Raw genomic sequence first — 139,491 nt, 5'->3', positions numbered from 1 at the left:
CTATTAAGATTGTAGTAATTTACTACTTTATATTCTAAATTAATATCTATTAGTCTTGTATATGCTAATTTAAAATCTAAAATATTAATAGCCAAAAGCTGAGTAACTAATTTAGAAACTATTTTTTAATTTTTTATTAATAATAAAAACCACTTTAGATGTGAATAATTTTTTAGAAATTAGTATCTATTTTTTTCTTCTAAATTTGGTTTTTATTTAATGATTTTCTGGTAATTTATATAAATATATGAATAAAAAATAAAATAATAAAATTATATCTTACATAAAAAAAAATTAAAATATTTTATAACAAACGAAAATGGAACTTATTTAAACTACCATTAATAATAATAAATAATACTATCATATAGGGAATATAGCCCTAAACTTTTCCTTTCAGTTCCCAAGGTGTAGGTTTCTCATGGTATGCACATCAATTTAATTTCCAATGATAAAATAAAATATTTTTACACGATTTAATAAGTTGGGTGGTGAGATATTTCCTACAATAAACTGAAGCAGCTTTGCATATTTTGGATTCTTAACCATGACTCATAGTTCCATCTTTTCTCTCAATCAAACACTATTCTTTCTACAGGGATTCTCATTATTATCATCAACTCATAAAGAAACACCATGTTTGTTCATAATTGATATTTAATACTTAACCAGTTTTTCAAGCAAGTGAACATTAAAAACATACAAAAGCATTTTCTTTTTATTTACCACTTAAATAAGGAATATTGAAAGGTAAACAGGGATGCAAAATGTAACTGAAGGAAAATTATGTTAGTTTGGATCATATTGATTAATTTTTAAAATAACATGTTAATCCTTTTTATTCTTGACATATGAATAGTTGATCAATATGCCAATACTGAAATAAAACAAATTATAAGGAAACTTAGTAGTGGTCATCAATCATTAATGTATCACTTAATTTCATTGCAAAAGTCACAGGTTTAAAATCAATAAAAAACTTAAATATATTAAATAATATAAAATTTAAGACTCTCGATATGAAATAGAACCCTGAATAATATTAAAGAATGTGGGATGAAATAGGTGGTAGTCTGCAGAATTTATAAGAGGAAATGTGTTATATGCAAGGATTTGCTGTTTTAAAATAGTAGGGAGCAGTATAACCTTGGTTTTATGCAGGTATCCGTGAGTGCATACAAAATGGTGTATTTTGCTGAGAAGTTTGATATTCGACAGTCACAAATTCGTTAAATTGAAGAGTAATTTTCAAAAATTACTCAATTTATTAGATCTTGAATTTTAATGAACTTTTATTTTTTAAGCGATTCATAAAAGAATAAATCGAGCAAAAACCTATGAATATCTCAACTATAAGAAAGGACTTCATAATAGTCAATATGAGTCCTCACCACCCCTCAATGCACGATGTTCTTAGACTTATTGTTACTCTAGATGGTGAGGATGTTATTGATTGTGAACCGATATTGGGTAATTTACACAGAGGAATGGAAAAAATAGCGGAAAACCGAACAATTATACAATATCTGCCTTATGTAACACGTTGGGACTATTTAGCTACTATGTTCACAGAAGCAATAACTGTAAATGGACCTGAACAGTTGGGAAATATTCAAGTACCTAAAAGAGTCAGCTATATCCGAGTAATCATGTTGGAGTTAAGCCGTATAGCTTCTCACCTACTATGGTTAGGACCTTTTATGGCAGATATTGGTGCACAAACCCCTTAACCGAAAATTGTGAAATTCCGCCCAAATTTCTACAATTTCATTCCGGGTCTGTATTGCGTTGAAAAAATTCACCCAAGTACTTTCATATGTTGTTTTACCCAGATAAGGAGGCACGTCCATAAAAAAATCACAAAAAGAAGATACGGGGAAGAAAAGCCAGAACGTTTTGTTTTCGAAAAACCAGTTTTTTTCACTCTAGGTCTGCGACTTACTATGGCTTGCTCCTTGGGTATTTTGGTATGAAATTTTTACAAGACATTCGTCACTGTGTCTATTGAGTTTTGGCTGAGATTTGAGCCCCAGATTCGTCCCACAAGACCGGCAATAAATTTTTTATTCATCACTGCCAAGGCTGAAAGGAATGTTCGTTTGTGTGCGAAACAGTTTGATTTTTTTCGTGGGTGACTACTCATCCGTTTGACCTGAAATTTGTGGCGTTTTGTCCCAAATTCAGTGGAGGTTCTGACGTGGAATTTTAGGAAAAAACTATTTCGGGAGAATTTTTCAGAAATTTTGTGCAAACCAAGGCTTTCCTCTACCAACACTTGTGAAATTCCGCCCTAATTTCTGCAATTTCATTCTGGGTCCGTATTGCGCTGAAAAAATTTACACAAGTACTTTCATATGTTGTTTGCACCCAGGTAAGGAGGCACGTCCATAAACAAATCACGAAAAGAAGATACGGGGAAGAAAAGCCAGGACGTTTTGTTTTTGGAAAACAAGTTTTGTTCACTCTCGGTCTGCGACTTACTAAGGCTTGCTCCTGGGGTATTTTGGTATGAAATTTTTAGCAGACATTCGTTACTGTGTCTATTGAGTTTTGGCAGATATTTGAAACCATGATTCGTCCCACAAGAGTGGCAATAAATTTTTTATTCATCACTTCCAGGGCTGAAAGGAATGTTCGTTTGTGTGCGAAACTGTTTGATTTTTTTTGTGGGTGACTACTCATCCGTTTGACCTGAAATTTGTCGCGTTTTGTCCCAAATTCAGTGGAGGTTCTGACGTGGAATTTCAGGAAAAAACTATTTTGGGAGAATTTTTCAGAAATTTTGTGCAAACCAAGGCTATCCTCTACCGAAACTTGTGAAATTCCGCCCTAATTTAAGCAATTTCATTCCGGGTCCGTATTGCACTGAAAAAATTCACATGAGTACTTTCATATGTAGTCCCAGGTAAGGAGGCACATCCATAAACAAATCACAAAAAGAAGATACGAGGAAGAAAAGCAAGGACGTTTTTTTTCCGGAAAACCAGTTTTTTTCACTCTCGGTCTGCGACTTACTACGCCTTGCTCCTTGGATATCTTGCTCTGAAATTTTTACCAGACATTCGTCACTGTGTCTATTGAGTTTTGGCCGAGATTTGAGCCCCAGATTCGACCCACACGACTGAAAGGAAGGTTCGTTTGTGTGCCAAACTGTTTGATTTTTTTTGTGAGGAATACTCATCCGTTTGACCTGAAATTTGTCGAGTTTTGTCCCAAATTCAGTGGAGATTCTTACGTGGAATTTCACGAAAAACCTATTTCAAGAGAATTTTTCAGAAATTTTGTGCAAACCAAGGCTATCCTCTACCGAAACTTGTGAAATTGCGCCATTATTTCTGCAATTTCATTCCGGGTCCGTATTGCGCTGCAAAAAAAATTCACACAAGTACTTTCATATTTTGTTTGCACCCAGGTAAGGAGGCACGTCCATAAACAAATTCCAACAAGAAGATTCGGGGAAGAAAAGCCAGGACGTTTTGTTTTCGGAAAACCAGTTTTGTTCACTCTCGGTCTGCGACTTACTACGGCTTGCTTCTTGGGTATTTTGGTATAAAATTTTTACCAGACATTCGTTAGTGTGTCTATTGAGTTTTGGCTGAGATTTGAGCACCAGATTCGTCCCACAAGACTGGCAATAAATTTTTTATTCATCACTGCCAGGGCTGAAAGGAAGGTTCGTTTGTGTACTAAACTGTTTGATTTCTTTCGTGGGTGAATACTTATCCGTTTGACCTGAGATTTATCGTGCTTTTTCCCAAATTCAGTGGAGATTCTTACGTGGACTTTCAGGAAAATAACTATTTCGGGAGAATTTTTCAGAAATTTTGTACGAACCAAGGCTATCCTCAACCGAAACTTGTGAAATTCCGCCTTAATTTATGGAATTTCATTCCGTGTCTGTATTGCGCTGCAAAAAAATCCACACAAGTACTTTCATATGTTGTTTGCACCCAAGTAAAGAGGAGCATCCATAAACAAATCCCAACAAGAAGATTCGGGAAAGAAAAGCCAGAACGTTTTGTTTTCGGAAAACCAGTTTTGTTCACTCTCGTTCTGCGACTTACTACGGCTTGCTCCTTGAGTATTTTGGTCTGAAATTTTTTCCAGACATTCGTCACTGTGTCTATTGAGTTTTGGCTGAGATTTGAGCCCCAGATTCGTGCCACAAGACCGGCAATAAATTTTTTATTCATCACTGCCAGGGCTGAAGGAAGGTTCGTCTGTGTGCGAAACTGTTTAACTTTTTTCGTGGGTGAATACTCATCCGTTTGACCTGAAATTTGTCGCGTTTTGTCCCAAATTCAGTGGAGATTGTTACGTGGAATTTCAGGAAAAAACTATTTCGGGAGAATTTTTCAGAAATTTTGTGCAAACCAAGGGTATCCTTTAACGAAACTTGTGAAATTCCGCCCTAATTTCTACAATTTCATTCCGGGTCCGTATTGCACTGAAAAAAATTCACACAAGTACCTTCGTATGGTGTTTGAACCCAGGTAAGGAGGCACGTCCATAACCAAATCACAAAAAGAAGATATGGGGAAGAAAAGCCAGGACGTTTTATTTTCGGAAAACCAGTTTTATTCACTCTCGATCTGCGACTTACTACGGCTTGCTCCTTTGGTATTTTGGTCTGAAATTTTTACCAGACATTCGTCACTGTGTCTATTGAGTTTTGGCTGAGATTTGAGCCCCAGATTGGTGCCACAAGACCGACAATAAATTTTTTATTCATCACTGCCAGAGCTGAAAGGAAGGTTGGTCTGTGTGCGAAACTGTTTGATTTTTTTCATGGGTGAATACTCATCCGTTTGACCTGAAATTTGTCGCGTTTTGCCCCAAATTTAATGGAGATACTTACGTGGAATTTCAGGAAAAATTATTTCGGGATAATTTCTCCGAAATTTTGTGCAAACCAAGGCTATGCTCTACCGAAACTTGTGAAATTCCGCCCTAATTTCTGCAATTTCATTCCTGGTCCGTATTGCACTGAAAAAAATTAACACAAGTACTTTCATATGTTGTTTGCACCCAGGTAAGGAGGCACGTCCATAAACAATTCAAAAAAGAAGATACGCGGAAGAAAAGCCAGGACGTTTTGTTTTCGGAAAACCAGTTTTGTTCACTCTCGGTTTGCGACTTACTACGGCTTGCTCCTTGGGTATTTTCGTCTGAAATTTTTACCACACATTCGTCACTGTGTCTATTGAGTTTTGGTAGAGATTTGAGCCCCAGATTCGTGCCACAAGACCGGCAATAAATTTTTTATTCATCACTGCCAGGGCTGAAGGAAGTTTCATCTGTGTGCGAAATTGTTTGACTTTTTTCGTGGGTGAATACTCATACGTTTGACCTGAAATTTGTCGCGTTTTCTCCCAAATTCAGTGGAGATTCTTACGTGGAATTTCAGGAAAAAACTATTTCGGGAGAATTTTTCAGAAATTTTGTGCAAACCAAGGCTATCCTCTACCGAAACTTGTGAAATTTCGCACTAATTTATGCAATTTCATTCCGGGTCCGTATTGCGCTGAAAAAAATTCACACAAGTACCTTCGTATGGTGTTTGCACCCAGGTAAGGAGGCACGTCCATAACCAAATCACAAAAAGAAGATACGGGAAAGAAAAGCCAAGACGTTTTGTTTTCGGAAAACCAGTTTTATTCACTCTCAGTCTGCGATTTACTACGGCTTGCTCCTTGGGTATTTTGGTCTGAAATTTTTACCAGACATTCGTCACTGTGTCTATTGAGTTTTGACTGAGATTTGAGCCCCAGATTCGTGCCACAAGACCGACAATAAATTTTTTATTCATCACTACACGGGCTTAAAGGAAGGTTCGTTTGTGTGCGAAACAGTTTGACGTTTTTCATTGGTGAATACTCATCCGTTTGACCTGAAATTTGTCACGTTTTGTCCCAAATTCAGTGGAGATTATTTCATGGAATTTCAGGAAAAAACTATTTCGGGAGAATTTTTTAGAAATTTTGAGCAAACCAAGGCTATCCTCAACCGAAACTTGTGAAATTCCGCCCTAATTTCTGCAATTTCATTCCGGGTCCGTATTGCGCTAAAAAAAATTCACACAAGTACTTTCATATGTTGTTTGCACCCAGGTAAGGAGGCACGTCCATAACCAAATCACAAAAAGAAGATACGGGGGAGAAAAGCCAGGACGTTTTGTTTTCGAAAAACCAGTTTTGTTCACTATCGGTCTGCGACATACTACGACTTGTTCGTTGGGTATTTTGGTATGAAATTTTTTCCAGACATTTGTCACTGTGTCTATTGAGTTTTGGCTGAGCATTGAGCCCCAGATTCGTCCCCCAACACCGGCAATAAATTTTTTATTAATCACTGCCAGGGCTGAAAGGAAGGTTCGTCTCTGTGCGAAACTGTTTGATTTTTTTCGTGGCTCAATACTCATCCGTTTGACCTGAAATTTGTCGCGTTTTGTCCCAAATTCATTCTTACGTGGAATTTCAGGAAAAAACTGTTTCGGGAGAATTTTTCAGAAATTTTGTGCAAACCAAGGCTATCCTCTACCGAAACTTGTGAAATTCCACCCTAATTTCGGCAATTTCATTCCGGGTCCGTATTGCGCTGAAAAAAATTCACACAAGTATTTTCGTACGTTGTTTGCACCCAAGTAAGGAGGCACGACCATAAAGAAATCACAAAGAGAAGATACGGGGAAGAAAAACCAGGACGTTTTGTTTTCGGAAAACCAATTTTGTTCACTCTCGGTCTGCGACTTACTACGGCTTGCTCCTTTGGTATTTTGGTTTGAAAGTTTTACCAGACATTCGTCACTGTGTCTATTGAGTTTTGGCTGAGATTTGAGCCCTAGATTCGTACCACAAGACCGGCAATAAATTTTTTATTCATCAGTGCCAGGGCTGAAAGGAAGGTTCGTCTGTGTGCGAAACTGTTTGATTTTTTCGTGGGTGAATACTCATCCGATTGACCTGTAATTTGTCGCGTTTTGTCCCAAATTCAGTGGAGATTCTTACGTGGAATTTCAGGAAAAAACTATTTTAGGAGAATTTTTCAGAAATTTTGTGCAAACCAAGGCTATCCTCTACCAAAACTTGTGAAATTTCGTCCTAATTTCTGCAATTTCATTCCGGGTTCGTATTGCGCTGAAAGGAATTCACACAAGTACTTTCATATGTTGTTTGCACCCAGGTAAGGAGGCACGTCCATAACCAAATCACAAAAAGAAGATACGGGGAAGAAAAGCCAGGACGTTTTGTTTTCAGAAAACCAGTTTTGTTCACTCTCGGTCTGCGACTTACTACGGCTTGCTCCTTGGGTATTTTCGTCTGAAATTTTTACCAGACATTCGTCACTGTGTCTATTGAGTTTTGGTTGAGATTTGAGCCCCAGATTCGTCCCACAAGACCGACAATAAATTTTTTATTCATCACTGCCAGGGCTTAAAGGAAGGTTCGTCTGTGTGTGAAACTGTTTGATTTTTTTCGTGGGTGAATACTCATCCGTTTGATCTGAAATTTGTCGCATTTTGTCCCAAATTCAGTGGAGATTCTTACGTGGAATTTCAGGAAAAAACTATTTCGGGAGAATTTTTCATAAATTTTGTGCAAACCAAGGCTCTCTACCGAAACTTGTGAAATTCCGCCCTAATTTATGCAATTTCATTCCGCGTCCTTATTGCGCTGAAAAGAATTCACACAAGTACTTTCATATGTTGTTTGCACCCAGGTAAGGAGGCACGTCTAAAAACAAATCACAAAAACAAGATACGGGGAAGAAAAGCCAGGACGTTTTGTTTTCGGAAAACCAGTTTTTTTCACTCTCGGTCTGCGACTTACTACGGCTTGCTCCTTGGGTATTTTGGAATGCAATTTCTACCAGACATTTGTCACTGTGTCTATTGAGTTTTTGTTGAGATTTGAGACCCAGATTCGTCCAACAAAACCGGCAATAATTTTTTTATTCATCACTGCCAGGGCTGAAAGTAAGGTTCGTCTGTGTGCGAAACTGTTTGATTTTTTTCGTGGGTGAATACTCATCCGTTTGACCTGAAATTTGTCGCGTTTTATCCCAAATTCAGTGGAGATTCTTACGTGGAATTTCAGGAAAAAACTATTTCAGAAGAATTTTTCAGAAATTTTGTGCAAACCAAGGCTATCCTCAAACGAAACTTGGGAAATTCCGCCTTAATTTATGGAATTTCATTCCGTGTCTGTATTGCGCTGCAAAAAAATCCACACAAGTACTTTCATATGTTGTTTGCACCCGGGAAAGAGGAGCGTCCATAAACAAATCCCAACAAGAAGATTCGGGGAAGAAAAGCCAGGACGTTTTGTTTTCGGAAAACCAGTTTTGTTCACTCTCGGTCTGCGACTTACTACGGCTTGCTCCTTGGGTATTTTGGTCTGAAATATTTTCCAGACATTCGTCACTGTGTCTATTGAGTTTTGACAAAGATTTGAGCCCCAAATTCGTGCCACATGACTGGCAATAAATTTTTTATTCATCACTGCCAGGGCTGAAGGAAGGTTCGTTTGTCTGCGAAACTATTTAACTTTTTTCGTGGGTGAATACTCATCCGTTTGACCTGAAATTTGTCGCGTGTTGTCCCAAATTCAGTGGAGATTCATACGTGGAATTTCAGGAAAAAACTATTTCGGGAGAATTTTTCAGAAATTTTGTGCAAACCAAGGCAATCCTCTACCGAAACTTGTGAAATTCTGCCTTAATTTCTGCAATTTCATTCTGTGTCCGTATTGCGCTGAAAAGAATTCACACAAGTACTTTCATATGTTGTTTGCACCCAGGTTAGGAGGCACGTCCATAAACAAGTCACAAAAAGAAGATACGGAGAAGAAAAGTCAGGACGTTTTGTTTTCGGAAAACCAATTTTGTTCACCCTCGGTCTGCGACTTACTACGGCTTGCTCCTTGGGTATTTTGGTCTGAAATTTTTACCAGACATTCATCACTGTGTCTATTGAGTTTTGGCTGAGATTTGGGCTCCATATTCGTCCCACAAGACTGGCAATAAATTTTTTATTCATCACTGCCGGAGCTGAAAGGAAGGTTCGTCTGTGTGCGAAACTGTTTGATTTTTTTCGTGAATGAATACTCATCCGTTTGACATGAAATTTGTCGCGTTTTGTCCCAAATTCAGTGGAGATACTTGCGTGGAATTTCAGGAAAAAACTATTTCGGGAGACTTTTTCATAAATTTTGTACAAACCAAGGCTATTCTCTACCGAAACTTGTGAAATTCCGCCCTAATTTCTGCAATTTCATTCCGGGTCCGTATTGGGCCGAAAAGAATTCACACAAGTACTTTCATATATTGTTTAAACCCAGGTAAGGAGGCACGTCCATAAACAAATCACGAAAAGAAGATACGGGGAAGAAAATCCAGGACGGTTTTTTTTCGGAAAACCAGTTTTGCTCACTCTCGATCTGCGACTTACTACGGCTTGCTCCTTGGGTATTTTGGTCTGAAATTTTTACCAGACATTCGTCACTGTGTCTATTGAGGTTTGGCTGAGATTTGAGCACCCAGATTCGTACCAAAAGACTGGCACTAAATTTTTTATTCATCACCGCCATGGCGAAAAGGAAGGTTCTTTCGTATGCGAAACTGTTTGATTTTTTTCGTGGGTGAATACACATCCGTTTGACTTGAAATTTGTTGCGTTTTGTCTCAAATTCAGTGGAGATTCTTACGTGGAGTTTCAGGAAAAAACTATTTCGGGACAATTTTCAGAAATTTTGTGCAAACCAAGGCTATCCTCTACCGAAACTTGTGAAATTCCGCCCTAATTTCAACAATTTCTTTCCGGATCCGTATTGCCCTGAAAAAAATTCACACAAGTACTTTCATATGTTGTTTACATCCAGGTAAGGAGGCACGTCCATAACCAAATCACAAAAAGAAGATACGGGGAAGTAAAGCCAGGATATTTTGTTTTTGGAAAACCAGTTTTGTTCGCTCTCGGTCTGCAACTTACTACGGCTTGCTCCTTGGGTATTTTGCTCTGAAATTTTTACCAGACATTCGTCATTGTGTCTGTTGAGTTTTGGCTGAGATTTGAGCCCCAGATTCGTCCCAAAAGACTTGCAATAAATTTTTTATTCATCACTGCTAGGGCTGAAAGGAAGGCTCGTTTGTGTGCGAAACTGTTTGGTTTTTTTCGAGGGTGAATACTTATCCGTTTGACCTGAAATTTATCGCGTTTTGTCCCAAATTCAGTGGAGATTCTTACGTGGAATTTCAGGAAAAAACTATTTTGGGAGAATTTTTCAGAAATTTTGTGCAAACCAAGGCTATCCTCTACCGAAACTTGTGAAATTCCGCCCTAATTTCTGCAATTTCTTTCCGGATCCGTATTGCCCTGAAAAAAATTCACACAAGTACTTTCATATGTTTTTTACACCCAGGTAAGGAGGCACGTCCATAACCAAATCACAAAAAGAAGATACGGGGAAGAAAATCCAGGAAATTTATTTTTTGGAAAACCAGTTTTGTTCGCTCTCGGTCTGCAACTTACTACGGCTTGCTCCTTGGGTATTTTGCTCTGAAATTTTTACCAGACATTTGTCATTGTGTCTGTTGAGTTTTGGCTGAGATTTGAGCCCCAGATTCGTCCCAAAAGACCGGCAATAAATTTTTTATTCATCACTGCCAGGGCTGAAAGGAAGGTTCGTCTGTGTGCGAAACTGTTTGATTTTTTTCGTGGGTGAATACTCATCCGTTTGACCTGAAATTTGTCGCGTTTTGTCCCAAATTCAGTGGAGATTCTTACGTGGAATTTCAGGAAAAAACTATTTCGGGAGAATTTTTCAGAAATTTTGTGCAAACCAAGGCTATCCTCTACCGAAACTTGTGAAATTCCGCACTAATTTATGCAATTTCATTCCGGGTCCGTATTGCGCTGAAAAAAATTCACACAAGTACCTTCGTATGGTGTTTGCACCCAGGTAAGGAGGCACGTCCATAACCAAATCACAAAAAGAAGAAACGGGGAAGAAAAGCCAAGACGTTTTGTTTTCGGAAAACCAGTTTTATTCACTCTCAGTCTGCGATTTACTACGGCTTGCTCCTTGGGTATTTTGGTCTGAAATTTTTACCAGACATTCGTCACTGTGTCTATTGAGTTTTGACTGAGATTTGAGCCCCAGATTCGTGCCACAAGACCGACAATAAATTTTTTATTCATCACTACACGGGCTTAAAGGAAGGTTCGTTTGTGTGCGAAACAGTTTGACGTTTTTCATTGGTGAATACTCATCTGTTTGACCTGAAATTTGTCACGTTTTGTCCCAAATTCAGTGGAGATTCTTACATGGAATTTCAGGAAAAAACTATTTCGGGAGAATTTTTTAGAAATTTTGAGCAAAGCAAGGCTATCCTCAACCGAAACTTGTGAAATTCCGCCCTAATTTCTGCAATTTCATTCCGGGTCTGTATTGCGCTAAAAAAAATTCACACAAGTACTTTCATATGTTGTTTGCACCAGGGAAGGAGGCACGTCCATAAACAGATCACAAAGAGAAGATACGTTTTCGGAAAACCGCTTTCGTTAACTCTCGGTCTGGGATTTACTACGCCTTACTCCTTGGGTATTTTGGTCTGAAATTTTTACCAGACATTCTTCATCGTGTCAATTGAGTTTTGGCTGAGATTTCAGCCCCAAATCCGTCCCACAAGATTTGCAATAAATTTGTTATTCATCATTTCCCAGGCTGATAAGAAGGTTCGTTTGTGTGTGAAACTGTTTTATTTTTTTCTAGGTGAATACTCATTCGTTTGACCTGAAATGTATTGCATTTTGTCCCAAATTCAGTCGAGATTCTTGCATGGAATTTCAGGAAAAAACAATTTCGGAAGAATTTTTCAGAAATTTTGTGCAAACCAAGGCTATCCTCTACCAAAACTTGTGAAATATCACCCTACTTTTTGGGTATTTTATTCTGGGTCCGTATTGCACTGAAAAAATTCACACACGTACTTTCATATGCTGTTTACACCCAGGTAAGGAAGCATGTCCATAAACAGATCACAGAGAGAAGATACGGGGGAGAAAAGTCATGACGTACTGTTTTCGGAAAACCAATTTTGTTGACTCTAGGTCTGGGACTTACTACGCCTTACTCCTTGGTCTGAAATATTTACCATACATTCTTCTTCGTGTCATTTGAGTTTTGGCTGAGATTTCAACCCCAGATTTGTGCCACAAGATACGCAATAAATTTTTTATTCATCATTGCCCGAGCTGATAGGAAGGTTCGTTGGTGTGTGAAACTGTTTTATGTTCTTCCTAGATGAATACTCATCCGTTTGACCTGAAATCTATCGCGTTTTGTCCCAAATTCAGTCGAGATTCTTACGTGGAATTTCAGGAAAAAACTATTTTGGGAGAATTTTTCAGAAATTTTGTGCAAACCAAGGCTATCCTCTACCAAAACTTGTGAAATATCACCCTACTTTTTGGGTATTTTATTCTGGGTCCGTATTGCACTGAAAAAATTCACACACGTACTTTCATATGCTGTTTACACCCAGGTAAGGAAGCATGTCCATAAACAGATCACAGAGAGAAGATACGGGGGAGAAAAGTCATGACGTACTGTTTTCGGAAAACCAATTTTGTTGACTCTAGGTCTGGGACTTACTACGCCTTACTCCTTGGTCTGAAATATTTACCATACATTCTTCTTCGTGTCATTTGAGTTTTGGCTGAGATTTCAACCCCAGATTTGTGCCACAAGATACGCAATAAATTTTTTATTCATCATTGCCCGAGCTGATAGGAAGGTTCGTTGGTGTGTGAAACTGTTTTATGTTCTTCCTAGATGAATACTCATCCGTTTGACCTGAAATCTATCGCGTTTTGTCCCAAATTCAGTCGAGATTCTTACGTGGAATTTCAGGAAAAAACTATTTTGGGAGAATTTTTCAGAAATTTTGTGCAAACCAAGGCTATCCTCTACCAAAACTTGTGAAATATCACCCTACTTTTTGGGTATTTTATTCTGGGTCCGTATTGCACTGAAAAAATTCACACACGTACTTTCATATGCTGTTTACACCCAGGTAAGGAAGCATGTCCATAAACAGATCACAGAGAGAAGATACGGGGGAGAAAAGTCATGACGTACTGTTTTCGGAAAACCAATTTTGTTGACTCTAGGTCTGGGACTTACTACGCCTTACTCCTTGGTCTGAAATATTTACCATACATTCTTCTTCGTGTCATTTGAGTTTTGGCTGAGATTTCAACCCCAGATTTGTGCCACAAGATACGCAATAAATTTTTTATTCATCATTGCCCGAGCTGATAGGAAGGTTCGTTGGTGTGTGAAACTGTTTTATGTTCTTCCTAGATGAATACTCATCCGTTTGACCTGAAATCTATCGCGTTTTGTCCCAAATTCAGTCGAGATTCTTACGTGGAATTTCAGGAAAAAACTATTTTGGGAGAATTTTTCAGAAATTTTGTGCAAACCAAGGCTATCCTCTACCAAAACTTGTGAAATATCACCCTACTTTTTGGGTATTTTATTCTGGGTCCGTATTGCACTGAAAAAATTCACACACGTACTTTCATATGCTGTTTACACCCAGGTAAGGAAGCATGTCCATAAACAGATCACAGAGAGAAGATACGGGGGAGAAAAGTCATGACGTACTGTTTTCGGAAAACCAATTTTGTTGACTCTAGGTCTGGGACTTACTACGCCTTACTCCTTGGTCTGAAATATTTACCATACATTCTTCTTCGTGTCATTTGAGTTTTGGCTGAGATTTCAACCCCAGATTTGTGCCACAAGATACGCAATAAATTTTTTATTCATCATTGCCCGAGCTGATAGGAAGGTTCGTTGGTGTGTGAAACTGTTTTATGTTCTTCCTAGATGAATACTCATCCGTTTGACCTGAAATCTATCGCGTTTTGTCCCAAATTCAGTCGAGATTCTTACGTGGAATTTCAGGAAAAAACTATTTTGGGAGAATTTTTCAGAAATTTTGTGCAAACCAAGGCTATCCTCTACCAAAACTTGTGAAATATCACCCTACTTTTTGGGTATTTTATTCTGGGTCCGTATTGCACTGAAAAAATTCACACACGTACTTTCATATGCTGTTTACACCCAGGTAAGGAAGCATGTCCATAAACAGATCACAGAGAGAAGATACGGGGGAGAAAAGTCATGACGTACTGTTTTCGGAAAACCAATTTTGTTGACTCTAGGTCTGGGACTTACTACGCCTTACTCATTGGGGATTTTGGTCTAAAATTTTACCAGACATTCGTCATCGTTTCTATTGAGTTTTGGCGCAGATTTCAACCCCAGATTAATCCCACAAGATTCGCTGTAAATTTTTTATTCATCACTACCCGGACTGATGGGAAGGTTTGTTTGTGTGTGAAAGTGTTTTATTTTTTTCCTAGGTGAATACTTATCTGTTTGACTTGAAATTTGTCGCCTTTTGTCCCAAATTCAGTTGAGATTCTTACGTGGAATTTCAAGAAAAAACTATTTCAAGAGAATTTTTTAGAAATTTTGTGCAAACCAAAGCTATCCTCTACCAAAACTTGTGAAATTTCGCCCTACTTTCTGCAATTATATTCTGGGTCCGTATTGCGCTGAAAAAATTCACACAAGTACTTTCATATGTTGTTTGCACCCAGGAAAGGAGGCACGTCCATAAACAGATCACAAAGAGAAGATACGGGGGAGAAAATTCAGGACGTATTGTTTTCGGAAAATCAGTTTCGTTCACTCTCGGTCTAGGACTTACTACGCCTTACTCCTTGGGTATTGTGGTCTAAAATTTTTACCAGACATTCTTCATCATGTCAATTGAGTTTTGGCTAAGATTTCAGCCCTAGATTTGTCCCACAAGATTCGCAATAAATTTTTTATTATTCACTGCCCGAGCTGATAGGAAGGTTCGTTTGTGTGTGAAACTGTTTTATTTTTTTCCTATAAGAATACTCATCCGTTTGACCTTAAATATGTCGCGTTTTGTCCCAAATTCAGTCGAGATTCTTACGTGGAATTTCAGTTAAAAACTATTTAGGGAGAACATTTCAGAAATTTTGTGCAAACCAAGACTAGCCTCTACCAAAACTTGTGAAATTTCGCCCTACTTTCTGCAATTATATTCTTGGTCCGTATTGCGCTGTAAAAATTCACACAAGTACTTTCATATGTTGGTTGCACCCAGGTAAGGAGGCACGTCCATAAACAGATCACAAAGAGAAGATACGGGGAGAAACTGTTTTATTTTTTTCCTAGGTGAATACTCATCCGTTTGACCTAAAATATGTCGCGTTTTGTCCCAAATTCAGTCAAGATTCTTACGTATAATTTTAGGAAAACACTATTTCGGGAGAATTTTTCAGAAATTTTGTGCAAATCAAGGCTATCCTCTACCAAACTTTTTGAAATTTCACCCTACATTCTACAATTTTATTCTGAGTCCGTATTGTGCTGAAAAAATTCACACAAGTACTTTCATATGTTGTTTGTACCCAGGTAAGTAGGCACGTCCATAAACAGATCACAGAGAGAAGATACGGGGGAGAAAAGTCATGACGTACTTTTTACAGAACACTGATTTCGTTCACTCTCGGTCTGGGACTTACTACGCCTTACTCCTTGGGTATTTTGGTCTGAAATTTTTACCAGACATTCTTCATCGTGTCAATTAAGTTTTGACTGAGATCTCAGCCCCAGAATCGTCCCACAAGATTCGCAATAAATTTTTTATTCATCACTGCCCGGGATGATAGGAAGGTTCGTTTGAGAGTGAAACTGTTTTATTTTTTTCCTAAATGAATACTCATCCCTTTGACCTGAAATCTGACGCGTTTTTTCCCAAGTTCGGTTGAGATTCTTACGTGGAATTTTACGAAAAATATATTTCGGGAGAATTTTTCAGAAATTTTGTGCAAACCAAGGCTATCCTCTATCAAAACTTGTGAAATTTCGGCCTACTTTCTGCAATTTTATTTTGAGTCCGTATTGCGCTGAAAAAATTCAGACAAGTACTTTCATATGTTGTTTGCACCACGTCCATAAACAGATCACAAAGAGAAGTCAGGATGTTTACTTATCGGAAAACCGGTTTTGTTCACTCTCGGTCTGGGACTTACTACGCCTTACTCCTTCATCGTGTCTACGGAGTTTTGGCTGAGATTTCAGCCTATGATTTGTCCCACAAGATTCGCAATAAATTTTTTATTCATCACTGCCCGGGGTGATATGAATGTTCGTTTGTGTGTGAAACTGTTTTATTTTTTTCCTAGGTGAATACTCATCCGTTTTACCTGAAATCCGTCACCTTTTGTCCCAAATTTAGTGGAGATTCTTACGTGGAATTTCAGGAAAAAACTATTTTCGAAAAAAATTTCATAAATTTTGTGAAAACAAGGCTATCCTCTACCAAAACTTGTGAAATTTCGCCCTACTTTTTGCAATTTTATTTTGGGTCCGTATTGCGTTGAAAAAATCCACACAAGTATTTTCATATGTTGTTTGCACCCAAGTAAGGAGGTACCTCCATAAACAGATCACAATGAGTAGATACGGGGATGAAAAGCCATGATGTATTGTTTTCGAAAAACCGGTTTTGTTCACTCTCGGTCTAAGACTTACTACGCCTTACTCCTTGGGTATTTTGGTCTGAAATTTTTACCAGACATTCGTCATCGTGTGTATTGAGTTTTGGCTGAGATTTCAACCCCAGATTCGTTCCACAAGATTCGCAATAACTTTTTTATTCATCACTGCTCGAGCTGATAGGATGGTTTGTTTGTGTGTGAAACTGTTTTATTTTTTTCTTAGGTAAATACTCATCTTTTTGATCTGAAATCTTTCGCGTTGTGTCCCAAATTCTGTCGAGATTCTTAAGTGGAATTTCAGGAAAAAACTATTTTGGGAGAATTTTTCAGAAATTTTTTGCAAACCAAGGCTATCCTCTACCAAAACTTGTAAAATTTCACCCTACTTTTTGCAATTTTATTCTGGGTCCGTATTGCGCTGAAAAAATTCACACAAGTAGTTTCATATGTTGTTTGCACCCAGGTAAGGAGGCACGTTCATAAACAAATCACAAAGAGAATATACGGTGAAGAATAATCATGACGTATTGTTTTTGGAAAACCGGTTTCGTTCACTCTCGGTCAGGGACTTACTATGCCTTACTCCTTGGGTATTTTGGTCTGAAATTTTTACCAGACATTCGTCATCGTGTGTATTGAGTTTTGGCTGAGATTTCAACCCAGATTCGTTCCACAAGATTCGCAACAAATTTTTTATTCATCACTGCTCGGGCTGATAGGAATGTTCGTTTGTGTGTGAAACATTTTTATTTTTTTCTTAGGTGAATACTCATCCGTTTGACCTGAAATCTTTCGCGTTGTGTCCCAAATTCAATCAAGATTTTTACGTGGAATTTCAGGAAAAAACTATTTCGGGAGAATTTTTCAGAAATTTTTTGCAAACCAAGGCATCCTCTACCAAAACTTTTGAAATTTTGCCCTACTTTCACACACAAACGAACCTTCCTATCAGCCTGGGCAGTGATGAATAAAAAACTTATTGCGAATCTTGTGGGACGAATCTGGAGCTCAAATCTAAGCCAAAACTCAATAGACACGATGACGAATGTCTGGTAAAAATTTCGGACCAAAATACCCAAGGAGTAAGGCGTAATAAGTCGCAGACCGGGAGTGAACAAAACCAGTTTTCCGAAAACAAAACGTCCTGGCTTTTCTAACCCATATCTTCTCTTTGTGATCTGTTTATGGACGTGCCTCATTTCTTGGGTGCAAACAACGTATGAAAGTACATGTGTGAATTTTTTTAGCGCAATACAGACCCAGAATAAAATTGCAGAAAGTAGGGTGAAATTTCACAAGTTTTGCTAGAGGATAGCTTTGGTTTTCAGAAATTTTCTGAAAAATTTTCCCGAAATAGTTTTTTCATGAAATTCTACGTAAGAATCTTGACTGAATTTGGGTGCAAACGGGACATATTTCAAGTCAAACGAATAAGTATTCACCTAGGAAAAAAATAAAACAGTTTCACACACAAACGAACCTTCCTATCAGCCGGGGCAGTGATGAATAAAATTTTTATGGTGAATCTTATGGGACGAAACTGGGACTGAAATCTCAGCCAAAACTCAATAGACATGATGATGAATGTCTGGTAAAAATTACATACCAAAATACCCATGGAGTAAGGCGTAATAAGTCCCAGACCGAGAGTGAGCAAAACCGATTTTCCGAAAACAAAACGTCCTGGCTTTTCTTCCCCGTATCTTCTCTTTCTGATCTGTTTATGGACGTGCCTCCTTACCTTGGTGCAAAAAACATATGAAAGTACTTGTGATAATTTTTTTAGGGCAATATGGACCCAGAATAAAATTGCAGAAAGTAGGGCGAAATTTCACAAGTTTTGGTAGAGGATAGTCTTGGTTTGCACAAAATTTCTGAAAAATTCTCCCGAAATAGTTTTTTCCTGAAATTCCACGTAAGAATCTCGACTGAATTTGGGAGAAAACAGGACAGATCTCAGGTCAAACGAATGAGTATTCACCTAGGAAAAAAAATAAAACAGTTTCACACACAAACGAACCTTCCTATCAGTCGGGGCAGTGATGAATAAAAAAATTATTGTCAGTCTTGTGGGACGAATCTGGGGCTCAAATCTCAGCCAGAACTCAATAGACACAGCGACAAATGTCTGGTAAAAATTTCAGACCAAAATACCCAAGGAGCAAGTCGTAGTAAGTCGCAGACCGAGAGTGAACAAAACTAGTTTACCGAAAACAAAATGTCCTGGCTTTTCTTCCCCGTATCTTCTTTTTGTGATTTGTTTATGGATGTGCCTCCTTACCTGGGTGCAAACAACATATGAAAGTACTTGTGTGAATTTTTTTCAGCGCAATATGGACCCGAAATGAAATTGCAGAAATTAAGGCGGAATTTCACAAGTTTCGGTAGGTGAGGTATAAGTTCCAAGTTTACCTGTATTGATATCTCATTATGATCTAGTTTGTCCCTTTTAAAAATCCTCACACACAACTCCAAATTTCATTAACACTTTCTTTGATTCCACCCAACTTGAAATTAACAAAATACGTTTTACCTTGGATGGAATACAATGTGATTGGGCAGTGTGATTGGGCAGTTTAGAGATGAGCTGGACTATGAACAACTGGGTGACGAATTTGTGAAAGGAGGCATGTGCAAGGTTAGGATGAGGTATAAGGGGGATAACCTTGTCCTTCTTACTCTATAAGAAGGGAATAACATCGAGTAGCTGATTAACCTCAATAAAGAATCGAGGAGCTGATTAACCTCAATAAAGAATGGTTTGAGAGTGTTTTCCAGAACATCGAACCATGGTCGGCGGAGCATGTTGCGAGCCACAAAGTTGTGTGGGTGAGATGTTATGGGCTTCCTATAACATTATGGAATATGAATTGCTTTTCGAAGGTGGTAGGTGAGGTAGCAACCTTAGTATCCATAGATGAATCGAGGTGCTGTGGGAAAACCTAGAGTATGCGAGACTCCAAGTTCGCTTGCTCAAAAATTGTAATGCTAAAGTGACTAAAAGTATGAGGATTAAAAGTATGAGGATTAATGGCCAAATGCTAAGCATCTACATTGAAGAAGAACACCCTACAAAATTTGAGGTCAGTGTATGTGCCATCGAAATTGTTTTATTCCTCCGATAGCGTCTCTTCATCAGAGACCTACGTTGAGGAAACGGCACAGTCGGTGTCAAGCGGTGAGGCGGAGGTCATGGTTGGAGGGGTAGACCGCCGATCAGAGGAGGAGAGGGAGGGGAGACCCTAAGTGCGAATAGGACAAAAGGATCGTATTCTAAGGTACCTGCTATCATCAGAAAAGAACCCTTGTTTATTCACTAAAGAGGAAATTAAGGGCGAGAAGAAGTCTGCTCAAGATGAACAAGCATATTCAGTCCCAAAAACTACCATTTTATGCATGTTGAACTCGCAAAGTTGGTGATGGATTAAGAATGAAGGGTACGCAGAGTAAACCCAATGCAAAAATGCAAAATATTTCAAAATTAAAAAAAATTTATAAATAATTAAAATACTAATATTAATATTTATAGGGAGGAGTATCTCAAACAACATTTTTATACAAATTAATGTTATGTATAATGACACCTACTATTGAAATTCTCTAAACTTGTCCTTTCACTTCCCAAGGATTAGATTTGCCATGGCATGCACATCAATTCCAATGCAAACATAAAGTCTTATTAAGCGATTTGATCCGTTGAACGATGAGTTATTCTTATAAGAGAGTGAAGCATCCAAGCACACTTTGCATTCTCAACCATGGCTGATATCATGAGTAGTTTCCCAGACTCAATCCTTTGCTACATTCTCTCTTTTCTCCCAACCAAAGATGTTGTTGCAACCAGTGTTCTCTCCAAGCGTTGGAAACTTCTATGGCTTTCAGTTACCTCTATGGATTTCGATCATCATGACCGAATGGATTTTGACAAAGATGCCTGCTCTCGCTTTCTTGTCCCAGTGTATTCTTTTCTGCTTTGGCGTGATATGGACCAACCCCTCCATAGATTACGCCTTAGATGTTGTTCTTTCTATAATCATTATAGAGTTCAGACATGGATTAAGGCTGCAATGAGAAGAAGTGGTAAACTTAAACACCTCGACCTCAATCTGGATTTGTTCCTTGCGGTGCCCTCTGTTGTGTTTAGCTGCAAAACTCTAGTAGTTCTCAAATTGTCCCACTTAATGCTGAGCAATATTTCTTTTGTTCATTTGCCCTTGCTTAAAATCTTGCATTTGAATTCTGTTATACTCACAAAATGTGACGATCTTCTTCAACACTTTCTTTCTGGCAGTCCTAATCTAGAGGACTTGTTAGTCAAAACTTTTGGTGATAATACTGCAGAAAAATTCCACATATTGCCCAAGTTGGTCAGAGCTAACATCGATCTTCTTGTAGTTCCATTGGAAATTGTTAAGAACGTTGAAGTTTTGGTCACATTTTGGGTAATGTGTGTAAAATTTGTTTCTTGTTACTTTCCATTTTAAGCGAAAAAAAATTGGATTTCTGATGTTTTGATATTATTTTGTATCCTTGCAGATATATCAATATAACTTGGATTTTGATTTTCAGAATTTAGTTCAATTTGAATTGAACCATATGAACATTCATAAGGAATGGAATAAGGTCTTGGAAGTGCTGAGGCATTGTCCAAAGCTTCAAACTCTTGTCCTTGGCAAGGTTTAATGATTTAAGTTTCTCAAATATATATGAATCTTGTTATTTTTCTTGAAACATTGTGGTTAATATAATTTTATAATTGTTTTTTTACAGGACAATGTGCTGCTTGAATATGATGAAGAAACATTTTTACACTCACAACCTGTTCCTACATGCATTTCATTACACCTTAAAACCTTTTGTCTTGACAATTACAGCGGTTATGGAGTTGAATTTGAATTTGCAAGGTATATTATGCAGAATGCAAAGTATTTACAGACCATGAAATTCTGCATTAACAGTGGTGCTTATGATAATCTTTTGAGCAGACATGATATGATAAGAGGTATATCCCCATACAAGAAGAGTTCAGATGCTTGTACACTTTGTTTTGAGAAGTTAAGGTCTGATTATTTTGATGTGTAACTTCAAGAATGTGGATGTTTTGCGCACATTACCTGTTTTGTGTTGTTTTAGGAATTTTTTATATATCTAATTTGCAATGCAATGATCTTTATTAGATGTGTTGGAAAGATATGTAGAAGAATTTATGTGGATGAGATACAGTAATTTGTAATGAATTTTCTCTCTCTCTCATATGGTGCCTGTACTTTTCATTTTCATAGGTTAATATCTATGAATAACTTTCAATGTAAAGATATTCCTTATAACGAATCATATTTCAGTATTGCAATTTTAGGTAATTAATATTATAGAAAGTATTCTCTCCATTAAAGTATTTACCTCACTCAATTATAAACAAATGAATGTAACCCTTTATATTATATGTTTATATTATATGGATTAATGAGGTTGATGTCACTCTCTTAAGCAATTGACCCACACTACTTTCTTTGTGACTGTGTAGTGTAGGTTTGACAAACACTATTTCTATTGTGGTACTTCTGGTATCTGGTAGCTAACAGTGTTTTTTTAGTGATTCCAATTAACAAATTAAATCATGTAATAAAATTTTATAATTTGATATCACACTACAAGAAAATCATGAAATAGAAATCAATTTTTAGAGACAAAAATAATTAGTTGCAATAATAACTAAATTAGAGATCATTTTAGAAACTAAAACAAAAATTGATTTCTAAATTAATTTATATTATTTTTAAATAGTTTGTAAATTGGTATCTAATTAGCAATCAAGATTTTAGAGACCTAATTTAGAAACTAAATAATTGATAGTTAAAACCTTGGTTGCTAATTAGATATCAATCTAGAAACTATTTAACAATAATAGAAACTCATTTTTGTTTTAATTTTTAAAATGGTCTCTAATTTAGTTACTATTGCAACTAATTATTTTGGTTTTTAAAAATTGGTTTCAATTTGATTATTTTCTTTATTTCGAATTCTTTATTCCAATAGAAATTTTAATTCAAATAGTAAAATCACTCTAAAATCTAAATATCTAAATATCATCAAATTTCAATATAAAATTAATTAGGTTAAGAGGAACACACTCACACTGTTCATTTTGATGATAAAATCATGAAAAGAAAATATAAAATATATAATGAATCCTTAGAATAAAAAGTAACTTATTTAGTTTGAAATTATGATAGATAAAATTGATCATTGTTTCCTCAAGTATGTTACTATCATAAGGTGAGATTTGGAAAAAAAAAATTAGGAAGAAGGACGATTAGGGGGTTGAACTTCCTCTTGCTATAGACTTCAGAAATATCTCATTTATTAAAAGGATAAAAAATATTACTTTCCGTCAAAAATAGTAAATCATGTATTATAAATGAATAAAAAAAAATTGTATCTTATATATAAAAGAAGAACAACAAATAAAAATTTTAAAACATTACAAAGTATTAAAAACTTGTTTATCAAACATTAGTAATAAATAGTAAATATAGATTTAAGAATATTTTTAATTCCAAAATAATAATATCAACATCTGAATTTTATAAGCTTTCTCTCACTAAAATATCTTAACAGAAAAGAAAATAAAACTTAAGATTATAAGACCTTCTCATTAAAATATGTTCACATAATAAAAAGAAAAGTTGAGTTGTAAAAATATACAACCATTATATTAAAAATACATTTTTCTTACTTATGAAATAAAACATTAATAAAAATATTAATTTACTTATTTGAGTAAAATGATATTAAAAGAAATCTAACAGAGAATAATCCAGAAAAAAATTAATAAAGTTCAGAATGAGACCTATTGAAGTTCTCTAAGCTTGTCCTTTCACTTCCCAAGGTTTAGATTTTCCATGGCATGCACATCAATTCCAATGCAAACATAAAGTCTCTTTAAGCCATTTGACACTATGAGTTATTCCTGTAAGAAAATGAAGCATCCATTCACACTTTGCATTCTCAAACATGGCTGATATCATAAGCGGTTTTCCAGACTCAATCCTTTGTTACATTCTCTCTTTTCTCCCAACCAAACAAGTAGTTGTGTCAACCAGTGTTCTTTCCAAAAACCCCTCCATAGATTTCGCCTTAGATGTTGCGTTTCCTACAATCATTATAGTACCGAGACATGCATTAAGGATGCAGTGACAAGTGGTGGACTTGAACACCTCGACCTCAGTCTGCATTCGAGCATCGTGGTGCCCTCTTTGGTGTTTAGCTGCAAAACTCTTCTAGTGCTCAAGTTGGCTAACTTATTACTGAAAAATATTTTCTTTGTTGATTTGCCCCTGCTGAAAATCTTGCACTTGAATTCTGTTTCTTTCTCAGAAGATCTAGATTTTCTTCAACAGTTTCTTTCTGGGAGTCCTAATCTTGAGGACTTGGAAGTCAAGGATTTCAATGCTAATGCTGCAGAAAAGTTCAACTGATTTCCCAGGTTGGTCAGAGCTAACATCGATGCACATTTAGTTCCACTGGAAAATGTTAAGAACGTTCAAGTTTTGGTCACAGATAGGGTAATACGTGTAAAATTTGTTTCTCATTTATTTTCCATTTTAAGGGAAAAAGTTGAATGTCTGATGTTTTGATATATATATATATATATATATATATATATATATATATATATATATATATATATATATATATATATATATTGTATCTCTTGCAGATATGTCCAAAAGATCTGGTTTTTGATCTTCAGAATTTAGTTCAACTTGAGTTGACACATGTGCGCCTAAGTAAGCAATGGTTTGAGGTCTTAGAAGTGCTTCAGCATTGTCCAAAGCTTCAAACTCTTGCCATTGGCATTTATGAGGTTTAATGATTTAAGCTTTTTAAGTATGAATCTTCTTGTTATCTTTTCTTCAATCATAAGTATTGATTATTGTTTTTAACAGGTCAATTATTATCTACTTTCTGAAGGCCACGAAGGAGCAGTTTTGCCTTACCCACAACCTGTTCCTACATGCATTTCATTACATCTTAAAACATGTGTTCTTAACAATTACAAGGGTTCTGGAGATGAGTTACTATTTGCAAAATATATTTTGCAGAATGCAAAATTTTTACACATCATGAAATTCTTCATTAACATTGATACTTATGAAACTTTTTGGATGAATGATCGTATCAGAAGAGATTTATTCTCATGCATGAAGAGTTCAGATACTTGTGAACTTTTTTTCTTTATGAGTTAATGCCTAACTATTTCCTTTAGTAACTGCAAGAATGTGGTTATGTTTATCAAATTGATGTACTTTTCTTCAATTATTGAATGTTTGCGGCACATTATCGGTTTTATCCAAAAATTTGTGTTGTTTTATGTATTTTCATATATTATAAGTATTTTGGAATGATATTTATTAGAATTTCTGTGTATGAGATGCAGTAATTTGTATTAAATTTTCTTCATATTAAAGTATTTATTTGTCCATGAAAATATGTTTATCTTAGGCCTGTATAATTTTGGTGACATCTTGGATACTGTTAATGTAAAGAAATTCATTGCAAAGAATCATAATTCAAAAAGTATTATTCACATGACAGTATTTATCTTCTATCATTCAATTATAAACAATAAATATTTGTAAAAGAAATTCATGTAAATATGTTCGTAGCTAAGTAAATTAGAAAAAACTAGACGATACACAATTAAACCTAAAACATAATACAAAATATGAAGATCAAAAACTTTGTTTTTATTCAGTTATTATCTTTTCTGGATTGAAACTAATGAAATTATACTTCTCCATACTTTTTGCCGTTATTTTCTCACCACTACCAATTTTAAAATGTTTCATTAATATTTTATTTTGTTGCTGGTTAAACGTAAAACACCTTATCTTAAACGAGTTCTGTTTTAAAGCTCTTCAATAAGTTCATTAAAAAAAATACTAAAAAGAATAAGTTATAGAACTTTCGTTACAATAAGAATGCAGAATATATTTAGCTAGAAAGTGATCAAGACTTTTAAAAACCACAATTTTTAAAACCATGACATATTTCTGAAGTTTTATGGAAAGAGAAATAATAGGAGTTTATGGGCTTCACAACTATCTTATTTATTAAAAGATAAAGATTTTTACTTTCCGTAAAAAGATTAAAATAGTATAATTATATATTATAAATGAAACTTTATCTTTTATATAAAAAAAAAAGCTTATACTTTAAAAAAATTAAAAAACTATAAATAAGAAAATTAAAAACATTACAAACTATTAAAAACTTATTTACCAAAAAGTAACAAATAATAAATATAGCTTTAAGAATATTTTTATTCCAAAAATAATAATATTAACATCTGAATTTTATAAGATTTCTCTCACTACAATATCTTAACAAAAAATAATCTTCTCATTAAAATATGTTGACATAATATAAAAATAAAACAAAAAAAACTCTTGAGTATTAAAAATTTAAAACCATTATATTAAAAATATATTTTTGTTACTTATCAAATAAAAAATTAATAAAAATATGAATTTACCTAAAAATTGTGTAAAAAGATATCTAAGAGAGCATAATCCAGAAAAAAAATAATACAAAATACACTCTAAAATGAGAACTATTGAAATTCTCTAAGATTGTCCTTTCACTCGTTTAGGGTTTAGGATCCTTATTCACTTTGCATTCTCAATCATGGCTGATATTATCAGTGGTTTTTCAGATTCAATCCTTTGTTACATTCTCTCTTTTCTTCCAACCAAACTTGTTGTTGCAACCAGTGTTCTCTCCAAGCGCTGGAAACGTCTATGGCGTTCAGTCCCCTCTTGGATTTTGATTTCGAAGACAGATTTAAATATGGACAATTGGGCCTTCTTCTCTCACTGCACTCTTTTCTGCTTTGGCGTGATATGGACCAACCCTTCCGTAGATTACGCTTTAGATGTTGCTCTATCCCTAATGATTATAGGTTCGAGAGATGCATTAAGGCTGCAATGAGCAGAATTGGTAGACTTGAACACCTTGACCTCAATCTGCATGGGCATGTGCCTTCTGAAGTGTTTAGCTGCAAAACTCTTGTAGTGCTCAAGTTGGCCAATTTAGTACTGAAAAATATTTCCTTTGTTGATTTCCCTTTGCTGAAAATCTTGCACTTGAATTCTGTTTCTTTCTCGGAAGATCAAGATCTTCAACAGTTTCTTTCTGGGAGTCCTAATGTTGAGGACTTGAAAGTCAAGAATTTCATTGCTAATGGTGCAGAAAAGTTAATCAGATTTCCCAGGTTGGCCAGGTTGGTCAGAGCTAACATCGATGTACATTTAGTTCCATTGGAAAATGTTAAGAACGTTCAAGTTTTGGTCACAGACTGGGTAATTTGTGTAAAATTTGTTTCTCCTTTACTTTCCATTTTAAGGGAAAAAGTTGAATTTTTGATGTTTTAATATATATTGTATCTCTTGCAGATATGTCCAAAAGATCTGGTTTTTGATCTTCAGAATTTAGTTCAACTTGAGTTGACACATGTAAACCTTAGTAAGCAATGCGTTGAGATCTTGGAAGTGCTCAAACATTGTCCAAAGCTTCAAACTCTTGTCATTGGAATTGATGAGGTTTGATGATTTAAGCTTTTCAAGTATGAATATTCTTGTTATCTTTTCTTCAAACATAATAGTATTAATATAATTTTGTAATTGTTTTTAACAGTACAGTTTTTTCACTTATTGTCTACTTTCTGAAGAGGATGAACGAGCAGTTTTGCTATACCTACAATCTGTTCCTACATGCATTTCATCACACCTTAAAACTTGTTGTTTCAACATTTACAGACGTTCTGGAGTTGAGTTACTATTTGCAAAATATATTTTGCAGAACGCAAAATTTCTACAGGTCATGAAATTCTGCTTTCACGGTGATACTAGGAAAACTTTTTGGATGAATCCTTGTATTAAAAGAGATTTATCCTCATACATTTCAGATACTTGTACACTTTCATTTGAATAGGTTAAGACCTGACTATTTCCTTTATTAACTGCAAGAATGCGGTTTTGCTTATCAAATAAGGTACTTTTCTTCAATTAATGAATGTGGTTTTGTGTTGTTTTAGGATTTTTCATATATAAATTGCAATGATTTATACGTGGATGAGATACACTTTAGTGAGAGATTCCACTAAACTCGATTAGGATATATTGGGCGCTTTGTATAAAATCATAACCAAGGCTTTATCATGTTGTATTAAGAATGTTTTACATATGATAATTGATGATAGCCAATAGACATTCTTAAAGGATAAAGGTTTGTTAGACAGTGTCTTGGTGGTCAATAAGGTTGTTGAGGAGTTAAGGAGGTACGAGAGGAGAAGTTTGTGCTTAAAGGTGGTGGACTATGAAAAGGCGTACGATTCAATAAGATGGGATTTCTTATTCGATATGTTACACAAGTTGGGCTTTCACAATAAATGGATTATGTGGGTAAAGGGTTGCTTGAAGTCTGCATCGATATCTGTTTTGGTTAATAGAAGTCCTACGACGGAATTTCAACCATCAAGAGGGGTTGAGGCAAGGAGATCCCTTAACCTGTTGTTTTTCTTAATAGTAGTTGAAGGCTTGGTTGGGCTAGTAAGACAAGCAATCAAGGCGAACCTACTCAAAGGTGTGAAGGTGGTGAGGAACGAGGTTGAATAAACTACAATTTGTTGTTGACACTTTATTTATATGTGAAGATGCCTACAAAATGTTATGTCTATGAAAGTAATTCTAAGGTGCTATGAACTTGCTTCTAATTTGAAAATCAACTTCCACAATTCAAAGTTGGCTGGTATAAATGTTGAAAGTAATGCCCTTGAAATTTATGCAAAATCCTTAAATTGTACTATAATGGGGTAACATTTAAATACCTGGGGTTAGAAGTAGGAGGAAATTTAAGAAAGAAGCAATTTTGGGAGCTAATTCTGAATAAGATAAGTGACCGACTCAGTGCTTGGAGAGAGAAGTTTTTGTCTCTAACAGGAAGAATTTGTTTGATTAAATTGGTAATAACTGTCTTACCTCTCTTCTATATGTTTTTCTATAAGGTTCCCGACATCAATGTACAATAGAATTGTTAGCATTCAAAGGAGGTTCCTATGGAGGTGGGGAAGAGACACAAGATATATATCTTGGGTAAAATGAGAGAACGTTTGCAAACCTTTGGAGGGGTGGGCTAGGGATTAAGGATATAAGAATTTTAAACAATGTTATTCTTGCCAAATGGAAATGGCGGTTAGTGAGTAATGAACAAGGGAAGTGGAGAGAAATTGTAGTCCCAAAATATGGGTTGGAATTAGCTCGAAGGCAGAGCCAGATGAAACTTCAATCTTGGTGGTGGAGAGACTTATCAAAAGTATGTTGTGAGGGTGATGAAGCAGGATGGTTCTAAGAAGCTTTATTGTGGAAAGTTGGATCGGAAGAGAGAGCTAGATTCTGGGAGGACAATTAGTTAGACAGATATAATCTATGTACCATGTATCCTAGGTGTATCCTAGGTTATTCTCTCTATCTTTGGATCGAGTATGTACCATGTATCCTAGGTGTATCTTAGGTTATTCTCTCTGTCTTTGGATCGAGGATTGACGGTTGGTGAGGTAGGTGTCTAGAAAGAATATGTGTGGTGTTGAAAGTTAAGGTGAATGAGGATCAGTTTGTAGTTAAACAAATTTAGAAATTATTTATTAATAATATAAACTAATTTAAATATTAATAATTTTTAATATCTAAAATAATATTTAATTTAGTTATTATAACAATTAATTATTTTTTATTTATTGATTTTTTTTATTAACATAATTTCGTACTATTAAGTTTAATTGTGCCTAACTAACCGGAATTTATCACAGAGACCTCGTTTATTTTACTCTCTCAATTTAAATTTAAAATTAAAGATCATAGGGTCAATAAAATACAAGGTGAGTGCAAAATTAATGTAGAACAATAAGTCAGGAATTAGATTGTTTAAATTATGAATTAAATTATAATAACTTTATATGATGGATTTACTTTACTCTCTGAATTCAAATTTAAATAAAATGGCATAGGGTCAATACAATATCGATTCCATTTAACATTCCTTTAAAATTTTAGTTTACCAAACTTATTTAAGTCATAACCAATTTAGTTATTTGTGAAAACTTATTTAAATTTAATTATTTATTTTGAACAATTTAGTTAAATACATAAAATATTAAACTAATATATTTAAAATAAATAATGTTAAATTAATATATTTAAAATAAATTAATATATTTGGAATAAATAATTTTCAACTAGTTTTATATTGTGGAATAAATAGGTAACGTGGTTTTATCATTATTTTTAAAAAAAAATTAGTAAATAAAAATTAATTAAAAAATTAATTATTATATTAATTAATTTATATATTATTTTATAAATTAAAAAAATTATTAGTATTTATTAATTGAAATATATAAATTAATATTTAATATTAATTATAAAGTAATTATTTTAGATTTTAAATTAATATATATTTTAAAATCTTTTCATTTTGAAATTGTTTTATTTTTTTATTAATTCTAGAAAATAAAATAATTTGAATGTTGTTTCACTATTATTATGAACAAATATATGAACTATATATAATATTTAATCATTTATTTTGAATGACTTAATCATCTATTTTAAATGATTTAGTCATTTATTTTAAATAAAAATTAAATGTATTAATATTTTATTTAACGTTAATTATTTATTTTGAACAACTTAGTTGAATACATAAAAAAATAAAACTAATATATTTTGAATAAATAATTTTAAATTAATATATTTGGAATAAATAATTTTGAATTAGTTTTATATTGTGGAAACACAGAAAATGGAAATAATGATTCTTTTATATAATTTTAAAATATTATAAATATGTTGGTAAACTAAAATTGTTTTTGAATAAAAATACAATATTAAAAGTAAATTATTGAATAAAAATATAACTAGTTTGTCTTATTTTTGATTAAATAAAAGTATATTACTTAATAAATTATATAGACTTAAAATTAATTATCTAAATTAAAAATACTATTTAATTATTAAACAACAATTTATATTTTTAGCATTAAATTAATATAAAAGAAATAGAAAATAAAAGTTATAACAATGTTTTAATTTATACCAGGAATAACTATCATATTTCAATATCTTAAGAAGTTATTTTAATGGTTCAAGATAAAGAGGAAAGTTGTTTAGTATCTTCCTATTTGTGTGACTTATTAGAAACAAAAGTATAGTATCAAAAGACGTGGGAGAATGTAATAATAATTTGTGTTAAATTATATGTGTGGTTAATAATTTCAACTAAATTTTTTTAACTATTTATTGAAAGACTAAAACAGAAACACAAAAACTCACTATCATTAGGTCACCCTTAACATTAAGGGTAACATGTTATCTTATCACATTACTATCTCATAACGTTTAATATATAAATAAAATTTACATCAACATATTATTATATCATAGAATATTATTTTTTCATATAGATTTTTTTTAAAATTTGTGATCTTAAATTTTATGTTCTATTAGCAAATTTTTATGGAAAAACTTTGTAAGATTTAAATTTTAAACACCACAAGAAAATTAAGCTGCAAATGTAGTAATTTAGTCCCTTTGGAACTTGAATATAATCATGTTCTTTCTGATGTAATATTGGATTTTTTCCAAGTTTACATGTATTTATATCTCATTAGGATCTAGTCTATCCTTTTTAAAAATCCTCTCATTTATTTGCTTCCATAATTCTTCTACAACTGTTATTCATACACAGCTCCAAATCTCATTAACACTTTCTTTGATCTCACTCAACTTGAAATTAACAAAATACCTTTTTGGCTCCTAATGATCTATAAATGCTAACTTCATCCATTCGTAACACTTAGACTATACAAACTAGACAACTCTACAGATACAAGGAAACTAGATGAGTGCACTAGACCAAGTTCAGTGACTTATAAAAGAAAACAGATTTTAATTTTAACTTAATGAAATTAGAAAAGTTATATCTAATATTATTTACATATCTAATAATATTGAGTATTTTTTTTTATCGATAAATAAATAAACACTTATTGCATATGTACTACTTCAACCTACATACAAAACTATTCAAAATTATACATACCAAAAAATTGAATAAAATTAGGGACAGTATGATCTCATTCTCCACCAAAAACCTTTCCTACATTTCCATAATATTATGTATAAATTGTAACATGATATTATTATGATACATTTATGATGTTTTATGATTAATTATTACCATCGACATCATACATTTATGAATTTTTATGAAAAATAATCACCAGTCACAAAAACCGAAGGAGTAAAAAAGAAACTGGAATTATAGTATTTATTTCCATCGAATAATATGTTTAAGAGCCATGTTTATTAACACTATTCAAGCAATTATTCAATGCTGACAATAAACAGATAAGAAATATTCAAACATTAATCAACCACAATGAGAACCTCCTCAGCTATAAAACTGATACCTGGTTGTGTTTGAAAATCACAGATAAAAAAAATGGAAGAGAGAAGACAAAGTTTTGCTGCAATAATGGTTCTTGTTGTTGCCATGTTGGTGGTTTCCACTGAGATGGTTTATGGAAAAGTGTTTGCTGTTGGGAGAAAAGAATTTACATGCTTACAAGAGATATGTTGGACCACTGGACTCACTGATTGGCCTAAGAACAAGACTATTGTAGCTGGTGATGTTCTTGGTAAGTATCATCTGAATAAGGATTCGAACATTTCTGAAGTGTATTTTTATATCGGTTGGTTAATTTATAGGTCACAAACACAGTATTTACATAAGTTTGTGTTGCTTTCATTGTTTTGAAAATGCAGAATTCAATTACAGTCCTTATGTTCGTGATGTTACTCTTGTGGATGAAGAAGGATACAGAACATGCAAACCTGGGAAAAATCCTATAGTTTATAGGACAGGACATGATTATATTCAAGTTCCAGAGGGACCAAGTTACTACATTTGCAGTCTTAATGGTCTCTGCAACAAAGGGATGAAAGTTGCAATCATTCCAGCAAAATAATTTACCCTTATAACTCTTTCATACCCAATAACTTGATCATATATGTGGTTGAGTTTGAGTTTTGGATGATAATAATGTTGAAAAACTCTTTACATATTGGAGATTTTGATTATAGTAGTGTAACAAAACTATTATATCCATTAGTTTGTTCACATAGGGTTTCTTAAAATAATAACTTATATTATTATATAAATTATTCATAGTTTTTTGTCCAGTTTTTCATTTGTTCTTTTCTGTCATATCTCAATTAGATAATTTTATTTATTCTATTGTTTTGATATAATAGAAACTCAGCACTTACACTCTATTTGTTTTAATTAGACAATTTTATCTCTTATTAAATTAAAAATAACCTCCATAACCCTTCAACTCAGAAGTAATTCTTGAATTTCTTTTCTCAAAAGTAATCAGATTCAAAATAAAATATAAAAAAGAAAGTATACACTAAATATGGGTTACAAAACCTAATCTGAGTATTATTTATAATAACACTAATTAGTTATAATAGTGGTAATACTAATAATAAAATAATTATAAGAATGACAATTATAATTGATAATTAGTAATTAATATTTTTACTCTAATTAGTAATAGTAATTATTATAATTAAAATTAATAAAATAATAATAATGATTCATTGAGTTCGTATAGTTTAATTTGTCTTTTAACTTGTTGGCATGATTGTTATCTTAGTATGCATGATAGTTTATGGTTTAGCGTTTAGGGTAATCATTAAATATAAATTAATTTTGAGACAAAAATAATTAGAAACAATTTTATGAACTAAAAAAATTATTGATATTTAAAGTAATTTATATTATTAATAAAAATTTATAAAAAAAATTCAATAATAAATAAAATAAAATAAGACATTTTAGGGATGTCTGTGTTCCAATCCTTATACAGTAAACATTACACCACATACTAACCTAATCAAATATACATTTTTAGACTATTATGATAATCACAACCACAAGAAATATTAAAACTGGCCGTACTTGCATATTTAAATTAGTATTTAACTATCCGCTACAAAGGTTTTAACTATTAATTACTTTACATTCTAAATTAGTCTTTGTTAGTTTTTTAGAAACTAATTTAAAATCTAAAATATTAGTAGGTAAAACCTAGTTAGCTAATTTAGTAACCAATTTAGAAACTATTTTATATTTTATTAATAATAAAAATCACTTTTGAGACCAATAATTTTGTAGTCTATAAAATAGTATCTAAATTAAAGTGATTAATTATTTTTTATCCCTAAATTTGATTGTTTTTTAAATTTTCTTATAGTGTATGATGACCTATCACCTAAAATGGTGATGACAATAAAAATTTATCGATCATTAAAAGTCATTGGAAGCACGACTACATAGTTGTCCAACACATTTTTAAATAAAAACAATAAAAATTACTTCTTGTTTTACATTAACAATGTCATTATCTATTGTACAACCACAAAATCTTACATTTCTTTATACTTAGAGACATCTAAGTAAGATTAATGAATAATATAACATAATTATATACCACCAAAATAATAGTCACATCATAAAAAAAGGTAAATTACTCAATTGACAAATATAATTTTTTGAATATTTGATAAATCAATCAAATTTAATAGAAATTTAACTGAAAATATTTATATTTATGAAAGACATTAACACCTAATTAAGTCTATTTAATATTATTATATTTAATAAAAACTTAATTAAAAATATTTAAGTTATGAAAAATATTAAAACTCAATTAAATCTATTTAATATTACAAAGAGAGTAAAAAAGATTAAAAAAAAACGAAGGAAGGAGTATTTATTTTCATTAAATAAATTTTATTAGTTATCTTTATGAATAGAATGAATCAAGTTTTGTTTTAACTACTTTGTTCGTTTTTATTTGTATTTTAGATATTTAAATTAAAATGAAGAATTGTAATAAGATTTTCTTATATCCGAATAGTTATTGTATCTCTCTCTATATAAATTAAAATAAAAAAGGAATTAACAAAAATATAATTAATATTATTTTATTTTACACTTTAAAAACAAAAACAATAAATCTTGTAAACAAAAAACCAATATTGTTCTCTCCATCCCGCAATGAATGCAATTTAAAATTTATTAAGGCATACAAATAGCAATAAATACATCATTTTTTTAAATACTACATTTTTTTAAATAATATTTTTTTATATATATATAATCCGAATCCACAATTATTCAATATGAATTATTTCTAAATTACCGTATATATATTTTTAAAATGTCACTGTTATTAATATATTTATATTGGTTCATTTTAGAAAAAAAAAATAATTAAACAAAATAAAAATAGTTCACATTTGTTATATTAGAGAACTTATAAATGAGAACAAAGATGATGGACTGGCCCTTTTGATAAATATATTAATTTAATTTGAGAATAAAAATTAGAAAGAAAAAAAGTTAAGATATCATCAATTATTTCTTATAATTTTTTAATTACCATTATTACTAAAAACTGCAGTTAATATGTATGATTATTACTATTGATTGACTAAAACGGATGGGAGTAAAAAAAAAAAACTGGAAGAAATATTTATTTACATTGATGAATTTGAATAGCCATGTTTATGAATAACATTACTCAAACCAATTATTTAATGTTGAGAATATATTCAAACATTCAAACATCACCACAGTTGAGTCTCTGCAACTATAAAAACTCTTGAACTTGTGTTGTTCATAACATATCTGAAAAATGGCAGAGGGAAAAGAAGTTGTTGCAGTGATGATGGTTTTAGGCATGTTGTTGGTTTTCTCTGATATGGTTGATGCAAGAACCTATGTGGTTGGAAAAGCAGATGGTTCATGCTCAGAGAAGATTTGTTGGACCTTTAATGTCACTGATTGGCCTAATCACAAGACCATTTTTGGTGGTGATGTGCTTGGTTAGTGCTTTTTCTCTCTATATTATATCAGTATTTATTTATCAATTTTATTTGTTACATAATTCATTTTTAAAGAGTTTATTAAAATTATTATTTCATCTAAAGTTTCTCTTGCAATATGATAGAGTAGTTAAATTCATCAAACTTTACTAATAATTTACTTGATTTTTCTTAATGAGTCTCAAGACACAAATACACATGTACTAGTATTTTATATTATCACAATTTTTTACCCTACATATACACTTCATTAAAAATTATAAATATGGAAATTATTGTAATTTAAAAAAAACATTGGATACAAATATATATATATATATAAACCATATATGTTATAAAAATTTATTAAATATTAATTAATTTAAAATAAAAAATAATTAGCTATTATATTAATTAAGTTAGATATTATTTTATAAATTAAAAAATATTTGTATTTAAAATGGTTTTGATGTAGTTTATTGTATATGTTATTATTTTTTAAGAACATTTAATTTTGTAGAAACTCTCCCTAAACACTTAAAATTTCATATTTTATATAAATTTTTTTTAAGTTTTAAGGTTGAATATATTCTAATTTGTCTTATTTTAACTAAAATACTAGAATTAACTTGAAATTCTCATTTTGTTTTAATTTAAAATTATTAAATATTATTAGTTGATTTGGTATTGTATTTTAAAATTGAAATTTATGTCAATGTAATTTATTATGTAACATTGAAGAAAATAATGTTATTTAACATATTATTCAAGAGAGAATTATTAATTGTTTTTTAACATATTATTTAGAGAGAATTATTATTATTTTAACATAATTTTTTATAAAGAAAAAAAATATTGCAATGATATTGTTATTGTGATTGCAGTATTCAATTACAATAGTTCATTGCACAATGTGGTGTATGTGGATGAGAGAGCATACAAAACATGTGAAGTTCCAAAAGATCCAAGATATTCAAGAGTGTACAAAACAGGACATGATAGGATTCAACTCCCCAATTTGGGACTATTTCGTTTCATCTCCACCATGAATGATGACTGTAAGAGAGGAATGAGACTTTCAATCTTAAATTTATCATAGTTCATTTTCCATCACTAATTAATAACATATTTATGTCTTTTCATTCATCTTCCTTCATCAATATTTTTACATTTACAAAAATATAAAACATATATAAAGACTTCTCTTTGTTTTCTATAACCATATATAATGATTAATGAAATATTTATTGGATAAATAATATTATTTTTGTAAACTTTAAATATAAAATGTTAATATAGATATTAAATTTTAATTTAATAAAATGATAAAGTTATTTAAATGTGTAAGGGTTAAAGTGAATTTTATTGATGATAAAGTTGAGTAAATGTAATTTAAAGGATTTAATTAGTAAATTGATTAAAAGGGTTAAAATTGAATTGAAGCAGTATTATTTTTTTACTTAATATTTGATATAATTAAAAAAAAAACTTCCTATATTAAAATTATTAAAAATTAAAATATGAAAAAATTAAGGAAAATAATAATTGAGTAAAGAATATCAATATAGTAAGTAAAAGGAGTACTTAAAAATAAATAAATAAAAATTAGTGAGAAAAGAAAATTGTAATATATATCATAATTTTTTGCAAATTTGATATAAAATACTATAGACATTTTAAAAAGCTAATTTCATGTTTACGGTTTAATACCAGTTGATAAAACTTTATTTTCATTTTAATTAATTTAAATTGAATACTAAAACTGTAAATTCACATTTTAATTTCTCCTATTATTATAAATTCTTACAATTTGATAACTTAATTTCTTTAAATTCCATATTATGTCTTTCTCTTAATTTCAGCTTTATACTTATGTGACCTCCTTATTTCTCAATTCTCCTTCTCAAACGTATTTTCCCTTTCTTTAGATTCTAATTGGACAATGGTCATTTAATTTTACATTAATATAAATAATAGAACATCATTTTACTAATATTTAAATTATTTCTTAAATATAGGCGATTATACACAATTATTACACAGCAACAATTATCACTGTTGGAATAATAATGACCATCCATTTCATAGATTATGCCTTAGATTTCGGTGTTTGTATAGTTATAGTAATGAAATGGAGATATGGATTAAGTTTGGTGCAATGAGAAAATGTGGTAGCTAGTCATGAACTCGATTTGGATGTTTTAAAATTTATTGAGGCATATAAATAACAAAATAGATACATCATTTTTTTTTAAATACTACATTTATTTTTATATATAAAATCCAAATTCTCAATTATTAAATATGAATTATTTATATATATATATATATATATATAATAGTGGTGGTATCAAATGCATTTGCATATCACTACAAGAAAATCATGAAATAGAAATCAATTATTTAGTTTCTAAATTTGGTCTCTAAAACCTTGTTGCTAGTTAGATACCAATTAGGAAACTATTTAACAATAATAGAAAATAATTTAAAAACCAATTTTTTATTTAGTTTATAAAATGGTCTCTAATTTAGTTACTATTGTAACTAATTATTTTGGTATCTAAAAATTGGTTTCTATTTCATAATTTTTTTGAAATGTATTAATTCCATTTTAGAAAAAAAAGTAATTAAACAAAATAAAAATAGTTCACATTTGTTATATTAGAGAACTTATAAACGAGAACAAAGTTGATGGAATGGTCCTTTTGATAAATATATTAATTTACTTTAAAATAAATTAGAAAAAAAATATATATATATATATATATATATATATCATTCATTATTATTTATAATTTTTTAAGACTATATTATTATTTAAAAGTGCAATATTATGGAGACATGGATTAAGCTTACATTATTTTCATTTAAAACTTATTTAAATCCAGTTAGTTCTTTTAAATATAAGAGTTTGAAAAGTGTTTTTCGACTTTTTGTAAGCATGATACTCACTTTTTTTTGTTACACGATTCAAAATAATAACTATAAAGATTTACAACCAAATTTAGTTTAATAATGTTTAAAATTATTTTTAATCTTTTATTTATTGATTTCATTTTATTTATTTACATTTTTTAATGAGATTATATATTAATTTAGTTTTCAAATTATCGTTTCAAACACAACTAATTAGTTATATAACTAAAAATTAATAATTAATAATGTTAATTATAATTAAAAACTAAGAGATAGTAAAAAAATTCATAACCCAAATTACAAATTTTAAAAAATATACTACTAAATATCTGTTCGCAAATATAAAATTTAAATATAATCCACTTGATTAGCATTATGAAATAAAATTGAAAAAAAAAAGAGAACTATTTATAGCAATATCATAAAAATACAGTATCAAACATCAATTTGAAAATATTTATTAAAAGTAAATCTCATCAAATATTTATTGCAAAAATGTAAAACTATAAATAATTTATTTAATAATATTAATTATAATGATAATTCTCTCTATGTCTTTTTTGTCATACTGATGTTTTATAATTAATGATTTTGACCGGTAAAGCCTGAGAGTATATTGTTTTAAAAGCTTATTTGAAACTTCAAAACAAAAATATAGTAAAAAAAACAAAAAAGTTTAAGATAATAAAAAATAAACATAAAAGACAACTAGAATTTTGGTTCTATTGCATCCTCTCATGTGTAGATCATGCAAATAAGTCCTAATTTCAAGTAATACATTTAAATTCCAAAAACACAAGATCCATGCATGGAACATAGAGTCCCTTACAATTTTATTTCTGAGATTAACTAAAGGAGTTCTCATTCAACAAAACAAGTACATTCAACAAAACAAGTACATAGCAAAATTAGAGTGCCCTCTAAATCTTTATTTTTCTCTGTTCTTCCATTATAGCCTTGGAAATGAAAGTTTCTAAGAACACATTGATACCCTTCACCTATATTGGCTTGCAAGTTGACCCTCCTTCACAATGTAGTTCTGTTCTGGGAAGTCTTCACCCCTAAAGTGCCTATCAAGCATGTCTTTCACACCAGCAGCATAACGTAACTGAACAAGTTTGGTTTATTATCATTTAGGGTTATCGAAGTGAAAGAACTCAGACTTAGACACAAAAGGATAAGCTAATGCTATAGACAAAAGTTAAAATACCTGTGCATCTATGGTAGTGCCAGAAACATGAGGAGTCATGGCATGGTTTGGCATGTAGCGCCATGGATGATCCTTTGGAGCTGGTTGTGGGAACCAAACATCACCACTATAACCTATACAATTAAGATATTTGGAAAGAGGTTGAAAGTTTAATTAGCAAGGACAATTCAACAAGGAATAATAACCAACCACAGTCTAAATTGTCTATTCTCAGATAGCATTGTCATGAATAACTATCTCCAGAAGTTGTCACTTAGAGACATAACAGAACAGCTTACTTTCCATTTTCCAGAGTAACATAGTACTCTTGGTTTTGGTAAAAAAATCAGCAGTTGATATTTTGATATTATATACACATTAGAACCATGAATGTGTAAGAATATCATCAACTTACAGTACTAGTTTTTTCATGTTTTGCTAGTGTAAACAATTTTTTGTGAGCTGGTTTTAGAATTACCTGCCACATGGCCATTTGAGCAAGCATCAGCAACTGCTTGGGTATCCATAATAGCCCCTCTAGCATTGTTAACAATCAAGACACCTTTCTTGCACTTGGAAATTTTATCTTTGTCAAACAATCCCCTGTATCACAAAAATCATTGCTCACTACTCCCTCACTATAAAATGCTTAAAGAATTTCAATATTCATACAGAACTTATGTTAGTATGCAATATACATATACTTTATATAAAACAAATATTTGTCATTTCTAAGTTGGATTATGAATTAATTCATTGTGATAAATTCTTATCATAAAAGCTTTGGAAATGAATACATGACTTGAAACTTCAAGAATGAAATGATTTTTGTATCGACTGAGATATTGAGACTATACCTTGTCTGCTCAGTAAGAGGTGTGTTGATAACAATAACATCACACTTCGGAAGCATGGCATCAAGGTCCTCCTCAAAATTTGCTCCAATCTCTTTCTCTAATCCAGGATCCATCCTAATTCGATCAAAATACAGAAGATTACAGTTGAAAGGTTTCAACCTTTGGAGTAAAAGTTTCCCAATTCGTCCCGCACCTACGGTTCCTACTGTCTTGCCTTCAAGATCATAAGCTCGGTGAGCAATGCCAGCAACATTCCATTCCCCATTAACAGACTGATGGTACCCTGGAAGGAAATTCCTAATTAGAATTAGGATTCTCATGAGTTCATCCTCAGCAACTGACACCACATTGCTTCCAGTGACCTCTGCCACAGTTATACCAGCTGCAGATGCAGCCTTGAGATCAATGTGATCTGAACCAATGCCAGCAGTCAAAAGCAGCTCTAAATTTTTGGCTTTCTTTATTCTTTCAGCAGTGACATAGGCAGGGTGAAATGGAGTAGATATGACAACATGTGCATCAGGAAGATTTCTCTCAAGTTCTACAACAGAAAAACAACAAATAGCCATGAGTTCAACCAATTAAAAACTTGAAGAGATAACTAGATCTACCTTCCATGATATTATGGTGTTGATTACCATGATGTTTGAGAAAAAATTATGAGACCTACTTATCTTCACTGATACATAACCACATTTTAATAAATAAAAAATTAATAACTTGTTATATGGAAATTGGCCAGGACTAATTCATTAACCTATACTCAAATTTCAAGATAGATAATATTATATAAACTTGAATCGAGTAAGCAAGTTATTAACCAGAATCTGGTCCTTCTTTGTCATCAGTGACAATATACTGATGACCCTGCGATTCCAGCCACTCGCGTATACCCAATGCTCCTTCGACACACCCCACAAAATCAGGATTCAGTTTTGCATACTCATTCCCTTTGTAGAACACCCCCACAATCTTCTTCTTTTCACTGACAACCTTGCGCCCTTCACCTGACACCTATTCTCAATCACAGGGAAAAATAAACAAATGAATCACAATCATGCATAAACAGAGTTGAAGAATGCAATATTAATCATGGTGTTGCATGAGCAAAATTAATCGTGGTCAGCAGCATAAATAATTAAACATTCACTAACACACATTTTTTGAGGATGTGTTGTCGAGCGGGGTAACAACTTCTTCGAGTGGGGTAACAATGGTATTTTGAGTTGTTGTTGTGTGGACTTGAACAAGGTATTCTTGTGTGTTATCACTCATGGTTGAGAGAGAAGTTTAAAACAGGATAACAAACAAATGATGCAAGGGAGAACTAAGAAGAGATGCAAGTGAAAGATTTGCTGCTGGTGTGTGTGAGAGAGAAGAGAAGAGTGTATTATATAGAAAAGTGGGGTTGCTTGGTTAAGACACGTAGATCATACACGGTGTCTAGGCCTCTGCATGATGAACAAGTTTCAGCTTGGCCTCAGCAAAATACACCAACAAAATTAAAATTGCTGACATAGATAATCAAGACAAATGAGAATAATATCTTTAATTAATACAACTGTTATTGAGTGATATTTATTAAAAAGTACAAAAATATGGGAATTCATCTTTTTATTTGATAAATTTTTTACCGACTTTGTCACACTATAATTCTTGGTTTGGACCCCTTTATTTTTGTCTTTATATTATCTGTTTTTTACCCATAATTTTCCAAAGTTTTACATTATTTTTAATTAATTTCCTATTTTAAATATTTATTTTATTAGTGGGTTGAGAATATAAAAAAATTTCAGTAAAAGTTGCATGATAATGTAAACTTCAAAAAATGATCAAACTACTTTCTATCTTCCTTTTCTACTTTGTTGTAATCTAATTTTCCTAAAATATAAAAGTTATTTATTTTAACATCTAGATGAGAAGAGGTGGGGCTATAAATGATGTCAATCCTTGTTGTTCTTTGGTCTCTGGTCCACCAAATACAACAGTCAAGTACAGGAGAGACTCATCTCATACAATCAGTTTTTCTCATTTAAAAATATGTACAGTTTTCAAAAAATACATTTAATTAACTAATTAATTAATATCATTAATTATATAATTTAAGATATATTAAATTACTTAATTATTATTAATAATTAATAATTAAAGTTTAATTAATAAGTACTATTCTTTAAATTATAATATTACTATATACTTATATCATCTAAAAAAGCATAACATAATTATAATTTTTTATTTAATTAAATTAATTTTAATATTTAATATATATATATGTATATATTCCAAAACTAAGAAAATGATGAACAGAGAAAATATTTCTCAAAAACTATTCCGTGACGACTGTGGAAAAATCCATGAGCACAAAGATGACAAGGGAAGTAATCAGAAACGCACATAGCAGAGTGAGAAACAAACTTTAGCATCACGTGATGGTGACGGATCACGCATGCAACACACAAACAACAACAAAGCCAGATCTCACCTCCATCTATGCAAGAACAAGAACAAAAATGCAAAACAACACAGTTAACGCAGAATCACGTGCTTCAGAGATGAAAATTAATCGGACTCACTTACATGAAGGTTTCGGGAGAAGGTGGAAGAAAGCAGAGAGCGAAACGCAGAGGAAGCCGCAGCACGTTTCATAGCTATGGTGATTTGTCTGTGAAAATTCGATTCACCAAAATAAGATTAAAATTGCAACTAATTATTATTATAATAAATAAATAAATATGAATAAGAAGAAAAGATGAAGAAGAAAATGGAATATGAAAGAGTAGAAAGGTTAGAAGTTGGGAAGGGATGAAGCAATCACCAGTTGCGACCTTTGCTCTTGTGACTCTCTCTGTGTCTGTTCGCTTTCTTTCTCAATTTGTTCACTGTTACACACGTGTGCTCTTACCTTCCCACGTGCCACTATTTTATTTCTCTTATCTTTCTACTTTCTCCCTTATCTTCCCAAGTTCAACCCTAGTTATTTGTCCTTATCATATTTGTTTTAGAAAATATGTGATTTTAAATTAATTTTCTTAAAGTTTTGTTTAGTTTGAAAGTAAAAAAAAATAAAAAATATGTTAGATATTAGAATGGTTAGTTTTTGTGCTTGATACTAAATATTTTGATTGTGGTATGAGAGTAAAATTTTTAAAGGAGTGAAAAAAAACAAAAATTAATTTATTACATTTGGAAATCTACTATGCAAAATTATGGATGAAATTGGATAAAGACAATTATCCAAAGCTAAATTAGAAATTTGAAGTTATACCATTTTTTTCAAACTAGCAAATAAAAAAAGAATAGGAAAGAAATAGAAGATTTCTAGAATTAACATTTGTGTTATATTTGTTTTATTTTTTAATTTAAAATATTATTATTATAATAAGTTGTAAAAAAAAAAATTTATTTTTTTCAGCATTTTTTGTTCTTGATCTTATGCTTGAGGTTGCTCTCACCACTATGAGCTTCTGATCTTCAATTTTGTTGGATTGAAGTTTTAATTTATCAAACTCTTTTATAATCCATTATGTACATTGATTACTTGCTCTTTAGTTTTAGTGATTTGATTTTATCTTTTAATGCTATAAATGATGCAATTGCTCATCTCTTGATCTTAATTAAATTCAAATTTTAATTCGAAATGCTTATTTGAATGGCTTCCCAATTACACCACTTAATAATTTTTACTTCACTTTAAAATCTAAAATCTAAAATCTAAAATATAAAATCAAAATACTTTGCACATAAATTTCTCAACCTTACATTATAATTTTCTTGCATGATAAGTAGTACAAAGACTCCATAAAATGGATCATGGAGTATTTTATTTCTTAATAAGATTTAGTTCAAATTCTACAAAGCAAGTACTTGATATCATTAAAGTTCCCATTAGATGTTTATTTGCTCATTTGTTGGCCTTGAAAATGGAAGTTTCTAACACTGAATTGATTCTTCAACGATATTGGGGTGCAAGTTGACCCTCCTTCACAATGTAGTTTTGTTCTGGAAAGTTTTCACCCCTGAAGTGCCTATCCAACATGTCTTTCACACCAGCAGCATAACGTAACTGCACAAGTTTCATTATTATGAACATTAGTGTTACACAGAGTGAAACAAACAACCTAAGTACTATCAAAACTCACAATACCTGTGCATCTATGGTGGTCCCAGAAATATGAGGAGTCATGGCATGGTTTGGCATGAACCGCCATGGATGATCCTTTGGAGCTGGTTGTACAGGCCAAACATCCCCACCATAACCTACAAAACATCAATTGTTCATCACAAAATCATTAGTTGGTTGCATTTCAAGAGTCAGATGTTGAGAGAATCATCAATTGCTGTTATGAACACATGCATAATAAGTAATCATCATTAGTTTCATTTTTTGGTGGTGGAAACAACTTTCTGTGAATTGGTTTTAGAATTACCTGCAACATGGCCACTGGTGCATGCATCAGCAATTGCCTGCGTGTCCATAATTGCCCCTCGAGCATTGTTAACAATCACCACACCTTTTTTGCACTTAGCAATTCTGTTCTTGTCAAATAATCCTCTGAAACACAATAACCTTTGGTCACTACTCATCTCTAGGCTCAAAGAATCTGAATATTAATGCATAATTTATACAACACAAACCATGGAATATACTTATGCATAGTGCATAATACAAACCAAAAGACCTATCATTCTTAAGTTCTATTAGTTATCAATTAATCCCTTGTGATAGTTACAGAAATTATGCATACCATGAGATTTCAAAATATATACCTTGTCTGCTCAGTGAGAGGCATGTTGATAACAATTACATCACACTTAGGAAGCATTGCATCAAGATCCTCCTCAAACTTTGCTCCAATCTCTTTCTCCAATTCAGGATTCATCTTGAGGCGATCATAGTACAAAAGATTACAGTTAAAAGGCTTCAACCTCTGCAGTAAAAGCTTCCCAATTCTTCCAGCACCAACAGTTCCTATTGTCTTTCCTTCAAGATCATAAGCTCTGTGTGCAATGCCAGCAACATTCCATTCCCCATTAACGGCTTGATGGTACCCTGGCAAGAAATTCCTCACTAGAACAAGGATTCTCAGGAGTTCATCCTCAGCAACCGACACCACATTGCTTCCAGTTATCTCTGCCACTGTTAAACCAGCTTCAGCCGCAGCCTTGAGATCAACATGATCAGAACCAATGCCAGCAGTCAAAAGCAGTTCTAGATTCTTGGCCTTCTTTATTCTTTCAGCAGTGACATACGCAGGATGAAATGGAGTGGAAATGAGGACATGTGCATCAGGTAGGTGTTTATCAAGTTCTGCATCAAGGTAACACACAAACACAGCCATTTAGAACTATTCTCCTATTTTTTTTCATGATTTTACTGTGATGATGATTATTCTGATACCCTTGTTTGGAACATTACTTAGAACATGTGTTTCTAAGAATAATATTATATAAATTTAGATAATTTCAACATAGTAAGACACTAACAAGAATTGGAGCCTTCTTTGTCATCAGTAACAATATATTGATGACCCTTTGATTCCAACCACTCACGAATACCCAATGCTCCTTCAACACATCCCACAAAATTGGGATTCAGTTTAGCATACTCATTCCCTTTGTAGAACACTCCCACGATCTTCTTCCTCTCAGCTGGAGCCTATTCTCAAGGAAAAAACAATATTAATCACGGTCATGCATAATTCAAAGTTGAAGAACTACTAAAAATTTTAAACAAAAAGAGTGATTAAAATGAGAAAAAGAAGATAAATATAATTGGAAGCCTACTTACATGAAGGTTTCTGGAGAAGGTGGAAGAAGAGGAAGAAAGCAGAGAACGAGTTACAGAGGAAGCAGCACGTTTCATGGCCATGGTGACGATGGAAACGTAATTCACCAAAAAGAACTGAAATTGTACGAACAGAGAACAAAGAAAGAAAGAGAAGTGTGTGAAGAAATAGTGCAGTGTGTGAGGCTTATATAGAACAAAATAAACAAAGAAATTGATAGAGATAAATAAAATATCCGCAGACATAACAGTAGTAGGAAGATGAAACCATACATACCGAGACAGAGCATCTAGGGAAGGGAAGAACTAACGTAAGTAGCCGCCATTATGTTGTGTCCCTCATACACGTGTGTGCTTTCAACTACGTGCCACCTTTGCTTTCATTTTAAATTGTTGTTATGTTAGATGATAAGCCATTGTACACTGAATTGCAGAGTAGAAGAACATCATAAAAAGCATCACTGTTGCATCAAATCTTTTCTCCATGAATTGATATCATCAAAGTCTTCATCATGATAAGCTCTGTAACCCCACACTCACATATTTACTACAAAAAGAGCTATAATGCAAAGTCACACATGTTTTCTCCTTCAAAATAATAAAGTGCTTCATGAAACCAGCAAAATAATAAACAATTAAATTTATAATTCTTATAGTCATTGTCACCACATTCATAAAGTTCAAAATGAATTGATTTTTAATATTCTACATTTTATAAAATTGTTTGATGCCTCAATTTTAGAGTAATATAGCTTAAGTTTTTTAAAGTCTAAGATTATTTCAGTCTTTTAAATTTAATTATATTTTACACCATTTTATATTCTTGAAATTTAAATAAATTATTCTTTTATTATAATATAAGATTGTATTCTAAAAAAAAATTGTAGAATAGTTATTTTCTATTATTAGAGTCTAAAACAAACTTTGTCCTTTAAATTTAGTATTTGGTGATTAAAGTTGTATTTTTAAAGTTTGAGAAATTATAATATTTTGTTTTAATTTAAAGAATGAAACCTTTACTCGGATTTTAGAAAATAAAAAACATAATTATTCAAATTATTTATTATAATTTTTACGTAGATGATAATTAGAAATGGTAGGTTTTAAAAGCAAATGATGCTGTCGGTGGCTGAGTTGAGTCCTCTAGTGGTGTTCCTTGATGTGACAGAGACGTGCTTGATTACTGCATCACTTTTTGGATATATTTTTATATTTTACTAATTATTGAGAAGATTAAATTAAGGTTTAAATTCAGTGTTTATATTATATTTTCAATCATAATGAAACTGTTCTTCCACAATTTTTTTTCTGAAATCACATCATCAAAATCTAAAATTTTCATTTCTCGTAAATAAAATTTAGTTGTGAATTCTTTTTGAGAAATTTGAAAAGCAATAAAAATTTATAAATTCAAATTTCGTTTTCTTAAAATCCGATTTAAAAGTTTTAAATTATGAAGTGTGCCTTTCAATTCCCAGGTGCCATTCTTTTTATTTTGACTTTATATATTTAATTAAACTTCGATAATTACTCATCTGTCACCATATAATCCTGTTTTTAATCTCAAGTTTAATTTAACAAGTATTATTTTATTTAAAGCTAATTCATCTGGACTAAAATAATGATAGTCACCATTACAGTCAAATCTTCAATTTGTTTCTTCTTTGAAACAATGAATCTTCAATTGGTATTATAATATTATCCAATTATTTTTTACAAGCATAATTTTTAACACTAATGAGCAATTTGTTCAATTTACTTAGATTGTAACCCATAAAAACAAGAACCAAGAACTCCCCTCTCTTCTCTCTCTCCTTTTTAAACTCTTTTCCTTTTTTTTAATCTACTTTTTTCCAAATCTCATTTACTGTGAGAATCATATCATAGCTCATGAATTAGGAATTAATCTTATCTTATCATAATTTCAAAATAAATAAGTTTCTTTTAACCCTTAACATTTATTGTTGTTCAGTTTTTTCTATAATTTTATTATCAATCTAGATAGAAATTAGTTGAGAAAAGTGTTATTCTTAATCTTATTAACCTTGTATTGAATTTCAATGTTTGGATAATTTGTTTGAGGTCCATAGATTATCTATAGCATTTTTTACTTAGATTTTGGGAGGTTGTAAAAGAAGTTCATATTCTCTTTCAATTGAACTTTAGGTTATAAGATCTGAATGGGAAGGTGACGTGATTACAAGTTTTAAAAAAAATTACAGGGTGGGATTTGTTTGAAATAAATGTTAATTTATGAAAATTATTGAAAATTTAAAACAATTGGATAAGTGAGTGATGATTTAAATTGATTGCAGTATGAATTATGAAGTTTAAGCTTGATTTTTACTTAAAAAATTAGGTTTTAAAATGAGTCTACTATTGGTTAGGATGTGTCATAATATTCTTAGAAAAGGAAATATCTATTACGATGTGGGATCTCCAACACACCCCTCGAAATGGCTCTGATACCATATTACGAAGTGAACTTTAAGCCTAACTCAACCCCATAAAACCCGGTTCATAGGGTTGAGGTTTGCACCCACTTATATACAATGAAATGCTCTAATCTCTAGTCGATGTGGGATCTCCAACAATATCATGTTGAAATTGGTTAGGATGTGCATTGATTAGGGATTCATCTAAAAAAGATATCTTGACTCTACTAATATATTTGAATCATATAGATGAAGATATTCATTGGCAAGTCATATGAATTAACTTGTCATTTGAGGTTACTTGATATCGATATTTTTATACGCATAGTTATGTGGATAGTATGACAGGTGCAAATCTCTAAATTCGAATCAATACACAAATTTTTTAGAAGTAAAGTGAAATGTCTTAATGTGAACGTGAATAAATTTTGACTTGAGTGATACGAGAACTATTTGAATGAATTTCATTTGATAAATTTTTAAGTTAAAAATAAAAACATAAATAATTAAAATTCTAACAACAATAACTTTAGAATTTGGTGGATATATATAAAAGCAATGTACACCTATTTCTTAGCAACCAACATCAACAAGGTTGATGTTAAATTTATCTCCAAATCCACCAATTCTTAATGTTTTCTTAAAAACCCATTTAGTGTTTATACTTTTACAACTAAGAGAAAGATTAGTTAAAAAAAGTTTTATCTCCTTTTAAGAGAATCAATTTCATTATTAATAACTAAGAAATATTAACCTTGAAAAAATATGACACTTTAAAATATTTAGAATATGATTTTTTTTCTCTGTATCATAGGAAATTCTATCAAAATCTTTATAAGAAATTTAATTAAGTTAATGACAAGTGAAGTATAAATGATGTAATAATTTTTTTATGCTTTTATATTGGCAACATAATATGATTCATTTTTCGTTTGTCTTAACTTTTATAGATCTACCTATTTGCAATGAAGCAGTATATCTTCAAACATCACTATATGTTGATGATAGGAGGGGAAGAACTACGAGCAAGCAACGACATATATGGTATTAAAAAGTGATTTTTAACTCTATCTCAATCTTATAAATATTAATTTATGAAAATAATAAAATTAAGTCCACATATATTAGGATATGTGGTATGTGATTATAATAAATTAGAAATTTCCAAAAATATAAGATGATGTTATTAAAGAAGACTTAAAATTAATTCCTAAGAACTAGATTCCCATGTTAAAAAAATCGATTCCCATGTTAAAAAAATTGTTTTTAGAAAAAGATATATAATTTTATCTAAAAGTCTGCTTATAGTTCTTATTAAAAAAATACAAATAATATATTTTAGAAAAATCAAACTTACATTTCTTGAATTTTTCTTGACTTGAGATTCAATTTTTTTTTAAATTGTACATAAATATTTTTATTTTATTTTAAAAAAATTACCAAAAACAAAATATACGTGTATGAGGACAGAACATAATGGCGGCTACTTACGTTAGTTCTTTCCTCCCCTAGATGCTCTGTCTCGGGATGTATGGTTTCATCTTCATTCTGTTATGTCTGCGGATATTTGATTTATCTCTCTCATTTTCTTTCTTTATTTTGTTCTATATAAGCCTCACACACTCCTCTATTTCTTCTCACACTTCTCTTCCTCTCTTTGTTCTCTGTTCTTACAATTTCAGTTCTTTTTGGTGAATTACGTTTCCATCATCACCATGGCCATGAAACGTGCTGCTTCCTCTGCAACTCGTTCTCTGCTTTCTTCCTCTTCTTCCACCTTCTCCAGAAACCTTCATGTAAGTAGGCTTTCGAGTATCTGCATCTTCTTTCTCTCAATTTTATTGCACTTTTTCTTTTTTGAAAAAGATAATGTTAGTCCAAAACAGTTCTTTGCCATACACGTGATGTTTCTCATATTGATTGGAAGATTACCATCAATTTTAATCACCCACACAGTTTCACTTTTGCATCAAAATAAAAATGCCCAGTGAAAAAATACTAAATTATTCATTCAGATGATGACCATGATTAATTTTTCTTTGGCAAGATCATGGATAATATTTAGTTCTTCAACTTTGGATTATTGTGAATATATGTTTTTTCTTATGGTTGAGATTAGGCTCCAGCTGAGAGGAAGAAGATTGTGGGAGTGTTCTACAAAGGGAATGAGTATGCTAAACTGAATCCCAATTTTGTGGGATGTGTTGAAGGAGCATTGGGTATTCGTGAGTGGTTGGAATCAAAGGGTCATCAATATATTGTTACTGATGACAAAGAAGGCTCCAATTCTGGTCAGTGTCTTACTATGTTGAAATTATCTAAATTTATATAATATTATTCTTAGAAAACATGTTCTAAGTAATGTTCCAAACAAGGGTATCAGAATAATCATCATCACAGTAAAATCATGAAAAAAAAATAGGAGAATAGTTCTAAATGGCTGTGTTTGTGTGTTACCTTGATGCAGAACTTGATAAACACCTACCTGATGCACATGTCCTCATTTCCACTCCATTTCATCCTGCGTATGTCACTGCTGAAAGAATAAAGAAGGCCAAGAATCTAGAACTGCTTTTGACTGCTGGCATTGGTTCTGATCATGTTGATCTCAAGGCAGCGGCTGAAGCTGGTTTAACAGTGGCAGAGATAACTGGAAGCAATGTGGTGTCGGTTGCTGAGGATGAACTCCTGAGAATCCTTGTTCTAGTGAGAAATTTCTTGCCAGGGTACCATCAAGCTGTTAATGGGGAATGGAATGTTGCTGGCATTGCACACAGAGCTTATGATCTTGAAGGCAAGACAATAGGAACTGTTGGTGCTGGAAGAATTGGGAAGCTTTTACTGCAGAGGTTGAAGCCTTTTAACTGTAATCTTTTGTACTATGATCGCCTCAAGATGAATCCTGAATTGGAGAAAGAGATTGGAGCAAAGTTTGAGGAGGATCTTGATGCAATGCTTCCTAAGTGTGATGTAATTGTTATCAACATGCCTCTCACTGAGCAGACAAGGTATATATTTTGAAATCTCATGGTATGCATAATTTCTGTAACTATCACAAGGGATTAATTGATAACTAATAGAACTTAAGAATGATAGGTCTTTTGGTTTGTATTATGCACTATGCATAAGTATATTCCATGGTTTGTGTTGTATAAATTATGCATTAATATTCAGATTCTTTGAGCCTAGAGATGAGTAGTGACCAAAGGTTATTGTGTTTCAGAGGATTATTTGACAAGAACAGAATTGCTATGTGCAAGAAAGGTGTGGTGATTGTTAACAATGCTCGAGGGGCAATTATGGACACACAGGCAATTGCTGATGCATGCACCAGTGGTCATGTTGCAGGTAATTCTAAAACCAATTCACAGAAAGTTGATTCCACCACCAAAAAATGAAACTAATGATGATTACTTATTATGCATGTGTTCATAACAGCAATTGATGATTCTCTCAACATCTGACTCTTGAAATGCAACCAACTAATGATTTTGTGATGAACAATTGATGTTTTGTAGGTTATGGTGGGGATGTTTGGCCTGTACAACCAGCTCCAAAGGATCATCCATGGCGGTTCATGCCAAACCATGCCATGACTTCTCATATTTCTGGGACCACCATAGATGCACAGGTATTATGAGATTTGACAGTACTTAGGTTGTTTGTTTCACTCTGTGTAACACTAATGTTCATAATAATGAAACTTGTGCAGTTACGTTATGCTGCTGGTGTGAAAGACATGTTGGATAGGCACTTCAGGGGTGAAGATTTTCCAGAACAAAACTACATTGTGAAGGAGGGTCAACTTGCACCCCAATATCGTTGAAGTACTCTGCATTAATGTGGTCTTAGGAACTTCCATTTAAGACCAACATATGAACAAATAATGATCCAGAGAACACTTTTCTTATGTATGTGCTTTGTTGTCTTTGAAGTTGTTTTTTATTGATAAAAGAAATAAGAATGTAAGGAACACTCTCAATGTTCCATTTTGAGTTTTCAAATTTGAATGTGCTACTTGTAATGCCCAAGAAACTTAGTATGTGTTGTTAACAAAAAAAGTTATTGCAAATGAATGAATAAAAAATTGACCAAGCTTTGATGATCAATTCTTATTAACATTATTTTTAAATTCATCAATCTTACCGTTGGAATATCAATATTTTTGTACTAAACCAATAATAATAAAAAAAGAACTAACATAATATTTATATTTGCATGAAGTAATATTTTTTAAAAAGCTATTTTCATATAAGATTTACTTTAAACAATGTATACATAAATATATATATACTTTAACCTTTATAAAAAAAATAGTTGAGATATTGAAGTTTGGTTTAAATCAACTAAAAATCATGCTTCTCCTTACAAAAATTAGTATAATTTTCACTAAAATTTAGAAGTTATCCAATTTATTATATATGATGAATTTTATCTTTCAAGTTTATAAAAAAATTGTAAATTCAATTATCTCTTCAATTTAGTCTTTAAAAATATTTTAAAATTTAAAAAAAAATCAAATCATCAGTTTCAAAATTCATATGTCAAAACCAAAATTTACAAAACAAATGACACATTTTCCCCTATAAAAGCACTTTACACTTTGAGAGTGGTTGTTCTATTATTATCTGATGTCAAAATATTATATTTAGTTTGGGAGAAAAAAATTTAGGTGACAAAAAGAAGCTACTTGAGGCGAGGCTACTTGGGCTTTGATCCGTGTAAGTTTGGGCTAAAATACTAACCAGTTACGGGCCAGGAAGCCCAATACAAAAAATGCAAAATGAAGGAGAGCTGCTTTCCGTCACTTCTAGCAGTTTCTGGCGACACCATGAGTGACTTGAGCGAAAAAGAGACGAATCCGCCGGCGACCGAGGCGGCGCCACCGTGTCCGACGGTGACGCAGCGGGACCAATGGATGGTAGAATCACAGGTGTTTCAGATTTACCACCTCTTCGCCACCATTCCTCCCAACGCCCAAACGCTCATGTATGTCATTCACTGCAACATCTGTTCTATTCTCTTCATTCTCCGTTTTGAATTTCTTTTTCTCAAGCGTTTTTTCTTCTTCTCTTTGCAGGATGGAACTGCAACGCGAGAATCACATGCAGTTTCTCTCCAAAGGACTTCGTCACCTCAGTTCCGCGTTTTCTGTATTGGACTCAAAGTAACTCTCTGTGTGTGTGTTTTTTGTTGTTGTTGTTTAAATCGCAATTTCTGTTGTTGTGTTCCGATTGAGTTAAACGTTATGGTTATGCAGTCGACCGTGGCTGTGCTACTGGATCTTCCACTCCATTGCTTTATTGGGAGAATCCGTCGAAGATGAACTCGAAGATAACACTATCGAATTTCTTAGCCGGTGTCAGGTTTTCGATTGTGATTCTAATTCTTATTTTCCTTGCATTACTTTTTTTTTTCTCTCTTCCATTATTTGTTGTAAACTAGTATCTTAGCTGACCTTTAAGTACAATTTCTTTTACATATAACTAATTTCAATCACAAGTAAATAATTTTGAATATATAAATAAGTTGGGTACTGTCAGCCAATCTGAAATCAGGGTTGGTACTACTCCGAAGATAGCAATTGTAAAATTCAGTAGGCTTCCAGTGATTTGTGATTGGATAACGTTTTCAAACTGTTTTATTTCTATATAAATCATATTACAATCAAAATTCATAATAAATAAATATGAAGTTGTTTTGAAAGAGTTACCATTTCTTTTATGAAAGTATTGAATTCTATGCAGACAGAAAAAGACCATAGATTAAAGGGGAGATATGGTTAAAAATATTGAATATCGGATATACATATAAAATGAGAATAAATTGAGGGAAAGTTTGACATGGTTTAGAAGGAGAGTAGTGTTTGAAATTCATTTCCAATGGGAGAAGTGAGAAAGTTGATAATGTCTATTTGAGAGAATCCGGAGTGTGAGAACTTTACTTTCCAACTGGTGTATTCTAATTCTAATTTATTATATATGAGTAGATAGTTGATGTAAAAATTGAGCTGGTGTTTGGCTTATTATTTGCTTTCATATTCCAGTTATGTTTTTGCTAATAATTACAAATTTACAACAGAATCATAGTATTAATTTCTTAGAACAATAAAACCTTGATCTTATATAGATGAGTTTGATGTACGCTATTAATACCTTTTCTTTTGTCTTCAGTATTGACACTCTGTCTACCCATTTCATTGCCTGCATACGTTGGATGCTAGATATTTCATATATGTATAATTTATAGCTTAAAAATTACAATTATGCACTGTAAAACACTGTATTACTGAGTTTAAACCATGGGTTGTTGTTTGGCAACCCAAAAATTGTTATAAAACTTAAAATAGTACTTGTGTAGTATATCTGATTGAAAGTGAAAATACTGCATGCTTATTCAATTGAAGCAACCAGACTTTTATAAGTCCTTTACATGAAAAACTGTTGAAAACTAATTCTAGTACATGGCTACAAAGTAGGACACCCACACCTATGCACACATATGCACACCTAAAAAATAGCTAACTGCTAAATTAGTTCTACCCTGAGAAATAGGGTTTTATTTAATTTAAAACAGAAAGATAAACTAACAAAAATATCATGTTTTATGTGATTTATGATCAGATTTCTTGTCTGACCATTTTTTCCCATCCCATTTATAGATTTCTTCTTTGTACACTAACAGGATCCAGATGGTGGATATGCTGGAGGACCCGGCCAAGTAAGTGACTATTCTTAATTCTTTTGTTGATTTCTACTTGATTACTGAATATGGGCATTGAGTTTTATTCTTACCTTCTCCTTCTCCTCTTTCTAAAACTTCATCTTATTTTCTCTTGCTGCAACTCTAATGCGTACAAATAGAAAACTAATTCTGTGGTTTGTTATGATGTAAAATATGCTTGTATAATTATGTATAGTATATTCCTTCTGCTTTGTAAAGGTAAAGAAAACATGTCAAAGGGGGGTTGTGTAGTACACTTGAACTGTTTGAGTTGGAACAAATAAGTTGAATAATTTTAGGTTTACTTTGTACTTCTATTCTTTAGTGTTGGAGAAGCATAATGAATTATTTATATCCTTGGAATGTTCTCCACAGATGCCTCATATTGCCACAACATATGCTGCAGTTAATACACTTATTACTTTGGGTAGTCAGAAATCCCTGGCATCAATTAATAGGTGGTCAGTTTATGTGCTCAACTTAAGTTTTTATCATATTATGTTCCATTAATTATTTGACAGAGCTAGTTTTCATTTGTGTGAGACTGATTGGTTTGGTACATTGAACATATTACTCTCAGAGATAAATTGCATGGGTTTCTGAGACGAATGAAACAGTCAAATGGGGGATTCAGGTTTGATATCTTATTCATCTCTGTTTCTTCAATTAACAATAAGAAATTATACTGAAATCGTGTACCCATTTTTAATTGTCTCTGATAGCTATTCTCTAAAGTTTTTATAAAGTAATGGATAACTTTTTGTGGTTATGCTTATAAATCCATCTATTTGCACTCTGTTTCCAAATGCAATGCACCACCATTCACACTATGAATGGTGACATATTTTGTTTTCTTGTGCTTGTGGAGTCCCTGTGTGCAGAAATCAATCTGTCACTGCACACTTGTCTGAAGGGTGTGAATTCATCTGCTGTGTTGAAAACATTTCTTTGATGCGGTCTATTCTCTTTGTTGTTAGAGTTGTTTGGAAAACCTTATTTTTCTAATCAATCTTTTCTTTTCAATCATCAAATACTTTATTCAGGATGCATGATGATGGAGAAATTGATATTCGAGCTTGCTACACTGCAATCTCTGTAAGTTGGTATCTCTCTCTTTATTTCACATGTGTTTGTGTGTGTGAATGCCACACTTTACTCTGTATATAAGTATAACTAATAGTTCTTATGTCAACGGACATTTCATTTTATTAGATATGGCTTATATAGTATATTACTAAGTAATAATGACTGGGTGTTAAAAAACAAGCTGCTGGCTAATAAGACCTGTTTTACTGTCATCATGGCATACATTATCTTTATTGTGGGAGGGGCGTTTTATTGTTAGAACTGGTATAAAACAGTATATATGCGTAACAGAAATAATCTTGTTGGATACAGGTTGCAAGTATTTTGAACATTTTGGATGATGAGCTGATCCAGAATGTTGGAGACTACATTTTAAGGTTAGCTTCACGAAGCAATAACATTAATTTTGACACTAAACTGTATACTTCTAGCTTGGAGGGCAATGTGTAGCATAGAAACTTCTTACAACTTAAACTCATGACTTTTGTTTCCTTAAGATCAATTTGCAAGCATTCAAAATATGCTTGCATTGAAGCAAACTGTTTTTGTTATATCTTCATTAATTATGTGTGGTCTCACATGTGACTTCAAGTACAGCCACTGGTAATAATTGAAAGCTGCATTGGTCAAAATGTTATTACTGAATTTTCTCCATTTTTTCTATTCTGTTGGTTATCTCAGCATTAAGGAAAACTCTTTTATGATAGTTTCTTTAACTGTCACTTGCCTTAAATGAGATTGCCACTTGTATTTTTTGAAACATGAAAGTCCCAGTAGTCACAATGATGACAGTGGTATGTTATGCCATGGTTACGAAATTCTCTCCATATTTTAATGCTTTAAAATTCCTTTGGCAATTTTTATATTAGACATTGTTTAGATGGGTTACTCGTCCATCTATCTAATGGCATTATCAGTTCCATGGTCAGCTAAAAATGAAATAATTAATGGGTTCTACTGTTGAATGTCTTTCGAGTACTGGTTAAGGAATCAAGACAGAAATTTTTGTTCAAATTCATGGTGGGTACATTGAAAATCACAGTAGTAGCTCATTGGTAACACACCTATCGATAATCTTTAAATGGAATTTTATTGAAAATCATGGTGGGTTTCATTGGAAAACATTGTAGTAGTGCACTGGTAACACTATCCATACAAATTTTTACTTTAGATTGACAATTGTTAACGTTCTCCATAATTAATTACTTCTTATGTAATTGTTATGAAAAGTTATGTAAATACATTTTTATAATCTGGTGCTTTTCTGCAGCTGTCAAACATATGAGGGTGGCATTGGAGGTGAGCCTGGTTCTGAGGCTCATGGTGGGTATGTATCATCATTCTCTTTCCCTCCCACCCTCCCTTCCTCTTATTATACCTCTTCACCAAGATAGGTGGAATTAAAACAAAAAGGAGGTATGCGAAGCATTCTTATTTTGACAATTTGTATATCAGGTACACCTTCTGTGGATTAGCTGCAATGATTCTGATTGGTGAGGCTAATCGTTTGGATCTGCCCCGTTTAATTGTAAGAGAATTGTTTCTTTCCCATTTATTAGCTTCCAATTATTCCTATGAACTTTTGTAGGTTCCCACAGTTTATGCTTTATGAATGATTTAATTATCTGTGGCTTTATATTAGGACTGGGTGGTATTTCGGCAAGGTAAGGAATGTGGATTCCAGGGAAGAACAAATAAGTTAGTGGATGGATGCTATTCTTTTTGGCAGGTGATTGAAAATTTACATTTTCTAAATCAATCTTTGTAATATAGTTGGATTGAAACTTGAATGTAATCAGGGAGGTGCTGTTGCACTGTTGCAAAGATTATATTCTATTGTCGACAAACAAATGGAAGAGACCTCACAGATTTTTACGATATCTACTGTATCTGAAGATAAAGAAAGTTTGGATGGAACGTCTAGTCATGCAACTCGCCATGGTACATGTGTTGACTTTAATATCTATATTCTTTGTAGCTAATTTCATTTCTCATGATATTAATACTTCTTTAAATTCTAATTCTCGCAGGCACTATTGAATCTGGTTCAACTGATATTAAAAGCATTGCTTATAAATTCATTAATGAGTGGAGAGCACAAGAACCACTTTTTCACAGTATTGCTTTACAGCAGTATATTCTCTTGTGTGCCCAGGTCTGCAGTTTATCTTCTTGTTTCATATCTTAATCCTCATATTTCTAATTTCTCGTTTAGATATACCTTGTTGATTCCCTGAAAGCTTTAAATGAAAATTCAGTTTTGTATGTTTTCATCTCCATTAATTTGAACATTTGAAATTTTGATCCGTCTTACAATTGTTCTGTAAACGTACAAAGACGTATGACAATTAAAGATTTTAAATATCTGTGTGAACTTTAACATAATCAAAATCTTAATTGAATCATTTGACTTTTTGCCAAAACAAAAAGGGGTTGACTTCATTTCGTATGGTCGAAAAATGAAGTTTAAGCTTTTGGTAACTGATATTTTTTCCTGATTAGAGCATCCTCCATTTTTTGACATTTGATTGATATCCTTTGTTAAACAAATTCTACCTTTGCACTTCCATCATTAGCTTCATTCTTTTTGAAATTTGCATTACTATTTTACTTGATGTAGGAGCAAGAAGGTGGACTGAGAGACAAACCAGGTAAGCGTAGAGATCACTATCACACATGTTACTGTTTAAGTGGGCTCTCATTGTGTCAATATAGCTTGTCAAAGCACCCAGATTCTCCACCTCTTCCTAAGGTAGTGTTGGGCCCCTACTCTAATCTACTAGAACCTATTCATCCTCTCTTTAATGTTGTCTTGGAACGATATCGTGAAGCTCATGAATTCTTCACTGAGAGTCATGACCACTGATCTGGTCTTTAGCTACCAACAGCTTATTTATCTGTATAATGTAAAATCAGTGTTGTTAAATAGCTACCTTACCAGTGCTGTTGCATAGGAATTTCTGGGATCCGTGATTGTGGAATATTGACTTCCCCCCATTTTGGATCATCAGCACTTGATATCAATGTAAAATAAATTCACTGGAACATTGCATGTAAGTGTAAAAGAGCACTGGATTGCTCGGATTGTGTCTGGGTTTTGATGATTTGGTATGGTTTGGATATCTTTCATAGAACAGAAAGATGTCTACTCTGTTACGTACAAAAGAAGAAATCATCATATGGTGAGTATTGTGAACTCATCAATCTATTGTTACGTGACTGAGTTTTATTGATTTTTTTTCTCATCTATTGATAGTTCCAATTATTTCTTATTTAAAAGTTGGTTGAGACTGAGTAAGAAATTCAATAAGCACTTTTTTTTAATAATTAAGAATATACGCAAACCTGTCCTAAATTTTATGTGAGAGTGAATTAAATTGGCTGATTGATGCAAACAATTGTGTGGTGTGACCCCTTTATTTCTTTTGATGCATACTATTTGCCAAACAGATTGAGATTATCACTTCGGTATAATGTGGTTTCTTCTATGTCAAATTATGATAGAACAAAAGGGTTGTTTCCATATTTGTTTTCATTGTGTCCCTAATTTTGCTATTAAATATCCACTAATACTAAATTTAGTGTTCTCAATGGTGATTTATCCTTATAACATGTGAACACCCAAATGCTCCCTTTTTTTCACTGAAAATGGCAATCATTACGATAAATTCATAACACGACTTAGCATATAAAACAAATTACAAACTCTAAAAGTAATGAACAAGACTCAGACAAATCACTTCTTCCTGCACCTCCATATATTCTTCTCCCACCTCCATACATTTCATATTTCCAAAAATAACCTCTGTAATATTCTGGATTATGTAATCCAGAAGTCTTTTTTTAATTTTGTAATTAGCTTTCTGATTACATAATCCGGAAGCTATCTTGAAGCTTTTTGCAGATACATGATTAGTTTTCAGATTATGTAATCCGTTCAATGGTCTTTTCTTGTAATTCTTCTGAGTTTTGAATAGTTCTCCATATTTTCTATTTTCTATTATCTAATAAATTACTTAATGAAAGTAGACTCTTTTTTCATCCATTTAAAAATGTCTGATCTCTTCCCGAACCAAACATGAATCTTTAGATTCATTTGACTCTCACACTCAATTACATAATTCGAAAGTCTTTTTTTCAAATGTGTGTCCAGATTACATAATCTGAAAACTACTTTATGGGGGTGGCACAAGAAGGTTAAAAAGGTATTTTCACGTTGTGTATGGGATGCTAGAAGAATCTATGGAGGTGCAGGAAGAAACAGTCCAATATGACAACCATTATTCCTAACATTGACCCACACGTAGCCATAAGACTCATCTATAAAAATGCATTTCCTTGTGAGTACATAGTTTCTTCTTTAGTTCGGGTTAGAGAACTTATATTGATACAAATAAAGTCAATAAAGTCAATTTATGATAAGTGGGGGTAAACTTTACTTTAAGTTTGCTCTTACTAATATGTTTTAAATTGATTTTATTTCTGTTATATATTATAAATTGATTTTATTTATAGGTTTAGAGTTTAGCACTTATATTGAAATAAAGATATTCATCTTTTGCTTATTTCTGTGCACTAGAAGTTGGCTTTCATCGTATGTGTCCTCACTTGCATATTCCACATTCACATCACCGTTAGCCCACTCAAAAACATGCAACTTGTGGGACTTTACAAGAAAAAAAGAATCATCACCAAATCTTTTTCAATATATAATATGTGAAGATTGATTCAATAATACTAATGTATGATATTGTATGATAATTGAAGATTGTATGATAAATCAAGATTGTTGTTCCTCTATTAAAGGAAGGGGTGAGAAGAAAAAGAGAGAATTTAAATTTTCTTATCTTGAAAATACCAATTACAATGAGGTATTTATATGTGTTTAATGAAGAGATATAAACTCTCTCATAGGAGTTTCTTTATATATAAGACTTTCTATCGACATATTATTTAACTTAAAGTTGTGAACTTTGAATTATAATGTTGTATAGCAAACTTTAGTCATGTATGTAGATTGAATTTTATTAATATTTTTTGTAATCAGAAAAAAATATAAAAATAAAAGGAGTACATGATATCCCAATCCAATTACAAAATCGTGTATATATTGTGGAAAGCTTTCCCAATATGGGAAAGGTAGACCCTTAAAAAAATTACCCTACAAAATAATGTCCTTAGGACAACTAACTTGCCATCATAGCTTAACTACACAGTTCTCCCAAAAAAAAAAAATATAGTCCACCCTATTGATATTAAGGTTTGGCAGCTTGACTTGTTGATACATCTAGAAAACATGTCACTACAAGAAAATCATTAAATATAAACTAATTATAAAGACATAAAATAATTAGTTACTATATTGACTAAATTAGAGACCATTTTAGAGACTAAAAAAAAATTTGGTTGTTAAATTAGTTTCTATTATTGTTAGGGGTGGCAAAGCAGGCCGCCCCACACCGCATAGGCCTGCCCTGCATACAAAATGGAGGCTGGTTTTCATGACCCGCCTTACATGTGGGTTGGTCTGTAGTGGAGGCAATAGCGATGTGCAACATTGGAGCGGCAGCAGCGCGCGACAGTTGCAGGCGGAGTCGCAAGCGGAGCGAGCAACGCTGCAAAGGAGAGTGCGTTGTGTGTTGTGTGCGTTTTTTGGAACAACGTAACTGTGTTGTGTTTTGAATGAAAACCTAATTTTCTTTCACTCAAGCTGTCACTCCTACACTGGACCATTGTTGTCAAGTCAATTAATTTTTGTATTTTTTTGGGCTAGCGGGCCAGCCCGTCCCATGCTGGCTCATGCGGGCCGCGGGTTATGCGGGGTGGGCTAATGCAGGTCAGTGGGTTAAAAATGTCAGCCCGTCCCGTGTTTTTTAGCGCGGGCTGTGGGTCGGCGCGCCCCACTTTGCCATTCCTAATTATTGTTAAATGGTTTCTAAATTGGTATCTAATTAGCTATCAATGTTTTTGTTACCAAATTTAAAATTTATATAATTGGTAGTTAAAATCTTGATAGCTAATTAGATAACAATTTAGAAACTATTCAACAATAATAGAAACTAATTTAAAAATCAATATTTTTTTTAATCTTTAAAATATCTTTGATTTAATCACTATAATAACTAATTATTTTTTGTCTCTAAAATTGGTTTTTATTTTTTTTTTATAGTGTGTGTTTTACTTTGCCAAAACACAGTTGTATTAGATAGTATTAGATAGTTGACGTATAGTGGTTCAATCTTATAGAGTTCATGGCATAAACAAAAAATTTGGTCCCTTGCTTGTGGCTTATAGTTGTGCTAGAAAAGGTTGTTTAGAATCAATAATAAACTAACATTTCGTAGAAACCATCAGTTTGAAACTTCACTGTTTGAAGCAGAAGAAAAGCCATGATCAAAAAACACATTTCTCTCAATCACAATTTTGTTGGCTTCATCATGATGTCAATTGCTGATTTTGTCTCTTACTTATGACCAATAGTTATCATAGAAATTGTTGCAATAATTGGTGTACATTTAGCAAAAGATTTGGACACAAAATTACGACTCTTGTAAATGAATATCCTTAAAAATCTTACATTACTAGAGATTAAAATATTAAAAAAAAAATTAATATGTATTGTTATCATAAATGAATTTTACTATAGGAAACTTACATGAACTTAAAGTGATAAAAATATATGTTAAAACCGTGTAAAGGTATATAGATATATCTGTGAAATGTTGTTTTATTTACAAAGAATGTGAAGAAGAAGAAAAAAAAAAGCAAAGCATCATTATTTTTTTAATTACTTGTTAAAGGTAGAAATAACATTTTAATGGAAGAGAAGGGCATATTAATGATTTAATTTAAGTTTAACCAATAATTTGCAGTGTGATTACATATGAACCAGAAGCTCCCAGGATCTGTATTTTATGCAAAAATGGCATGCATTGCTTTTAAGCAATTTCACTTATTCCAAAGGTCAGATCAGAAGATTAATTGTTAATGGTGATTAGTGTTAATGGATTACTTTGCTCTCTTGTAGTTTCACTAAAAAAATATAGAATGAGTAAAATTAAAAAATAAGTTAGATTTTATTAGTTTAAAAAAACTTCCTAAAAAACTTTTCATAGAAAGATTGATTCATAGCACTTAATTATATATTAATTTTGTAAGAAAAAAATATTGAACTTCATATTTGTTTAAGTTTAATTCCGTATTATATTAATCGGCTATTATTAATTTTGTGATTTCACTATTATGAAATTCTGAAGAGGAACTTAATAATAAAAGAGTTCAAATACGTAAAATTGAAAATATAATTATTATGTGTGAGAAATAAACATAAAGTGGCTAAATTTCTAAAATAATGTTAAAATGTATAGTTGCATATTTTATTTTATAATTAATCATAATAAATAAAATTGATAATTTATATATATATTATTTTATTTTTCTGATAAAAAAATTTGAAAAAAAAACTTTTTATCTCATTCTTTCTTTGTTCTAAAATTTTAAATTTGATTTTGAGATAAATTTGTATATGCTTAATGAAACAAGAACGATTTAATCAATTTTTATTTCTTTCCATTCACCAATTATTATTATTATCATCAAAATAAATATTATAATCACACAATTAAACCATCAAGCTAACAGTAATTTCAAATAAAAACTTGAGCAGAAAAGTACCATTATATATAAACTACAAAATCATTTCTCTTTGATTATTTAACATTTTCAAGATCAATAACTTATATTGGATCAATCTCATGAAACTTGCTAGTAAGATTTAAAGTCATATAAAATTAACCTTTTCAAATTACTTAGCTATTCACCAAATTATATATATATATATATATATATATAAATGTTACTTTCACAAGTTTATAAATTGAATTATATCTTATAACTTTGATTTGCTTAATTTCAGTAAAATTTCATGGTAGTTGTAATATCATTACAAAAAAATCATGAAATAAAAACTAATTTTAGATACCAAAATAATTAGTTGGTGACTAAATTAGATACCAGAGACTAAAAAAAAATAGTTTCTAAATTAATTTTTATTATTGTTAAATGGTTTCTAAATTGGTATCTAATTAGTTATCAAAGTTTTTACTACCAAATTTAAAAATCAAATAATTGGTAGTTAAAACTTTGCTAAACTAATTAGATACTAATTTAAAAATTATTTAATAATGAAAACTAATTTAGAAACCAATTTTTTTTATTTCTAAAATATTCTCTAATTACTAATTATTTTTTTCTCTAAAATTAATTTTCATTTCATTATTATTTTTTTTATCTAATATTAGTTTTCATTTCATTATTTTTTTAGTGTATGATATATGATTGTCAACGTCATATATATATATATATATATTATATTATTATTATTATTATTATTATTATTGATGAATTAAATAATTATCAAGTAGCATTCACAAGTGATATATTTATCATGCATCAAACAACAGCATTTTCAGTGTTGTAGTGCATCTAATTCAAAAGAACTCTTGATCACACATTCACCATGACCACAACCAAAACTGAAACTCCATCTCAAGAAAAGAAAGGTGACAGAATGAAAAAGCACTCAGAGAAGACAGAAGAAGAAGAAGAACTAAAACCCTCAAAGGAGAAAGAACAAAGCCACCACCACCACCCAATTTCAAAACCTCCTTCAGCTCCAACCCTTCGAGACTCGTTCAACAACTCTCACAGCCACCACTCTGTGAGCGAAGGGGACCTTCAGAGGGTGGTGGCCAGCCACTCTCAGTCCATCAGCGATGGTGCCATCAAGGAAGTGAACAAGAAGAGTGTGACAGTGATTGATGTGGAAGATGTTGAAGAAGGGGCACGTGATGGAGTGTCCAAGAAAGTGAGTAATTGGCACATTGTTGTGCTGAGTCTGAGAATTGCTGCTTTTGTGTTTTGCATGATTGCATTCTCTGTGTTGGCTTCTGATAGAAGGGAAAAACTGCATGAAGCATCACCAAATTGGATTGGTTCCGACTATGAATCAAATTGGGTTGGTTCCGACGATGAAGCATCATCTCTACAAGACTTTCAAATTCATTGGTATTACTTACAGGAATTCAAGTAAGTTGCACTTACTATCTCTCTCCCATTCATATATTTTTGTTTATAGCATTGAAAAACTTAGTTTATGTGACATTGATTTTGAAGTTATATAAGTTATGTTTGGTTGTTTTTATTACAAAGACAAATTAGTAGTGAATCTTTGTAAACTTTTCCAACACAGAAAATACTTAAAATTGCTTCATTTGGCATCGATTTTGGATGCTGAATCATTTTTTCAGCATGAAATGAGAATATGATGAAAATTTATCTAAACCTACTTCAACTGATATTTCAACCTGATATTCTACATGATTTAATTTAATATGAAACCATATATATATATATATATATATATATGTATGTATTTAATTATCATATTTATATATGATTTATCTTCTATTTCTATCTTTTAATGTGCCTAGTAACACATTGTTTGAGTCATATAGTTTAGAATCACCTAAACTCCTTTTTGAAGAACAAATCCTCTATTTTCGAGTTCTTACTTTGTTTCTTATTTTTAATGTAGGAAATAGTGAAAAAAAAATAGTAAAAAAACATTTTCAGTGTTCTTTGCACAAAAAATGTAAAAACATAAAAAAGTAAAGTGGAGATAAATTTACATTTTTGAAATAAAAAAAGAAAATAAAACTTAAGTCCAAACTTTCAACTTCTAGGTTATTGTAGCTTTTCAATTGTAGAATTCTTTTGCTAAGGGGTTTTGTAAGGTAAATAAAGTTGAGATATTTAGAAGTTAAAATAAAAAAACTTATAAAATAGTTGAGCAAGTACTTGATTGATTTTAATTTATAAAGTAATTTTATTTCATTTCCTTAATTTATTTTTTAATTTTTTTAATTATTTATTTAAGAAAATCACTTAACTATTATAAATGTGATATATATGCTTCAACCTATTTAACTATTAACTACTAGAAAAGTGCATAAAAATAGTTTAATTTGGAATTGCTTTTTCATGCAGAACAACAATTTTTTTCCTAAACTATTCTTCTTTTATCACATTAATCAAATAATGGGGCTTTTGAGATTATCCAATGAAAATTTTCACATAATTTTATTATCATTGCTTCTGCTTGGTGCAACTGCCATTGTTTACTAGCATTTGTGAAGGTCTTGGTAATGCTTTGGGTGTTATTGTTCAGGTACTGTTTCTCAGTGAATGTGATTGGATTTGTGTATTCAGCATTGCAAATATTTGATCTGGTCAAATATTTCATTACTAAAAGACACACAGTGAATCCCAAACTACGTGGTTACTTCAACTTTGCTATGGATCAGGTAAACTTTTTCACACTTCAGGGATTTTCATTCTATCAGTTATATATACAATAAACAAATTTAGTACATAGTTTTATTCATTATTCATGTCATTAGTTGTTTAATAAATCTCCTATATCTTAATCATGGAAAAAGTTATGATGCCTATTGTGGTAATGCATGCATGTTAGTGATATTCTTCCACCTCAGTTCCCATTGGCTGAAAAGGTACCTATATATGTTTAGTTTTTAATTTGTACATAAATTTTATGAGTGTTTTCAAAATTCGTCATTGTCTTGTACTTTTTTCTGACAATTTCTTCTCTCAATCATTTGTATTTCTGGAATTACCTTTCGGTTTTTCGTTTCAGGTGTTATATCTACAGGAATTCTTCAAAGCTTAAATTAGTCTTTGTGTGTTAATCATTCTTAAAAAAAACTAAACTACTGAATTAAATACTCATCTATTTATAATACTTGTTAATGAGTCTATTGGATCTGTCACATCATATTGAATCTTATATTTATCCTTTATTAATTGATTTTTTATTTTATAATTCTGTCTTTAATATTTAACTAACTCTATCTGTCTTTTATACGTGTCTCTTATTAAAACTGACACATATATCTTTTCACTTAAGATTTCCACTTACGTCTTTTTTATTCTTTTCTTCTTTCGACTTTTTGGCCTTTTAACAATATTTTTTTATGGACAAAAATAATATAAATAACCTAATTCATGCATCATGGCATATATTTTATATATTGCATACTAAGCAAGGTGTTTGATGGCTTGAAAAATTTCAGGTCATGGCATATCTTCTACTATCAGCATCATCTTCAGCTGCCACCACAACTCATAATTTGTCAATTGTTCTTTTAGAAGACAAGTTCATGGAAATTGCCAAAGCATCTGTTGCTTTATCCTTCGTAGCGTTTCTGGCCTTTGCATCTTCTTCTCTTGTTTCAGCTTTCTGCAGATTCAACTAGTTTATCTTTATCTATCTATGCAACATTTTTCAATAACATTATATATTATCATGTAGTGTCAAGTACACAAAAAATAAGCTGCATATCTGTGAACATTGATGAAGTTTTATCACTTCTTGATTATCAACTGCTCAAATTTTCAAAAGCAAGATTCGTTATGATGAGATGTTTTTTCTGCTTTCTGGCTTAAGAAGAAAATGAAATTTTACTACAAATTTCAATTTTGTATATGGGAGACAGAGGAACACACTAGTTTTTCATTAACATGATTTAAAGTAAATGTTCATATGTTTAGTTTTCCAATTGAAGATTTGATTTTAAAAGTAAAATTAATTATAAATTTAACAAGTTATATATATATATATATATATTATTTCTAATTGAAATTAACTTTATAAAATTAACTACATGCAAACTGTGTGAGTATTGAATTTTGGTATGAATGTATATGGTTGAAAATCTTATATCGACTAGAGTTTTATGAGGTTAAGTTAGGTTTATCATTTCTTGACATAGTATTAGAGTTATTTAAAATCTATCCTAACAAGTATTTTTTGGGTTTATCAAGTCATTCGATCACTCGTAATATATAGTTCCACATACAAATTGATAACTTCAGCGTGAGAGAAGTGTTGAAGATAGGACGTTTTATAGAGTTTATAATATTATATTGAGTCTAATAGAAAAAAAAAATTCAAATTGAACAATATATTATTTTGGGAAATTGATGTCTTACCCATTACATAAAAATGAACATTAACTAACCAAAAGAAATTGCAAAACAAGTCTCATTTTATAAAACAACAAAAGTCATACCAATGTGATATGACTTCAGTTTAAAACATGTTATACATAAGTTGTCTAAGGATGACATGACTAACTTCAGTATAACATGGTTTGAATTGAAAATCATGTCACTAGATATAACTCTAGTTAAAAAGAAAAGTTATAGTAATTACATAACTATATTTTCAATATAAAAGTTGAGTAAACTTAATACGATTTTGACATGATAAAAATCGTCTCACCATAATACAATTTTATTACATTAAAATCATATTTTGTACGATTAATTCAAATTCATAATTTTTTTATTAAAAAGAAAGGGAAAGAATTAAACCCACTTAGGAATAATTCAAATTCATAATTTTTTTATTAAAAGAAAGGGAAAGAATTGCCCCCACTTAATTAAAAAGAACCATACTTCAATATACTAGAATTGCATAGCACTTACGTGGAATTTTTTTATAATTAAGTTATAGTGCTTTTTGATGATGTGACATCAGCTTGCTCTTGTTTTTAATCCAACGGACAAACGAAATGAATAATATTAAAACTCATCTTTTTTAAAAAAAAAATTAAAACAAAAATTCGGAAGATGAAGGGTTAAACTGTATGCAAAAACCTTTGTGTTGTTGATCGATCTATCTCCATTAACACCCCAAAGAAAGAACATGGCAAACAGAGCAAAATCAGAGATGGGTTTTCAACACTTGCAAAAACCCAAAACTCCCACACAACAGCTTCTGCTGCAGATCCCAGGATGCAAACTTCATCTCATGGAACAAGGAGAAGCCCTTCAACTGGCTCAAGGGCATTTCACAATCACGAGGGTCATGGACCAGAATGTGGCACTGGCAACAGTCATAAAAGTTGGAAGCAGTGTTCAGTGGCCCTTGACAAAGGACGAGCCAGTGGTGAAGGTGGATGCTCTTCACTACCTCTTCTCTCTGCCTGTCAAAAAGGGTGGTGAGCCTCTGAGCTATGGTGTGACCTTTCCAGAAGAGTGTGATGGGAACATGGGGATGCTGGATTCTTTTCTGAAGGAGCACTGTTGCTTTTCTGGGTTGGAAAGGAGCAAGAAGAGTGACCTTGATTGGGAGGACTTTGCCCCACGGGTTGAGGATTACAACCACTTTATTGCCAGGGCCATTGCAGGAGGGACTGGTCAGATTGTTAAGGGTATCTTCATTTGCAGCAATGCTTACACCAACCAGGTTTAGTTTGGTTTATGTTGGAGATCTAACATTATCACATCAATTAATAATTAATAAGTGGTTGCTAATCTCATTAAGTTAGGTTTAAAGTTCCATTGGTTTGCTTTCTTTCAAGTTATCAATACATCATTAGGGTTAAAATTGATTTTGAATTGAAATGATTTATTTATGTTTAAATGGGTTTAGTTTAAAAGTAGGTTAATAGCATAATTCAGTATAGTTTTTTCATTCAATGAAAAAAAACAGCTCAAGTGGGGCTTTGGAAAAATATTTGAAAAACTGATTTTGAATGAACTACTAGTTTTGGTTAAAAAATTATGAAGTCAAGGGAATTATCTTTTGAATTTTCTTACCTTGAAAGTAAGTTCGATGTAAAATTTATTGTAAATTTTTGAATTCAGTGAATATCACGTTTGGTCAAATTGAGGATTGAAGGCAAAATCAATTTTACTCAGCAATAACTAATATATATCTATATATTCTTACCAGTTTATGATGAAACGGATCATACATGTGAAACCAATTTAGATTTAGAATCAATTCAGTAGTTGATACTATAACGTGATTATTAATAATCCAACATGAATAAACAAATTCTCTTATATTACTCTTTAGTTCTTACAATATGAAATCTTGATGTTGGGAAAATTGAGTGAGATTGAAACATTGACTATGTTGTCTTAAAGTCAAATTGCAATGTCAGACTTCTGAGTTGTGAGTATGGTGCATCAAGGTCTTATATATGAAAAAAATATGTATGAGATTCTCAGTCAACAGCTTGGCTTACAGATTATTGTCAAAAAAGAGAAACTTTCTGGCATGAGATGCTTGAGTTACTGAACGGTTTGTTCCTCTTATAAGAAAAGCCTTTATAAGAGAAATGTTTATCATCGAACAATTTATATAGTTAAGAAAGAAAACGGAGTAAAAAATTTGAAATGTAATAAATAAAGAGATTGTTGGAGATCCGACCACGTCGATTAGATATATGGACATTTCATAATATATAAATGGGTGCAACATAAACTAATTTTATAAGGTTGAGTTAGGTTTAAAGTCTCATTTGTACTATGGTATCATAGCCATGTAGAATATATCCTAGCGAGAGTTTGTTGGTCTTATTAGGTCATCCTTGATCGGACCCTATCTCGACTATAGACAAGGACATTTCATAGTATATAAATGAGTGCAAATAGTGATAAAGATAGATAAACACATCAAAATTATGTGATTGTATCTTATTTTATAATCTAACATAATAAAATTTGAGTCATGCTTTCTCTTTTTAGTTTTTCCCCTTCATTTGAAAAGAAACAAATAAATCATTATGCTTTTCATCAAAAACCTGTTATGAAAAGCAGATCCAAAAAGGAGGGGAAGCGATCCTAAATAGTGCTGCAGAAAAGAACAATGCTAACATGAACAACAGGAATGATGCCACAAAGAACAGTGGAATGAATGAAAACCTCAAACGGTATTGAAACATGTGATGAGATTGAATTTGAGTTCATGTTTAAGGACTAGATTATTGACTATAAGAATTTTTCATTTTCATACATTGTCTTAACTTTTAAGAGGATATGTATAATTACAAACTAACTTGGATTTTTTTCCATGTTTGCAATCTAGTGTGAGAAAACTGACAAATATGACAGAAAAGTTAACCAATTCGTTGCATGATGGTGTTGGAACAATGAGTGGATCAGTGATGGCTCGTGTTATTAAATCCCAACCAGGACAGACATTCCTAAAGATGCTCCCTGGAGAGGTGCTATTGGCTTCCCTTGATGCAGTCAGTAAGTAACACTTCTCAAACAAACCAAAGTTTAAGATCCTATAAGGATAGCACGTTCCTCATTATCAAATTTTCTGACATTTTAAGAAAATGTTTTGCATTGTCAAAAATCATATAAGTAGTACAAATATAGTGTGAAAGATAATTATTATAAAAGTCCAAGACATTTTTCTTATGTCACAATTGAATATAAATGTAAAACTACATTAATGGTGCATACACTACTTGGTCTTTAAAAACTCATATACCAATCTTATTGTTGTTATGTTGGATACCTAAATAAGCACCATAAGCTAATCTCATTCTTTTAAACAAGCACCATCAACTTGATTTCTGTGTTTAATGCACAGATAGAGTTTTTGAAGCAGCTGAAGCTGCTGAAAAACAAACCTTTTTTGCCACCTCCAAAGCTGCAACCAGAATGGTTTCCAACAGGTAATAGTGTTATTATTATTATATTGCTTATATACCCGAAATTTATAGTTGAACCAGGCATTGACAATTTATGCCTGAAAGTGAACTCTAAGTAACTTGGACAACACTTTTTCTCCATTCTGATGATGACATAACTACTAGGCTCTTGGTTTTAACTGTAACATCTTAATCAGCTAGTTTAAGTGTTGTAAACTTAAATTTGAGATCAACTCTTTTTTTATGTAACATTATGACCTTTTGCCACGTGAATTTAAGGTTTTAAATTGTAATCATTATTACAATTTTAGAAATTTAAAAAATCTTGACATTATATTGCAACTACATTCATGAGCTGATTTAAAAAACCTTGTATCAATCTATCAGCCAAATCAGTAAAATGACTGCAAAAAACTTAAAACTTTATACTATATAAACAAAATAGTATTCAACTTGAAACAAAAGTGTGATGCATTTCTTTCAACCGAAATTTTTTAGCAATAAACTTTCTAATAATACTAAGTGAGTGTCATTCCCAAACTAATAGATTATCTGCATTAATTTCAACCAACCGAAAAGTGTGCATTGAAAATAGTGTTAAAAACTATCTGCGTCATTGGATATGATTTGCTTCCATGGTGCACACTTACTAAAGCACAGTTGTGAGAGAAACTACACTTTTAAGCTTTTAGTTTTGAACAATTTAAATGGAAAAATAAACACACACCATGTTTAACACCTATGTTGTGGATACATAAATGTAAGCTTAGCTAAAATGGATGGTTTGGCAACAGGTTTGGGGAAGAAGCGGGAGAGGCTACTGAGCATGTGTTGGCAAGTGCAGGACAAGCTGTTAACACTGCTAGGAATGTCTCTAAGATTTGGAAAGTCATCAATCCTGCAGCCTCTTCTGCAAATGCTGCTGGAGCACTAAAAAATTCTGTCAAGAAAAGAAGAAAGGCTTCATTATAAAATCTAACCATGTTGCTTTCTGTTTCACATAGGTGAAGTGAAAACCAAACATAACTATATATATATATATATATATATATATATATATATGTAATCTTTTTAGTTGTTATATAAGTATTGTTGTTCTGATAAAAGACACAAATATTGTTGTATCAATTGGTCATCCGTAGGCAAACCATAGAAGAACCAAACTATGTGAAGTGTTTACATGAAAAAACTCCCAAATGTAAGTAAGAGAGCGTTATAGTAAAATCATTCTAAAGTTTATAGGACTATTGTAGTAACTTGATGTCAGTTATTAATTTAATATGGCTCTGTGTGTTGGGTATTGGACTCCTTTCCTATGTAGAGAAAAAGTCTAAATTGAGAAGCTCACTTGATGTCTCATTTAACTAAGTAGAAAGGGGTTTGAAGTCAGGAAGAGAGTAAGAGAAAAGCTCTGAAGTCACTCAAAACACTAGCATTTTATTTGAGAGAAAGTCATTCTTGAAGTTTCACAGTGCTGCAACTGTAAAACTGCTACTACAGATTTGTTCACCATTGGATCAAGTTGGAAATTTCACACTTCATTCTGAAGGGTTGGATTATACAAGGTCTTGAGTGAAGAGATATTCAGTTTGCACAGTAATTATGTATTTTTTATTTATTTTTTTATCTTTTTTGTTCTTTATTTGTTACCTTTATTGCTTTGTTGTTTGGCTATTATTTGTAAGTTTTATTGTTTTGTCATTTGGCTAGGTATTTGTACACACCAGATCAATTGTGATTTGTACTCAACATCTACACAAAAAATGTATATTTTAGTTTTACATTTTTGGATATCCATTTCCGTAACAAAAATAAGGAAGTTCTGGATATGCAAATTCAGATGTGTTTTTCGGATATGACCATCCACAGCACATACCTTCTGGACGCCAAGATCTGAAAGCTTTTTTTTTCTCATTTTCGATGAGAAAATCCATCAAAGGTGGCAAGGCAATTTGGAGTTTTAAAAAACAAAAAATGAGTGCTGATAACAATTGATGTGGTGCAAGGAGAATTAGCCAAAAAGAAATAACAAAAAAGGGAATGGGCCAAGCCAGAAAAGCCTAAAACAGAAACAGCTAATAAACCCAAGACAGAAACCATTTTAACAATTGTTATTTGTCACAACAATTAGAGGGAACACTCGTTTTATTACCAGAGGCATAAATTAAAGAAACACTCGTTTGTCACACACACACTCAAACACAATTTATTACTGTGTTTTATGTCAATACACATTCATATAAATACTGTGGTAACGTATTATATTTTTCACTAACTAGTTCAGGAATTAATTTAAGTGATGTATTTTTTTATATAGAACAAAATTATCTTAAAAAAATTATTTATCTTATATACGTTTAAAATTTATGAAGGCATTAACTATTGCTTCCCTGCGATTGAAAAAACATTTTTATCTGCAGAATTTTACTTAGGTATGTCAAGTCACTTTCATGTTTTTCAATTTTTTCTACGTATAGAACCTTGAATCCGTTCAGATACAGCATTATTGATCAACCATCGTTTTCTCTCATTAAATTTTTTTTCCCCATGGTTTAAACTTAAAGTAAAAAATAATTAATGGGTCAAATAAAGGAGGATTAAGTGTTAGGTAGCATATACATTTGAGACAAATTAGCATAAGAATTTGAATGTGAACCCTATCACCTTTCAAAATTTTCAAAATTATCTTCTATTTTAGATTTTTCCAGATTTAAAAAAATATAATTTGAAAATCAAAACTTCATTCCAAAAAATAAATCCATAATGTAAAAAATACATTTTAAAAAATAATTCAGAAAACAAAAATCTGAAAATGCATTCTATATTCCAAAAATCCAAATCCATAAATATATTCAAGAAATCTTATTTACTCTAAATAGATATCACTTATTTACATAATTTTTAAAACCATCTTACAAGTTTTATTTTATTACAAAGGTGTAAAAAAAATCTATATTTTATTTTTCCTTTCAAATTTTAAAAATTTAAAACATTAATTTAATTATTTTATTAAATTTAAAAGATACTTTTTAGTTTTAATATTCAAAATTTTATTTATAACTCAAACCCATCACATCAATATATTTCAACAAAAAGTTTCTTACAAAATGATGAATATAGCCAAGAATTGAAGATGTTATACATTACAGAATGAATCTTGCCAGAAAATTGTCATCATGAACTCCTGCAGAGTTTGGCAAGAAAATTATTAGCCATTGACAAAGAAGGAAATGGAAAAGTTTCTAATAGTAAAAACATATATTTCATATCTTAATAAATTAATATTTTTTTAATTTTAAAATATTATTATATTATTATAAACAGTTTCAAATGTATGTTATTTATTGTTTATAGTGTTAACAAAAATTTTCTCAATGAAAGAAAACCAAGTGATTCCATCTTTTCTCTACATAAATGAAGAAAAATTATAATTTGACAATTTTTTTTTTTAAATATACATCGACAACTTCAATTCTTTTATACAAATACATTACAACATCTAATACTATTATTTTAATATTTTTTTATTTAATTACAAATTTATTTTTATTATATATATTTATTTTTAAATTTATTACATCAAGAATTATATAAATTATATTTTTTTATTTAAAAAAAAATAGTAAATTTATGATGGTACATAAGTGAATGGTTGGTGTTGCAGCATCATAGTATCCACAGAACTGATTTCACCTAAAACCTAGGAATTAATTCTAACATCCTCTTACTCTTTTCCCTTGAAGCCACTCTCACAATGGCAACTACTCCAAGCATTCCATCACACATAAAAGCTTGGGTTTATTCTGAATATGGAAACACAGAAGACATTCTCAAATTTGAATCAAACATACCTATACCACAGATCAAGGAAGACCATGTGCTCATCAAGGTTGTGGCTGCAGCCCTTAATCCTATAGATTATAAGAGGGCTCTTGGCTTTTTCAAGAACACTGACTCTCCCTTGCCTGTAAGAATATGATTTTATTCTCTGTAGTGTATGCATGGTTTTAAGACCTCATTTGCATGGGATTATAGACAGATTTTTCATTTTGTACCATCTAAAAATGTCTTTTATTTTTTGTTTTGTGTTGATAAATCTTGTATCTGGTGCTGCTGGAAACTAAGACTGTTCCGGGGTATGATGTTGCTGGTGTGGTGGTGAGTGTGGGAAGTCAAGTGAGAAAGTTCAAGGTTGGGGATGAGGTTTATGGTGATATCAATGAGGATCCTCTGGACAATCCAAAAACTGTTGGATCTTTGGCAGAGTATACTGCTGTTGAAGAAAAGTTATTGGCTCACAAACCTTCCAATTTGAGCTTTGTTGAAGCTGCTTCCCTTCCTTTAGCCATCATCACTGCTTATCAAGGACTAGAAAGAGTTGAGTTTTCTGCTGGCCAATCTGTACTTGTTCTTGGAGGTGCTGGTGGAGTTGGATCCCTTGTTATTCAGGTTTGATACATTCCATCTCTCTTGGTTTGTTTGCCAAGTGATATTTTTTATTTCATTTTGTTGTAGATCAAACATGACCAGAGAGATTAAGACATTTCATAGTATATAAGTGAGTCTAAACCCTTAATACATCTCATTCTTTCAAAGTGCATTATATGTTTAATCATCTTTGGTCTTCTTTGGTAAAACCTTTATCAATCAAACAGAGAATTGGATATTCTAATCCATCTAAAGAAATCTTGCATCTTGCATAGCTAATTAGAAAGATAAGTGAAGACAAGCTACACAATTAATAGACTAATCATAAAAAGAGAATTGGAAATGCTCTCTCTTAGATTTAACCATGTCTACTATTTAACCTTTATTAAGTTCAAAACTCCAATTGATGAAGTCAAAAGGGATAGTGAAACAATATATCATTGCACATTATCCACATAAATAAATTCAGAGCATGCCCAAATGATTTGTTATGCATGTTTTTGATGATGTAGCTCGCCAAACACGTTTTTGGGGCATCAAAGGTTGCAGCCACAGCCAGTACTGGGAAACTGGATTTGTTGAGGAACTTGGGAGCAGACTTAGCCATTGATTATACAAAGGAGAAGTTTGAAGAGCTGGAAGAAAAGTTTGATGTAGTGTACGATACAGTAGGTGAGATTTTGAAACTGAACCTATATATTTGTTCTGCATTGTATTTTATGCTTGTACCACAGCAAGTTGTAGCTTTTCAAAATATTTTTTATGTTGTAGGCAACACACGAAACTTATATAGATAATACATGAATTTTGGATAAATTTGATTTACTGAAAAACAGAAAGCTTAATCCTCATGGATATACAAAGACCCTTATAGGACGGTCTAAACCTCTGATTCAACAAAACCTGTTAGACGGTCTAAACCTTAAACCTCTGATTCAACTGTGTGCAATTATGCAGTAAATGTTACATGTATAACAACAAATTTTCTTATATCTTTCTTCTGCACATTATAGACCAAAAAACAATGTTGTATAAATTATTGCATGTGCATAACATTTTATATAATAACATTCTATTGAAAACTTGTATATTTTGATCTTCCAAAATCAGGGCGGGGTGAGATTGAGAGAGCATCGAAGGCAGTTAAAGAAAGTGGGAAAGTTGTGACAGTAGCAGCAATTGGAACTTCAGCTATCTTTGTAAAACGCATTTCAGATGGTGGTGTGTTGGAGAAACTACAACCTTACTTAGAGAGTGGGAAGGTGAAGCCAATACTTGACCCTAAGAGTCCCTTTTTGTTTTCTCAGACTGTGGAGGCATTTGCACACTTGAAGACTAATAGAGCCATTGGAAAAGTGGTCATACACCCCATTCCATGAGGATAAAAGTCCACAAAATTTATGAACTCAACCAAACTTCTGAAGAAATGTACTGAACTCCTCAACTGTAGAAGTTGTTGGTGTGTTAGATTAGAGAAAATGTGGAATTTGATGATAAATATTTCAGAAATGTGGTTGTGAGAATAAGATATTTTGGTTGTGTTTTGGTTTAAATCAATGTTGTTAAACTCGTAATTCAGAAAAGAATCGGAAAGAGTATGAAAGCTCATAACTCGAAGATCATAACTCCATTCAGAACAATTATTATTCGAGTTACTACTATACATAACATAGAGATCCTCCGATCTGACTCATGAATCATCGGATAGCTCCGATCTGATTATATACCGATCCACCTCACGATCTGACTCGTTTTATGGACAATCTAGATCGCAATCTTGACAACACTGATTGCAATATAAATAATATATGCATGTAATAGAGTTTTTCTTGTTAATTTTCTATAAAAATTAATAATGATGTGCAGTAATTCTTACACAGTGAAGACAAGGAAAAAGCTAAAACTACATGCTGTAAGCAGAGCTCACAAGGAAGGTTATGTATGTCCTGATTCTATGAATTATATTCAGAAGAACAGAGATTGGACATGAAATCTGGTACCTACTTTATAGTTTTATTTTTTATTTTATCTGTAATGCAATTTTGACTTTCTTCTTGGTCACTAATTTTTCAGCATGCATGTAGAGGTTTTGTTGGCAAGGTTCATGATGCTATGACCCTTTTTCAATTACCACTCCTTTGACCTGTGCTTTTAAAGTTGCAAAAAAAAATAAAAATCAGTAGATATCATTGTATATAATAAAAAAAAATACACTAATAGACATATAAACTCAATATATTACATAAAAAAAATTATCTTACAAATATATATTACTTATAAAATATTGATAATAATGCCAATTTTGGTCACTTCAGTGACAAGTTTTTTGAAACTAAAAATGAATACTTTCTCCCTTAATTAACATTTAAAAAAAAAAATAACGATTGGTTATGCTTTTTATTGAAAAAAAGTTAACTGTTAGTCACGCATTAAAGTATTTACTATTTAAATAATGTGGTGGCTAGGATTACTATAATCATATTAAAAATTGGTAGGTAGATTACAGGCACTAAAGAGATTATGATATCTTTCTATCCGGCTGCTATATATTAAATTAACTAAAATATGATCATCCACCATAAAGTTTTTCATATGTTAAAAAATGAATAAATTATTTAAGAAGTAAAAGTATTAAATAAAAAAAACTAGTTAAAAATATTCAATGCAACTTTCACTGTCCCGTAATTATTCTTTTGTGGATTCCTACAAGTTCATTGAACAAATAAAGAGTTTTATTTTTTTTAACAATCAAATACTAAGCTAGTTTACTCATAAATAATAATGATTACTACAAGAAAAATCACAAAATTTCAAATACAAGAGAACAAATTCTCCAATAAGAACATACATGAATATTATATATATGATGATTTCCTAATTTTCAATCAAATTAGAGCCTATAAATTTTGCCTTTAAGCACTTCATCTCCATTCCTCTTGTTCTCTTAATCTCTTCCTAATCTCTTACTAATCACTGCAAAGATCTAATATATGGCAGAAGCTGCATCAAGCACTGATTCTACTATTCCAACCCACACAAAAGCTTGGTACTACTCTGAACATGGTAGTCCAGCTGATGTTCTAAAGTTTGATCTCAATTGGCCCTTACCACAGCTCAAAGATGATCAAGTGCTCATCAAGGTCATAGCAGTATCCCTTAATCCAGTTGATTACAAGAGGATACATGGGGTGTTCAAGGACACAGACCCTTATCTACCTGTATGTACAAAACACCTCTATTACTCTCTCTTTTTTTATAATAATTCATTTCATTCTTCCTTATAAAAGATTCTAAGATTAAGAAGATATCAAATAGAAGGATGAAACTTATTAGTGTATGGCTTAAATGTGATTTTGTCTTGTTTTGTGTTGCATTTACTGTTAGGAATAATATATTGTACATGCTTCGTAATCCATGACATACTTGTTTAATTACTGTGGCAAAATCAGATTTATGTTTACTCATATTTTTCGTGGAGAGTATGTGTGTACTGATAAGTTGACTAATTTATGATTTATTCATAGAGAAACATTTCATTGGTATAATAGGCTTCCTTCTAGTCTGTTTTTAGAATTCTTTATGAATAGGTATAATCTACCTATGTATCGTTTTTGTTAACATATGAGTTTTGATCTAGTCCTTCCAAAAAAGAATTGTATTTTATTTTCTTTTTCTTTTATTTTTAATAAATTTTTTTTTTTTATAAAAAACGATTGTTATTACTTAAGGTGTTAGCATAACTGAGATATCTTTAAATTTGAGTTTAGTTTCTGAAATATATCACTTTTAAATTTTAAAACTTACTGTCTTTATACATATAATGGAACTGAAAGACTAATATCTGAATCTAAAACATTTTAATGGTGTGAGAAGATAGTGCCTGGTTTTGATGTTGCTGGCATAGTGGTGAGAGTGGGAGGAGAAGTAAGGAAATTTAATGTTGGAGATGAAGTGTATGGTGATATCAACGAGCAAGGGTTGTCGAATCTTAAGATTCTTGGGACTTTGTCAGAGTATACTGTTGCAGAAGAGAGACTATTGGCTCATAAACCATCCAATTTAAGTTTCATTGAAGCAGCTAGCATTCCTTTGGCACTTGAGACTGCCTTTGAAGGTTTTGAGCATGCTCAGTTTTCTGCTGCCAAATCTATCCTTGTTTTGGGAGGAGCTGGTGGAGTTGGAAGCTATGCCATTCAGGTACATCAACATATGAATCAGTTCAAAGGGTTTTTGTTATCATTTTTCATTATCATGACATTAATGTAAAATATCTGTTACTTTTTGATTAATCTGTCAAAAACAACATATGTGATCATCTTGTTGGAGAGATTTCACATCTAGATTAGAACATTTTGCAAACTTATAAGAAAGTTGAGTTAAGATTAAATTTCTCTTCTTAAAAGAGTATGAATTGTTATGTGTGTATGTTTTGGTTGCAACCAGCTAACATGTTTATATTTGTTATCATTTTTTCATTAACATGACATTAATGTAAAATATCTGTTACTGTTACTTTATGATTAATCTCTGTCAAAAGTTATATGATCATCTTTACTGAGATGATGAATTGCTTATGTTTTGGTTGCAGCTAGCCAAACATGTTTATAAGGCATCTGTGATAGCAGCAACTGCAAGCACTGGAAAACTTGAACTTTTAAGGGAGTTAGGAGTTGACTTGGCCATTGATTATACAAAGCACAACTTTGAAGAACTTCCAGAAAAATATGATCTTGTGTATGATACAGTAGGTGAGACTTTTGAACAAATGAACTTATATTTGGTTTAAACTCCTGTATAATATAAAAAGAAAATGAGATACACTATATTTTTGCTTATGCTAATATTTATAACACTAAGATTTTTTGAATAGTAATCGAAATTATTAATAAAATATGTGACAAAATTATTGACCAAAATTTATTTTTATTACTTTATTTTTTAAAACTTGTCTACATATTGTATTAGAATATGTGAAAACTCAAAAGGTTAGTTTTGAAAAAAAAAACTTAATTTAAAATTAGAAAAATGATAATAGTTTGGTGTTAAGATATGTCATTAAATCATATTAACTAATAAAAAAATAGGTTTAGTTGAATTCTTTACTAACTTTCCTATTCTTATTTGGCAAATTTTGTTTTTGAAATTTAACATACACATCTATATATCCAATAAGTTAAAATTAAATTTAAAACAATGAAAAACTAAAAATACTTTACTCTCTTAAAAAATGACAATCTATTATCTTGATTGCTTCTCATGAAACCCTAATTATTGCTTACCAAAAAAAATATACTTTTGTACATTATAGGGCAAGCTGATAGAGCCTTCAAGGCCATTAAAGAAGATGGAAAAGTTGTGACAATAGTACCACCTGGATATCCACCAGCAATCACTTTTGTGCTAACTTCCAAAGGATCAATCCTAGACAAATTAAGACCTTACTTTGAGAGTGGTCAAGTGAAGCCAATACTTGATGCCAAGACTCCATTGCCATTTTCTCAGCTTGTTGAAGCCATTTCCTACTTAGAAACTTCAAGAGCCACAGGGAAAGTGGTTGTTTATCCCATACCCTGATCATATCTTATCATAAACTCATCATGTAGCTATGGTTAATGTTAACTGTGATCAACATTTTCAAGTGAGTGCTAAGTTAGTTGAGTTTTGCATTACTATGATTATGCATGCAAAGAAACCTTGCTGCAGAAAAATAAAGATTGATAATGCATGTGTATAGTTTCTTTAATATTAGATTTGATCTTTCTGGTTATGTTTAAAGAGAATGACTTTGTTTTGTTTATTAGATTATACTAAGAAAAATTGTTAAATAAAAATTAATTTTAAATAAAAAAAGTAATTAATCACTATATATTAATTAAATTGAATATTGTTTTAAAGACTAAAATATAATTTGTGTCAAAATTAGTTTTTATTATTAATAAAAAATTAAATACTGATATTTTTTTTAGTTTTTATAATAATACTATAAGAAAATCATGAAATAAAAACTAATTTTTAGAAACCAAAATAATTAGTTACCGTAGTAACTAAATTAGATACCATTTTAAAAACTAGAAAAAATTGGTTTCTAAATTAGTTTATATTATTGTTAAATAGTTTCTAAATTGGTATCTAATTAGCAACCAATATTTTAATTACCAATTATTTAGTATCCGTTTGGTAGCAAAAATTTTGGTTGCTAATTAGATATCAATTTAGAAACTATTTAACAATAATATAAACTAATTTAGAAACCAATTTTTTTGTTAGCTTTAAAATTGTCTCTAATTTAGTTACTATTGCAACTAATTATTTTGGTCTCTAAAAATTTGTTTCTATTTCATGATTTTCTTGTAGTGTAATAAATAGTTTAGTCAATATCTAAAATTTGTTTTTATTTAATAATTTTATTGTAGTGTGAGGTAAACCTACTTCAATTATTGGTCTCATGACTTTTGTTTCTATTTTTTAAAAATATTGGTTAAAAAACAAAATAAATCATAAAATATCAATTTTGAATTAATGTATTAGGTTTAATTTTCTCAAAAAGAAAGTGTTTGCTTTGAATTGTATCATGCAATATTTAGCAAAATAACTCCATTTAGGGCCTACTGTAAACTAGGCCTAATAAAAAAAATCGCAATCATGCAGAAAAAAACAAAAAAATTGAAAAAGGTTTTCGGCCTATAATACATTAAAATGGGCCTAGTTGGGCTTAAGGCCGATAAATGGTAAGTCGATTTATTGAGTAATCATAATAAAGAATAAATGGTCAATTAGTTCCTAAAATTGTATTCCAACGTATCATATTGTTTTCAATACATTTTCACTGTCATGTTAATTTTTTACGCCAAAAAAGGCTTGATATAATCACTAAAACTCTTTCAAATTTGGTTTATATTTTTATAATTTTTGTCACTATTTATTTGATTTTTAAGCATATGTTATTATTATTTTTATAATTATAATTATATAAGCCTTCGTATTAAGAAATAAAATAAATAATAATAATTTTAAGAACTTGTAGGATTTTAAAAACTAAATTCGTCATTTCTTCCTTCTATTTTGATAATTTTTATTTATTTTCTTTTGTATGAATGAAGTTTAACGCTCCACCAAGATATGTGATCAATCATTGTCATTCTTTAAATTGTTGATTAAAATAGTAAAAATGACCTAATAATTTTGTTGTCATTTCTATGTTTGGAGAAATTGAAGTGTTTATTTCTTATGACAGGTCTAGAAGTTTGACTGATTATGATGGTCAAATATATATATATATATATATATATATATATATTTATTTATTGGTCACAATCTAATGTCATGAATGCAAAACGCATATACTTTTTAATTAAATTATTTTAAATCCATAATATTTATTTTTTATTTTTTATATATCTTAAGAAAATTATTATAAATTTTTGGTAATCAAAACAAATACATGGTTTGATTTAATCAATTTCTTATCCCTCAAAAAGTTTTAAGAAGCTCTTTTCATATTATAAATAGTTGTATCATTGAAGAATTTTGTACACAACTATTTTTTTATAAACCACATATTTTTCAATTAAAAATACCATTACTAGAAAATTATTGAATAAAAATTAATTTTAAAAATAAAAAAATTTAATTATTATATTAACCTAATCAATACTAAAAAAATTATTGATATTTAAATTAATTTATATTATTAATTAATAATTTTTAAATTGATATCTAATTAGTTACTAATATTTTAACTATCAAATAATAATTTAGATATCAATTAAAAAATATTAATCAATAATAAAAACTAATATACCAATAATAATTTTGTGTAGTCTTTAAAAATAATATCTAATTTAATCAATATAATAATTATTTTTCTCTTTAAAATTAAATTCTATTTAATAATTTTTTAATATAATATTATTTGAGTTATATAAAATTAGTATCACGACAAAACTCTACCCCAAAATATTATCTAGTACTACAAAAGTAAACACATATTAATATATTTTTGCAAAGATTTCATTGCTAAGTTTGTGTTGCAAAATAGTAGGTAAAGGCTTGTTTGGTAGTGGTTATGGAGGAAGCATCCCATTAAAGACATTAAAAGAAATTAGGTTAAATATGAACAAGAAAATAATGAAAGATTGTTTGTTGGTGTATCATTTTTAAGATTCCCTGTGGAATTGGTGGATCCTACGTCTTCTTCCTCATCAAAACACAACAATTTCTTTGCTTCTTCATACCCTTTGTTTATTTCTTTAAGATCACAACTCATTCAAAAAGAAGAAGAAAAAAAAATACTATTATGAAATAAATAAATAAATAAAAGTAGCAGAAGATTCCTTTCATGTCTGGTGGGTGTTTTCTTGTCTTTATTTAACTTCAATTAACATTCATATCTGTGACATAACCCTAATGGGGGCCACTTAAAAGTACTTTTGTAAATTTTTTACCAATTCACTTGTCATCTTTCTTAATTATCCACTGATTAGTAGTCCTAATCAGTGTGTATAAAAAGAATGAGTAAAATGTGCTTAGGTTTCTCTTTTTTAGTTAAATTTGTTGTTTTAGTCTCATAATCACTTGTTTTAAATCTTTAAAAAATAACTGTTTTTTCGAAAATATTAATGATTAATTTTATCTTTAATTTGTTCCTAGATCATGGATGATAAAAATAAATTATGTGAAGTGAGAAGAAGAAAAAATATATGCTAAAAAACTTATTTTACTCTAATAAAATTATTAAATAAAAATTAATTTAAAGATAGAAATAATTAATAACTATAAAATGTAGTTAAAGTTTTAGTAATTAATTAAATATTAATTTAAAAACTATGTATTAATAATATAAATTAATTTAATATCAATATTTTTTTAAAATAATATCTAATTTAGTTAATATAGTACTTTTAGTTATTAAAATTAATTTTTATTTAATAATTTTTTTAGTGTTTGGATTGATATTGTATTATTATATATATAATGATTTTGGAAACATCTTACACTGTATTTGATTGGTAATTTTATTCTTTAACATGTAATTAGGTATTTGATATTTATATATATGCTTGTAAATAATATTTGTTGAAAAGATTAGTCACTTAAATAAATCCTTGAATTTTATTAGATTTTTTTTAATTCTTAGTTGAGAGAATTCAAAAAATAAAAGGAATAAATCTGTGAACAGGTGAATTTGGCCCTCTTTATAAAATTTAAGAGAAATGTTAGTGTGAGAGAAATTATATTCACTACAAGAAAATGATGAAATAGAAACCAATTTTAGAGACCAAAATAATTAGTTGCAATAGTAACTAAATTAGAAACCATTTTGGAAACTAAAACAAAAATTGGTTTCTAAATTAGTTTCTATTATTTTCTATTATTGTTAAATAGTTTCTAAATTGGTCTCTAATTAGCAACCAAGGTTTTAGAGACTAAATTTAGAAACTAAATAATTGGTAGATAAAACATTGATTGCTAATTAGATACCAATTTAGAAACTATTTAACAATAATAGAAACTAATTTAGAAACCAATTTTTGTTTTAGTTTCTAAAATGGTCTCTAATTTAGTTACTATTGCAACTAATTATTTTGGTTTCTAAAAATGAGTTTCTATTTGATGATTTTCTTGTAGTGATTATTATAAAATAATAAGATGATTAAAATAATTCCTTTGAAAAATAAAAACTATTTGAATGGAATATTAAAGGAGATATATAATATACACTTTACTCAAATATATTATTGGAAAAAATTGTCTTAGGGTCACAAGGGTTGGTGTTTCCCCAATTTTGTCTTGATTTGGTTCCTTTGACTTTGCATGGTCCACTCCCTTATCAACTAATCATATAATATAATGAAATAAATAAATAAAATATCAATGGTTTCTATAATTGAGCACAAGGTTGCTATAAATGTTTGGTTTGAAAATTATTTTTTCTTTCTTTTTTTATAATATGGTTTGGTGCATTGTGGAATGTAATGTATATTAGTGAATTAGGTCAATTAGGTGGTTTAGTCATTCATACATTTGAGATTAACTCCTATTTTAGTGTATGATTTGCACTCATCATTTCAATAATTAATGTGCATTTTGTGCATAGCTTTGAATGAACACCCTTTTCAATTTCTCTTTATTTAGTTACTTTTATTTCTTAGTTGGGAAGTTTTTTTTCTTAGCCATGTGTATAAGACACATCATTTTTGGAACACTCAAATTGCTATTAGTACAAAGAAAACTTATTCTTTTGTCATGGTTTTTAAGTAGTAGTTGAAATTTAATAATGTGTGTGAGATTGGTTTATCATTTAATGAACAAAAAAATGTTTATAATATAACAAAATCAAATTTATTGAGAATTAAAATCCAAGTTAAATACTTGGTATTATTTTATGAAAAACAATATTACTTAATTCTAGTTTTAGTTTATTTATTGTGTTGAATACATATTTAGAAAGTAGTTACAATAAAATAGCAGTTAAAGCAGTTGCAAAAACTCTCAAAGAATGAAGGACACGTCCCACCAAATTTGAGTAACGTCCCGAGAAATAAGCTAACATGGATATATGATAGATTTGACCTATCATAACAGAGGATTCATGACCAAACATTATAAATAAACTCTCTACAAAGGAGTAAGGTATGTTTTGGATCAGTTCTTAATATACACTCTGAATACTTACTTACTTGATCTTCAAAGTACCTTTTACAAATCAACCTCAATCGAATGTCAATAAATTAAGAAAAAAGTTTTAGAATATAAAAAAATAATTGATCGATCGACATCTCAACAATTGTTCAACTAATTCTAAATATTATATAGACCCACTTTATCTACATAATTACAATAATACTTATCTATTTGCATAGGTAAAACTAAAATAGTACATTTATAACATTATTCAACAAAAGTTTAGATAAACTCTTTTTTTTTTTTACTTTTTGAATTCTGTTTCAAAATTGAAAGTATCACAATAATAATTTGAATAATAAATTTTATCTAAAAAACAGCATAAAATTGGAAGTGAATAATCTAGTTGTCTCTTTATGTATGTAGGTTCCATAAAACTTTTTTCCTTTTACAAATCATAAACAAAAAAAGGTCCACCTTGTTACAGTCTTACATAATTGTAAACTTTAATGTCATTGAAATTTTGAAATGCAAGAAACACAAACTATTACAAAATATGTTCAAACACACGTTATCTACCTGTCAACACAAATTCCTTCATCCTTTTCAACAATTCTCACCTAAAATTTTCATTTTCTTTTTTCTCATTTTTCCCATTTGCATGTATAAAAAATCATATTAAATACTTATAAATGGTTAATTTAGTACGAACACAACTGGGTCCAACAATTTTAAATAAGATTTAAGTTGGAATCTCCTAAATAAAAATGTAATTAAAAATATTATTTATGCTAATATTTTAGGCTATAGATAATCTTATTTATGATCATGGTTGTTTGATAAATTTTTTACTGAAAGTGAATTAAATGTAAACTCTTGGTAATTTTAATTTATGAAGTAATTATAGGCTCGTTTTTATATTTAACTTTCAAAAAAAATATTTTTATTAACAGATTTTGCAACGTTTTGTTTATATTAGCATATTTTTAAAATTAAAAATAAAGTATTTTTTATAAATTGATAGCTTAAAATAGAATATGAAATTTATGAAATTAGGAAAATAAATCGATTTTTACAATTTTAAGGACCGAAAATAAAGATTAACCCAATTATATCACTATCCAATGTGTAAGATCAATTGGTAAAAGATAATTCTAACTTAGTCAACAGTATAAATAAAATTTGAGTTTAAATAATTTTACACTGTTAATCAAGAGTAAAATATAAAATAAGAGTTTAATAGTCATGTTTTTTCAATTTTTTTTTAAAAATACACTATTAATTAGCAAAACTCATTCTATACTATTTGTAATATATCATTATCATAAAAATTAAATTTTATGACCATTTTCTAGTGATAACATTAAAAAAAATTTATGATATCAATGTATTATTTAGTTTCATCATAAAAATTAAAAAAAAATCACTATGCATTATAACCTATAGTATAATATTTTTTTTTGTATTAAATATACATTCAAATCCTAAATATGCAGTACATTAAATATTCACAGACAAAAAGTGTTTGAAAAAGAGAGACTCCACTAAACAACTAGGTCTTCATATAAAAATTAGTCATCAGCTACTAAATACTTTAAAAAACTTGTCTACATCATTTAAAGAAAAGTCATTAATTTGATTTGACATTAAATTTTCCATTAATTTATAATATTTTCCTAAAGTATTCTTAATATTTAAAAATTAATCATAATTTGTTTTCACTCAATTAAATCTCACCAAATTAATTAGTGATTGGAGGAAAGAATAATTATTATTGGCATCCATCTTCTCCAATCCTAATAATAGAGAGAGATATTTTATCTCAATAACTTTTAACATGTACTATTTTTTGGTTAAAACATAATTTATTAATAATATTCTATAAAAATGAATCAAAACAAATTAATTTGTAATAATAATGCAATCTTGTTGTGTTCAAATTGGATGAAATACAAAAACAAAAAGTCATATTCATCAGGGAATATGTAACTTTTAGGTAGTGGGCCCGTGGGCCCGGGCCCGGCCCATGTTGGCGGCTTGGTATGGGGGGTCCATCACTGCTACTTACCAGTTACCAGCTGGATATGTGGTCCACGTGGACGTTCACAGTCCTCCAAAACCAACCAATCCTTGCTTTCAGTTTCTCCACGTGTCTATGTCAGCTCCAACTTTCACCCCCTAACACGGAACCGCTCAGTGATTTTACCATTCCCCGCTGTCCCTGGTCTTTTCGCTTCTAAAAGCCGTTAATACCTCCACCTATGCTTCCTACGTTTCAACTGCAACTCCAATAGTTAAATTAATTAATTAATATATATATATATATATATATATATTATAACCCATAAATAAATAACTTAAACATTTTTTTTCATTTTTTAACGATAACAAAATACGGATAGTAAATAACCATAAAAAATATTTAAACAGAAAATTCCTATCCAATAAAAAAAGTCAACCGAACAATCTTTTTCTTAAAATAAAAAAAAGAGGAAATTCCAACAGTTTCAATAATATTTGCCTCTATAATCATTTTTTCAAGGGCCATGCAAAATAGTTTAAGCTACTTTCAAATGTTATTTAAAATGTAAAAAAATAGAAGAAATATGGAGATTAAGATCCGAGAAAAAATAAACAAGGACCAAGTTTTTAAAGTTGATTAAATTACTGTATAAAAAAAAATTCTCATTTTAAATATATAACAAAGTTGCATATCAAAGACTTGTATTTAAAACTGGTAAAAGTTAGAAAATTTTCATTATAATTGAATTGATTTGTATACTTGGTGGTGGGAGACGTTTTTATGTTTATTGATTTGATATAAAGAATGCATTTTTTTTTCTGGGTGTAAATTATGAAATATTTATTGAGCATTTATTCTTACAATAAATATTTGGAATTTACTCAGTGTGATGAATAATATAGTTGACTTTGATGCCAAACATGGTGGTAATCAATTTAGGCTTAAGGAACAATGATTCATATTATTTATTTTTGATGTGTAATTTGGGTCTGGATCCTGCTAATTAAGCTATTTCTTTTGACCTAAGAAAAACCAATGAATAATAATTAATTCATGATTGATAATTGATAATAGAGAATGCATTGATATCTATCTATCTGGCAAAATCCTTAATTGATACTTTGAAAAGTTATGGATTCTTTTATGAGAATAATAAAGCAGTTGAAGTTGAAGATGAAGGAAAAGAGTGGGAGAGAGGTCACCTTCTTGGTTTTGCTTCAACATTCCAACTTTGAGGAGCAAGTACAACTCTTACACATCATAATGCATATTATCTACAAAATCTCAATAATTTCAACTCAATTCCAATCCAATTTTGCCCTTCAAAGCTACTCAAAATTCCATTCCCTGACACCCCTCTTGTTCCACACCCCACATGCACATATATAAATGCATGCCAATACAAATGGTACAGCTATGTTGACCCATATCTCTTCATCTGTACACACCAACATAGCACCCATACAAGGGACTTTGGAAAGTTTTGGCTTATATTCTTTGGAGAGTACTATAGGTAACTGTAACACAAACACCCAATTCATTGTCTCTCAATTCTGTTGTTTTGCTTTTGGTTCTGTATTTAATGCCTTACATCAGACATGGCACACCCTTTTGTTGTGTGTATGTTCTCCTCAAAGAGAAGTTTGGTGCTGAATTTTTATTGCTGTCTGATATTTACAACAAAGGGCTTGATTCTTGATTGGGTTGGTTCTTTCACATTACTTTTTGTTGTGCTGAGTTTGATCACTTACATTGATGGAACTTCGTTTTTTGTGCTGTGTTGTGAATTGTGATGTGATGTGAATATGTAGCATCTGGGAAGAAGCAATGTCACGCAATCAATCAGATGGAATATAGTTAGATGCTTTTGGCTTTTCTTTATTCTCTTTTTGGTTTGCTGTAATGGGTTATAAAGTTTGATTCATTTCCCTTTTGCTTTTGGTTATTTTTTTTCTGTTTCTGAGCATTCTTTTTACTGAAATATTATTAGCACCCGTGAACTCATCATTGGCTTTGGGGTCTGCACCTAAAAAGTGAAAATTGGCTCTTGATTTTGTACGAGACCCCAAACATTGTTGCATTGCAGACTTTGATTTTTGTTTTGAACAATTTCTAACTTTCTTCTTCTTTTGGCTTATTAATCTCAGGTGGGGTGCTGGTTATTGTGTTCATTCAATGCCTGGTTTAGCTATGGATGAATTCAATGTAAATAGTGCAGCAGAGGAACCTAGTGGGAGTTATACCCCCCATAAGGATTACTTTGCTCAACAAGCATCACCAAGGAGTACACTGAGTCCAAGAAGCACTCAGAGTGATTCAATTGATTTGGCTATTGATGGGGTGGTGGATACCTCAATTGAGCAATTGTATCACAATGTGTGTGAAATGAGAAGCTCTGATCACTCACCTTCAAGGGCTAGTTTCTACTCCTATGACGGTGAGTCTAGGATTGATTCAGAACTGGGCCATCTAGTTGGAGATATTGTGGATTTGGAGATTACAAAGGAGGTGGTGGTTACAGAGAACAAAGAGGACTTCAATGCCAATGCTAGTGGCACAACACCTGAGAAAGGTGTTGTGTCACGTGGCAAGGAACCTTCAAATAACAGCCAATCTTCTCCAACTACCAGGGTGATTGAAGGATCATCCAAGCCAACTCCAAGGAAGAATGAAAAGGGTGTCAGAAAAGCAAATGGTGTTTACCACATCAGGAAGCATAGGAGGAACCCTGGTATGAAGGAGATTGAGGAGCGTATTGCTGCAGGGTTAGACAATCCTGACTTGGGACCATTTTTGCTCAAGCAAACAAGAGATATGATCTCTTCAGGTGAGAATCCACGAAAAGCTCGCGATTTGGCTCTTAGAGCTTTGAAATCATTCGAGATTTGTGCAGATGGAAAACCAAATTTAGACATGGTCATGTGCCTGCATGTTTTGGCAACAATATACAGTAATTTAGGACAGTACAATGAGGCCATTCCCATTCTTGAGCGTTCCATTGATATTCCTGTGTTGGAGGATGGCCAAGATCATGCACTGGCAAAGTTTGCAGGGTGCATGCAATTGGGTGACACTTATGCAATGATGGGGCAGATTGAGAATTCTCTACTGTTTTACACTGCAGGTCTTGAGATTCAAGGGCAGGTCTTGGGGGAAACAGACCCAAGATTTGGTGAGACGTGTCGGTATGTGGCTGAGGCACATGTTCAGGCACTGCAGTTTGATGATGCTGAAAAGCTGTGTCAAGTGGCTCTTGATATTCACAGGGGAAATGGGGAGCCTGCTTCCATTGAGGAAGCAGCAGATAGGAGACTAATGGGGCTTATCTGTGACTCAAAGGGTGATTATGAAGCTGCTCTAGAGCATTATGTGTTGGCAAGCATGGCTATGGCTGCAAATGGCCATGAAGCAGATGTGGCTTCAGTGGATTGCAGCATTGGTGATGCCTATTTGGCACTGTCTCGCTATGATGAGGCAGTGTTTTCTTATCAGAAAGCACTCACTGTGTTCAAATCAACCAAAGGAGAGAATCATCCAACAGTTGCTTCAGTCTATGTCAGGTTGGCTGATCTGTACAACAAGATAGGGAAGTTCAAGGAGGCTAAGTCTTACTGTGAAAATGCACTCAGAATTTTTGGGAAGATCAAGCCAGGAATCTCCTTAGAAGAGATTGCTAGTGGTCTCATAGATGTTGCTGCCATCTATCAATCCATGAATGATTTGCAAAAGGGGTTGAAGTTGCTCAAAAAGGCCTTGAAGATATATGTGAATGCTCCTGGTCAACAAAGCACTGTTGCAGGAATTGAGGCCCAGATGGGGGTTATGTATTACATGCTGGGGAACTTTTCTGACTCTTACAACATCTTCAAAAGTGCCATTGCCAAATTTCGTGCCAGTGGAGAGAAGAAAAATGCTTTGTTTGGGATTGCTTTGAACCAAATGGGCCTAGCCTGTGTGCAGTGTTATGCTATAAATGAGGCAGCAGATCTGTTTGAAGAGGCCAAGACTATATTGGAAAAAGAGTATGGTCCATATCATCCAGACACCTTAGGAGTCTGTAGCAATCTAGCAGGAACCTATGATGCAATGGGAAGGTAACATATTCACTCTCTATTGCTCTTCTTGTTCTGATTTGATAAGAGTTTCATTTTTATGCTTTGTTAGTTCAAAATATTTTACACTATCAATCAATCAGAAGTATTCGTCTGCATGATTTTTAAGGTGGTTTAAGCAAAATTTCACAAACTTACTGTTGGAGATCCCACGTCAATGAGATTATGAGATTGGAATATTTCATAAGTGGTTACAAACCTCACCTTATAAACCAGTTTTACCAGTTTTATGAGGTTGAGTTAGGTATTAAAGTTGACTTCTTAATACTTACTATACCACATATATGACAGTTTTTTTATTGGATAACAGTTTAAAAATTCTCTCCAAGTACTAGTTCATGTCCAAATAACATGATGGAATTTGTGAATTGTCACTTTTACTTTGTGAATTGTCACTTTTACTTTCTTCTTCTCCTTTCTTTCCTACTTATTGCATTAAGAACACTTGTTTATTGCTAAATTTCTTGTTTATTTGGTGATGTTTTGCAGAGTGGATGATGCCATTGAAATTTTGGAGTATGTGGTTGGCATGAGAGAAGAGAAGCTTGGAACAGCAAACCCTGATGTGGATGATGAGAAACGAAGGTTGGAAGAGTTGTTGAAAGAAGCAGGCAGGGCCAGAAACAGAAGATCAAGAAGATCATTGGAAACCCTTCTTGAGACCAACTCTCAGATCATAAAAAACAGTGGCATCAAGGTCCTATAAACCTGTGTGTCTGTATATAAAACACAATTGTTCATTTTGATCATCGTTTTCTAATGTGGCAAGGAAACAATAACAAAGTGGAAGTAGGTTCCACTGTCCAATTGTTTGTTACCAAAGGATGTTCACAGAAGTTACTTCATGTATGCTATTTTCTATAGTGAAAAGGAGAAATTTGGGTTATTCATAATTTTGTTTGTACAACTGAATTCATAAATGGTGGAAATTGAAAATTGAAAATTCTATACATACAAATGGATGTTGAAACTTAATTTTCGGTGGTGGTGGTGCTGCTACATCAAACGTCCCATTAGAAAACTGAGTTGCTTCTAACCACGTTTTAGATTCAATGCAACCATCTTTTTAGGTTCCAATGTTGTAGTCAAGGGTGTAATGAAGGTGACAGCCATGAATATGACAGTGCAGACAGCAGAAGCGTTGTTGTAGGTGACATCTTATGTCAAAATCTTATGCTTACCTTGTAATGCACGTCTACAAAAGTTCTTAGGATTTAGATAATTGTGATATTATCTATAAATTTTCTTAATACATCCATTAAAAATTATAAAATTTCATAATACATAAATGGGACAAATTATGACATTTCAATTAATAAGATATGTCAGATAAATATTATCTAATAATTAACATTTGATATAATTTTTAGTGTTATTTTTTAATATGGTATCAGATAAATGTTATCTTAAAATGATAAATGTTGTTTGAGCTATTAATTGAGCTTTAGATCAGATAATTGAAGTGTTATCTGAACTATTAATTTTTGTTTGAAAATGCTTCTATGATTTGCAAATGGTGTCTAAGGATGGTAATGCAGAACCCATATCTACCTGACTGTAACATGTTGGACATTTAAGTTCGGTAGTCTACATAGGTCGGTTTCGCAGGTAGCAGGTCAAAGTGTATGTGACTAGCCCATCTCATCCTCCAACTCATTTTATTTTTATTAATATTTTATTATTATGTGATATTGTTTGTTATTTTTCATTTATTATTTCATTAATATATTTAAAGATCCTCAACTTGTTTTCTAAAATACTTAAATTTTAAAAAATTATAAAGAACTCTATTAATTTTTTTACGATTTTGTTTAAATATAAACCTGTAACCCTTAAATTGTATGTGGGAGCTAGACCTATTAATTTACAAGTCTTAATAGGACGAATCGACGCGCATTATCATATCTAATTGTGACGTTGAACTAAAATTGATTTTTTTTTATTAAGAAATGTAAAATTATATTCTACACTAAATAAGTTTTATGACATCTATATTATGATATTTTTCCAATGTATTTTTTGGATTTTATAATTTCTCAATTTAGACCTAATTTTATTTAAAACAAGTTAATGTGATCATTTCCATTAAAATAAGCAAGTGACATTGTCTTCTAGCACTAACATTTCCTTCCCACGTCCTTAAAACCCCATCTAAGAGAAAAAAATGAGGAATGTCATGTATCTAAGACTAGGAAAGAAGACCCAGTTAGACTTGAAACTCTTTAAACAAATAATTTGTGAGCATGGCTTATATAGTTTAAGCAACAACATGGATTCAATGGAAGCCAAGTGCACCCACATACCAATAAAATATTATCACACACAAAAAGATAGTGAATGCCCTCCACTAAGCACACACAATAGGGTTATTGAAGACAGAAACAGAAAAAAATAAATAAAAAAATTAAGAAACTTTAACTTGGAATCAATAAAGGAAGCAAGTTACCATGTGCATGCTTTCTTTTCATGGTAGTGTTGAGAACAAGAGAAAGTGAATTGTGAAGATAAAAAAACAATACCTAAAAGTGACTATATTCATCAATTAAGTAGTATTAGGATGTTTATGTATGGAATAAAACAAGTAGAATGGTTAAAACAATTATTTAATTTAGGAACTTAAAACTTGTATTGAGAGAGGAAAAGATTAATCATGTTAAATACTCATTATTTTTGCTTCGATAAAAGTTAGGATTTTCATTGTTATATATTAATTTATTTTGTTTAAATTATTTAATGACATTAAGCATAAAATAATGGAATATTTTTATCTTTCTGCCAAACATATCTTAAAATATATTTATATTGTCCAACGAAAACATAGTTAACACACTTAAAAAATAATTAGTACAACATCAAGAATAAAATCTTAGAAAATACATAAAAAAAACTCACTTTTTATTAGTTGTTATAGATATTTTAATTAAAATAAAAATAAAAAGACATGTGTCTAACTGGGCCGAATCCTCTGAGGTGAGGGATGGCCTGTATGAAGTCCAAACAAGGTGAATCAGATGAAAATTAGGCCAAGCCCAAGTAATTACTTTATGCACCCCTTTTCTGAACATGCACCTTCACAATTGAGTGAAATGACTGAATTGTCCTATCTTTTTCCGGCACCACCACCGCTGCCTCCGCCATTGTACCATCACCATTGCAGAAGAAAAGGAGAATGCTAAAAAAAAATCTCGTTTTGAATTTTTTATTCTGGATGTGTTCTAAAAAAGCTTGTTCCGCAAAATGCATTTCAGAGTATTATATACATTATAAAAAAATTATTCTCAAAATCAGCTTATTCCGAAATATATTTAATGTGTTCCAGAAATTTTATTCTAAAAATCTTATCATATTCCAGAAAACATGTTATAGTGTATTTTATAAATTCTAAAAAGTGTGTTTCAATTTTTTTCAAATCATGAAATCTAGAAGTCACTTTAAAAAAGAATAAAATAATCATTTGAAAAATTGTGGGATTACAGGTTCAAATTGAGGGGGTGCAGGAAGTCATTGCCTAGAGGAAGAAAGGGAACATAACTACATTTGATTTCAAATGATAAAAATAAAAAAAGGAATGAAACAATAAAATCAAATAAAATTGAAAATTGAACATGTTTTTAATCCTTTAAATAAGATACAACTCTTTTCCAGTTCATAAAAAATAAATCACCTCATTTTTTTTCTTCTTATTTATAAAATTTTATTCTATCACCATTTGTATTTCATACAAAAAAACATTCATCTACAAAAATAAGGACCAACTATGACTTTTGTAATAATTATTTATAATTTCCTGAAATCTAAGATTATTTTTAACTTCCTGACATAATACAAATATGTATTCTTAAAGTATATAAATTTAAACTCAAATTCTTACTACCAACATCTCATTGGTTGGTTTAGATACTTTATAATATTCATTAGGCTTAAATATTTTTTTATTCTTTGAAATATAATCACATTTATTTAAACAATTTTTTTCCATATACACTTCTATATATATCAATATCATGTGCCACACTATATTTGTATTTGTCACATTAGATATGTTATTTGGTTTCTGCATAAATTAATGTATTTGAAGAACACACATCTATATACATATATATATATATATATATCACTTAGGAGTAACTTTGAAATGATGAAACAGTTGGGGCAAAAAGGCTTTTTGGACTGAACTGTAAGAGGAACCTGCACTGCACTAAAATCCAAATATATAAGTTCACTGAACAACAAACTATCTCTTCCAAATTCCAATCCTTTGAACATATTGCCATTTTCTGGTAGTTGAGCCGTTACAGTGTGACCTCACATGAAACTAAGCTACACTAGTTTTTTTCACAGCATAAATTAGGCAATGTTATGTGCATGCCATCCCAATTGTTCTTACTCAAATTTCCTTGTTTATTGAAATAACAATGTGAAGAGTGAAGCTCCCAATAATGTATTTTTCTCTATCTCAATATGAGTGGCTAGCTAGTAACACATGAACTGTGCTCAGAAACATGCTTGCCCAATTGGAATTGGTGGATCAGAGAAGGAGCCATAGAGAATTCTCTTAGCAACCCATTGATTTGCTGCTTGAGAGTAGTGTATGCCATCCCAACTAACATGTTGAGAAGGGTTTTGGCATGGATTGCCATATACTGTTCCATTTACTATGGCTTTCTTTCCACAGTTTATGTGGTAGCCATAGTAACTGCCACAACAGAATTCCAATGGACTCATAAAACCTGTCATAAATCAAGCATAGAAGTTAATTGAACAATGATCAGTTGAGAACAAAAGGCTAAAATACATTTTGGGTCTCTCAACTTTTCTTTTCTTTTCAATTTGTTTCAAAGGTTTTAGTTTAGTTCCTTAAAATGTTTGTGTTAAACCAAATTGGTATTTCCATCAGTTTTTTGCAGTAACATTATATTGGACTAATGTGACAGACAGATATAGAGTGACACATCATATGTCACCTAGTTGACTAAGTTACTATGGTAAATTGATAGAAGGACCAACTTGATCTAACAGAAACATTTTTAAGAACTATAGTGAAAAGTTCTGAAAGAAACCAAATTGGAATAAAAAGTAAGATCATGATCAAAAATATATTTTAGTGTATCCTAAATTCAACATTCAAAACATTGCATTTCCCTAAAATTCTGTGAGACTTAGAAGACTTGAAGATTACCTTGGCTCCTTGCATTGTTGACTAGTTCATATTTAGCACTGTAAACATCAACATAAGTAAATTTGGCAAGTGGGAACTTTGTCCTTAGCTGAAACACTTGGTCCTTGAGCTGCCTGTTAAATTCCTGAGCAAGATCATTGTGAGGTTTCACACAGCCATTTGCATCTATGTTACCCTTCTTGGGCTCATAATAAATGTAGCTGTAGGGCAAGCACCCAATTGGACCAGTGTTATGAATCCAGAACACTCTTGCCCCTTCATTGTATAGTTGCTGAAATGTAGCCATTACAAGTGTTAGTTCCAGAACCACTTTTATTGCTCTGTTGTATATGGTAATGTCAACAATGCTTTGGGGGCTGCTTACCTGCACTGCTTGGAAGAACTGGCTCAAAATGTCAGGAATTGACTGAATAACTTGTTCCTGTGAAGTGTGCTGAAGACCAAAGGCAAGATCATTTTGTCCAATATCAAAGGTGTATATAGCCCTGGAAAAGTCCTCAGGCCTTGGAAGAGTACTTTTGAAAGGTGGCTCTATCCCTGGAAACATCACAAGGGTTAAGTTTCAATGTCACCAAGAATCAACATTATTAAGGTGGGAGCAGTCAGAAACATTAAGATGAATGTGTGGCTACAATAAAAAAGATTGTACATGAAGAAATATTGGTATGGCACCAACTGAAGAAAAGATGTAAAAACATTGGTTAAGATAGTTTCAATGTGTGCACAAGAAGGTTTTTGGAAGCACTATGATGAAAATAGATTGTATGGTTTATAGAGAGGGACAATGAGACCAATTGGAGGAGGTTTTAAGAAAGATTTCTTACTAAATAATATCTCTGAAGATTTAGTTTTCAACTGAGGTTAATGATGTTGTGTATTAAATTCTGATTATGCTTCAGGATGTTCACAATTCTAGTTTGAACTTGGAAACAATATCTATAGACATTCATCTAGCATGCTCACAAAATGGCATAAAAGTGAAAGAAAATGCAGAGGGGAAAAGAAACCAACTGTTGTCAGAAAGCTGATTGAAGAGAATGTTTGTGCGAGACTTGAACTGCAGAAACTGATCTACTTGAAGGCCAAGAGGGAATGGACTATAGCCACCAGGCCGAATAGAGGAGCCTCCAACTGCAAAGTTTGCACCATGCCTGTAATTTGATCCAACTGAGTCCAAATATGCACTCAGGTATGGCAGCTTCAACTCTTCAGCTACATACATCCACACACATCCCCACAAAAAAGAGATGCACATAAGAAATGTAGAACTTCAATAGTCCAATAAATGAGTGGCCAATAGGACTAGAATGATCTCATCAAAGATGAGTGAAAAGGGTGGCTATTTAATTGATACATACTAAATAAAAAGCACACACAAGTAAGAGTATGTTGGTATAAAAGATATGAAACACTAACACTTGTGTAGAATAAGGTATTAACAAGTCATACATTTGTGAGACACCAACACTTTTCGACAAATGTTAAACACTCTTCAACATGCTCAAAATCATTTTTAGAGTATATCCATATTAACAAGTGGACTTTATGCACTGATAAAGTCAATAAACATTCGTTAAGATAAGTTTGAAAATATTCTCATATCATATTAAAGTGAACTTTAAATCTAACTCAACTTTATAAAACCGGCTTATGAAGTTGCTTCCAATGAAATATCATAATTTCTAGTCGACGGATCTCCACCAATCCAAGGGTCAAATGGTTTATCTATCATCATGGTTGTGAATATGTGAGGAAAAATATAGAGTATAGACTATGCTTTGCTTTGCTTACTCATGTAATCTATGATGAGACGGCCATCAGAAGCCCTTCCAGAGAGGCTTCCAAAGAAGCTTATGCCATTGGGAGGCTTCACCCCTGTGAATGCTGCAGAAACAGCTCCTGTGTCTGAATTTGAGTCCCCAAAGTTGTAAATTGCTGGGAACCAACATTTGCTGAAGTTGGAGGCTTTCCCAGATGAAACTTGAATGAACGTACATGCCACACACAGATTGAACCACCCAAATGCATAAATCAGATTCCTACAATTCATGGTTTTGCTGTGGTAGCAATCTCTCTAACTTGTTTCAGAAAAGTGGTCCTTTACAACTCAATAAATAGGATCATGAAGTGCCCTTCTCAGACTCAGTGAGGCAATGACTATTCCATGATAACTCTGAACAACAGAGATTTATATCACCGACAATATTTTCTCAATAAAGTTATCTGCACATAAACTTGTAGCATGACAGTAAGTATATGCAGTCAGTGCATTTTTATCATAGCAGTTATTCTATAAATATGAAAAGATTATTAACTTTATTAATAACTAATTCTCATTAAAAATATTGTTCATTACTTCTAATTTTTTTATCGTACTATTTCATATGATTTGATCATGTGTGGTAGTTTATATTTGGAAAATAGAGTAAATTATTGGTTTAAAGAAAATCTGTATAAAGTGTTCAAAATAAAACTCAGTGAGATATAAACTCTTTCAAACCTAAATTATTTTACTATGTCAATGTATAAACCTTGTTCTCATGTCATTGTATTATTTTTATTTCCTTTCTATTCTTCAAGTGCATAATTCATGCTCTCTCTCTTGCTTGTAGAAAAATGGATTTTTTTCCCTTTTTATGATTGCTGAAATGAAAACAAAATCCACAAGCAACCTCTGTAAGGGAGTGACTTTTTATGAATGCAAAATATATATATATATATATATATATATATATATATATATAATATACACCCACAAATTCTTGAATTAGAAGTTACATTTTTAATCAGTCTATAAGTCTCTTCATTACACTTTTTACTTTTGTGATATATATTAGTGTAAAAATGAATGATTTTTTAAGTTTCATCATTGCAAATCATTTGAGGTTTATTATACAGCTTTAAGATTGAATTATAAAAAAAAAAATTCTATTTAGTCACCTCATTTTATATGTTTTATATAAATAATTATAAGTTTTTAACACTGATACGATATGAATACGGATATTTCATGTATAATTTTTAGGGTTTAGAGTTTTAAAATATAAAATATGGAAATACAAAACTATATATTATATAATTATAATATTTGTATTGTTTTAAAAAGATTTATTTTTTATTTTTATAATTATTATAAAAATTTATATAATAAATTTAATTTTTAGAAAATATATATATATATATATTTTTAATTATATTAAAATTGTGTTATAAATATCACACTTCGTATCGAACTATAATATAAAATAACAATAAAAATTAATCATTTGTACATATAAACTTACACTTGTTATTGGGTAAAAGATTAAAACTTACAATTTTCTTGTTATACAAAGAATAATTTATTTTTAATGCTGTGGCCTGAAATTTAAATTAAAGTAATTATAAAGATCAAATAAATAATTGAACCTAATTATTAATTCTTGTATGACCAAATTGATTCAGAACTTGAGAGTGAAGGATAAGAATGAATGATTGAAGGTGAGGTGTGAGACAGCAGCATCAATGGTGCTCAGAGATTCTATGCATCAGTTCACTGAGGAAATGATATTTTCTTCCTCACCTTCATATTTCCTTCTCATTCTCATGATATATATAAAAAATAATATACCCTTTTTTATAATATATTTTAAATTAAATAATTCAAAAATATTTAAATTATATAATTCTAAATTACATAATTTAGAATAATATTTTGATATCATATAATGTTGGAGATCCCACATCGACTAGAGATGAGAGCCTTTCATAATATATAAGTGGGTGCAAACCTCAACCCAATGAGCCGATTTTATGGGGTTGAGTTAGGCTTAAAGTCCAATTCGTAATATGGTATCAGAGCCATTTTCGAGCAAACCTCAACCCTATGAGCCGGTTTTATTATGTAATATATAAAGGCTTAAAGTTCACTTTGTAATATATAATCTGAATGAGAATTATGTTAAAGAAACACAGATTATGTAATCTACAATATAGTTTCAATGATCTAGAATAATATTTTAAACTATATAATTCAAACAATTTACACAGGTTTTGGTTACATACATAATTAAAATAAATCTATTTTAGATTATCTGTTCTGGAAAATATATTGCTTAAATTATTTTAAATTGCTTGATATAGTCCATTATATAAAGAAGAGAAATACCATAATTGTTCAGGAGTTCTACAAAACTACACAAAATGTTCTGCTTATGCTGTAGTTTCTAATATCTAACTAAAAAAAAGCTCAATTATAAATTTTACTCTACAAAACACATTTTACTACTCTATTATTACCAAGTTTTTAATTTACACATATTTTACTATTCATTTTTTTTACATATGTTATCATCATGTTTTTAAAATTTTACACACTTTATGATTATGTTAGTAATAAAAAAACCTTGCTTTATAATTATCTCGAATTAAATGCAGGGGTGTCATTTGGGAATTCTGAGGGTTCTTGGTTATATGAAAAAAAAAATGTAAAATGATATAAGGATTATACTTGGTATATGTAAGAACCCTTGAGGTACTTTATCTCCTTGGTTTTAGGTTCTATTTAGAAGTGTTTCTTCCTGCACCCCCAACAAATTTCTCCCTACACTCCATTATTTTTGAAAAAAAACTGTTTTACCGCTTTTAAAAATGACTTTACAAAACATACTTTTTGAAACAGAATTCTGAATTTATCATTTTACTAGTAAAAAATATGTTATGAAAAGGACATTTCAAAATGATTTTTCTGTCTTCCAAATTTTCTTACAGAGTACTCTCTATTTCAAAATCACCCAAAAATATTAAGGATAATTTAGATATTTCAAAAAATATAGGGGTGCATGAAGAAAATGTAAGGGTGCAAGAAGAAAAACTTCAGATTAAAATAGTGAAAATGGGGGCTACCTGAACTTTGAAGAGAATGGTGGAAGAAAAAGTATTTTGAAAAATCTAGGGAAGAAAAAGAGAACACAGAAAAAGGTAACACTATCATTTTCTAACCTAAATATTTGTAGATGGAATATTTGTTTGTAGGTGATACCAATTGTTGTAGTAAGTGAAATAATTAATAAAAACATTTTAGACTTAGTTTTTTTTTTTTTTTTTTTAATGTCCGTATGAAAAGTTAAACTTTTTAATTGATTTCTTTGTAATTTCTCATTAAGTTATGAGATTTTGATTAATAAAAGTTTTGTTTTTTCCAATCAGATTATGAAAACTTTGACAAACTTCAAGTCTCCAATAAGTATTTTTTTTTTCAATTTTGGTACCTAATAAATTAAACATTTTAACTTTTTTGTGCTACCTAAGTCAGTTTTAGTATCCACATGTAATTTGAAAGGTTGAAGAATGATATGCATTAAACCTCTTTAATTACTTTTACTAATAGAATATAGTCATCATTATATGATCAAGCATAAGTTGAGAAACCAAAAATCTAAAAATACTTTTAAGGATTCAATTAAAAGAAGTCAACATAACAGTACAGACCAAATTAAAATAAATACTATTTTAAGAACTTAAACTAAAATTTTATACAAAAAAAACAATTTATTTTTCACTCAAAACAAAAAAAAAAAACATATACTAGGATCATGAAAGTTATTTAAGCCACTTATTAATGGTGTAAACCCTATTATCTGCTGGCCAAGTATGTCTTGTATCAGTCTCCTGCTAATGTTTCTTGAGCTAATGTTTATTGCGAATGAACATTTTGGACTTTAAGCCTAATTCAATCTCATAAAATCAAGGTTACACCCACTTATATATTATGAAATGTCTTAATCTCTAGTCGATGTGGAATTTCTAACAAACATGAACATCAAAGTATGCAGAGAATCATGATAGCATATAAGAAGCAAAACAAAAGTATTTAGAATTTCTGAGATTTGACTGCAAGTGAAACTGATGTATATGATTGTAGGAAATAAATCTCTTGCTATAGTTAAACAATGAGTGTAAGTAAAAATCAGAAACCTGCAAGTGAGAGAAAAGACATTCACTTGAGGTTCTTATTTTGCTACATTTCAATTAGACCTACCTATTTATATGTATTGTGACACAATTTGATGCCTTCCTGGTACATGGGCTGCTTGTGTAATTGTCGAGAACTCCATGTACTGTTTACAGTTGAACTTGGAAAAATGATTGTTGGAAGTCTCTTGCTTTCCTCAAGATGAGGAAAATCAACTGTGTAATGCAGTCCTCGACTCTCGTGCCTCGAAAGAGCACTGCTGATCACCAGCTTTGCGCAGCAAAAGAGGTTTCTCATCTCACAGATCTCAGGACCTGCCATTGTTGGCTTCCATCCATGCTCAAACAAGCACTCCTCCCATTTAGCCTCCAAGTTGCAAATGTTTTGCTTTGCTGTCTCTAGTCTCATTGTCGACCGAACAATTCCTACATAGTTCCACATGATGGATTGCAGTTCTGTCCTCGATTCCTTTGTCATTGACAGAATCTTGTCAGTGACATTACTTTCGAGCGACAAAGGCGCAGCAGCAGGTCGAGGCCACAAGTTTGATGCAGTCAGATCAAGGCTAGAGCTCTTCATCCAATCAACTGAGGGCTGCACAGCTCTTCTTGCAAAAACGAGTGCCTCAAGCAATGAGTTGCTAGCAAGTCTGTTTGCTCCGTGCAAACCTGTGCATGCTACCTCACCAGCTACATACAGACCTTTCACATTGGTCTCTCCTTGAAGACCAGCTTGAACTCCTCCACACATGTAATGAGCAGCTGGAACAACCGGGATCGGGTGACGAGTTATGTCCAAACCATACTTGAGACACGTAGATGAAATGTTGGGAAAATGGGAGAGGATTTCCTCCTTCGGCTTGTGACTTATATCAAGAAGAACATACTTCTCATCACGCTTTTTAAGTTGGTCATCTATGCTTCTAGCCACAACATCCCTTGGAGCAAGCTCTGCCCTCTCATCATACAAGGGCATGAATCTTTCCATGCCTAAATTATAAAGGATGCCCCCATCACCTCTAACCGCTTCGGATATCAGAAATGCTTTTTCCCTAGGCTTGGTTTGTTTGATAGGAAGCCCTTCATCAGCTAAGGCAGTTGGATGGAACTGAACAAACCTGCACAATAATGATTGAATGAAATAGGATATACAAAGCTGATAAGCTCCATCGTACACACGGCCAGATAATGTGCAGCTTATAATAGAACACTACAAAGATCATTAACTTCAAAGCATTGTTAACTATATTGCTTATTTACATTCATTTAAAAGAATACTTCAGTGGCACTAGAAATCCAAAGCAATTATCTAAATGACTTTTTGCACTGAAGGCAGTTATGTTGCTCATATAATTCTAACTGAGGAGTAACTACATTGATTATGATTATGAAGGACCTCATAATATCATCCAAATTACACTAAGACTTGTCATAGATATCCTAAACATGCGGCACATTTTGTTTATTTCCTAGATTGGCGTGAGTTATTCATTAAACAGTAAATATTCACAGTTTTGAAATAATCTACTCACTCCATGTTGGAAATCAAAGCTTGAGCTCGATGAGCCATGGCAATTCCATCTCCAGTGGCTACCTGTGATTAGAAAAAGTCAAATTAACATGCAAATAAGAGTATCCTTATAGTACAGGTTACGCAGCAAACAGGTCGACACATATAGGGTGCAAAAATGAGATGATTCATTACAATACCATGAACACTATTAAAATAGGTAGATCAGTGATGCCTAGTGATGTCTAACATGAAAGTTTTTATATAAAAAAAATAGGTAGATCAGATAATTTAAAAACACAACTTTTAGTTTCAAGTAGACTGTATTGTTGTCCATTGATTTTTATTTATACCTTAATCATCCATATAAAATTATAGTGTATCGTCCAAGTAAATTGATGACATTATGAATGAGTTAGTAACTATAATAAGGAGTCTTTTACTTTCAATTCTTTATACTTCGAGGTAATACTGTTTTATAATCATTATGAGTTTAGATGTTAAAATAAAACTGCATTATCAACTCATGCCAAAATATTTCAATTTTCACCATGATTGTGTTCTTAAATACTTAAAATAGAAAATGAACCATGCAGCAAATTGTAGAATAGAAAGGAGAATTCAATCCCTTAAGAAAGAGGACTACCAGAGGATTTGTAGTTTTGGGATAAATATGCCCTGCTCCACCAGATGCAAGTAAAGTCGCCTTTGAAAGAAATCTTATCACCTAGAAGCTAAAAAAATGAAATCTTAGAAAACATATTCATTGATGGCAGTGATTTTATTCTCAAAAGATCACATATAACTGCTGTTCCCACCTCTAGGGTTTTAGTGTTCAGCGTGTCAACACCAAGACAAATTATGTCAGATTCATCCTGCAGCAGCACCAGTGGAATGTTTTAGTCAGTGAAGACATCAAAACATTCAAAATTCTCTAAATATCAAAATTGGATATGAAAATTTCATAAGAACAAAACCCCCTAAAATTTTAAATTTTCAAATGATACAAAACATTTAATGTAAGGAAAGATGATATAATCCCAGAAATAACAAACCTGACAAGTAAGAAGATCAATAGCAAAATGGTGTTCAAACACAAAAATATTAGGATTGTTGATAACTGCCTTCAGTAGAGCACGTTCAATCTCCTTTCCAGTCATATCAGCAGCATGAACAATTCTATGATGTGAATGACCTCCCTCCCTCATAAGATGCAAGTTACCATCTTCCCCATGGTCAAATGATGCACCCATAGCAATTAATTCTCTGACTCTTTCAGGTCCTTCAGTACAGACAACCTAGAAGAGAGATTCAAAGTTAATAAATTGTTCAATACAGTAGTCATAGAACATAGTAATTCATTATCGAACACCTAAACATGACAATTCTTACATGTTCAAATCCCAGGAAATCAAGCAGAATCTTGATTAGTTACATAACTTAAGGAATCACTAGAATTCAGTGCTTAGCAATTGCTAAAAAAGAACCAAGTAAATTGATTGCAGTTCAAATTTAAATTGGAAATGCCCAGATTGTGTAATTTTGTTAGTACAGAACAATCACTGTCAGCAAATGGAAATATACTAGGGAAAAACAAAAAATTCAGTTCACAAAACAACTTATAAGAACCGTTCTCCTTAAAGCCTATTCAGAATTTCAGATGTAATTGGCTTAATGTTCAACCAACCACGACACAGATCAGGTTGTAAGAATGATTCACAATGTAAACTTAATAGGACCAGAACATACTCGGACGCTTTCCTCATCACAAAGATATGCCCCAGCTACAATGGTGTCCTTCATGTGACTCTCCACAGAATCTGAAGGGCCTAGCACAGCACTAACACCACCTTGAGCATAATTAGTATTGCATTCGTGAGACTCAGCCTTGGTTATCACTGCAACAGATCCATATTTTGCAACTTCAAGCGCATAGCGGAGACCAGCAATCCCACTCCCAATAATGGAAAAGTCAAAGCACTGTGTGAGACTATCTATCTTGCAAGAGGAAACGATTTTGAAGAGTTTCTGATTCTTTTGAAGTGGAGGTGCAGAAAATGCACAAACGTGTTTGGATACTGCTTTAGACCTAAAATTTTTCACCCCAAAACAATGGAAAATCATTAATTCAGCTAAGAATGAAGCAGAAAGTGAACATTAATTTTTATTGAGTCTTCATGAACAAACTTCCAGAGGCTACTTCAAAACAGTTAAGTATAAATAGCTAATTAATGTATATACTAGTACAACTCTTTTCTTTACTGATAGAGAGGTTTCTAGCCAGCTCCCACAACTTTTGGCTTCAAACATTTAAGTAAAAATGTGCAAGTGCTACAAAGTACAAAACGTGATGATAACTTGATCAAATGATCTTGTCCAAACAGGTAAAATTTCATCAAAAACAAATTTAGACTCTGTCAAATAACATAAGTGTTTCTGTTTAGGTATTCAATCACACGACAACACTACTAGTATGATTCCTGGATCAAAATCTTCTAAACATACCTTGAGAAAAACAAAAAGTAAACATTATAAAATTGTACCATGATATGTTAACAAATAAAACTTCATCCAACAATTAGCACTAGAGAAGCAAACAGGAACTGTATTTTTAGACTTCAAAAATTATTAATACAAATACTGGATTAATAAAATCTTTACCATGAAAGATCTTTTCGTAAGAATCTCGCGATTGGGGCATCAGAAACCAAAGCAGTCCTTCTACAACTGTGTCCCTTGCAGTTTGTCACTCTAAATTGCAGTGTGCCACTTCCAGCAGGTATCCAAGTCGCCATTGCAATACAAGTAGGCGACTGCATATGAAAATCAGAAAGATATAAAATTAAAGAAAACTACAAACATCAAAGTCTTCACTCTTCACTTTAGGTGTTAAACACATTTGCTGCACTAATCAGTACAGAATGAACACTTTCCTTTGAGAGAGGAAAATGTGATCAGATGATGAAACAGTATAAATTAGCAACAGTTGGTAAAAAACATCGACACTACAGAACAAAGTTAACAAAGGCATAAAACAGCACCATCTTTAACATTCTAACTCAATGTAAAAACTGATCATGCTTCAAATTTATTAGCAACCACGAGATATACATGCAGAACCAAATTCTAACCTTAGCACATGCAAACCCTTACATAGTAAATAAACGATTAAAAATAATGTAAAATGTGGAAAATCCACTCAAAAAACAAACTAGAAGTCCCCTCTTTCTTTCCCTCACCCCAGATGGTAGGAGTCAGGAAAAAAGTTAAATATGACACAGAACTTCCAACAGAGTAAGACAAATTCAGATTTCAGAAACAACCAAGAACAAATTTTTCATACAAGGTTGGAGGGCGAGGCTAAAAGAGAGAAATGGGTTAGCAGCACACAAAAAAACAAATGATCCCACCAAAAGAACACACAAAAAAACACAACCTTTGGGATAAGAAATTGTTTATTTGACAAACAAGACAAAGAGGGAGAAAACCAAAGATAACACAGCAGCTAGTGTTCACGTTTTCGTGATCATAGTGAAATTTAACTGTTAACTTAGAGTCATAGCATATCAGTGTACCTTGTTAGAGACAGAAGAAAACAGGAAAAGTACAATCTGGGTGGTGTTGTTTTGCAGAAAATAAGAAATAAATATACACAAAACAAACTCAAAGTACTTCTAGAATCTGAGTTTTTCCTTAACTGAAGAATAAAAATATAGAATAAATAAATGAGTCCTCACTTTGTGGTCCTTTTTTTTTTTGTTTCTTTTAACTTTTTCTATTTTTTTATTCATTAAATTCCATGTAGACATTAAACAATTACAGAATTAAATAAGAGTTCCCTCTCTCTTGGATTAACTATATTAATTACATATAGAATATAAGTTATAATATGATGCCAAACATTTGCTATAATAAACTACAAAGTGAAAAAAATTCTAAAAATATTTTGAATAAATTAAAAGAGTCCATATAATAATAAAAATAAAATATAAATAAATATTATTTTGAACTTCAACCAAAAACTTAATAGTTTATTGGATACCTAATTTTTTTATAAAATATTAGATATTCAAAACAAAAAAATCACTTATATATAGAAACCTGCTATTTAAGTCAAGTTTATAATATCTAAGAAAATAATACCCGAGTCCAATATGATGAAAAATAAAGTTCAATTATTATTTATGGATTATTCATACTTAGTTTATCAAAAACTGATATTAGGTAATTAACTGGTGATTTAATACTTTTTAATGATATATTTATCTCATAGTTATTCTTATTATATGAATTTTATCATATTTTTTCAGAACATGATAAAGTGATGTGCTGTTTCACAATCAACGGATTTCAAAATGTGTAAAATTAAAAACAAAAACATGATGATAAAATATAAAAAGATAACAAAATTACATAATAATAATAATATTTAAATAATTTAAGCTTATTTTTTATATAGAAATTTATATCTCAATTTCATTCAAGCCAATCAAAATTAGATAGGTCCCTTTTGCAATATTATGTGTATTTGTTTTTAGTTTTAAAAAACATAAAAGAAAGTTATATAATTTAACTTTTACGTGTGTTAAAAATAACTGTATTGTCAATAAGTCAAAACTTAAATAGGTTTAAATTTGAAAGTAGTTATCATAAAATTAAGAAATTTATCAAAAACTTGTGATGGATGGTAATAATTATCAATATATAGACTATTTATTTAGTTTATATTTTACTTCTTTTAAATTCTCATTCAATAGAATTCGATGAATAAAAAAACTTTAAGAAACGGATGAATTTGCCTATAAAATATATGCAAATTAGATACTCAACTAATTATATCAAATTTAATCAAAGGCCATGAGTGAAATTTTACTAAACAAAAAGTAATATTTATAACAAAATTATATGATAATTTATAAAAATTAAAAGTGTTAGAAAATATAGTTTTAACACTTTGTTTGAATTGATTCATTAAAGTAAAATTATATATACAAAACTTTATTAATGTACTATATTTGGTTGACCTTTGGAGTTGAGAAAGAGCATTTATAATAACTCTTTTTGATGAAAAAGTGAGCACTACCCATTAGAATAGGAATTTGGGAAAAAAAAGGGAATTGTATTCGATAGTGAAAGAAACATTGTGTTCTTTTTCAATGGTGACACTCATGAAGAAGACAAATGGAATTTGGCAACTTGGCCACCATTTATTGGAACCTCACCAATCACCACATATACCAAAAAAAAGTGTTGTTGAAAATGGTCCTAGTTAGGGTTGAATATCATATATAGAAAGAATGTGATTGAAATACACGTGCTTTATTAATATGGTATTAGATTCTTCATAATAAAATTAATTTTCAACAAAATTATAGATATTTTATATTAATTGTTGGATTTTTTTCGTGGAAAAACATGGGAGAGATTCCACATAAATGGTTCATAAGTGGTATTCTAAAAAAAAAAAAGTTAAAATATCACTTTCAACTCAAAATCTTAAAACAATCACACATGAAATCCTAACACTAATGTATAATCATATCTAGGAGATATGATCAAATATATAATACAATCATCATAAATACAATAAGTCATCATTCAAATGTTATAAATTTTTTTTTTTTTACCAATCCCTAAATATAGATTGAGATGAAATGACAATTCATCGTCTTGATCATTAAACTAAATTACCATAAAAAAGATTTAAATTTATTTATGAACATTTATTATATACATATATGATATATATTGGGAAAATAATATAGTTTAATCCATGAGATAAATTTGAGTCATAACATACATTTACAATAATAATAAAAAAATAATACAAGAGATAATAGCCAATAATTTCTCTCCAAGTGTAATGAGTATTTGAAAAAAATAAATATAGTTATTATTTTATAAACATAAAGAATGACAATAAATATTTAGTAGGGATTTTCATTTTTACAGGGTGCATAAAGAAATGTCGGGGTACAAAAAACAATGCTCGATTTTTGTTCTTAATAGTGTACATTCAATTGGGGCAATTTCTTCCTCAACCTCCATAATTTTTCTCTTGCACCTCCACAAATCTCTCAATTCCAAAATCACTCTAGAAAAAAAGGTACAATTTTTATTTATTTATTTTGAAATTATATAATTCATACAACTTCATAACTCTAAAATTCTGTATTCCAAATTTTAGAATTCAAAATGTATTTATACATTTCAAATTTTGAAATTTGAAAAATATTTTTATGGGTTTGAAAATATACTATAAACTCTAAAATTCATAATTAAAAAATTTTAGAATTCAGAAGTTCAGAATTTTGCATTTCGAACCCAATAAATACATTCTTAATTTTAAAGTTTGGAATTCTAGAAACGAGAAAAAGGGGAATAAGAGTGTAGATGAAAAAAATGAAGAAAAACGCAAAGTTGTTATTTCACGGCTTATGGAGGTGCAGGAAGAAATTTCCTAAATTGGGACAGGATTAAATGGGCCTTTCAAGAGCCCAACCCAACTTTTCTCCTAATTGATGAGCCCAGTAGCCTGGTATTCGTTTCACCAAAAATTAAAAGAAAAACAAACAAAAAAACCGTAGGGGTAATATGGTAAATGCACTTTCGAAGTTGAAACCGTCAGGGTCACTGCAGTCGCGGTGGTGCGAAAATGGCGCGCGCTTACACCGATTCGCAACGACACCCTTCGTAGAGAACCTACTTCTCATTCTTCTCCTTCTTCTGTTCGTTGAGTTTCTTTCACTCCACCACACTCACTCCTTCGCTCCTCAAATCGAAACCCTAGAGCCACGATGTGGAAGTGGTTGTTCTCCAGAGAAGCCGCGCCGCCGCCGCCGGTTGTGCTGGTGCCTCCGCTCTTCGATTTCCCTCCCATCTCCGCGCGCAACCGCATGCTTCACTCCGCCTACGATGTCACTTTTGGCAAGATGGCTCTCGCCTCGCTCTTCCAAGACTATTTCCACCAGGCCAGGCACTTCACCACGCGAATAATGCTCAAGCCAATCGACGATCCTCACGTCGATCTCATAGCTACTGTAACTTCTCCTCTCTCTCTCATCTCTCTTTAGATTCAGAAACTTGCGTGATACGGAAACTGAACAAAGCACTTGTTTATTAACTATTGCTGTGATATGTTTAGGTTTCAGGTCCTCTCGATCGTAAGCCCAACAACGACAGCATCATGGGAGATGCTTTGTTTCGCTGGCAAAGGTTTTCTTCTCTATTGTTTGTATGGTTTTAAATTATTGTCACAGTCGCAGTTTTGTTACATTCCTTTATACTGTGGGAAACAGCAAGCAAATGTGGTTTTATGGCGTTCCTTAATATTGTGAATAAATGCAACTGATGTCACTATAATTACTTGTAGAATTTGGATATAAGTTTTAACTCGGTTAATTATCCACACAAATGTATGTGTGTATTATTGTAATCATATTATCTATAAATATGAGATTTAAACATATTTCGTGTGCTAAAGATTGGACAATCGAGCATAGGACTAATACATACATCTAATAAACTTCATTAGAATAAATTATGATACTATCTCTGCAAACTACAAGATGTCCCATCCATGACATAAAGAATGTGTTGGAAGTTTTATATTGACTAGTGATAGGTAATTCTCATCTTACAAGCTGGTTTTGTAGGATTGAAATCTACCTTATAAGAATTACATTGATCGCACTTTAAAAACCTTGCTGTTGTGGCTGAATTGCGTTTTTGGGACCATTTTTATAACCTTGTTTGTTTGGATTTTTGTTGTCGTCTTTGTTCTTGTTCTGCAATTTGTTGAGTAACTTGAATTGTTTTTGTGTTTTTTGTTGGGTGCAGTGATGTTAACGATCCTCATACATTTATGGACCTTTATGTATCCACATCTGATCCGTAAGTAACTCTAACTTGAACGAATCCTGAGGGTATGTTTGGGAAATTGAAGTAAAACAAATTTGTTTTTTCACTTCAAACATGAGACTGAGTTTTTAAGAATGAAAGGAATAAGAAAAATATTTATACTGAAGGTCAGTACTCAGATTCAGTTGGTTAATTTATTTTTGGCATTGCTTTCCAATGAGAATATGGGATTCACCTCTGTAACTAATAGCACAACACAATGAAGGTCAACACATAAAGTCAGCATCGGGTACTGAGGTGAAACCTTTTTTCATTGTAGAATAATATTTAAATTTGTTTAAAGAACTACAACTATCTTATAATAAAGCCTTCCAATCATTCCTTATTCATGTTTATGTATATGAATACCATATGTAGAAATGTTAGTATTTATTCTTCTGGGCACTCTCTTATTATCAGGTGAATGAAATATGGGTCCCACTAAATAGGGTGTGGATCAAGGTTATTTGGTGGGGTTAACATGAAATCTACCATGTAATAGAGCATGTATTAAAAGTTTTACTAGCATTCCTTGTTCTGTATAACTCTCTTTAGTTTTTTCTTTTAAATAAATTTACACTCCCTTCTCTTTCCTTGGCGTCCTTGATCCTAAAATGCACAATGCATCTATTTGGAATTGTGAATATTGTGTGTGGTCTGTATATTCAGGATTTTGCAGATGAGATCGTGTGCTTACTATCCCAAATATGGATTTGGGGCTTTTGGAGTGTTCCCTTTACTGTTGAAGAAAAGGTGTGTTTTGTTTGATGATGGGGGCAGAAATATGTGTTAGGTACTTAGGATGTTACTGTAGCATGCACATCATCCATGGATTGCAATATACAGTGTTGACAAAGTTAATCAATTCTACAGAGAAAGCCCCCAAGATTATGGCCTGATGGGATTGAGATATGGATCTGGAAATCTATCCTTTGGAGTCACACTTGTGCCCTTTGCCAGTAAGTTCCTTACTTTTTTGCAAATGAGCTTTGAGCATATTTAGGGTGCGAATGAATAAGTTTTGAATAAAAGTGCTTTTATGATATAATTCTTTTTGAGATTCTTTTTGTAATAAGCTACTCTTTCTAGCTTCTAAGAACAATAATAAAATTGATTTTTTTTCCTTTCTCTTTTTTCAAAAGCTGATCAACATCTTATGTTTTTCTAAACATGTTTTTAATTAGGATCTTGTTAACCAGTGCTTTAAATAAAAACTAATTAAGGAATCAATAAGAAACAGTTTTTATAGGAAAGCAGGGTAATGAAAACTTTCCACTTTTGATATCCTTAACTAATTAGATTGGTTAGCATTCACCTTATTTATTATATAAGTAGTAAATATTCTTGCTAAACTTTGTCGGTAAGAAATATAGGAGATTTATACATAAGTAGTGCCTTTTCGTCGGGCATTTGAAGTTTTAATTGTTTTGTCCATAATCACTAAATTTTACATTTTGTTATAGATTTTGCAAATACTGATTTATGATCACTTAGAGAAATAATAAAAATAAACTTTGGTGTGTTATTATCATCCATTGCAGTGAAAGACGAAATACCAAAAAGTGCATGGTTGGTAAGCAAGATGGGAAGGGTGACTGCGGGTGTGCAGTTTGAACCACAAAGTAAGAATTATTCCTTTAGAAATATTTCTTTAGGTGTTGATTTTTTCTTATTAAAATTACATCACTGGATTTTTAAAGTAATTTTTAATTTTTTTGGTTTCTCTATGGCATGGATATTGAACTTTGGTTATCTTTCTGGTCGTTATTGTCATATGCTGTTTTGAACTTGAATTTCATTGAATATATTGGCCTAAAGATGTTTGCTTTTGTATTTTATAAGTAAATGATAGGCCAAGGGGGAAATCTTACCAGAAAGGTGAAATTATTGCATCAATCTTTTAGTCAGTATTAATTTATTAATGTTGAGTGTTTTCATATTATATTTAGATTTTAGAATGGAACCTGTGCAATAATACCTGAGTCATGTGTTTAGCTCCAAGTGTATGTGTATTTGCACATGCATGTAAAGCTACAACTACATCCATGAAAGGTGGAGCAATGGACAGAGTGAAAAAAACCTAAGCGGTTAGAGTTGGTCACAGTAGAACAACAGCAGTTAGGGGAAGTTAGAGTGGTTAGTTAGTTGAAGGGGATCAATTACATAAATATGGAGAATAAGGATGGAAGGATTCACTTGAACCATTAGACATTTTTATGAAAGAGAAACTTGCAAATGAATATTCTTTCACCTTTTGTTAGGCTTTCAATAAAATTGTTTGCATCCTTTGCTTTTTTTCTATCAATTTCTCTTTTTTCTTTCCTGCATTTGTAAAAGTATTGGAGAACTTGAATTCATGCTTTATTAATTTTTAGTTTAGTAATTTGGTTTTTATTGATGAACCCAAACAATCACAAAATCCTGAACTCTAGAAACATATTTATCTAACTTGTATTCACTTAAATACATAAGGAAATGAGTATGTTCATACTAACCCGTGTTCTTTTTTAGAACGAAGTGCCAAGCTTTCAAATTTAATGAACTGGAGTTGTGCTTTGGGCTATGGTGTTGGATCAGGCAGCCCATTGTGTCCATCCTTCAATTTCAATCTTGAGCTTGTCAAAAGCTCTCAGGTTTGTCCACATTCATAAATTGGTTAAAATTTTGCATTTAATTAATTCTTATGATAATTCATTAGTTGGTATATGACATGTTATTAAAATGGAAAGTTTTGTGAATTGTAAGAAATTGATGTTGTTTAAAAATTTCCCAAATCATTAGAAATTTAGTATCAGTCTTAAATTTTGTTCTAAACCGCTGATATAAATGCATCTCGGCATTTGTCTGCCCTAACCTATGATTTGTGTAGTTTTCTGATTAATATTCTGAGAAGCATTTTACTGAAATTTCAAAGTCTAAATAATCTGCAGTTTATTGCCTCATTCTATCAACACATGGTTGTTCAAAGACGGGTATGTTCTTCTGTCTGTGCTCTCTTTCATTCCATTGTCTCCTGAGTGGTTTTTTGTCTTCATATTAGTATCTCATTTTTCACTATTGCAAATACAGTGATCTCTAGATTAATGGTACTTAGTCGCATCTCTTAAAATTAAATTACATACTAATGTGTTTTCCTTGGTTTCCTAAGAAAGCTTTACATGTATCTGAGTTTTTTTAGTGCCGTAAATGTAATTGATTTCTCTTTTTATTTACTAGTTTGCAAGACTGAACTGTTAGATTGAGTTGAGGTCACTGCATGAAAAGTTTTTTTGAATTAGAAGCCTGTTTATTCAAGACCTGGGCCTATTTTTATTGATATTTTGGATACGTTTTCCTTGGGTTTAGACACCATAATGCTGATAGAATTCCATTATTACTTACTTATTCTTGTTAAAATTTACCCTTACTATCCAGTTTTTTTTTTTTTTTTAGTTGTAGTAAACTGGCAGATATAATTTCTTGTTGAATCAGAATATATATTATACTGAAAAGTCATAAACTTGACTTGAACAGGTGAAGAACCCCCTTGAAGAGAATTCCGTTGTTGGAATTACAAACTATATTGACTTTGGGTTTGAGTTACTAACAAGGTATTCTTTTTAGTTCTAAACAGATGTATTCAAACTTATTGCAGTCGGACCAATGTGGTACAATCTAATTTTCTGTGTCAGTGTTGATGACGCCATAGCAGCAAACAATATCTCAGACTCCACCTTTCAAATAGGTGCATCCTGGCAGGCTAATAAAAACTTCTTGCTGAAGGTAGAAAGTCGATGCAATGTTATGTAGATTTATATAGATTATATATGATGCATCTATGTCAATTATTTCTCATCTTTTCAGGCAAAGGCTGGACCTCGTAGCTCATCCATGGCACTTGCATTCAAGTCATGGTGGAAACCTTCTTTCACTATCAGTATTTCAGGTGTCTAGAGTGATTTTTCTACTCAATCTTGCTTTAGTTCTTTATCCCCTGTTCCTTTCTTTAGTGCTACCGGGACTTGTTTAGCATGTGTGTATTACGAGGTCAACAACTATTTAGGCATGATATGATGATCAAGGGTCGACACCTATATATAGCATAATACTTCAGTTTTATATGATGATTCTGTTTTTTGTTTTGGTCACTGAAAGTTATAGTCCTACTTCAGTTCCTGCCGAAGGTTAAGTATCGGGTTCATTAGATGGCATGTTCCCCCCTGCAAAATTTGTTGATGTGGCGTATTATTATGTAGATGACTTTCTCATATCATTTTTTAGGTATTTGCTATCTAGGGCTGTCAAAATGGGCTGCCGGACCTAACCTGGCCTGGCTCTAGGGGCAAGTTAAAAAAATTTACAACTTAGCCTTACCTATATTTTAAAATGAGCCATAATTTTTGGTCAATCCTGACCTATGTTAGGCATACGGGCCAATTTTGGCATAATTGAAAATTAAAAATAAATAACAACTTGTCCATACAAAAAAAATCATTGTCCAAAAGGCATCAGGCAGAATGGATCATGCTAGAAAAGGTCTCTTTTTATTTAGTCCACTGTTTTTTGAAGTTTGACTTGACCTGAATCATAGACCTACCCGTTGGGTTGGACCCATTTTGACAGCTCTAGTTGCTACCTACCTCATTAATAGTTCATCAATTTCTGTGGGAGGTGGTAGACATGACAAATGTTCCACGATCGTTGATGTTATACAGTTATCAATTTCTCATTCTGCAAAAAATTTCAGCAAGTAAAATCTGATTATATGTGGTACTTAAAAGATTTAATTAAATTTAAATGTAACTGGTTATCAAGATTAAAATTAGTATCTCTGTCAAGGAATGGAGTTTCTTTCAGCCCTTTTTTTTCTTGGAGAGTGGGTTTTGGGGGTTGATTCTAAAGAAAGTATGATCGATAATGCTAGTACTTGGTTTGAAGTGCTGAGAATGTCCTGTTATTCTGTAGCCACTAGAGATCGTGCTGATGGTAAAATGCAATACGGATTTGGCATCCAAAGTGAGAATCTAAGAGAAGCCAGGTTCGTTTCATATATAGAGCTTTTATTTCTTGATTGAGTAAATTATATGCTTATATAAATGAATAGTACCATGCCTATGCTGCTTCCTGTTAAAATATTTTTGTACCATTCAGCTTTGCCTTTCTTTTTTTATATTGAGCTAGTGCATGGAATCAACGTACTCTTTCAAAACTTGTATCTTGCATGTTCACTTTTGCTTGCTTGTTTGCAGTTATCAAAGAGCTGATCCCAATTTTGTAATGCTCACGCCAAGCAAGGAGCACTTAGCAGAGGGCATTGTCTGGGAAACAGGAAAGCGACCTATGTTTCAATCTGACGTAGACGCTGGACATTTTGATGTCTTACCTAGAGAATTACGACCTTTTGATAAAATTTTGTAATTTCTTGTTAGCTTTATTTTTTCTCTTGTGGCTAATGACACCATTCTTATTTAGGAGTGGCCAATGAAATTGCTTTCATAAGAACTGAGTGTAGGACAGTGCATCCAATCATTAACTAGAATATTTACCAAATGCTAAATTTTTTATGATACATCTTGCTTCTGTTCTACTTTGGGCCTCTTTTCATGCATGCATCCCAAACATATCAACCCTGACCTTTTGTCATGTAATGTTTAATCTAGAATGGAAGTTTCACATTCCATAAGCAAAAACTGTGTTGGTTTAAGACATAAACTGTCTGTGATTGCCACGTTGATAAAGGAACCGATATTCAAATGGGTTGCCTTATGAATGAGGACCTTTCATTTTGCAATCCCATTTTTACTCTTCACACACCCTTAATTTTGCAAAGTTGGAAATACCTTTTCGGGCATTGCATTCTATACACCCATGCTTTTAAACTTGCACTCCCATGAGGGTGTGAAATGACAAACCTATCCTTGAAAAAATATATTTCGGATTAGACGGTATTTTAATATCCATAAAATACTTTCTAAAATGTACAATCTAAAGTGTATTAATACATTTTGTTGCACAATTCGATATGCTTTTTTTAAAATTGAAAATATCTTCTAGAATGTATTAATGTATTTTAAATTGTCTATTTTAGAAGGTATTTTTAGATCTAAAAATACATACTGATTTCTACAATCTAGAAATACATACTAAATTATATATGCGTTATATGAAAAAAAGAGTTTATGAATAATGAACGTAAATGGAGATGCATTTACAGAGTTAATCGCATGTATGAATAAAGTATATACATGAATCAAATAAATAATTTACATGAATAAAACTAATTGGTTGCAAGACTATATATATGCATATAATTTTTAGTATTTGGATAAACACTTACATCCTACAAACATAATATGAAGATTATAATTTAGTCTCCGCATATAATATGTAGATTGTAGTATGCAATTTTCCTTGCATTAGTTTTCGACGTATAATGTAATTGGTAAGTAGTTGACAATACAAATATAAAACACGACCACACACATTAGAAAAATAACAAAATATGAATTGTGCACATGTCCTATACACATTTTTCAATGCAGACGGACATCCATGGGAGGCTTACTCCGTAATGAAAATATCGTGATATTTTGTTTTAGTGTATTAAAACAACGTATCCCACATCAGACACAATTATCCATTAGTTTAAACTAGCATGCGAGAATGAATGTGAGTGAGAGAATTATTATTTTAGTATAGAAGTTAGAAAAAGTGTGTAACGTATGTTATAACTTACAATTGACATTCCATTTATCAATAATGAAATCTTTAGTTGATTTACTCATCCTTAACTACCCACCAACTTAACATATCACACCATTGTCCAAATTCTTTAAGCAAATCTTTTCTAACAAGTGGCCATGAATGTTCCCTCATTCCCAACAATGCAGTTATAGATTAATAACCACAATGACCATCAATAAATGACATCATGTATATGAGGACGAGTACTAGAGTGAAACTGGTCACAAATTGGAATTCCTTTAATCCTAAGGGGTTGTCATTTTTTCCCTCTCCTTGCTTAACTTCCATGTAGAAAAATTATCATGTATTGAATGAATGACATCAACATGCTAAAAATATGAGGGGTTAAGTTTTGTAGATCTTATGAATCTATTTGCTCGACTTTTTTAGATCCTTTGATTGTTCACTTTATCCACTGGTGCACACATTGGTGTAATGTTTGGGTATGCTATTTCACGTAACTTGGTCTTAATTGTTACTTTTCCTGCAACGTCAACTTCTTTGAAACAATTCAAAATAACATCAATTTCTTATTAAATAAACAACTCAGAGGATGAATCACTTGATAACATGTTAGAAATACTCAGTTTGGTCCACATAAGTTGAACTGCATTAGAGGTATGTTACCAAGGTTATCTCACTAATTTGCATGCACAACACTTATACAACATTCGTAGAACACGTATCTGTAAAGTGCTAACACAATTAAAAAAATAATTATTGAATTCTAACAATTCTAGTATAGTTCTAATACATTTTTTTAAAAAAGAAATACATTAATTTTTTAAAAACTCAAATTTATTATATAAATTTTTATTATGATTATAAAAATAAGAAACAAATCTTTTTGAACTAGTCATTAAAAACATCTGCTAAAAAAACTAAAACATATACATAAATAATTTTTATTGTCAATTTATACAGTTTATAATTATATAATATATAGATACGTGTTCTTATATCTACATTTTAAAGATAATACATATTTTTAATGTCCGTATCCTGCTACATAAATAATAACAAAATGTGAAACAAGAGTAATTTATTTCAAAATTAATCTTAATTTTGAAAAGATGTTTTCTTTTTTAAAACAAATTTCATAATTGATCCAAAATATTTAGTTAAATAAATAAGAATAATATTATTATTTAACTGAAGCTGCATCACACACACTGTAAACACCACCACAGCAGACTCCAACAACTGATCCAACCAAAAACCATGGCCACTTGTTCACTCATTTCCACGCGCTTCCACTCTCCTTCTTCTTCACTCTTTCGTTCTTCAACCATCAAACCCACCACCACAATTCAACTCTCCAAATCCCTTCATCTCCACGCTCCCACCCTCTTCCTCCTTCGCCTCCCATCACCAAAACTCCCAATACCCCTTTTGCCCAAACTCTCCATTCCCAAATCTCTTCTTCTTCTCTGCACTTCCCTCGCCCTCTCCTTCACTCTCCTCGTCTCCAACGCCGACTCCGCCGCCGCCTTCGTCGTCACCTCGCCGCGGAAGCTCCAGTCCGACGAGCTCGCCACCGTTCGCCTCTTCCAAGAGAACACTCCCTCTGTCGTCTACATAACCAACCTTGCTGTCAAGTAGCTACCCCTTTCATCCATTCTCTTCAAAATTTGTTTCTGAATGGTTTTTCTTTGACCCTTTTGCTTTCTCTTTGAGTTTCTCAACGTGGGGTGTTGTGTTTAGGCAGGATGCGTTCACCCTGGATGTCTTGGAGGTTCCCCAGGGATCCGGGTCTGGCTTTGTTTGGGATAAGGAGGGTAATATTGTGACCAATTATCACGTTATTCGTGGTGCCTCTGATCTCAAGTCAGTATTCTTTTTCTTTTCTTAATTTTGTGTTTTTTTATGTGTTGTCAATGTATAGATTTTTGCAGTTTCAACCAGTGAGAAACCGTCATAGTAATGGTATTTAGAGTGTTAAGCTATTTTACTATATTTGAGAATTTGTATTTGGATAACAGGGAAATAGTAACCTTTACTCAATATGAGAGTTTGTTATGTATGTATTGTCAATGTATTCGTTTTTACAGTTTTAACTGAATAGGAATCATCCTAAATATGGTCTTTAAAGTAATTAAATAATCTTACTATATATGAGAATTTGTAATTCCATGACCGAGCAAGAATAAATTATACAAGTATATTTAAGGCTCTGACACTTCTCTTAAATAACGTGTCCGTGTTGGACACATGTATCATACACCGACACTCTAGAACACACATTAATTTTCTAAAAAGTCAAATTTATTGTATAAATTTGTATTATGATTATAAAAATAAGGAACAAATCCTTTTAAACCAGTTATGAAAAATATTTTTCTATTAAAAAAAAATTTGAAACATACTTGTGCTCGTAAATTTGTATTGTCAATTTATATAATTTATAAATATGTAATGTATTGTCAATTTATATAATTTATAAATATGTAATGTATAAATTCGTGTCTTACATTTTAGATATGTATCTTCATCCGTCATGATAGATAGCTGTGTATTCTAACAAAATTATTTTTTTACACTGTTAGCCATTAAAAAGTCATTCTAGATATGATTTTTAAAATAATTATTACAAAAGGCAACAATCTTATATATATGGGAATTCTTTTTTATCCTATCAGTGTATTTAATTAATTTTTACTTTTGGAATCTTTTGATCCAGTTTCTCAAACTTGTACTTTTTATTTTTCGCCGCTGCTAGTCAGAGATGGGAACATGTCTGGTTTTGACCTTTGAGTGGTATTATGCTGACAAATGGGAACTTTTTAGTTATGCAGCCAAATATTTTATATTATGTGCAATGTGACATATCTATTGCTAAATGAATTATACTCCTACAATCCCTAAATATAAAATTTTGATGACTAATTTACACTTATTAAGAAAGTTGGTTAATTTAGTTAGTAACGTTAAGTTTGCAGTAATTGTAAAGTTTTTTCAAACTTTCCCTTAAACAATTAATGGATTGAGTTGAGAGACAATAATAGTAGTGAAGCTTTAAATTTTAAAACTTAGCCCTCCAATTCTCCTATCTTCATAAGAGAGATAGAGACAATTCATAGAATTTATTCTTTATTTATGAAATAGAATAATTAAGGATATTTTGGTAAAAAAAAGGGGATAATTAGAAAAGGACAAAGGAATTTCAAAACAATGTGTTATAATCTAGGACAGAGGGTGTATAAGTAGCCTTGTATTGAAACAAAAGCGAGGTGATAATTATGTGTTACTTTGCACATTTGCACCTCCTTCAACATGTATGGCTGTGTTTGCATGGCAACTTTTCCTGGCATTAAGAAGTGAATTCAATCAATAGAAAGTTTGGTGGTAGATTGATGTATGTGTTGGGATGACTTCAGTGAAGTGATTAGATTACTCCTATTCAAAGAGATGCTAGTTATGTGCAGGGTCACTCTAGCTGACCAGTCAACTTATGATGCCAAAGTTGTTGGTTTTGACCAAGACAAGGATGTTGCTGTGCTGCATGTTGAGGCACCAAAAGACAAGCTCAGGCCTATACCTATTGGGGTCTCTGCTGACTTGCTTGTTGGTCAGAAGGTTTATGCTATTGGGAACCCGGTGAGATGTTCATACCGATCAATGCATTTGTGTTATATATATTCATTATCTATGATTTTTCCAATATAAAGAAATGATGAGCTTTAGCTAATCGAGGAGATTTTGTTTAAATCATATTTTTAACAGTTGTCTAATTTAATCTAACATATAGATTGCATAAGTATATACTTATTTAATCAGCATTTCCTGCTCCTGTTGTAAATGTGTATGCAAAAATTTATGTTAAAAATGCATTGGAGATCTAAGTTATTCTGTCGTGCATATCTCTATATAGAAATATTAGTGTTTTCACATGTTATATATTTTTTTGAATGCGCAATTCAATTGTGTAAATAGGGGCGAGTTCAAAACAAAACAGACCTTTCTATAAAAGATAAAAAGAAAATTACTAAATTGGTAAATTGTCATTGTTGGTACCTTGTAATTGCTGCCAAACTGCTTCATGGAGCTGTATTCATGGCTTAATTGCTATTTTTTTTGTTGATGATTGATACGTTCAACTCTTCTTGAATATGCGAATATGATTCCTCATTCATTCTTATCTTGCAGTTTGGACTAGATCACACACTCACAACTGGGGTTATCAGGTATGAAACTTAAAACTGTGAAGTGAATATTTTGATGTAACTCTCATTACCTAAAAAACACAGTTTCTACTTTGGTATTCCTTTTCCTTTCCTTGTGTCAGATTATATATTTGTCAATCAAACATTTTATATTTAGGAGTGTAGAAGTAGCAACTGTTGCTTTCTTGTTCCCAATGTCACTTTCTGGGGTAGTTTTCATGATGACATGCATTGTATTGCAAATTTAAAATTAGAAACATCTGAGAAGATGAATGGAAGATATTATTGTGCCAAAAAATGTGACTGCATCTGTTGCTTACGTGCACATAAGTTGATTTTAACTTATGAAAAAGTTTGATTAGTTGTACTTAATTCATTCCTTTTCCTATAAATATTTGTTGGGATGATTAACTTTTATAATGGACTTGTGGGAAAATCTTATTGTAGAAATCAATTTTTTTTTCTTCTAGTGGGATGCCATTATGCCATTAATCCCTTTCCTGAATAAAGATGTGTCATAGTTCATACAAAATCTACTCTTTTAAGCATGGTATTCCTTAGGTTAATACTGTTTTTCAAAAGTTCACACCATTATGCTGATACTTAGTAACTTGAAAGCTGGATACTCTGTTTTTTCTTTTTTATGTTTCTTTTCTGTTGATTGCGTTTCACTAATACATACATACCTCTTCAATAGTGGACTTAGGCGAGAAATTAGTTCTGCTGCAACTGGTCGTCCAATTCAAGATGTTATACAGACAGATGCAGCAATTAATCCTGGTAACAGTGGAGGGCCTCTCTTAGATAGTTCTGGAAACCTCATTGGGATAAATACAGCCATATATTCTCCATCTGGTGCGTCCTCTGGTGTTGGATTTTCTATTCCAGTGGACACTGTGAGTTCTTACTTTGACCTGGTTTTAATTTATATATCCAATTCTTTCTTCAGGGGACAACTTTTGATGGAAACATAGAGATCCTCTAAATAAAATTGCTAATGTGCTTGTTGTTCTATATATTTAGGTAAATGGTATTGTTGACCAATTGGTGAAGTTTGGGAAGGTTACAAGACCTATTTTAGGGATTAAGTTTGCTCCAGATCAGTCTGTGGAGCAGTTGGGTGTAAGTGGAGTGCTGGTCTTAGATGCTCCTGCCAATGGTCCTGCTGGAAAAGCAGTAAGTTTGTTCATATATTATTTTTATGTAAGAGAGGAAATTCATTTCGAAATTTCAGCTATATGAACCAAATAGTAGCATAGATTTCTTGTTAACATAAGCCTCTTTAGCACCGCCCTAAAGCTGGTCACTCAAAATTTTAATGCCAATAACATGTCTTAAGCTTCATTTTCACATTAAAACTAATGTTGTATTGCTTTATCTTAATTTACTTAGTTACAATTTTTCAATGGAGCCTGTCTAATTTCTACTTTTCAGGGCTTGCAATCAACAAAGCGTGACTCTTATGGTAGACTCATTTTAGGTGACATCATAACATCTGTGAATGACAAGAAGGTCACTAATGGAAGTGATTTGTACAGAATTCTTGACCAGTGTAAAGTGGGGGAAAAGGTATGGTGCTGATTCAACTGCTCTATTGTTTTCAAAACTATTATTAAATCCTGGACTGGATTTCCAAAGCAAATAAAAAAAGGGATGTAAGAACATTTTCAAATAGCTTCATCTTGTGTTTGAGCATCCGGTTGACATGGCAGCATATTTATTGTTATTCTTAATCTATGTAAAGAAACCCTTAAATTGTAGTCATGGAGGTAGTATATAATATACCCTGTTAATATTTGGGCACTCTGGAAAGAGTCAAATTAAATATCTTATTTGCTTTTGTCTGTACAACCTTCATTGTAACTTGTGTATCATAATAACTCATAAGTTTGTCTGAATAGTAATAATCAACAGAAAAATGAAAGTTTTGGAGGAATGGAACAAAAGGGTTATCTCGTTTTATGGCTGTTTAAGACTGTTCTGTCTGACTAACCAAGCTCAAGTCAAAGCTAATTTGAACAGGTTCAGATTTTAGAAATTAGATCAAGTTGTTTTAAGGAAGAGTTTGGATTATACTTCACTCATCCCAACCTGGCTTGATGCACATATTCTTAATACACTCTTTAATAAATATTAGTTACAATACTTCTTAACGTAACATTTTACAAAATCTGATATTATATTTTGTGAATTTGATTAGAATGCACTACATTGTAAAGGTTCTTCATACTGTTATCAATCACATCTTGTTATGTATGATAAATTTGTTATATAATAACTATCTTATATGTGTGTAACTTAAATTTGTTAGCTTATATAATAACTATCTTAGATAGTAATTTATTGACTGACAGTAAAGAATATTTACATTACTGGATAGAAATTAAACTTATATGTGTGTTTTAAAATATACCTTAAATTTAAGGTCATACTTTAATTTTATGATTTACCTACATATAATGTTAAAAGTCTGATGTATTATGTCAACAGAAAGTCCTGAATCTATCGTGTTCCATACATTGCTGCTGAGTCTTGAGTCTTGTTCAGAACAAATTCAGATTAAATGACCTTATAAAAAGTTCAGGCTGAGTAGGGACAACCAAGCCAAATCCATCCTATGAACATCTATCTATTTTCTTAATCTGTTTTTAAACTTGTTGTTGATGTGTCTTGGTTTGTCTTTCTGACTTTTGGTCTGTGAAATTGCCTCTATGTAAAACATCTCACCCTGTGCTAAAAACTTGCATCGAGAGACTCAATGTGTATCCATTTAAACCTGCTTTATATTCCTAGTTTAATGGTTAATAATGTTGATATTCAGGTGATTGTGGAGGTTTTGAGAGGTGATCACAAGGAGAAGATCCCTGTCATTTTGGAGCCAAAACCTGATGAATCATGATGATATGCAACTCATCCATTATCCTGCATGTATATATACATTTCATATGCCATTGCCAGGGAATGAATGAAGCTGTTTTACTGGTATTCTTTAGTTGTATCTTACTTCATAAACATCTCCAATTGTACATATATATACACACTATGGAACTCACAGCTCATCATCCTTTAACTTCCTCACTATTAAACTTAATATAATCTGCCACGTCTATTTTGCCCCCATACAATTTCATAGAAGGGGTATGCTCATTGTGGCTCATTTTTATTCTATTTTCTGAAATGGTTTTTGTTCCTTTCATCATTTTTTATTATAGTAAAGGGTGTTAGAGAGAGTTCAATAGAAAAAAACAGTGCCAAAACTCTAGCTTGTTTTGATGACTAAATAATGAGATCATGAAGCTTTCACTTAAAGCAGAAAAAAACAACAACTTGGGAAGTGATGGTGTTGCATAACCAAGACTGTTTGAATTAAAGTGTGTAAATTTAAGTTTAGATGGAATTCTCTAGGTGAACTCAGTATATGAAAACAATTTTCTTTACATCCATTCCAAACTCAGTTTCAAGGTAAAATTATGTTAAAACTCAGTTTAAAATCATGTTCAATTGGAAAACAGATATGATTTTTTTTTTCCATTTTACTTTCTGATGCCTGTAATTTTCTAGCTGAAAACCAAACAAAGGGATTGACATTGTTGTAACTAAGCAAACCTTGTTACATTATCAAACTATATTTGATTCTGTAAGATAAATTCCTCAATTTGGTGCTTAAATGCCAATGTAAATGGTAGTGCCTCCTTGATCCATATGGGATCACATTAAGCACTGAATGTTTTTATCACTGTTTACAACCACGAATGTAAAATCAAAATAACGTAAGTGATATTTTTTCTTAATTATGCTTTTTAGTCTTTTGAAATTTGAAGTACTGAAATAATTTTCAGAATTATTTCTAGTTTCTCAACTATAAATTTAAGTAGAGGTGACAAACAACATTGATTCAATAAATTTTATTTTTGAATTATAATGACAAAAAAATCCATTAGTCAATTCATTAAAAAATGAAAGTAAAAATTTGATCTAAATGGATCTATTTAATAAAATTCAATTTAATCTATTATTTTCCTTTTTTAAATTAGAAGAAACAGAGGGAGGTCCGATATTAGATGACCCCACAAATCCAACTAATATTGGTAAGAAAGCTAAAGCTTGCGTATGTACTATAATTTAATTATTTTTTTAGACAATACAAAATTTCTAATATTAGAATTTAAGTGTAATTCAAGTATATAAAATCAACATGGAAAATTGAGGTATGTATGCAGCTATGTATTATAGTTGGGTATTTCTTCATGCACCCCTACAATTTTCTTCCTGCACCCTACATTCTTTGAAATACTAAAATTATCCTTAATAATTTTGGGTGATTCTGAAATAGGGATTCCGTAAACAAAAGGTGTTTCTGGAATAAGGTTCGTGTTTCCAGAATAGAAAATTTAGAAGACAAAAAATCATTATGGAATATCCTTTCTGAAACACATTTTTTTAATTTTCGGAATGATAAATCCGGAATTCATAGAATGTGTTTTGGAAAGTAAATTCCAAAAATATTCGAAAAAAACTAATCTAAAAGTTATTTTTAAAAGGGTAAAATGATCTTTTTCGAAAATGATGGGGTGCAGGAAGCCATTTGTTGAGGGTGCAGGGAGAAACACCCATTATAGTTTGACCATATTTATGAAAAAGTTCTCCAATATTTCTACCCAACATTTTCTAAACTTTCCTACATTTTTATATATAATTTGATCACATTTCTTGACGAGTTTTCCAACATTTCTACCCGACATTTTCTAAGCTTTCCTACATTTTTATATTGGCGATCAAATCTCATGTCTAATTCAACCTTCCATCACAAATGCATCTAACCAATGACCAGAAAAAATATGAGTTAGAGAAGCTACAAAATCTTGGACGTATGACATTGTATATGAACAATCTAGGTGGCTAGAGCTTTTGAAATCATTGGTAAATAGTAGTATAACATATATCCTACAATAATTTTGGTGGTTGTTTGTGAAGTTTTTGGAGAAATTTGTCCACCCATCTCACTCAACGTTATCATCACTGATGTTGTTTCTGCATTGTATTATCTTTCATCACTAACAGTTCAATGTGATTTAGAGTCAAAGAATCATTAATGGTAGTGTGCTATTTTGTTACAGCAAGAGTTCTATAAACCATTAATTAATACCACTTTTAGGCAAACAATGCAATGGCAAAGACAAGACTACTGGTTGCTTCTCTTTGAAACTCTTAAACCAGTGTTTCTTTGAGTTCTTGTAAAACTTACATATGAAATCTTTGAAGATATCAAAGTCTGCATAAGTTTATGAAAATTTCATCTCAGTGATAACATTTTACTGATTTTGGACACTTCACTTGTACCAAAACATTAACAAGCAACAACAGAATAATGTAACACTAGGAGAATCTTACCCCAAACTTTTCACTTTCTAAGATTGGACTTGCTTTTTGGGTATGCCAAAAGAAAATGAATGGATAACAAAAACCAGAAAGATAAATGGAAAAATGACTTCTGCCAAATTTGAATATCAGTTCGATTAATAACAGCACTCTTTTTTCTTTGTTTTTTATTTTAGTCTTAAAATTATTTCACTCATATTATTATTATCATCCTTTTCAAACTCAAAAACATAATAAAATTGAAATTTCTAGATGCTTAATTGCATATGTTGTTGGCTTCAGCTCTTATCTGATTAACTGCTAATACAGTTAGAATTTCACTTTCTGCCATTTTGTTATGCTTCTCAAAATTCCAAAACCAGAGTTGTTCACACTTGAATAATCAAAGCTGAGATAAAGTATCTATTCTTTGATGCACTCTGATAGAGTTAATTTATCACCAGGGTGCAAAACTGTTAATGATTTTGGAATTATATACTCATAAGAATAGAATACATAAATTCATCCTTCAAGAGTTCAAGTTACATACATTATATACTTGGGGGATGCAATACTCAGTCTAAAAGCTATTTGTTTCCCATGATTTTCCAAATTTCAATGCAGAGCATCAAAATGCTTTCAAACTAAATCCAAAGAGATTCACCTTACCATATTTTTAAAATTTTTGGAATTCATAAACATGTCTTTAATACTTATTCAGGGGTAAATATCAGAAATTCTTTCTAAATTTAGTTTATGAGACATGAAGTTCTAGAAGGTAAAATTATAAAAATTCCATATGAAATTTCCAAGTCAATGAGTAAAACAAAAAGCTGGGGTCATGATAAAAAGTGGCCTGCAACATTGCAAGTTGTTGAAGTGACTGCAAAGGTTTGACAAAAGACTTTGGATAAATCTCTCTATATTATTAATTTATATCAAGTTCTCACTAATGATTTCAGTTAACTACCAACTTTTTTTTAATTTATAGTTGAGTGAATTACATAGAAACACTTGTTCAAAAGAAAAATTCACACAAAACCTTTGGCACTGTTTTAGCATTGCTAAATGTTACTTCTTTTGTCTGTAGTTTTAGTTTTTCAAAAGATTTCAAACTAAATGCCTGCATTAACTTTAATTAACTGATGTTTGTATTAATTTTGATTGTAACTATAATTTGCTCTCAATTAAACTATGTTAGTATTTGCATCATGCAGTCTATAAGAGAAATTTTTTGAGAAAAGGATGTTACTTTAAGAAGTGACATATTTATTCTTGTTTTAATTTTATGTTAAAAACTTTAAACTGAAGTTATTTTAGAAGAGAGAAAATAGTGATTTCTCTCCCCTCTCATGATTTTGGGCATATAGAAAGATGAAGGTTGAAGAAAGAAAATTTGGTTACACAAGAGGATTTCCAACTCTTATTAAAAGAAGATTTTCCGACATGCATAAACACAGTTCATAGTTTCATATATATATTTATAAAATATGATATGGTGAAGGTGGCTAGGCCTCTTCATTGCAGACACACGACCTCTAAGCATGGCCTATAGCTTCCAATGCAGAATGGTGGCCACATCTTTAACCTAACAAAGAAGAAAAATGCAGTGGTGAAAGACCATAAAACAGTACATTTTTCTTACTTGAAGAAGAACTACAATTTGGGGGGAGAGAGTGATCTATGGAAATCTCAATGCACTTTTTTTTATTAGGAAATTCAGCACAAGCATGTCATACATAACAAGGGCAATTACAGAGTACATTTTAGATAGGAGAATACTTAGGGAACCAAGATGAGGTCATTGATAATGGTTGATGTTCATACGGAGAAAGAGGATGCAAGGCCAAAGTTAAGGCCCCAGAGCTCAAAAGATCCCTTAACAAAGTCATAGTATCCTCCTTTCAGTGCCAATGTTTTGTTCACCAAGCCATCTCTCACAAATGGGTAGGTTAGCAGGTTTCCAAGGGAAACATTAACAGCTTCCTGCACATATATAATTCCAATTGAAATTGTAAGCATCACCTACATTTAGTTTACTTATAAATCAGTGCACTTCAATTTGAATAATGATGGTTTCTTTTCAAGGATAACATGGATAAATGAAGTAAAACTTCAATTCTGATAACAGAATAGTACTAGAAATACTTATGGAACTGGTTTTGTCCTTATATTATATGTACAAGTCAAGTATAATGAGTTTCATGAAAAATATTTATCTAGCATGTGGCTTGAACTAATGTCTCTTACCTTCTCACAGTGTGTGCACAGCTCACCAAAAGGTGCATCTCCATGCTGTGTCTTCACCTTTGCCTTTGCAGGTAAGCCAATTTTGACCCATTCCTCAATAAAATCACTGAATACAACAAATCAGAAGTAAATCCACAAGTTTTGAAACCAACTTATTTTGGGTTTTAAGTTTAACTTGACTTCAAAAAATTAGCTCATAAGATGAGATTTTTCCTTTGTTTATATACACCATTTAGTGTGGAATGTTGGATATCATGATGGTTTAAGAATGAACTAGTAGGTAAAATTTGTGCATCAAATTATATGTCTAATTGATTGAAAAATTCCAATTTTTATGCAGAGGAAAATGACTTACGTTGAGTAGGTTCCATCATATGGGAAAGATAAAAGCCCCTTGATACCACCACAAGCACTGTGTCCAATGACAACAATGTTGGAAACCTACAGACAAATAAGATGGGTTAAGAATTCTTGACATTTTCTCACCATTATTAGTGTTCATATCAGTAACACAGAAAGTACAATGTGCCTGAAATTCTGTGCATCTCATATATCTTCCAATGAATGAATGGTAACATACCTTGAGATGCAAAACGGCATACTCAATGGCTGCTCCAGTTCCAGAGTATTTTGACTGGTGCACAGTAGAGTAAAACAAAGTAAGTCTGAGTACTATTGTGTTCAGACAAAAGAAGTGTTTAAGAGTTGGATCATAAAAAATTGTGTTCAGACATGTCAATAGGAATTTTTTGGAGACATACCTGGTCATATGGTGGGACAATGTTAGCAACATTTCTCACCACAAAGGCCTCTCCAGGTTGGAAATCAAGCACATGGGATGGGCACACTCTTGAGTCTGAGCAAGCAAACACCATAAACTGAAAAGCAAACAAATAAGACAAAACAACATGAGTTTTATAAACTTAAAATTTCATTTGAAATCCAAAAGAGATGTGTAATACTTTATAAATAATTTATAACTATACCTCTAGACTATTATTCAATCATAAATTAACATATTTCTTCTGAATTTTAATATAAGAAAAATATCTAATTTCACAATAACATACTTAATTAGAAAATATTAGTTTTTAGTTCATTTTTTTATATATTATGTGACAAATAAATTTCCTAACTTCACTATAAGAAAATCAATAAATAACAACTAAATCGAGAGATACAAAATAATTAATCATCATATTGACTAAATTAGATATTATTTTAGATACTAAAAAATTAAAAATTATTGGTATCTAAAGTAGTTTTTATTATTAGTAAATAATGTTTAGATACTAATTTAAAAATTATTTTGTAAATTTTTTATTAATAATAGAAATTAATTATTCTATATATAACATGATTTCTTAGTTTATAAAATGATTTCTAATTTAGTCAATATAATAATTAATTATTTTCTTCTTTAAAATTAATTTTTAGATTTTCTTAATGATGGTTGTAAATCATATTTCAACACAATAATATTTTGAAATAATCACATTAAATAGAGTTAAGATAGCTTGAATTTACTTACATTCTATGAGTAATATTTTTACTTATATGTTAAGTATATAACAAGTTGGTTGACTTTAAAAATAATACCTATATGCTGAGTTGACAGTTTAATCTTTTTTACTTTGCATAGAAATTAAACTCATAATTCATCACAACACCAGCAAAAAGTACCTTGGGGCTCTGGCCTTTGGCAAGCTCACCATACAAAGCTGGATTCTTGCTGAGGAATGATAACAGAAGAACAATAATAGGAAAATGAGAGAAAGCTTAAGATAAAAGAAAGATAATGCAGTGAAAATAAGTGATGACTAACTCATATTTCTCCTTCTTGAAGTAAAGGAAACCAGTCTTGATCCTCTCAGAAGCTTCTGATGAAGGGATGCCATCAGATGATGTTGTCCCCAGTGAAGCTGTTATCTGCTCCACTTTTTCAGCTGCTGTGGCCTTTAGTTCACTCTTCTCCCTACATTTCAACACAAGTCAATTTGCAAGGAAGACACATACATCCAAATTTGTATATGAAAATGAAAATTTGTATAAGAAAATTTGTGAAGTGATTGTTATGTGTATATTATTTCTTACTGATAGTATATAGTGTTATACAATATGAGTTTCACATATGTTAGAGTGTGGTTGAGACTCACCTCAACAGTTTCTGGAGTTCTTCAATAGCTTGCTCATACTCCTTTGCCATATCCCCTCTCTCCAAAAAATAAATAAATACATGTCAGTTAAAAGACAAAAAAATAAACTATTTTGTAGCTAAGTGACCTTAATAAAGAAATGAGAAAGCAAAACCAATTTTCTCCAAGAGTAGACATGAAGTTATTATAACATAAGCTTATAAATATGGTAATAAAATTGTGGGGGTGGGGGACTAATGGGAAATAATATTCAGAATTCAAATATATAAATAGTGTCAGAAAAGTAGAAAATTGGTTTTACACTGTAAGAGAGGATTAATTAGCTGCTAATTTGGTTGGGAAATGTGTTTAATTTTGAATGGACTTTTTCTTCTGTAGTAGTTTGGATTTGCTTCTTTATTGGCCTTGGAATCCTCCAACACACCTCCCCAATACAAGGCTAATTCATGTTATATATGTAGTTCTAATTTTCTGTGTGAATTTTCTTCCTAATAAAAGAAATTTGATAATTTTATGGTGGTGGATGCTGACACATGACAGTAGTGCATGAACAAATCCATGCCACACACCTGTCTTTGTTACCTAACCAAGCTATCAATGTGCATATGTGGTAGATGCCAAAGAAAGATCAAAGGGTCTTACACGTGAAAACTAAACTTTAAACTGCACACTTAAACATTTTTTCTTCTGAGTAGCAATATACGTGTACTAAGTTAGAGTATTAAGCACATGATGACATAGCTAGGCCAAATTATTATCTGACAAGTGACTAGTCAAAAAAAACATTCATGTGATCCAAATCTGCAAAACCAGATAAAATTTTTGGGTACCTTAAATGTTAAAACACACAAAAACAAAAACAGTAAATAATCCAGCAATAGAAATTTTGCATCACCATCATAAACTGTGTAAGTTGGTTGACTTTAATGATGTCTGATTGGTTGACAACAAGGTAGAAAAGCTTAACCACTCTAACGAATAACCACTAACACACATTGTGATCCAAAATATAAAACTGATCAGAATTTTGAGTCTCTCAGAATTTGAAAACTAAAAGAGAAGCACACAACACAAAACAACAACAAAGTGTGTTTATTTATGCAGCGAGAGTGTAAATTTTTAAGTGTAATCTAATCATAACATAATCACAAACTGTCATGCATGATAAGTTAACTGAATTTTACAATAACTGGTTTAAAAGTAACAACAATACTTATATACATTAAGAAGTGAACTTTAAGCCTAATTCAACTTCATAAAACTGGTTTATAAAGTGAGATTTGCACCACTTATATACTATGAAATCTCTTGGTTGATGGGTGATAATGTATAGAAATTCAAGATGACAAATATGTTTTACTTGAATGCATGAAAAATGAAAGAGTAGTGTTTGGTAAAATATATACCACAGTTGGGGTGATGATGGGGGAAGGTGCAGCAAAGACAGGCCTGTCTTGAATGAGAGAAGGGAAAGAAGAGGAAGATGAAGAGGAAGGAGAAGAAGGAGTGGTGATGGTTGCAAAGACTGAAGGTCTCAATGTGGCCTTCTTAAGGGAGGTTTTGGCTGGGGAGATTGAAGAGAGGCACCAACCGTTAATGGAAGAGGTCGACATTGTGCAATGAGGACTCAAAAGTTTATGCTATATAGCCCTATGAAGCAATGGGGTGAGGCATGTCAATAGGGTATCCCCATTTTATGTGACCTTTGGTAGATAATGAAAACGAAAGCCAAGCAAAGGAGAGCTTCATTCCTATCCTTGTAGATGAGGTTTGAATGTTGGAGATTAACCATGAGAGAATGACCATAATATTTGTCCCTTTGGATCACCCACACCCTTTTTGCCATTCACCTCAGAAACACAAAAAATGGCCATTAATCACTAATTAAAATCGGTTTTCTTGACTTTTGAGGTGCTTCATTAGAACTTTCTCAGCTATGGACCATGTATAACATTGTTTTGTAGATATTATCTATGAGATTCACGTTAATTCTTATGAGGGTCTGCATTGAGATCAAATGAAAGATAAATTGTGGTAGTTGAAAGTTTGGTGATAGATAACATCGAAGATATGGATAACATCTTTTTCATATTCTGGTTGATGTCTTGAGTCTTTAGTTTGTATAAGGTACATCAAAAGATATAAAGGTTAGCGGTGAGATACGGAATAACAGTTTTACTTATGGGTAGAAGATGATATATAAGAGTTGATTTATCTCTGAAATACTTCTATTATTTATTATTTTTTAATAAAAAATAATGAGAAATTGTGGTAGTGGATATTCCTAGGGACTTAATTTGAGAGGTTTAAGGCTGTAGGGCACATTGTGTCTGCTTTCAATTTTTGTGTGATGACATGCACGCAATGCCATGTTGCCACGTAGGGGTAAATGTAACTGTTTGTACCCCTTTGAAAGGGACAAAACATTGCATGCTTTATTGCAATTGCAGTAACTATAATTTTTCTTATTCACTGCTTTTGCTGCAAGTGTGGATCAATGTTCTTTCCATTTTTGACAAATATACACAGTTTTAGACACTGTATAGTTCAATCCTCTCACTTACTGAAACGTTGAATCATTCTATATGAAACTTCAAATCCAATGTTCTTGGAGTGATCCAACAATTCACTAAGTTAAAGGATCTGGTTTTTTTTTTTCCTGCTTTTAATTATAAATTTTTTACTTTTTTAATAATAGAAGTACAATCTTATTTTGTTTTCTGATTTTAGAGATTTATATAAAAAAATGTGAAAAAAAGTAGTTTTGGTTTTTGTACACTAATACTGTAATTCTTCATTTTTTTTCTGCCAATTGCAATGTATTGTCTACATTATATTGTAAGTGAGATTGTAAACACTGCATCATTTTTAAAAAATAAAATAAATAATGTCCAAGAAAACCTATGGATGAACTAAGAGTAGACAATTTTAATCATAAAAAAATGCTACAGAAACATTAGTTGAACATTTTAATAATGTTGAACATTTTATTTAATAATTTAGTTTCTTAATTTTGTAATTTTCAACAAATTTTATTCAATTATAAAAGTTGTGTTAGAAAAGAAATGTGTTGTTAATACTATATTTAACATATTATATATGATAGACACAGTGAACAATTAACCATTTCCTTTTGTTTATCTCTTGTTTTAATCCAATGCCAAAATTGAAAAAAAAAATACAATTTTTTTTAGGTAAATGGATAAATTCACAGTTTTATTGCATTAATTAAGTGGAAGAAGATTCAAGAAAGAAAAAAAAAAGGGAATTATTAAATATATATCTTTTTGTGAGCCTCTTTTCTATCCATTGGTAAACCTATGGTTGATATGTGAGGAAGCAGATAAACCAAGTGGTGGACCTAATAGATAAAACCCTATCCTTCAACCATGAATTTGTGGCTCTGCATCTAAATTCTGCAACTGTGTTGTTTCTGTTGGGTTTATATATGCACATGCAAAAGCTTAGTATATGGACTCACATATGCAGCCATTTTTATCAGCAAGTATATTTCAAAATAATTTGAATAAATTACATTCATTATTTCAAGTTTTTTGTGATATTGCACAAACTTTTAAGGTTTTAAGTTGTTGATAGAGAGCACTGATTGTAGGAAAATGTGAAAGTAAACATATCACAAACACCAATTAGACTTGCATTCATTTCACAATTTTTTGTTTTGTTTTTATTAATACTATAGTTAAATAATGAAAAGAGAAAGTTTTGATTAGAAATGTTATTTGATGCACTTTTCCTGTGATTTACTTGCTAATGCATTTCTAGAATCATTTATGATGAATAATGTTTTATATCATTGATTCCTTAAACCATGTCTTTAGAGCAATGTTTAGTATAATGTACCACCAAAAAGTAATGATTAATTACTAAACCCTACTAAAGTTAAGAATAACTTAATTAACATGGTGTGCAATGTCAAATTACTCATTTTTTATTTATTTTTTTATTAATAAGAAAAAATATATAAATAGTAACTATTTTAGGAGTGATCCAATCCTTATATAATAAACCAGAACTATTAGACAATACAAAACTTTTCAAACTATTACAAACTAAACTCAACCAAATTAACACGGATACAAACAAGGCTAAATTGATAATAGACAAACCAAAGGGTTAAGACACCAATCAGAATAAGAGAAGGAAGTAGAACAAAATTTAAAAGTAATCAAAGACTAAACCTCAAATTGATCATGAATGAGCCTATAACTATAATCTAAGTGTAAATGAGAGATTGAGAGAGAAGAGAGATTAACATACATTTTTCTCACCCAAGGCTGCACCAAAATCATTGACCAAACACCATGGTAGAAATGCTTTTTGGTCATTGTGATGTAATGAACTTTGAGAGATCAATGTGAACAAAATTGAAAGTGGTGAAGGGGAGTTTTGGTTTTAGAAGAGATTGGAGCAAAGGTTAGAGCAAAAGAGAGAAGAAGGTTTTTGGGTTGGTTCATCAAATGGGTGATGAAATTTTTTTGTTGTTATATTATTCTCAATGATTTTGATGTCAACATTCAATGTGCAATATGATGATATTATGTCAACATTTTTTTTTTCATGCCCTACCTCCACTATTTACAAGGCTTGTTTGAAAAAACAAAAGTTAGCCAAAAATTGAAAATTTAAGTTATTAATTTATAAACATTTGGTACAATTACTTGTTGAAAGAAATAATAAGATAATAGAAAAACATATGTTTATAAGATATTTTTTTTATCTAACTTTAATCTTGTGTTTTTATGGATAATTTCTTTTGGCTAATTATGTTTTATTTTTTACTAATTCAATATTTGTGTATTCTATAGCTAAAATGAATTGTCTATGATGTGGCTAATTATATAGTTCTATAACTAATAGGATGCATAATTATACTTCTTTTAGTCTCTTTGAAATTTAGGATAAATTTAGTTTTGATTTCTTGAATTTAAAGGGCTTTATTTATTTTTAAAATTAAAAA

General features: G+C 31.2%; 16 protein-coding genes and 1 pseudogene across 25 annotated transcripts; 12 read left to right on the top strand and 5 right to left on the bottom strand.

Annotated features, from left to right (window-relative positions):
• The first annotated feature begins 20,382 nt into the window (after positions 1–20,382).
• On the top strand, positions 20,383–28,290 carry LOC137836580 (uncharacterized). Its single transcript, XM_068645242.1, has 9 exons — positions 20,383–21,054; positions 21,149–21,289; positions 21,383–21,516; positions 21,598–21,672; positions 23,781–24,080; positions 26,577–26,976; positions 27,070–27,216; positions 27,311–27,493; positions 28,096–28,290. The coding sequence occupies exons 1-9, from the start codon at positions 20,383–20,385 to the stop codon at positions 28,288–28,290; spliced, it is 2,247 nt and encodes a 748-aa protein (XP_068501343.1).
• Positions 28,291–32,206: 3,916 nt separating this feature from the next.
• Positions 32,207–32,699, top strand: LOC137836578 (basic blue protein-like). Its single transcript, XM_068645241.1, has 2 exons — positions 32,207–32,369; positions 32,497–32,699. Exons 1-2 carry the CDS (start codon positions 32,207–32,209, stop codon positions 32,697–32,699), a joined length of 366 nt encoding a protein of 121 aa, XP_068501342.1.
• A 2,739-nt stretch (positions 32,700–35,438) lies between these two features.
• On the top strand, positions 35,439–36,706 carry LOC137836577 (basic blue protein-like). Its single transcript, XM_068645240.1, has 2 exons — positions 35,439–35,628; positions 36,492–36,706. The coding sequence occupies exons 1-2, from the start codon at positions 35,439–35,441 to the stop codon at positions 36,704–36,706; spliced, it is 405 nt and encodes a 134-aa protein (XP_068501341.1).
• A 2,572-nt stretch (positions 36,707–39,278) lies between these two features.
• On the bottom strand, positions 39,279–43,538 carry LOC137836755 (formate dehydrogenase 1, mitochondrial-like). 2 transcript variants are annotated; one of them, XM_068645478.1, is made up of 7 exons: positions 43,388–43,538; positions 43,150–43,234; positions 41,391–41,583; positions 40,570–41,110; positions 40,191–40,315; positions 39,734–39,846; positions 39,279–39,631 (listed from the first exon to the last, which is right to left on the bottom strand). In XM_068645478.1, exons 2-7 carry the CDS (start codon positions 43,216–43,218, stop codon positions 39,518–39,520), a joined length of 1,155 nt encoding a protein of 384 aa, XP_068501579.1. In that variant the 5' UTR covers positions 43,219–43,234; positions 43,388–43,538; the 3' UTR covers positions 39,279–39,517. The 2 variants fall into 2 exon arrangements, with proteins under 2 accessions (XP_068501579.1, XP_068501578.1); XM_068645477.1 differs by lacking the exons at positions 43,150–43,234; positions 43,388–43,538 and adding an exon at positions 41,728–42,029.
• Positions 43,539–44,291: 753 nt separating this feature from the next.
• On the bottom strand, positions 44,292–46,723 carry LOC137836754 (formate dehydrogenase, mitochondrial-like; annotated as a pseudogene).
• Positions 46,724–50,311: 3,588 nt separating this feature from the next.
• On the top strand, positions 50,312–52,901 carry LOC137836753 (formate dehydrogenase, mitochondrial-like). The gene is made up of 6 exons (XM_068645476.1): positions 50,312–50,588; positions 50,912–51,083; positions 51,260–51,800; positions 52,016–52,140; positions 52,311–52,423; positions 52,505–52,901. The coding sequence occupies exons 1-6, from the start codon at positions 50,508–50,510 to the stop codon at positions 52,616–52,618; spliced, it is 1,146 nt and encodes a 381-aa protein (XP_068501577.1). The 5' UTR covers positions 50,312–50,507; the 3' UTR covers positions 52,619–52,901.
• Positions 52,902–53,560: 659 nt separating this feature from the next.
• LOC137836752 (protein farnesyltransferase subunit beta) lies at positions 53,561–59,834 on the top strand. 2 transcript variants are annotated; one of them, XM_068645475.1, is made up of 15 exons: positions 53,561–53,781; positions 53,873–53,959; positions 54,053–54,158; positions 55,477–55,512; positions 55,891–55,973; positions 56,096–56,149; positions 56,559–56,610; positions 56,914–56,978; positions 57,872–57,928; positions 58,057–58,129; positions 58,244–58,330; positions 58,401–58,542; positions 58,632–58,756; positions 59,222–59,353; positions 59,556–59,834. In XM_068645475.1, the coding sequence occupies exons 1-15, from the start codon at positions 53,576–53,578 to the stop codon at positions 59,586–59,588; spliced, it is 1,338 nt and encodes a 445-aa protein (XP_068501576.1). In that variant the 5' UTR covers positions 53,561–53,575; the 3' UTR covers positions 59,589–59,834. The 2 variants fall into 2 exon arrangements, with proteins under 2 accessions (XP_068501576.1, XP_068501575.1); XM_068645474.1 differs by having other exon boundaries at positions 59,222–59,692.
• A 5,223-nt stretch (positions 59,835–65,057) lies between these two features.
• On the top strand, positions 65,058–68,027 carry LOC137836751 (CASP-like protein N24). The gene is made up of 3 exons (XM_068645473.1): positions 65,058–65,688; positions 66,830–66,965; positions 67,752–68,027. The coding sequence occupies exons 1-3, from the start codon at positions 65,120–65,122 to the stop codon at positions 67,932–67,934; spliced, it is 888 nt and encodes a 295-aa protein (XP_068501574.1). The 5' UTR covers positions 65,058–65,119; the 3' UTR covers positions 67,935–68,027.
• A 1,236-nt stretch (positions 68,028–69,263) lies between these two features.
• Positions 69,264–73,374, top strand: LOC137836749 (senescence/dehydration-associated protein At4g35985, chloroplastic-like). 2 transcript variants are annotated; one of them, XM_068645469.1, is made up of 5 exons: positions 69,264–69,931; positions 71,293–71,405; positions 71,561–71,727; positions 72,077–72,161; positions 72,932–73,374. In XM_068645469.1, exons 1-5 carry the CDS (start codon positions 69,389–69,391, stop codon positions 73,107–73,109), a joined length of 1,086 nt encoding a protein of 361 aa, XP_068501570.1. In that variant the 5' UTR covers positions 69,264–69,388; the 3' UTR covers positions 73,110–73,374. The 2 variants fall into 2 exon arrangements, with proteins under 2 accessions (XP_068501570.1, XP_068501571.1); XM_068645470.1 differs by lacking the exon at positions 72,077–72,161 and having other exon boundaries at positions 69,293–69,931; positions 72,932–73,243.
• Positions 73,375–75,792: 2,418 nt separating this feature from the next.
• LOC137836750 (2-methylene-furan-3-one reductase-like) lies at positions 75,793–78,118 on the top strand. Its single transcript, XM_068645472.1, has 4 exons — positions 75,793–76,104; positions 76,263–76,586; positions 77,078–77,237; positions 77,676–78,118. The coding sequence occupies exons 1-4, from the start codon at positions 75,892–75,894 to the stop codon at positions 77,942–77,944; spliced, it is 966 nt and encodes a 321-aa protein (XP_068501573.1). The 5' UTR covers positions 75,793–75,891; the 3' UTR covers positions 77,945–78,118.
• Positions 78,119–79,367: 1,249 nt separating this feature from the next.
• LOC137836748 (2-methylene-furan-3-one reductase-like) lies at positions 79,368–82,340 on the top strand. Its single transcript, XM_068645468.1, has 4 exons — positions 79,368–79,783; positions 80,439–80,762; positions 81,154–81,313; positions 81,874–82,340. Exons 1-4 carry the CDS (start codon positions 79,556–79,558, stop codon positions 82,137–82,139), a joined length of 978 nt encoding a protein of 325 aa, XP_068501569.1. The 5' UTR covers positions 79,368–79,555; the 3' UTR covers positions 82,140–82,340.
• Positions 82,341–90,391: 8,051 nt separating this feature from the next.
• Positions 90,392–94,216, top strand: LOC137836743 (protein KINESIN LIGHT CHAIN-RELATED 2). Of its 3 annotated transcripts, none has more exons than XM_068645460.1 (3): positions 90,392–90,724; positions 91,359–93,305; positions 93,813–94,216. In XM_068645460.1, the coding sequence occupies exons 2-3, from the start codon at positions 91,387–91,389 to the stop codon at positions 94,027–94,029; spliced, it is 2,136 nt and encodes a 711-aa protein (XP_068501561.1). In that variant the 5' UTR covers positions 90,392–90,724; positions 91,359–91,386; the 3' UTR covers positions 94,030–94,216. The 3 variants fall into 3 exon arrangements, with proteins under 3 accessions (XP_068501561.1, XP_068501563.1, XP_068501562.1); XM_068645462.1 differs by lacking the exon at positions 90,392–90,724 and adding an exon at positions 90,733–90,914; XM_068645461.1 differs by lacking the exon at positions 90,392–90,724 and adding an exon at positions 91,142–91,266.
• A 3,301-nt stretch (positions 94,217–97,517) lies between these two features.
• On the bottom strand, positions 97,518–100,766 carry LOC137836746 (GDSL esterase/lipase At3g27950). Its single transcript, XM_068645467.1, has 5 exons — positions 100,294–100,766; positions 99,514–99,714; positions 98,867–99,039; positions 98,503–98,773; positions 97,518–98,053 (listed from the first exon to the last, which is right to left on the bottom strand). The coding sequence occupies exons 1-5, from the start codon at positions 100,550–100,552 to the stop codon at positions 97,818–97,820; spliced, it is 1,140 nt and encodes a 379-aa protein (XP_068501568.1). The 5' UTR covers positions 100,553–100,766; the 3' UTR covers positions 97,518–97,817.
• A 3,586-nt stretch (positions 100,767–104,352) lies between these two features.
• LOC137836744 (L-aspartate oxidase 2-a, chloroplastic) lies at positions 104,353–109,659 on the bottom strand. Of its 3 annotated transcripts, none has more exons than XM_068645464.1 (8): positions 109,540–109,659; positions 108,626–108,777; positions 107,714–108,053; positions 107,020–107,262; positions 106,783–106,839; positions 106,611–106,691; positions 105,987–106,048; positions 104,353–105,572 (listed from the first exon to the last, which is right to left on the bottom strand). In XM_068645464.1, exons 2-8 carry the CDS (start codon positions 108,757–108,759, stop codon positions 104,522–104,524), a joined length of 1,968 nt encoding a protein of 655 aa, XP_068501565.1. In that variant the 5' UTR covers positions 108,760–108,777; positions 109,540–109,659; the 3' UTR covers positions 104,353–104,521. The 3 variants fall into 3 exon arrangements, with proteins under 3 accessions (XP_068501565.1, XP_068501566.1, XP_068501564.1); XM_068645465.1 differs by lacking the exon at positions 109,540–109,659 and adding an exon at positions 109,401–109,535; XM_068645463.1 differs by lacking the exon at positions 109,540–109,659 and having other exon boundaries at positions 108,626–108,891.
• A 2,708-nt stretch (positions 109,660–112,367) lies between these two features.
• Positions 112,368–119,411, top strand: LOC137836745 (uncharacterized). Its single transcript, XM_068645466.1, has 13 exons — positions 112,368–113,004; positions 113,109–113,179; positions 113,804–113,857; positions 114,533–114,616; positions 114,737–114,822; positions 115,405–115,485; positions 116,375–116,496; positions 116,794–116,835; positions 117,377–117,453; positions 117,535–117,625; positions 117,707–117,788; positions 118,808–118,880; positions 119,092–119,411. The coding sequence occupies exons 1-13, from the start codon at positions 112,762–112,764 to the stop codon at positions 119,258–119,260; spliced, it is 1,275 nt and encodes a 424-aa protein (XP_068501567.1). The 5' UTR covers positions 112,368–112,761; the 3' UTR covers positions 119,261–119,411.
• Positions 119,412–121,745: 2,334 nt separating this feature from the next.
• On the top strand, positions 121,746–127,927 carry LOC137836741 (protease Do-like 1, chloroplastic). The gene is made up of 8 exons (XM_068645457.1): positions 121,746–122,184; positions 122,291–122,413; positions 124,012–124,183; positions 124,733–124,770; positions 125,447–125,645; positions 125,773–125,925; positions 126,184–126,318; positions 127,571–127,927. Exons 1-8 carry the CDS (start codon positions 121,808–121,810, stop codon positions 127,646–127,648), a joined length of 1,275 nt encoding a protein of 424 aa, XP_068501558.1. The 5' UTR covers positions 121,746–121,807; the 3' UTR covers positions 127,649–127,927.
• Positions 127,928–131,502: 3,575 nt separating this feature from the next.
• On the bottom strand, positions 131,503–139,012 carry LOC137836742 (carbonic anhydrase, chloroplastic). Of its 3 annotated transcripts, none has more exons than XR_011085342.1 (10): positions 135,920–139,012; positions 134,514–134,572; positions 134,183–134,332; positions 134,041–134,089; positions 133,119–133,235; positions 132,938–132,991; positions 132,713–132,798; positions 132,358–132,463; positions 131,871–132,093; positions 131,503–131,695 (listed from the first exon to the last, which is right to left on the bottom strand). XR_011085342.1 is itself a non-coding variant. In XM_068645459.1 (10 exons), the coding sequence occupies exons 1-9, from the start codon at positions 136,124–136,126 to the stop codon at positions 131,929–131,931; spliced, it is 993 nt and encodes a 330-aa protein (XP_068501560.1). In that variant the 5' UTR covers positions 136,127–139,012; the 3' UTR covers positions 131,503–131,695; positions 131,890–131,928. The 3 variants fall into 3 exon arrangements, 2 of the variants coding, with proteins under 2 accessions (XP_068501560.1, XP_068501559.1); XM_068645459.1 differs by having other exon boundaries at positions 131,890–132,093; XM_068645458.1 differs by having other exon boundaries at positions 131,935–132,093.
• Between the last annotated feature and the right edge of the window lie 479 nt (positions 139,013–139,491).

Source organism: Phaseolus vulgaris, chromosome 4 (assembly GCF_000499845.2).
Source record: "Phaseolus vulgaris cultivar G19833 chromosome 4, P. vulgaris v2.0, whole genome shotgun sequence".
NCBI lineage: Eukaryota > Viridiplantae > Streptophyta > Magnoliopsida > Fabales > Fabaceae > Phaseolus > Phaseolus vulgaris.
The sequence above is the reverse complement of the archived record's forward strand: the minus strand, read 5'-3'. Positions and strand labels throughout refer to the sequence as shown.

What these genes read in the sequence shown, in the direction of transcription:
- LOC137836580 (XM_068645242.1), top strand. Translation starts at nt 20,383, where the DNA reads ATGAGTAGTTTCCCAGACTCAATCCTTTGCTACATTCTCTCTTTTCTC. An exon ending in AATGCTAATGCTGCAGAAAA is followed by an intron (nt 24,081 to 26,576) that starts GTTCAACTGATT and finishes TAATGATTATAG; the next exon opens with GTTCGAGAGATGCATTAAGG. An exon ending in AGAACGCAAAATTTCTACAG is followed by an intron (nt 27,494 to 28,095) that starts GTCATGAAATTC and finishes GGTTGCTTGAAG; the next exon opens with TCTGCATCGATATCTGTTTT.
- LOC137836578 (XM_068645241.1), top strand. Translation starts at nt 32,207, where the DNA reads ATGGTTCTTGTTGTTGCCATGTTGGTGGTTTCCACTGAGATGGTTTAT. An exon ending in TGTAGCTGGTGATGTTCTTG is followed by an intron (nt 32,370 to 32,496) that starts GTAAGTATCATC and finishes TTGAAAATGCAG; the next exon opens with AATTCAATTACAGTCCTTAT.
- LOC137836577 (XM_068645240.1), top strand. Translation starts at nt 35,439, where the DNA reads ATGGCAGAGGGAAAAGAAGTTGTTGCAGTGATGATGGTTTTAGGCATG. An exon ending in TTTTGGTGGTGATGTGCTTG is followed by an intron (nt 35,629 to 36,491) that starts GTTAGTGCTTTT and finishes TTGTGATTGCAG; the next exon opens with TATTCAATTACAATAGTTCA.
- LOC137836755 (XM_068645477.1), bottom strand. Translation starts at nt 41,844, where the DNA reads ATGAGTGATAACACACAAGAATACCTTGTTCAAGTCCACACAACAACA. An exon ending in CAAAGAAGGACCAGATTCTG is followed by an intron (nt 41,111 to 41,390) that starts GTTAATAACTTG and finishes TTTCTGTTGTAG; the next exon opens with AACTTGAGAGAAATCTTCCT. An exon ending in CCTCTTACTGAGCAGACAAG is followed by an intron (nt 40,316 to 40,569) that starts GTATAGTCTCAA and finishes TTTGTGATACAG; the next exon opens with GGGATTGTTTGACAAAGATA.
- LOC137836753 (XM_068645476.1), top strand. Translation starts at nt 50,508, where the DNA reads ATGGCCATGAAACGTGCTGCTTCCTCTGCAACTCGTTCTCTGCTTTCT. An exon ending in CCTTCTCCAGAAACCTTCAT is followed by an intron (nt 50,589 to 50,911) that starts GTAAGTAGGCTT and finishes GGTTGAGATTAG; the next exon opens with GCTCCAGCTGAGAGGAAGAA. An exon ending in CAAAGAAGGCTCCAATTCTG is followed by an intron (nt 51,084 to 51,259) that starts GTCAGTGTCTTA and finishes ACCTTGATGCAG; the next exon opens with AACTTGATAAACACCTACCT.
- LOC137836752 (XM_068645474.1), top strand. Translation starts at nt 53,576, where the DNA reads ATGAAGGAGAGCTGCTTTCCGTCACTTCTAGCAGTTTCTGGCGACACC. An exon ending in AATTTCTTAGCCGGTGTCAG is followed by an intron (nt 54,159 to 55,476) that starts GTTTTCGATTGT and finishes GTACACTAACAG; the next exon opens with GATCCAGATGGTGGATATGC. An exon ending in GATGCTATTCTTTTTGGCAG is followed by an intron (nt 58,331 to 58,400) that starts GTGATTGAAAAT and finishes GAATGTAATCAG; the next exon opens with GGAGGTGCTGTTGCACTGTT.
- LOC137836751 (XM_068645473.1), top strand. Translation starts at nt 65,120, where the DNA reads ATGACCACAACCAAAACTGAAACTCCATCTCAAGAAAAGAAAGGTGAC. An exon ending in TATTACTTACAGGAATTCAA is followed by an intron (nt 65,689 to 66,829) that starts GTAAGTTGCACT and finishes GTTATTGTTCAG; the next exon opens with GTACTGTTTCTCAGTGAATG. An exon ending in TCAACTTTGCTATGGATCAG is followed by an intron (nt 66,966 to 67,751) that starts GTAAACTTTTTC and finishes GAAAAATTTCAG; the next exon opens with GTCATGGCATATCTTCTACT.
- LOC137836749 (XM_068645469.1), top strand. Translation starts at nt 69,389, where the DNA reads ATGGCAAACAGAGCAAAATCAGAGATGGGTTTTCAACACTTGCAAAAA. An exon ending in GGCTTCCCTTGATGCAGTCA is followed by an intron (nt 71,728 to 72,076) that starts GTAAGTAACACT and finishes TTTAATGCACAG; the next exon opens with ATAGAGTTTTTGAAGCAGCT. An exon ending in ACCAGAATGGTTTCCAACAG is followed by an intron (nt 72,162 to 72,931) that starts GTAATAGTGTTA and finishes GTTTGGCAACAG; the next exon opens with GTTTGGGGAAGAAGCGGGAG.
- LOC137836750 (XM_068645472.1), top strand. Translation starts at nt 75,892, where the DNA reads ATGGCAACTACTCCAAGCATTCCATCACACATAAAAGCTTGGGTTTAT. An exon ending in ACACTGACTCTCCCTTGCCT is followed by an intron (nt 76,105 to 76,262) that starts GTAAGAATATGA and finishes CTGGAAACTAAG; the next exon opens with ACTGTTCCGGGGTATGATGT. An exon ending in TGTAGTGTACGATACAGTAG is followed by an intron (nt 77,238 to 77,675) that starts GTGAGATTTTGA and finishes TTCCAAAATCAG; the next exon opens with GGCGGGGTGAGATTGAGAGA.
- LOC137836748 (XM_068645468.1), top strand. Translation starts at nt 79,556, where the DNA reads ATGGCAGAAGCTGCATCAAGCACTGATTCTACTATTCCAACCCACACA. An exon ending in ACACAGACCCTTATCTACCT is followed by an intron (nt 79,784 to 80,438) that starts GTATGTACAAAA and finishes TGGTGTGAGAAG; the next exon opens with ATAGTGCCTGGTTTTGATGT. An exon ending in TCTTGTGTATGATACAGTAG is followed by an intron (nt 81,314 to 81,873) that starts GTGAGACTTTTG and finishes TGTACATTATAG; the next exon opens with GGCAAGCTGATAGAGCCTTC.
- LOC137836743 (XM_068645460.1), top strand. Translation starts at nt 91,387, where the DNA reads ATGCCTGGTTTAGCTATGGATGAATTCAATGTAAATAGTGCAGCAGAG. An exon ending in ACCTATGATGCAATGGGAAG is followed by an intron (nt 93,306 to 93,812) that starts GTAACATATTCA and finishes GATGTTTTGCAG; the next exon opens with AGTGGATGATGCCATTGAAA.
- LOC137836746 (XM_068645467.1), bottom strand. Translation starts at nt 100,552, where the DNA reads ATGAATTGTAGGAATCTGATTTATGCATTTGGGTGGTTCAATCTGTGT. An exon ending in AGTTCTTCCAAGCAGTGCAG is followed by an intron (nt 98,774 to 98,866) that starts GTAAGCAGCCCC and finishes GCTACATTTCAG; the next exon opens with CAACTATACAATGAAGGGGC. An exon ending in CAACAATGCAAGGAGCCAAG is followed by an intron (nt 98,054 to 98,502) that starts GTAATCTTCAAG and finishes GATTTATGACAG; the next exon opens with GTTTTATGAGTCCATTGGAA.
- LOC137836744 (XM_068645463.1), bottom strand. Translation starts at nt 108,783, where the DNA reads ATGCAGTCGCCTACTTGTATTGCAATGGCGACTTGGATACCTGCTGGA. An exon ending in TTACGAAAAGATCTTTCATG is followed by an intron (nt 108,054 to 108,625) that starts GTAAAGATTTTA and finishes GAAAAATTTTAG; the next exon opens with GTCTAAAGCAGTATCCAAAC. An exon ending in TTGATCTTCTTACTTGTCAG is followed by an intron (nt 106,840 to 107,019) that starts GTTTGTTATTTC and finishes GTGCTGCTGCAG; the next exon opens with GATGAATCTGACATAATTTG.
- LOC137836745 (XM_068645466.1), top strand. Translation starts at nt 112,762, where the DNA reads ATGTGGAAGTGGTTGTTCTCCAGAGAAGCCGCGCCGCCGCCGCCGGTT. An exon ending in ACGTCGATCTCATAGCTACT is followed by an intron (nt 113,005 to 113,108) that starts GTAACTTCTCCT and finishes TGATATGTTTAG; the next exon opens with GTTTCAGGTCCTCTCGATCG. An exon ending in ATAAAAACTTCTTGCTGAAG is followed by an intron (nt 117,626 to 117,706) that starts GTAGAAAGTCGA and finishes TCATCTTTTCAG; the next exon opens with GCAAAGGCTGGACCTCGTAG.
- LOC137836741 (XM_068645457.1), top strand. Translation starts at nt 121,808, where the DNA reads ATGGCCACTTGTTCACTCATTTCCACGCGCTTCCACTCTCCTTCTTCT. An exon ending in CGTGGTGCCTCTGATCTCAA is followed by an intron (nt 122,414 to 124,011) that starts GTCAGTATTCTT and finishes AGTTATGTGCAG; the next exon opens with GGTCACTCTAGCTGACCAGT. An exon ending in ATGGTCCTGCTGGAAAAGCA is followed by an intron (nt 125,926 to 126,183) that starts GTAAGTTTGTTC and finishes TCTACTTTTCAG; the next exon opens with GGCTTGCAATCAACAAAGCG.
- LOC137836742 (XM_068645458.1), bottom strand. Translation starts at nt 136,126, where the DNA reads ATGTCGACCTCTTCCATTAACGGTTGGTGCCTCTCTTCAATCTCCCCA. An exon ending in GAACTCCAGAAACTGTTGAG is followed by an intron (nt 134,333 to 134,513) that starts GTGAGTCTCAAC and finishes GTTGAAATGTAG; the next exon opens with GGAGAAGAGTGAACTAAAGG. An exon ending in CCAAAGGCCAGAGCCCCAAG is followed by an intron (nt 133,236 to 134,040) that starts GTACTTTTTGCT and finishes TTTGCTTTTCAG; the next exon opens with TTTATGGTGTTTGCTTGCTC.